This window comes from Narcine bancroftii, chromosome 1, assembly GCF_036971445.1.
Source record: "Narcine bancroftii isolate sNarBan1 chromosome 1, sNarBan1.hap1, whole genome shotgun sequence".
NCBI classification, from domain to species: domain Eukaryota; kingdom Metazoa; phylum Chordata; class Chondrichthyes; order Torpediniformes; family Narcinidae; genus Narcine; species Narcine bancroftii.
Window position 1 is genome coordinate 140398020 of NC_091469.1, and position 144179 is coordinate 140542198.

A 144179-nucleotide genomic window follows, 5' to 3' on the forward strand; every position below is an offset into this window, starting at 1 on the left:
AGTTTTCATGTCATCCACAAATCCTCTGGTCATCTTGAGCCTGCTGTAATCTCAAATAATAAGGACCAAAAATAATTTGGAAAATGGTTGAAAAAAGAACCCCAAAGAGAAGAAAATGTAATACTCATTGTAGTAGTTGAATGCCTAATTCTCTCAGGAGAAAGGGACGCCTTTGAGGTTTAGACTAGCAGGGGAGTAGCGACATCATATACCCTAGATCGGTGGAGCAGTCCTCTTCTAGGGGGCCATCCTCTGAGAACAAGCGCTGAGCTTCAGGGGGGACGCACATGGAACTGTGAGGGAAGGGTGACACCCGCCTAGCCAGCCAGATCAGCCAAATCGTCCCTAGTGATCAATGGGGTGACAGATGTTGCAAGGGGGAAAAAATGAAAATGTCACTGTGTATATTTTAATGATGAATATTTGTAAATATTGCTATTAACATGGTTCACGGTGAAATATTAAATAAAAAAACAATTAAAAAAAGAGAAAGGGATGCCATCAAATTATGCACAGGAGGAACAACAGCTTTCCACCCACAAAAAGGTACCGAGGTTGTAGGTCAGCTGAGTGTAATTGAGCAGCATGGGCCTGTTATCGTGCTGTATGTCTAAATTTAAAATTTAAATTTAAGGCAACCTCCTAGTCTCTATTCTGAGATAGCACTGATCACCACCATCCCTAATGCAAGTACCTCCAAATGCCAGGTCCTTTGAGGGTGTTCATCTACATACCCTCAACCACTGGACAGCAGATCAGCTCCAATAAGCCCCAGTGGTTAAATGGAGATTTTAAACCTGAACTGCCACTTCCAGGACACCCACCATAATAGACAGACGACTTTTCTCCAGTTACTCATGAAGGCATGTTTATGTAAGCTAGGCTTATGATTCTTAATGCTGATGTGCAAAACAAAGGGTAGCACAGCCAGCGTAACACTTAGCATAACAATGCCAGTGACCTGGGTTTGAATCCAGCACTGTCTGTTAAGTGTTTGTACGTTCTCCCTGTGACCACGTTTCCTCCCATCCTCCAACAATGTATGGGGTTTGAGGGTTAATTGCTGTTTTTTGGGTGGCACGGGCTCATAGGCTGGAAGGGCCTGTTACCATGCTGTACCTTGTACCCTGAAACCTCAAGCAAAATAGAATAGATCCCTTGTCAGCAAAACTTAATTGTGCATTTTTACATTGCCCTACTCTTGGGTCCTTGGACCTTATCACCTAATGTGAACTAGGGACAAGTCTACGGGGTTGATGCATTACTTGGAGTTGATTTTTTTTTCTTCCTGTTTTTACTAGTTACCAAGTTAAAGTTACACCAACAACAGTTTGCTACGATTCTTATGAACAAAAGGCACATTTATATCAGGCAAGTGCAAAAAGATTACATCTTCCTCAGGATTTTAGAGCAGTTTTACTCTCCCCCTAACCTGAGTTCTACACTAGTGCAGCACACCCAAAATGCCACTTCCCAAACTTGCTCGCATTTTCACTTCTTGTCATTTTCTTATCATGTACTTCTATCAGGTCATGTCCTGACTTCAGGGAAAAGAAGTTAATCTATTGAATCTCTCCTTGAAACTACCCATTCTATGCTCTCAGCGTCTTTTACTTCTATCAGGTCATGTCCTGACTTCAGGGAAAAGAAGTTAAACTATTGAATCCCTCCTTGAAACTAAACTGCTCCAAGCCAGGTAACATCCTGGTAAATTGTCTCTGCACTCTGTCTACAATGCCACTTTCAAGGAACTATGGACGTGGATCCCACAGTTTCTCTCTTCACTTTGGGGTTGTTGATGAAATGCAGCATCCTGCTGACTCCTGGCAATCTCTGAATGAGAAAGCCTTTATCATCTGGGATCCTTACCACCCAGGCCATGCCCTCCTCTTACTGCTACCATCAGCAAGGAGGTTGCAGGAGCCTGAAGACAAACACCCTACAGCAAGAAAACAGCTTCTTTCCCTCTCTGCTATCAGATTTATGAATGGACAATGAACCACAGACACCACCTCACATTTCCTCTTATTTTTCATCAATTTATTTATTTTCAAATGTAATGCTAACCAGTGCTCACTTATCCAGAAAATGTTAGGATTCCTGGATGTTGGAATACTTACAAGATGAGGACATTGTATCTCTACAAAAGGGAAATAAACCCACCAGCATACCTTGGAATGTGGCAGGAACCCAGTGTATAAACTCTGCAGACAGCACCCAAGGCCAGGACAACAATTTTGCTTTCAATTTCAATAAGATTCCACCTGCATTGAATTCGCCCATCGTTATTGAATGAAGATCTACCGGAACCAATGCCTGAAGAGGGCGCACAAAATCAGTGAACCGGTGCGGACTTGAAAGGCCAACATGGCCTGTTTCCGCTCTGTAAATGGTTATATTGTTATATGGTTATGGTTATATGTGCGCGAGCTTCAGATTACCTTCCAAAAAAAAACAGCTGGAAGTGAAATCTGCACAGATCACAAAGTGAACCTAATAGCATAAGCGTTTGCAGTGGCAGAGCCCTGGAATGCTCAGAGATTTATTGTTTCTGCAGTATCCTACCACATTAGACTCTTGCTTACGCAGCTCAGCTTTGGGCAAATGGGGATCAGTCAACAGGATGCCAAGATCTTGCTAATGCCTCATTGAATCTAGAAAGTACCAGTCTCAGAATATTAATTCACTTCAAGCCTATGAAATACAATTCGCAAGTAGCCAATTGTTTCATTACTTGAGACGAAGAATGAGAAACTATATACATTAGATCTTAAATATTCTGCCAAAAATTATTTAACATTTTCCAATTACATTAAATTTCCTGTTTAACATTTAATGCACAATTATTAAAATGTCAAAACTACATTATTTTGATGTAGTTCTGCACATTTCAGGGCATACAATAACTACAGTTCGTGTATTATAGCAGACAAATTTTAAATGAATAAACCCCATCTTAAATTAAACAAATCAGATTAAGTTTAAGATTAATCTGTCAGTTTTACATTGGCAATGCAGGAACCATAAGCAAAACAACAGTTACACATCTCTCTACCAACTAGATAAAACCCTTTGAGAAAGTGGAGGCTTAAGAAATTCTATTTGCCATTTGGCAAACAGCATAATAAAAAAACTGAGTACAGCAATCAATTTGGTCATTTTTTTTGCGCATGTTGCAATATTTCAAAAAGTTTAATCAATGAAAAATGTCAATATATTTAAATGGTTCATTTGTTTAACAGTACAAAATAGCATGCTTATCACTCCTGACAGCGCTGCCATTATTTCAAAGGTTCAAAGGTTCCTTTCATTGTAATGTCCTAACAAAAAAAATATAATAAACATAATATACTTCAACTTTTGCCTGTCATCAATAATAAGAGAAAGAGAAGCAAAAGGGAGTCTCTTCTGGGACACTGAGTGTCTGAATTCACCTCTTGTTCTATCCATTGGCCAACCCAAGCTCCAGAAGCAAAGCTCCGATACGATCAGGATCCTTTCAATTCCCGAGCCCCTTTGGGAACCATTTTCTTGACCTCACCCCTCGCAAATCCCAGTCCCGATACCTTGTTCCCATATGCCAATCTCCAACAACTTTCACTTCTTTTACTCGCCCTTTATGGGATGCAAGCCAAGATGACATGACTTGAAGGCAATTAATATCAACCACATTGATGTAGGTTTGGAAATGTAAAAACTCACCAAAATGCTGGAGGAACTCAGCCAGTCTTTTCAGCATCCATGGGAGACAAAGATACATTGCCGACGTTTCAGGCCTGAGCCCTTCTTCAAGGAATAAGCAGAAGGAGCTAGAAGCAGAAAGTCTCAGAATTCAGACAGTGCCAGCTGGGGGGAGGAATCCAGACCAACAAAAGGTGTTAACTGGATATGACAAGGGATGAGATAAGAATTTATCATGTTTATGCAAAAGGAGACGGAAGGAAGAGACAGAGGTGGGTGAAGGGGGCAGGGGACAAAGTGAGGGGGAGAGGGGGATTAACAAAAGCCAGATGTTTATATTAATGCCATCCGGATGGAGGGTACCCAGTTACAAGATGAGTTATTGTTTCATCATTTTGTGGGTGATTTCAGTCTGGCCATGCACAAAATCATGGACAGATATGTCAGCAAGGGAATGAAATGGGGAATTGAAATAGGTGGCCACTTGGATATCCAGACTATTGCTGCATACAGAGCTATCTCCCATTCTGTGACCAGTCTCTCCAATGTAGAGGAGACCACAACAAGAGCACCGGATGCAGTTGATGACCACTGCAGATTCACAAGTGAAATGTTGCTTCACTTGGAAGGACTGTTTGGGGCCTCGAATGGTGGTGAAGGAGGTGTGGGTACGAGTGGAGCATCTCCTGCAGTCACAGTGATAGGACCTCATACATTTAGGTGCCTTGCTGTTTGGCATAGGTGATCATGTCTCTCCCTCCATCATGATGTCTGACCCTCTGAATTGTAGTTGTTGCCTCCCCTCTTCTCCTTCAGTGAAGGCTCCATCTTTTAAGCTGAGACCATAGTTGATGTTGAGTTCATGATTACACAAGTGAAAAATATTGAAGTTGTTTCCCATTGCCATCATCAGTTACAGTGTCCATACTTGATGGGTTACCCTGGCAATTGATCATCAGATTCATCTGCCCAGCGTTTTTAGTTTTACAAACATAAATTCCAATTTGTAGAATCTGCTGGTAAAAATCATCCAAAATCTGCAATCCACATCTCCACATGACCCTGATCGGGAGGCTAAACAGGTACTATGCCTTGCCTATTTGGTTACCTGTAGGCTATCAGACAGAAGGAGCAGCTTACACCTACTTTAGTTGAGGACCAATACCAAAGATAGTTCCTAAGGAGACACATGTGGGGAAGGATGAGTGGACAGGGCAGTCACAGAAGGAGCAGTCCCTGCAGATGGCAGATTATGGGAGGAGAGGGGAATATGAATCTAGTGGCAGGATCATGTAGTAGGTGGCATAAATGGCTGGAGATGGCAGAGTGATAGGTGAGGACCAGAGGAATCCTGTCCTTGTTGTGCATGGGGCCAGAGGCCAGGGTAGATGTGCAGGTAATAGAGGATATGTGGGTGCACTCTGAGTTAATGTTGGGAGAGGGAAAGCACTGGAGAACATCTCTGATGATCTGGCATGGAAGTCCTCATCCTAGGTGCAGATGCGACAGAGAAAGAGGAATTGAGAGAATGGAATAAAATCCTTACAGGGGACAGGGAGGGAAGAGGTGTAGTCAAGGTAGCTGTGGAGAAGTCTGTTGAGAGTTTGTCTTCCAAGATGGAGACAGAGAGATTGAGGAAAGGGAGAGTGTTGCTCGAGATGGTCCGTGAATTGGAGGTTGGCGTTGAAGTTGGCAGCAAAGTGGATGAATGCAACGAGCTCATCATAGGTACATGAGAGGATTGTTCCACCTAGTCAACAAAAAGGCAGGCAGAGCTGGGGTCCATGCAGTTTTCCGTGGCTACCCCTTAGAAAGCGGGATGAGTCAAAGGAGAAATTATTGAAGGTGAGGACAAGTTCTGGCAGCTGGAGGAGGGTGGTGGTGGAGGGGGATTGGTTGAGTCTATTGTCCAGAAAGAAATGAAAGCCACTTTGAGGTCTTCAGTATGGAGAATGGAGTGTATAGGGATTGGATATCCATGGTAAATATGAGGTGATCGAGTTCAGGGAAATGGAAGTTGTTGAAGTGTCCTAAATGTAGGTGGGGAGGGTCTGGACTAGGGAAACAAAGGAAAGTGGAGACCAATTTGGTGGGTCAGGAGCATGCAGTTATGATGGGTCTGCTGGAGGTAGAAATGGGCATTATGGGGTTGGGAAGAAATAAGGTTGGAGGCTGTGGTGGGGAGGTGACAGGAAGTGATGAGTTCAGAAATGGTGCTCCAACATAGTGGGTGCATTGACAGAAATATTTGAAATGTCACTAGTCATGGGGGAAGTGCCAGAGGACTGAAGGGTGGCACATGTATTTCTGCTGTTCAAAAAAAGATCCAAAAGTAAACCTAGTAATTATAGGCCTGTAAGTCTGATGTTGATGGTGGGTAAATTAACGGAAAGTATTCTTACAGATGGTATACACAACTATTTGGAAAGACAGGGATTGATTCGGAGTAGTCAGCAAGGTTTTGTACATGGTAGATCATGTTTTACAAATCTTATAGAGTTTTTAGAGGATGTTACTAAAAAGGTTGATGAGAGGAAGGCAGTGGATGTTGTCTATAAGGTTCCCCATAAGGAAGGTGGAAGTATTAGGTATTAATGATTAAGTACTAAAATGGATTCAGCAATGGTTAGATGGGAGATGGCTGAGAAAATTGTGGAAAATTGTTTTTCGAATTGGAGGCTGGTGACGAGTGGAGTGCCTCAGGGATCAGTACTGGATCCACCTCGGTTTGTCATTTATATTAACAATCTAGATGATAGGGTGAAAAATTGGATTAGTAAATTTGCAGATGATATAAAGGTTGGCAGTGTTGTGGACAGTGAGGAAGATTATCAAAGCTTACAGGGTGATAGAGGACAGTTAGAAGAGTGGGCTGAAAGATGGCAGATGGAGTTTAATACTAATAAATGTGAGGTGCTACATTTTGGTAGGACTATTCAAAATAGGTCATAGACATTAAATGGTAGACAATTGAAGAGTGCAGTGGAACAAAGGGATTTAGGAGTCATGGTATATAATTCTCTGAAAGTTGAATCATGTGTGAATAGGGTGGTGAAGAAGGATTTAGTTTGCTGGCTTTCATAAATCAGAGCATATGCGATGTTATGTCAAAATTGTGTAAGGCATTGGTGAGGCCAAATTTGGAATATTGTGTCCAGTTTTGGACCCTGAATTACAGGAAGGATATAAACAGTAAAGAGAGAGTTCAAAGGAGGTATATGAGAATGTTGCCAGGATTTCAGGGTTTGAGTTACAGAGAAAGATTGCACAGGCTGGGACTTTATTCCCTGGATCATAGAAGGTTGAGGGGTGGTTTGATAGAGGTATTCAAAATTATAATGGTGAAAGATAGAGTCAATGTGGATAGAATAGGAAAGTGGGGGAGATTCAAATAAGAGGACATGGATTGAGAGTAAATGGGGAAAAGTTTAGGGGAAAAATAAAGGGGAATTTCTTCATGCAGAGGGTTGTGGAGGTATGGAATGAACTTCCGGAAGAAGTGGTAGAAGCGAGATTGATGTTAATATTCAAGGAAAGGCTGGATAGGTATATGGATGGGAGAGGTGTGGAGGGTTATGGGCCAAATAAGAGTCAGTGGGACTAGGTGGGAGAAGATGTTCGGCATGGACTAGTAGGGCCAAACTGGCCTGTTTCTGTGCTGTAAATGGTTATATAATTATATGGTTAGGAGAGAAATGGAAAATTCGGTTAAAGTTTACAGCTCCTTATGATGTGTTAAATCCAGATCTTAAATTAAAACCAAGTGTAACTTTTCGAAAAGATCAAAATTCTGCTGTATTGGCAGACAATTATCACAATGTGAAATTTGTGCCCAAAATACCTTTTCAAAAGGATAAAATGAAGTACCAAAATAAGGTAGAAAATAAATGGGGTAAACTTTTTGGTTCATTTTGTAAATATTGTAAGAAAGCTGGACATGTGGAAGCTAATTGTTTTTTTATTGAAGAGTAAGAGAGAGAGCAGGAATCAGAAGCGTATGAAAAGAGATGAAGCAAGAAAAGGTTTGGAATTGTTGGAAAAGTGAGGAAGGAATGCAAACCTTGTATGTCAAGAGGTAATGAAGAGCAGTGTAGAAAAACTGGTGAAACCTGAATTAAAAGTTACGTCTAACACCTTGGCCAGTGAAAAAAGTACTGGACAATGTGATTTATAAGCTTGTGAGATACAGCGGCAAAAAGAAGCTAGCTGTCAGACCCAGACAGAAGCAGGTTGTGCGATAAACAAACAAGCTGACTGGTGGAGAAGCAAACTGATTGTGAGATCAAAGAGATAAGCTGTGATGCATCATCAGCTCATTTAAATATTTGTCAAGTCAGAATTTTGCTTTTAAAACTGAAAATAAAGAACATTGAAGCAGAGAATAAAATTAGTTCTTCAGTGAAATTAACTGATGAAACTGACAGATTTAGAGGTGCATCCAGTGGGTGCAGGAATGAAGGTGATGGAGGAAGTGTGTGCCAGTGTTGTACAAAATCAGTGAACTGCAGTTGGAGAAGGATTTGTCAGAATCCAGATCAAAACGAACAGAAAAAAAAAGTGAGGATTGTGATCTTGCTGAAGTTGGAGAGCAAGCACTCTCTGGTGAAGAAATTAAGAAAGTGCCAGTTGGATATTATTTTAATGAAGGTTTATTCATGAGAAAATACAGGTTACATGAGATTATGGATAATAAAGATTGGGCAGTGGTTCACTGTCTATAGAGATGAGATTTTGAACATGGCTCATAAAACACCTTTACAGGAATTGTATTCACCTTTTCTGATGGAGGACCTCAGTTTTCTTCAGGCTGACTTCCAGGCCAAACATTTTGGCAGTTTCCGCAAAGCAGGACGTCAAGCGCTGAAGAGCTGGCTCTGAATGGGCAACTAAAGCGGCATCGTCTGCAAAGAGTAGTTCACAGACAAGTTTCTCTTGTGTCTTGGTGTGAGCTTGCAGGCGCCTCAGATTGAAGAGAGTGCCATCCGTGCGGTACCGGATGTAAACAGCGTCTTCATTGTTGGGGTCTTTCATGGCTTGGTTCAGCATCATGCTGAAGAAGATTGAAAAGAGGGTTGGTGCGAGAACACAGCCTTGCTTCACGCCATTGTTAAAGGAGAAGGGTTCAGAGAGCTCATTGCTGTATCTGACCCGACCTTGTTGGTCCTCCATCAGCCAGCTCCCCACCATGACTACCAGCCCCCCCACATCTCCATCGGGCACACAAAACTCAAAACGGTCAACCAGTTTACCTATCTCGGCTGCACCATTTCATCAGATGCAAGGATCGACAATGAGATAGACAACAGACTCGCCAAGGCAAATAGCGCCTTTGGAAGACTACACAAAAGAGTCTGGAAAAACAACCAACTGAAAAACCTCACAAAGATAAGCGTATACAGAGCCGTTGTCATACCCACACTCCTGTTCGGCTCCGAATCATGGGTCCTCTACCGGCATCACCTACGGCTCCTAGAACGCTTCCACCTGCGTTGTCTCCGCTCCATCCTCAACATCCATTGGAGCGCTTTCATCCCTAACGTCGAAGTACTCGAGATGGCAGAGGTCGACAGCATCGAGTCCACGCTGCTGAAGATCCAGCTGCGCTGGATGGGTCACGTCTCCAGAATGGAGGACCATCGCCTTCCCAAGATCGTGTTATATGGCGAGCTCTCCACTGGCCACCGTGACAGAGGTGCACCAAAGAAAAGGTACAAGGATGCCTAAAGAAATCTCTTGGTGCCTGCCACATTGACCACCGCCAGTGGGCTGATATCGCCTCAAACCGTGCATCTTGGCGCCTCACAGTTTGGCGGGCAGCAACCTCCTTTGAAGAAGACTGCAGAGCCCACCTCACTGACAAAAGGCAAAGGAGGAAAAACCCAACACCCAACCCCAACCAACCAATTTTCCCCTGCAGCCGCTGCAACCGTGTCTGCCTGTCCCGCATCGGACTTATCGGCCACAAACGAGCCTGCAGCTCACGTGGACTTTTACCCCCTCCATAAATCTTCGTCCGCAAAGCCAAGCCAAAGAAGAAGAAAAGATTCTCCTTTTCACAGGAGGCACTTTGGTGGCTCAAAAGATGGTCACTTCTAATTGAAGAATATCTCTCAAGACAGCTCATCAAAAGAATTGTGAGTAAGGAGGTCTGAAGATATAATATACCTTATAATTATTTCTGAACTGAGAAATTAAGACCCTCAAACAAGACTAAAATGGTGGTGAAGTTTTAACAATTGACTTTTCAGAGTTGGACTTTATACACACACACACACAAACATTTTACATTTGTGCATAGTGGGGTTAAATTCAGATTTAAGTAAGAAATATAATGTTATTGATAGTTTAACAAAACTATTATTTTGAATTGACCATTGTCAGGTGAATTTTCCATTGCTGTTCCAGTGTTAGTTCTAACCAAGTCCCTTTCGTCCCTATCAAAAATTAAAAGGGTTGTTAGTTCGACACTGACTCTGAATTGACATGGTTGGCTACTGGGAGGTCACTGTTGTTTCAGATGGAGAGGAGGTGCTCTCTTTTAACATCGACTTCCAGTTTCTGTTCGCCCCTTTCCTAACCCTCCGTCTCCTTTCCTCCAGCTCTCCACTCCCTTCCTTTTCCATTCAGAGAGGTACTCCTCCCTGTATAACGTCAGCTCTTTTCTGTTCTATCTTTCACCCAAATCCACTTATGACCTTTTAACATGATAGCCTATGCTCTTCCACCTGCCCTTTCCTTCCTCCTCTGCTCCCCCCCCCCCACCACCTTTTTATTCAGAAACCTGCCTGCTTTTCACTCATACCTTGATGAAGAGCTTAGGTCCAAAACATTGGTTACCTTTTACTACTGCGAGATGCTGCATGACCTGGTGAGCTTCTCCAGAACCTTTGGGCATTGCAGTACAATCTCAACATGTGCAGATTTTCCTGTTGAATTCTAAGAAAACAATACAAAGTTTTGTGCAATTTTGAGGGGCTATTCATATTTTATTTTTGTGTCTTCATTCTCAAACTTGCCTACTTTGTAAGCAATAGTTTCATTGGGACTAACTCAAGAAATGAAAACACATTGCAATTTTTTTATTGGTTATTTGAGGTGAGATTGTAGTACTGCAAAGGCATGAAACGAAATAATAGCTCCAATATATTAATTATACTCTTATATTTCAGAGGATAAGAGCCCAGAAATAACTTCACCAAACCTGTTGCCTTAAATCCCCTCTGAGCCAGATTATTTGTGCTGTAAGTCCCACTGCAGAGATTTGAGTGTAAATATCTCTGTTGACATTCTTCACCACCACTTTGGGAATGCTACTGATGATCTACCAGGCTGTGAATATTCATCTGAAGCAACAAAGCCTTATTGCTGTTGAGAAAACAAAGCTAAACAACATAGGGAACAAAATAGAGAGAGTGCAGAGAAGGTTCACGAGAATGTTGACAGGATTTCAGGGTCTGAGTTACAGGGAAAGGTTGTGCAGACTGGGGCTTTTTTTCTCTGGAGCGTAGAAGATTGAGAGGGGACTTGATAGAGGTGTTTAAGATTTTAAAAGGGACAGACAGAGTAAATGTGGATAGGCTTTTTCAATTAAGAAAGGGAGAGATTCAAACTAGAGGACATGGTTTAAGATTGAAGGGGGAAAATTATAAGGGGAACATGAGGGGAAATTTCTTTACGCAGAGGGTGGTGGGGATGTGGAATGAGCTTCCGGCAGACGTGGTCGAGGCGGGATCATTGGTTTCATTTCAGGAAAGACTGGATCGTTACATGGATAGGAGGGGACTAGAGGGGTATGGACCGGGTGCTGGTCAGTGGGACTAGGAGGGTGGGGATTTGCTACGGCATGGACTAGTAGGGCCGAACTGGCCTGTTCTGTGCTGTAAGTGGTTATATGGTTATATGGTTAAATGGAATGCAGACACACAAATCACGAGATGCAGATTAAGGACAACTTCATGAAAACAATCAGACCTAAAAAATAAGTGATATTATGTTAAATGTGTATTTAATTTCAGTTGAATACTGAGATGTAGGAGCAGAATTGGGCTATTCCACCTATTGTGTATGTTCTACCATTCAATTCATGGCTGATATATTTTTCCTTTCAACCCCATTCTATTGCCTTCTCATAACCATTGACACCCTTACTATTCAAGAGCCTGTAAACCTCTGCGTGGTGGTACACCACCGGCCTACTGCAGGGGTCAAACCTGTACCTGCAGGAGTGTACCGCCGGCCTAATGCAGGGGGTAACCTCTGTACCTGCAGGAATGTAAGGGGTCAGGGCAACACCTGGCCGGTTGTCAATCAGTCAGCCTGAAGGGATCAAGACCCACCCAGTCGGGTGTCAATTACCCTCCGGGATATAAGCCTGCGCTGGCCTCCCGAAGCTCACTCAGAGTTACTGCAGCTACAGCCAGCCTGGTTCTGTGGAAGACTTTGTGGATTAAAGCCTGTTGTACAGTCTTTACCTTGTGTGTGTCTGATTCTGGCTAACAGCACACCACACTCTGCTTTAAATCAGCCCAATGGCTTGACTTCCACAGCCGTTTGTGGCAATGAATTTCATAGATTCATCACCCTTTGGCAGAAGAGATTTCCTTTCATCTTTGTTCTAATGGAACATCCTTTAAATCTGAGGCTCTGCCCTCTGGTCCTAGACTCTTGTTGTCATGGCTATCCGTCAGGGCCTAGATTCTACCACCACTGAAAACATCTTCCCTACATCCACTCTATCCAACCCTTTCAATATTTGGTACAATCTGGTCCCATTATGGTACAGATTCACCATCCTATGGCCTTCTCCTCATATCTGGAAGAAAACTGTTAAAGGGAGATGAACCCAAGATGATACATCTATTCAGCACGACTGGCTAAACGTCAATTTTGTCTGCAATTCTCTAACCATCATGTACTGAGTGTCAGCCTCACAAAGTACAAAGTTTATATTTACTGCCATACTACATATATGAAATCACATACAACCACGAGATCCTTTTTCCTGTGGGCCAGGCAGAACTCTACTTATCGGTAACTAAAAAAGTATGCGTACAAAGGAGAGAAATGTAAATAAAGAAATGCAAACAAATTAACTGTGCAATACAGAAAAAGTTAATATTCAGTAATAAATAATGTGTTACGTAATGAGTCGCTGATTGAGTTTGTTGTTGAGGAGTCTGACAGTGGAAGGGTAGCAACTGTTCCTGAATCAGGTTTACAAGTCTTGTGCCACCGATAACTCTTTCCTGATGGGAGCAGTGAGAAGAGAAAATGTCCTGGGCTGCCGTGGATCCTGAATGATTGTGGCTGCTCTCTGATGGCAGCGGGGTTCCATGTAGATTTTCTTGATGGTGGGGAGAATCTTGTGTCTGCTTACTGTCACCACAGTGCATCACACTCTGCAAGTCCTAAGGAAGTGGAGGTGCTGACATGTTTTCTTCACAATGACATTAGTAGTTGGGTCAAACAAAGGTCCTCTGAGACAGTGACTCCCAGGAATTTAAATTTGCACACCCTCTCCACCATTGATTGCTAGATTGTGCACCAGTGGTTTTGCTTCCAAAAGTCTACAATCACCTCCCTGGTTTTGATTATATTGAGTGAGAGGGTGTTGTTGGTCCACTATTCAGCCAAGTTTTCAATCTCCCTCCTGCATGCTAACTCATCACCCCTTTTTATATAGCCCACGACAGTAATTCCATCAAAGCTGCAATACAGTAACAGAATATAGAGCTTTACAGCACAGTACAGGATCTTCGGCCCATCATGTTGAGCTGACCTAAGGAAACCTACTCCACGACATCACTTATATTGTATATTCATATAGAGAAACACGATAGGGCTGCAGATGCTGCGATTGTAGTAAAAAAAACACTGAATTGCTGGAGGAACTCAGCTGGTTTATTCAGCACCTAGGATCTTGGTGACAAAAATATTTTGCCAACATTTCGGGCCTGAGCACTTCTTCAAGGAAAAGATCAGAAAAAGCAGAAGCAGGATACAAAAGAAAGTCTCTGAATTCAGACAGTGGGGAAGAATCCAGACCAATAAAAGGTGTTAATGGGCTGTAATAAGGGTCTATGTGGAATTTATCATTTCTTTGTGAAACAAGACAGACAATGGAGAGACGACAGGGGTGGGGTTGCGAGAGAAGTCGAAATTATTGCCATCTGGTTGGAGAATGGCATTAATACATTTACATAGATGCCTTGGCATTCTCGCTCACACGCGCACGCACACACACACGCGCGCGCAAGGATTCTCGCAATGTAACTTTACCCATGCTTCCTCCTCTCTTCATCCCCAAATATTCACCCCTTGAACTCAACCAGTCTCTTCCCTTCAGTGAAGCCCTTCACAATGTAACCTTTTTCCAGCTTTCCTCGGGTCCCATCCCTGAAACCCTCGATCTCTTCTGCACTTGCTACCTGGTCCTTCCATCATTCCCTGCACCAGCTACCTTTCCTTTCTCTCTTCTCTGACCCCTTTGCTTTGGAATTCCACACACCCTAGCTTCCTCGCTAGTCTTCCTGCTGCTCGGTCTCACTCCCTAGTCAGGAGTTCCCACCCATCTCCCGTGCACCATCAATGGCTGTCACTTACTAGCCCCTTTCACGCATGCAAGTGGTCCCAGGAATTAATGGCCAATCAGCCTAAAAAGGGCCTAGTGTGCAACAAATATCTTCTCAACGCCAACATGAGATGATGTAATCGAACACCAGGGATAGACTGCCTCAACGCCTCGTACAATCCCTAGAGTCTGCATTCTGGGATAGAAGTGACCCAAGTCCAGGAACTTTAAGGAAGAAAGATTAAAATGAAGGTATAAACTTTGCTGTGGTAAAATCGCAGTGGGAGAGAGAGAGAAAGAGAGAGAGAGAGAGAGATAGGAAATAAATAGCAATAAATAGCAATAGAGGACAATTTTTAAACAGTGTGGGAAAGTTGGTAGCATTATCACACACAATTTATAAAGACAATGGGAAAAAGTGATGGTGGATCTGACTTCCCAGAATGCCATGCAGCAAAGAAACCTCTCCATGAGTGCTCATTATATGCAGCCATGCATACACCTCTTTCTTTCACTGCTCTATGGGATTCTGGGAGGGCAGGTCATCACTTTTCCCATGGTTTTTATAAATTGTACGCGATATCACTACCAACTTTTCCTCACTGTATAAAAATTGTCTGCTAGCACTTTCCTACGGTCCCCTATAAAGATTTATATAAGTCCGCACACCAACAGGAGCTGAAGGGCTCATTTAAGTTATAATTAGCATTATTAATTTTGTTCAGATCATAATACATGGATCAGGATTTAGGGCAGGTCCACCATCGCTCCATGACATCATCGGAAGAAAGTAGAATAGTCCTAACCCCAGGAATGGCTCCTTGCAAGTGTGAATGCATGCAGTGTCCCAGTTAAGAATGGTCAAGTGTGAACAGTAAAAACACCCAGTACACTGTGTGGTAAACCACTGCATGTATGTTTGAGCATATCCATTGGCCAACAGCTCCCTGCCCAGTGCAGAACAGTAGAGCAGCATAGATGTGCTTTTGTTCTAAAGCTAATGAAAGCCTATCAGTTTGTTCAGCTTCAATCTTTTGAAGTTATTGATGGTGCATTAATTTTATTAGCTTTAGTTTTGTAATGGAGCAGGTCCTGAAACCCGAGAAGCTGGAGATCGACCTTCAATCACCTGAAACCTCAACCAATTTCAAACTCTGGCTAAGCTGTTTTGAGGCATTCCTGCAGGCATCTTCAGCCACAGGGCGGTCAGAGACTGACAAGTTACAAGTCAGCATCCAGGTGTACTCTATGATCAGGGATGCCGCATCATATCAGGAGCCCATGGACATTTTAAAGGGCCAGTACCTATGAATGATTAATGAAGTCTACGTCAGGCATCTCCTGGTGACCCAAAAGCAGTGACCGAGGGAGTCAAATACTGAGTTCCTCCAGGCCTTGCAAACCCTCAGAAGGGCCTGTGAATGTCATGGCTGTGGAGTACATGGAGGATCTGATCAGGGATGCCTATGATGCAGGGATCAGGTTGAACTACATCCGCCAAAGATCATTGGAGCAGGAGGAGCTCAGTCTGCGGAAAGCAGTTGAGCTGACAGGTATGCCTGAAATGGCCTTCAACCAACAGTGTGGTGCCTCACTGTTACTACATGTCCCGCCATCTTGGAACATGCAGCCACCCCTCACCCCACTAACAATCTGACCATGGTAGCAGTACCTCATGAATGCCTTCAATCACCACCACTAGGTGCGTTCAGCAGCCCAGCCACGGCCGCTATAGTCCAGGAGCACCCAAAGTGGTATTTCTGCAGGCTGGGTAAGCACCTAAGGAAACACTGCCCAGCGTAAGACATGATCTGTTCCAGTTGTGGGAAGAAGGGACACAATGCTAAGGTGTGTAGTTCTAAACCCCTTTCCAGCAGCGCCGCATGTGGATTGGGTGGAAGGGGGGGGGGGGGGGGAGGTTGCCATCGCCAGGAACTAGCAACACTATGTGCGAATCATTAGGACTGTCATCTTGGGTGCCATCTTCTGGATTCACCAGTGCTGTGTGCGGGCCATGGGGGCTGCCATCTTGGACATCGCCATCTTTTGAATCAGCATGCAATCTCTCTTCCGAAGCGACAAGCAACTCTCTGACACTGGCCTTCATCGCACTCAACCAGGACAGCCTGTGTCAGCTCACCAGGTCAATGATGGACATTCAGGTAAACGGCAAGTGACGAGTTGCCTATTCAATAGTGGGAGCACGGAGAGCTTAATTCATCCCAACGCGGTGCAGCGCTACTCCCTCGTGGTATGGCCAGCAAATTAAAGTTCTCCTTGGCTCAAGGTCACATAGGGTGGATGTCTGTGGCTACTGCTTAGTGCCTCTGACTGTGTGGGATACAGACTATAAAGACTTTAAACTTTTGGTGATGTCACAGCTCTGCTGCTGTGTCACTGGGACTTGACTTTCAATGTTACCTTAAAAGCATGACGCTGGAGTTCGATAGGCCCCATCCACCCCTCACAGTCTGTAACCAGCAGTTTTCGTCACCCACTGTGCTCCACCTACCCTTCAGCCACACTACCACATTGCACCCAGCCACTCATCACGCATGATCTGCTGACTCTCCACGGTCAAAATCACCCCTCCACCATTGTTCACCAATCTCGCCCCTGGCTGTAAACCCATCGCCACCAAAAGTAGGAGATACAGTGCCAGGGGCAGGGCCTTTATTTGGGCAGAGATGCAGCAGTTACTTAATGAGGGGATCACTGAGCCCAGCACCAGCCTTTGGAGAGCAAAAGTAGTGATAATGAGGAATGGGAGATGAACAGGATGGTCAACGATTGCAATCAGACCATTAATAGGTACACACAACTAGATGCGTACCCCCTCCCTCTTATATCCGGTATGCTGAACCTAATCGTACAGTATCTTTTCTAACATCAGCATGAAATCTGCATATTATTACCTCCCTTTCCACCCAGAGGACTGCCAATACACTGGGTTTGAGGTGGATGGCTGCCTCTACCACTTCTTGCGGGTCCTCTTCCGTGTCACCAGTGGAGTCTCAGTCTTCCAGCTGGAGATGGACCACGTGGTTAGATCAGTATGAGCTGCAGGCCACATTCCTGTATCTCGACAATGTCACCATCTGCAGCCATGACCTGCAGGACCATGATGCCGATCTTCAAAAATGCCTCAAAACCACCAAGCTCGTACAATAAGGCCAAGTGCGTATTTTGCACAACCCGCCTTGCCATCCTTGGCTGAGTCATTGAGAACAGAGCCATTGTCCAGACTCTGACCGCATGCACCTACTCCTGGAACTTCCCTTTCCCCCACAGCCTTAAGGACCTAAAAAGGTCTGCAACTATGCAGACAAGGTCCACCCCCTCGACAAATCAACCTCTTACCCCTTGACGCTAGAGGCCCATGCAGCCTTCAGCGTCAAGGCAGATATTGCCAAGGCCACAATGCACACTGTGGATGAATCCATCCTGTTCCAGGCGGCAACTGATGCATCGGATTTCGCTTTGGCTGCTATCCTTAACCAGGCATGCAGAGTCGTTGCTTTCTTTTCCCATATCCTCCAGGGCCCTGAAATTCGACACTCCTCTGTTGACAAGGAGGCCCAGGTCATTGTCGAGGCAGTTTGGCACTGGAGACACTACCTGGCCAGTAAACGATTCACCCCGCTAACTGCCCAATGGGCTGGTGCGTTCATGTTCAATAATCAGTAGTGGGGTAAAATCAAGAACGACAAGATATCGAGGGGGAGAATCGAACTGTCCACCTAATATTGCAATTTTCTGTACCGGCCCTGGAAACTCAATGAGCCACCTGATTCCCTATCTTGTGGGACCTATGCCAGCACCCAGAATGACCACTTAAAGGCCCTTCACAATAATCTCTGCCACCCCAGAGTTACCAGGTTCTTCCACTTCATCAAAGCCCACAAACTGCCATACACCATTGAAGAGGTCAATGACCAAATCGTGCCAGGTCTGCGCAGAGTGCAAGCCACACTTCTACTCTCTAGGGGCCTTCCAGTCTCATGCTAGCAAGATGTCCTCCCAGAGGCACTCCACTCCATCAGGTCTCTCACACGTACTGACATGAATGCCACACCGTGTGAACATATGTTTTCTTTTCCCAGGAAATCTACAACATGGGCCACACTACCAGTGAGGCTGATGTCCCCAGGGCTAGTCGTACTCCAGAAACATGTGAGGAGCCATGTCCGACCCTCTGGTCGAAAAGGTCCGCCTCCTCTTCGCCAACCCCCAATGTGCCTATGTGGCATACCCTGATGGGCATGAAGATGCTGTCTCTGATAGGGATTTAGTGCCCTCAGGAGCCCTGGAGACCACACACTCCTCACCCCTACATACCAACGATGTACCAGGGCCATGGCACATTACCTCACCCCTAACAAAGGACAGGTTAGACTCGTCGCTGCCTACGCACCAGCCCAATGCTGACCATTGCACACAGGTGCCCCAGACTGCCCAGATCCCGGCCTTTGTGCCGCAACCTGAATTACGACAGCGAAAACCAGACCACCTGATAGACATAATTTGTAACTGTATCATCACCACTTCACCCCTCCAGACCCTTTAAATAAAAACAAGGGGTGAATGTGGTTAACCACTGTATGTCTATGTTTGTCTGTTTGGGCACACCATTGGCCGACTGTGCCATAGCTCCCTGTCTAGGGCAGAAGAGTTGAGCAGCATGGATGTGTCTTTGTTCTAAAGCTAATAAAAACTTATCAGTTTGTTCAGCTTCATTCTTTTGGAGTTATTGATGGTGCATCACACTGAAGAGTTGATTTCGTGGAACTCAATTGTAGAAGGGGCTGGTGATGTTGGTCATCCTACATTTGCCCCAGTTGGAGATCTATGCACCCCCCCCCCCCCCCTTTCACAGCTGCACAGAGGTCCCATTCTGGGCTCAACCTTTGCTACCTTCCTATCCTCACCCTTTCCTCCTCTCCTGGCCATTTGGCGGTCTTGAATGGTTCTGAAGTTTAGGGTCCGGTGGCCACTCATAAGAGCCTCATTTCATTTGCCTGCCTGCTAAAAATCCTCTCACCCCTCTGCCATGTGAGTGATTCTGGACCGTTTTCTTTTTAACCCAGCAGTATTCCTTTGTCATCAAGAGACCACCAAGGACGAGCCCAATGATGGTCAGAAAGGACCAAAACAGTGGAAATGGTGCAGTTAAAAAGCATTAAGCAAAACGGTGGAAACAGTGCAGTTAAAAAGCATTTAAGCAAAACGGTGGAAACGGTGCAGTTAAAAAGCATTAAGCAAAACGGTGCAGTTAAAAAGCACTAAGCTGAACGGTGGAAACGGTGCAGTTAAAAAGCATTAAGCAAAACGGTGGAAACGGTGCAGTTAAAAAGCATTTAAGCAAAACTGTGGAAACGGTGCAGTTAAAAAGCACTAAGCAAAACAGTGGAAACGGTGCAGTTAAAAAGCACTAAGCAAAATGGTGGAAACAGTGCAGTTAAAAAGCACTAAGCAAAACGGTGGAAACGGTGCAGTTAAAAAGCATTTAAGCAAAACTGTGGAAACGGTGCAGTTAAAAAGCACTAAGCAAAACGGTGGAAACGGTGCAGTTAAAAAGCATTTAAGCAAAACTGTGGAAACGGTGCAGTTAAAAAGCACTAAGCAAAACAGTGGAAATGGTGCAGTTAAAAAGCATTAAGCAAAACGGTGCAAACGGTGCAGTTAAAAAGCACTAAGCAAAACGGTGGAAACGGTGCAGTTAAAAAGCATTAAGCAAAACGGTGGAAACGGTGCAGTTAAAAAGCATTAAGCAAAACAGTGGAAACGGTGCAGTTAAAAAGCATTAAGCAAAACGGTGGAAACGGTGCAGTTAAAAAGCATTTAAGCAAAACTGTGGAAACGGTGCAGTTAAAAAGCACTAAGCAAAACGGTGGAAACGGTGCAGATAAAAAGCATTAAGCAAAACGGTGGAAACGGTGCAGTTAAAAAGCATTTAAGCAAAACGGTGCAGTTAAAAAGCACTAAGCAAAACTGTGGAAACGGTGCAGTTAAAAAGCACTAAGCAAAACGGTGGAAACAGTGCAGTTAAAAAGCATTTAAGCAAAACGGTGGAAACGGTGCAGTTAAAAAGCATTAAGCAAAACGGTGCAGTTAAAAAGCACTAAGCTGAACGGTGGAAACGGTGCAGTTAAAAAGCATTAAGCAAAACGGTGGAAACGGTGCAGTTAAAAAGCATTTAAGCAAAACTGTGGAAACGGTGCAGTTAAAAAGCAATAAGCAAAACGGTGGAAACGGTGCAGTTAAAAAGCATTAAGCAAAACGGTGGAAACGGTGCAGTTAAAAAGCACTAAGCAAAACTGTGGAAACGGTGCAGTTAAAAAGCACTAAGCAAAACGGTGCAGTTAAAAAGCACTAAGCTTCACTTCAACGTCTGAGCACCGCTCCCACGCCGTAGGCGGGTGCAGCAGGAAACGGGAGATTTGAGTGACGGGCTGATCAGGTTCGTTGCCATGGGGTTCCCGGGCGACGTTCCACTGCTGCTGACGCTCTGCTCGTGTTTCTGCCAAGCAGCTGCCCAGACGCCCCTTGTGCTCAACACTTGGGCCTTTGCAGACGCAGCGGAGCGAGGTGAGTGAGGCCGGCTGCAGCCCGGCAGAGAAGGAAGCGGGCGACTGACCTCGCTGCCTTTCCACGCACTGCGCCCGGGCGCTTTGTGTAGAATTGGGTGGGTGGGTGGGTGGGGGGGGGGGGGAAGGGGGAGAAGGGAGAAGGGGGGAAGGGGAGGAGAGGGAGGGGGCGGGAAAAAAGGGGGAGGCAGAGGAGGGAGGGGGCTGGAAGAAAGGGGGAAGCAGAGGAGGGAGGGGGTTGGTGGAGGAGGAGGAGGAAGGAAGGGGAGGAGAGGGAGGGGGCAGGAAGAAATGGGGAAGCAGAGGAGGGAGGAGGCTGGAAGAAAGGGGGATGCAGAGGAGGGAGGGGGAAGGGGGGGAGAGGAAGGGGGCAGGAAGAAATGGGGAAGCAGAGGAGGGAGGGGGTTGGTGGAGGAGGAGGGAGAGGGAGGGGGTTGGTGGTGGAGGAGGAGGGAAAGGGAGGGAAGAAAGGGGAAGCAGAGGAGAGAGGGGGTTGGTGGAGGAGGAGGGGAAGGAAGGGGAGGAGACGGAGGGGGCAGGAAGAAAGGGGGAAGCAGAGGAGGGAGGGGGAAGGGGAGGAGAGGGAGGGGGCAGGAAGAAAGCGGGAAGCAGAGGAGGGAGGGGGTTGGTGGAGGATGAGGGAGGGGTGAAGGGAGGAGGGGTTCCCATTCATCTTTCATTCATTCTTGGAATGTGGATGCAATGGGCCGGAATGAATCCCGTCCTATTACTCTCAAGTCAAGTTCACGTTTACTGTCACTTCCAGCGAAAAGTTTATTTTGTGTCTAACGTAAAGATGCTGGAGAAACCCAGCAGTCACACAGCAGCCATAGAAAGTTGATGTCCACTGCTTTTTACTTCCCATGGATGTTGTGTGACCTGAGGAGTTTCTCCAGCAGTTCTGTGCACTGCACTAGGTCCCAGTATTATTTTCTTCGTCTTGCCTCCTGTCCAGCAAGTCAACTTAAAAACAAAGTTATATAAGACAGAGTGCAGAGATTGTAAAGAGAGATCAGTTAGAACAAAATAAGACATTATTTTGCCATCCATGGGCTCCACCAACATCTCTGTATGCCTCGGAAAGTCAACTTTCCTTAGACAAAGGACCGGAGAATACTGTTTTGACTGGTGGTACTTGTGCAATTGGATGATTGATCATTCAGGAAGGGTAATCCAGAAGTGTACGATTCTGTGATCATTGGGGGAATGGAGGTGGGGAAGGTGAGCAAATTTTACGTTCTTGGGAGTCTATCTTGGAAGGTCTTTCATGAAGCCAACACACTAATGACATTATAAAGAGAGCACCTCAATTCCTTTATATCTTCAGGAGTTTGCGGTGGTTTGGTATAACATTGAAAACCCTGGCAAATTTTTACAGGTGTGTGGTGCATCACAGTTTAGTACGCGAAAACCAATGCCACTGAGCATAAAGCCCTGCTAAAGGTCGTGAATTCAGCCCAGAACATCACAGGCAAATCCCTACCCATCATCGAGACTATCCACAGGGAGCACTGCTGTTGGAGAGCAAAAGTAATCATCAAGGATGTGCATTACCCAGTGCACACTCTGTTCTTACTGCTACCATCAGGAAAGGTGTTCCACAAGATTCGCACCAGCAGGTTCAGGAACAGCTGCTACCTCTCTACCAACAACAAACTCAATTAGTGCCCCATTTAAGGACTCTACCTTTGCAGAGGTATTGCACAGTCAATTTGTTTACATTTTTTATTTGTTTACATGTTTACGCTGTTTACAGTTTTTTTTGTGGTAAATCTGCCTCACCTTCAGGAGAACCTCTAGGTTGTATGTGATGTATATCCTCTGACAATAAATCTGAAATCTGATGGATGGCAACTGACATACTGAAGGTCCTGTCACACCCTTGACATGTTCCCTTCTCTCTCCTCCCATTGGGGATCAGGCTCCTGATTAAACCTCAGTAGTGCTGTCATACTTCCCTTGTACAGTGCTAATTGATCTTCCTTTTCAATGTAATCTTTAAATTGTCATATGGCTGCATGAATGTTAGAGATGTATAAGGGTATTAAAGGTTACGGAGAGAAGGCGGGGACGGGGTAATGAAATTTAAGATCAGCCATGATCTCATTGAATGGTGGAGCAGGCTCGAAGGATCAAATGACCTACTCCTGCTCCTATCCTCTATGTTTCTATGACCTGCTGGTCTGTTTGCAGATGCTCTTCTTGCTGTGATAGATATTTTGTGACAAATAAACATAACGTGAAGTTCATTCGGGTGACTGGTAGAAATGGGGAGGAAATTGTGTGGTTTGGTGCATGATCAAGTCTCCTTCCCAATGTACTGTTGTGGGCATGGTCTCAGGAGGAGCGGGAACGGGATTCTGGCTTTTCAGTGCTCCTCCACGACAACCACCCAACAGAGTTGTGCATGTTTAAGTTGCCCGTAGAACTGTGCTCACAGCAGATTTTACATCGAAGATCCTTGGAAGGCCTTGCCTCAGAAGGAGGTCCACACATTCAGCAACCGAGATTCTGAGGAAGCAGATTGATGCAGGGAACTGCAGCAGAACAAAGCTGAGAAGGAAAAGCTTTGGAGAGGACCTGGCAGAGTTGGAAACCTCAGCAGCGAATGACGCTCAGGGCTTAGCGGCCAAAGTCCTCGCACTGGACCATAGGCTGATGGTAACTGGCTTCTGGGGAATCTATATCAGGTCCTGGATCCTCGAGAGGAACATGGGCAAGTAGAGGTACCGAAGGTCCTCAGGCACCGACGGCTTTCTAAGATTTCGAGGCAGGGAATCAGGGGTCGAGGAGTTGTGACTGGACTCACCCTCAATGGTCATGTGACTAGAAGTTATGGGGATGCAAGAGGAAGCATTGGCATTAGTGGAATCAGCAGGATCTCGGGACGTTCAATATCTCTGAAGGGGCTCCCCTTTGCTTCTTGTTCTTATCTGGATAATGGCGCTGAATTACAACCACTTTGTATATGAATGCGTTAAAATGCAGATTCCACAAGAAGTTTGTGAAGATGTTGTTGACATTCTTTGAGTGTCTCCACGGAAAACACACACTTAGCCAAGGTCTCGGTGCATTAATATAAAGTTCAGTTTTGAATTTTCTTTGTCCTGCGAAGATGGGGTGGGGGGTGGAATTTGAAATAGACCAAAAACTTTTATTGACTGTTTCCAATATCGTTTCAAGCATCATTTAGTCATATAACAAAGTTGTAATAATGTAGTAACCCATATAAGCTTTATAAAGCTTGGAAAAATTCAATTCAACTTTGGTATGAAACTTTTTTGAATGAGTCATAAATGATATTTCAGTCTCTCCAGGCGACAGTATACCTTTATAGAGTAAACAAGAAATAATTTTGTGTAAATAACAAGTGGAATCTTGCTCTTGAAGAGGGAGAAGAGAATAGTTGGGATGAAATAGGCCTTTTAATATGTTGTGAAAGACAAAAGTCTGTCGACACTATGATTGCAGTAAATATACAAAGTTGCTGGAGAAACTCAGTAGATCCCTCAGCAAAGGACACAAATATATAAAAAAACAATGTTTTGGGCTTGAGCCCTTAATCAAAGTATGAGCAAAAAGCAGGCAGGCACCTGAATAAAAAGGATAGAGGGAGGAGGGAAGAAGGGGCAAAGTGCCTCCTCTGGATGCTGCAGGACCTGCTGACTTTCTTCACCAATTTTACATATTTAATAGGTTGGCTGCTTTTCTGAGACAGTGGGATATGAAGAGGTGGGAGAGGGGAGTTTTGTGATATCTAAATTCACATCTCTCTACAGTTTCTTGCAGTCTTGGAGCATATCCTGTAACACACAAGGGTGCACCCTGACAGGATACTTTTGACAGTGTGTCTGTAACAGTGGCTGAAGATTGCAGGGAGCACGCCGAATTTCATTAGAAAATAGAGGTGGTGGTGTGCTTTCCTGGCTGTTGTGTTAGTATTGTTGGACCAGGGCAGGTTGTTAGAGACCTTTCCCACAAAAATAGTAAAACTGTCCACCTTGGAACCATAGAACACTACAGGACAGTAAAGATCTTTCGGCCCATCTAGTTCATGTCAAACTATAATTCTGCCTAATCCCATTGACTTGCACACAGTTCATAGCCCTCCAAATCCTTCCTTCCAACATTTTTCTTAAATGCCAAAATCCAGCCTGCATTCACTACTTCAGATGGCAGCTCGCTCCACACTCTCTGCATTAAGAAATTTTCCACTAATGTTTCTTTTAAATATCTTGCCTTTCTCACTTAGCCCATGTCCTCTAACCTCGTTGGAAAAAAAAACTTGTTTGCATTTACCCTTCAAATCTTTTCTATGCTCCACTGAATAAAACTCTAACCTCTTTAACCTTTTTAAAGAAACTTTTTAACTCGATTCCTCATGTCCCAGCAACATCCTAGTCAAATGACTCTGCACTCTTTCAATCTTATTGATATCTTTCCTGCAGTTAGTTGACCAAAGCTGCACACAACACTCCAAATTTGGCCTCACCCATGTCCTATACAACTTTACCACAATATCCAAAACCCTGTACTCAATACTTTGATTTATGAAGGCCAATGTGCCAAAAGCTTAATTATGTCATTCCTGTGGAAGCGGTAGCTCCGGCCCTCTTCCAGAAGTTGCTGAGTTCCCCAACCAAGTGAAGTGCTAGTGGTGTTATCGTAGCAATCTCTTGAAGTTGGATTGACTGAAGTTCCTGCTGTGAAGAACGCGGCCATGGGGCGCTTTCCTTGTTGGAAGTGAATAGTTCACCTTGCACTAGCTTCACGTTCGTCAGGAGTGAAATGTGGACTACTGATCTAAAATCTTGCGGCAGATTATATTAACGCCACTTTACAGTTGTATGTTCCAGATCCGGAATGCCAGAGAAGTTTGTATACTTCAATTAAATCATTTTTTTTTTAAGCCCAGAGAATGGAGACATTTCCTGCATTGTCCCAAATCCAAAGTAACTGCAGATGTTGACACGACTGTCTAAAGTGGTTTCAATGAGCTACCGGCAACCATTATGTCAACCTTCTACAGGAGTGCAATTGAGAGCGACCTGGCTATCTGCATCACCGTGTGGTACAGTTGCTGCAGAAACATGCGTCGAGGTCAATCCACAGGACCAAAAGAGTGGCAGAGAGGTCCATAGGAGTCTCCTTCCCCCCTCCCCCCCCCCCCCCCACCACTCTCATCCTTCCCCCAACCCTTCCTCGATGTGATCTATTAGGATCATTGTCTGAAGAGGGCATGCAAAATCATTGAGGATCCCTTCCACCCCACACACAGCATCTTTCAGTTGCTCTTGTTGGGAAAGAGATGAAGGACTATCAGAGCTAGCACCACCAGGCTGAGGAACAGCTCATTCCCACAGGCAATGAGAATGCTGAACAACCAAAGGGTCGGCTCACACTAACTATCTGAGACTCATATTCACAAAACAATATTTATTTGTATATGCATATATGAATACTTGTCCTGTATATATATATATATATTGTTTGTATCTGTTGTATGTCTGCATGTTTTGCACTGATGACAAGAGAACACTGTTTTGTCATGTACGTGTAATTAGATGACAATAAACCGTTACTTTTATTTTCTCATTGGATGACTGTCAGGTTGAGTTTATTTATAACCATATAACCACTTACAGCACAGAACAGGCCAGTTCGGCCCTACTAGTCCATGCCATAGCAAATCCCCACCTTCCTAGTCCCACTGACCAGCACCCGGTCCATTCCCCTCTAGTCCCCTCCTATCCATGTAACGATCCAGTCTTTCCTTAAATGTAACCAATGATCCCGCCTCGACCACGTCTGCCGGAAGCTCATTCCACATCCCCACCACCCTCTGCGTAAAGAAATTTCTCCTCATGTTCCCCTTATAATTTTCCCCCTTCATTCTTAAACCATGTCCTCTAGTTTGAATCTCCCCCCTTCTTAATTGAAAAAGCCTATCCACATTTACTCTGTCTGTCCCTTTTAAAATCTTAAACACCTCTATCAAGTCCCCTCTCAATCTTCTACGCTCCAGAGAAAAAAGCCCCAGTCTGCACAACCTTTCCCTGTAACCCAGACCCTGAAATCCTGTCAACGTTCTCGTGAACCTTCTCTGCACTCTCTCTATTTTTTTTACATCTTTCCTATAATTTGGTGACCAAAACTGTACACAGTACTCCAAATTTGGCCTCAATATAAATATAAATGTGCAAAGATACAAACCAAGCAGTGAAAAGTTTAATTTCCTGCGTTCTACTTATCTGGGAATAATTTGTATGTGCATTTCATTTAGCATGGCTCACTCTTAATTCTGGAGGCTCGGTGTTGGATGCTGTAGAACAAGGATGCAGACAGTGCGAAGTTCAACAGTGCGATGGCACAGTGGGATATGGAGGAAGTCCAGATGAATGTGGAGAAACAACATTGGATGCAATGATTATGAATGGGTAAGAATCTTGCCAAATGTAAAATCTGTCTATTTATAAATGAACTTCCATTGCTGATGTGCAGTGGATTAGAGTTTAGTTTGTTAGCAGCGAAGTTAGCATGGATGTCAGTGCAGTGCCATTACCTGGGGTCAAATCTGGCACTATCTGTAAGGAGTTTGTACATTCTCCCAGTGTCTACCTGAGTTTCCTTCCACCCTCTAAAAATGTTTCTAGGTAAATTGGTGTATTTGGGTTCCATGGGCTGGGAATGCCTGTTGTCTAAATTTAACAAATATTATTGTCACATGTTCCAAGATGCAGTTTTGCATGCTACCCAGGCATCACCAAGAATCTATTCTCTTGTGCCATTTTACAGTTAAAATTTATAGTAAGCATGGCAAAAGCAAATTAACAAGTTTAATCATTACATTTTTAGTATTTTAACACAAACAGGCAATTCATATTTATTCCCAGCAGCTTTTTGCCATTCCAAGAGCCTCTCGGTTCTCTGCAGCTGTGGATGGGAATCTGGCACCCACAGCCACTCTGCATTATCAGTCATACTCCTGGTAAAAGCAGCCTCTGCCCACAGTAACTGCCCTAGATTACATTGCTTGTGACGGCAGAACTTTGTAGCAACACCAAAGGCAAATAACCCATGTGAAACACAAAGCAAAATGTTAACATCTATAATTCAATCTTCATTAAAAAAAAAAGTTGGTTCAAAAACCAAGAAAAGTTCCGGAGGTTGTAAATTTCATATAGAACATTCTGAATGGGTTAGGCAGCATCTGGGGATGTACTCTCTCCTAGTCGTTAGCACCACGCTATTATAGCATCATTGACTTGTGGAGGGAGAAGGTGAAAGGATTGACCGATGGGATTGACACCAAGAGAAAGGATCGACTGATGGGATTGACACCAAGAGAAAGGATCGACTGATGGGATTGACACCAAGAGAAACAAAACTACACAGATTGTGAGGGTGCCAGCTGTGTGAGGTTAGTGAAAGCTTGTTCAATGCAACTGATCTGTCTGGAGTCTGTGCACTCGAGAAGATGAATGAGGACAGGAGAGAGAAGATAAAAAGTGTTGGTATAGTGTGAAAGGGAACAAAGCAGTAGCTTGAAACCTAAAATTAAAAAGAATTCTGGAATTCAGCAATTCGGGTGGAAATTACGAAGAGAGAAAATAATAATTAATGGTCTCGATTATTGATCTTGCACCAAGTGGATTTCAAGGTATTTGTATGTTGTGGTACAAATGGACAACATTACTTTTTTTTCCACTCTGAACTTGGTGACATTTATTCTATGATGTATTAATATTTTGTTGCATCCTCCAATTGTAAACAGGGAAACGGGTCCTGTGGCCCAACAATCTTCATGCCAACCAAGTTTTGAGCTTTATTGAGCCACTATCCCACCAATCTTTCCTGTCCATGAACTCTGCTCTGTGAATTTGTACCTGTTACGACCTTGACCCACAGCTTAATTCTAACTTAACCCCACTTTACTCAAATGTATATATTTTTGTGTGTGGGTGTGTATCAGGTCCCAAGACTATTGCAGTTCAGGCATGATTGTAAAAAGAATAAATTTTTAGTCAGTTTTGTGTTGAAACTCGTATTCTTTAAATTGTTGCTGAAAATTAATTATAGAGTAGGTGTGAGGCATCAGACTTCTCAAAACTCACAAAATTCTTGTAGAGTTGTTTTCAGAGAATCATTTCTTCATACAAATGATTTCCCTCTCTTGCATGGAGGTTACAGTACTTGTGTTTTCTTCCATGATGATTTCACATACTCCGACAAGGGTTACTTGAAGTGGCCATGAAAAAATGGACACAATGTCTTCTTTTCAAAGAGACAAATGAAGTGGCTCTTCCTTACCACTGATTTTGTGCATCACCTGTGGTCAAGAGAATACAACAAGAACAATACCTCTCTAACCAGAGGCTACTCCATTTCTGACTTGAGATGTTTGTTGGTACAATATTAAAATCTAGAAGTGTCTTTAATCACATGACATGGCATCATTGCTGTCTTTGAAGATTTTTTTCTCTTCCAAAGGTATGGTTTTGAATTGTCTGCTGAAGCCACAAGCAAAAAAGCAGCTTGTTTGAATAGATGCTTCTGAGTTTCCATTCTAATAATATAGGTAAACAAGCAGATGTCCTCCTTGAGCATACCCCATTGTCCTAGATATTTCAGTGAACAATCCCTTCTGGTTTTATTGCCCTGTTTACCAAACTTTGCATCACCGAAACTGACTTGTCTCTGAGTGTGCCCCTATCAAGCCCACAATTCCTTTACAAAGAAATATATATTTTACAACTAAAGATTAATAACAAAACAATTCTGTCACAGTACCATTGTATGAATGTCCGAGGTGACTTGATAGACTGCTCACTGAAGAACCCTTCTCACTCTACCAGGTGTAAACTTCCAACTTTTCCAAATGTCTTTTAATTTCTACCACCTCTACTGGCACATTGTTCCAATCACCCACTGCGCACGGTGAGGAAAACTTGCCCCTCAAGGTCCTCTTAAAATCTTTCCGCTTTCACCTTCAACCTGTGTCCTTCACATTTACATTCCCCTCTACCTGTGACCCTCCACCTTATCCATGCCCTTCATTATTTTAGAATCCTCTACAGCAGCCATTCTCAACCTTTTTTTTGGCTATAGACTCCTTAGACTGCTTAAAGTTTATGGGCCCCCTTCCTTGTGAAGCAGTCAAGTTTAGTTGGTTTCTTCCACAATTCTGTCCTACTGATCATTAAATTAAATTTTATTTATATTTTTAAATTTGTCAACTTTCAACGTACAACCATTTCAGCCCATTAGCCCGTGCTACCCAATTACACCTATTTGACCTATGGCCCTCGTTATGTTTTTTTTTGAAGGGTGGCAAAAAACCAGAGCCCCAGGAGGAAACCCACACTAACATGGGGAGAACGAACATAATCCTTACAGACGGTTCAGGATTCGAAGCCCGTTCCAGATCGCTGACGCTGTAATAGTGTTGCGCCAACCGATACACTAACCCTGTCACCCCAATACTAACTGTGCCACCCCGTATAAAATATTTTATGATTTCAGTCCGTGGTCCCCCCCCTTAAATGTGCTGTGGTCCCCCAAGGGTCCTCACAGCCTCTGTTGAGAATGGCAGCTCTAGATGTTCACCCTTCAGTCTTCTTCGACCTCTATCCAGTATCTCCTTGCAAACTTTAGTCCCAGCAACATTCACGTGAATCTCTTCTGTACGCTCTGTAACTTCATCTCATCCTTCCTATAGTATGGCCACAAGTCGTCCAGGTGGAGGCCCACCAATGCAGTAAAAACACAGCAGACACAAACATGAAAATCCAGGTCAGATAGTTGCATTTAAAAATCAATCGGGCGGTTCATCATTGTGTATAATATATTTCAAAACTCTCTAGAAATACAATTGAGGTTGGAGCAGTTGGAGGCCTTCGAAGGATTAAAAGTGCTATCAGTGTTGCTCGAGCGGTGATGGAACACAGTGATCACACGTTACTGGTGGGGGAATCAGGTAAACCCTTGTCTTCATTGAGCTTTGAAACATAAAAATCATTTGCATTATTGTAGGATCTTTTGCTACCTTGGAACACCTAGATTTATACAGCAATATAAAAAAATGTAATAAAACATTACTTTTTAAAAAAATGTTTACATTTAGGCATACAGCACAGTAACAGGCCCTTTCGGCCCATGAGCTGTGTCACCCAAATGACCAACAAATATCATACGTTTTGAAGGGTGGGAGGAAACTGGAGCACCCGGATGAAACCCACAGGGCGAACATTTTAACTCCTTGTAGACAGCACCTGATTTGAACCCTGGTTGCTGGTACAAAAACAGTATTGCGCTAACTGCAACACAAACCGTGTCACCCGTAACCACTGTGCTTGCCATGTAAGAAAGATGAAAAATATATAATTTGCTTTATTGAGGCTTTTTGTTGCCTGAGGACTCTCCAATTCCAACAGCAAAATATAAATACAATGTAATAAAGAAGATCCTTGATGTAAGAGATGTTAACGACAAATGAAAATGCAAACACAAAATGCAGAAAACACTCAGAAGTTTGGGTAACATCTGTGGTAGGAGAAACCTTTAACCTTCTTATGAAGGGTCTTCAACACGGGATATTAACTCTTCCATGATCTTCTATTTTTATTGCCTTTCAATGTGATGACATTGGTACGAGGTTGACCTTTTTGGTAAGAAGTCCCTGTTCTCTCTTATTTTCAGAAATACAATGTTTAAAATAAAACACTTTGTTTGTTTCAGCTAGGGCAGCACAAGGCATCAGTTTTACATTGAATTTAAAATACCTCACGACCATCTATGTAGTACAGGTGGTACTGCTTTAATCCAGCGACGTTGGGACCTGGCCATTGCTGGACCACAGAAAATGCCAGAAAACAGAAATTCACCCCTAAGGGAACTCCCTATGTAAACATATCAAAGGTAGAATAAAGCTTAAAACAGGAAATAATACTGCACGATTGGCGTAGCAGTTAGCGTAATGCCTTTACAGCACATGCAGTCGGATGTTAGTACAAATTTCTCACAGAGAGCACGGGACTTGAACCTCGGCCCTGATCGCTGGCGCTGTAAAGGCAGCATGGGACTCGAACCCCCGGCCCTGATCGCTGGCGCTGTAAAGACAGCACGGGACTCGAACCCAGTTCCTGATCACTGGCACTATAAAGATTGAATCTGCCATGATCAGCCCAAGGTTTGAGTCCAATGCTGTCTGTAAGGAGTTTGTATTAATGCTGATAGATTCAAACGTGCTGAACCACTGGAGTTGCTGGACCACGGAGCACTGGATAAGAGGGGTACAACCTGTAGTCCCTGTGTATTGTACTGGACTGCATGCCTTGGTAGTGTTAAACATAGAAACATAGACATAGAAACATAGAAGATAGGAGCAGGAGTAGGTCATTCGACCCTTCGAGCCTGCTCCGCCATTCAACGAGATCATGGCTAATCTTAAAGTTCAGTACCCCGTCCCCGCCTTCTCTCCGTAACCTTTAATACCCTTATACTGAAGAAATAGATCTAATTCCCTCTTAAATATATTTAATGAACCTGCCTCTACTGCCCTCTGTGGCAATGAATTCCACAGATTCACCACCCTCTGGGTAAAGAAATTCCTCCTCATCTCAGTCCTTAATGGTTTGCCTATTATCCTCAAACCATGGCCCCGGGTTCGGGATTTTCCCACCATTGGAAACATCCCGTCTGCATCCGTTCTGTCCAGTCCTGCCAGAATTTTATAGGTCTCTATGAGATCCCCTCTCAATCTTCTAAACTCCAGCGAGTACAATCCCAATTTGCGCAATCTTTCCTCAAAAGTCATTCCTGCCATTCCAGGTATCAGCCTGGTGAATCGCCTCTGCACTCCCTCCATGGCAAGAACATCCTTCCTTAGATAAGGTGACCAAAACTGCACACAATACTCCAGGTGGGGTCTCACCAAGGCCCTGTACAGCTGCAGTAAGGTATCCTTGTTCCTATACTCAAACCCTCTTGATATGAAGGCCAACATACCATTTGCCTTTTTAACTGCCTGCTGTACCTGCATGCTCGCCTTCAGAGACTGATGTACAAGTACCCCTAGGTCTCTCTGCACTTCCCCATCTCTTAATCTATTGCCATTCAAATAGTAATCTGCCCTCCGGTTTGTATTACCAAAGTGGATAACCTCACATTTATCCACATTGTAGTGCATTTGCCATGTATCTGCCCAGTCCCTCAATTTATCCAAATCACACTGGAGCTTCCTGACCCCCTCTTCCATGCACACAACCCCTCCTAGCTTACTGTCATCTGCAAATTTGGAGATATTACATCCAATCCCCTCATCCAGATCATTAATGTAAATTGTGAACAGCTGGGGTCCCAGTACAGATCCCTGTGGTACCCCACTGGTCACCGCCTGCCACTCAGAAAATGAGCCATTTATCCCAACTCTGTCTTCTACCTGCCAGCCAGTTCTCAATCCACATCAATACTTTGCCCCCAATCCCATGAGACCCCAATCCCATGGATCATGACTCTACCCAAAAAGCTGACTGACATTGATCTGGTGCTCAACTGAGTTTTGATGACAAACATTGAAAATCAGTTAACTAAGACTTTTAACATGGAATACAGAATAGTAAAAAGCACCCGAACAGGCCTTTCAACTGAAGATGTCTGCATTGAATGTGATGCCAAATTTAACCAAAGCTCTGCTGCTTGTACATGATACATGTCCCTCTATTCCCTGCATGTTCATCTATTTTTTTTTTGCAAGATTCAAACAGGAAAAAAATATGCTTAAGTAAAAACAATTGATTCGACTAAAATAACGAGCATCTACAGTTTATTTTACATTTTTTTTATTTGAGCAACTGAATATGTTGAAACGGTGCTTCATGCTGTTTTAAATTCCCATGTTCATTTTGTTCTGCTGACAAGGTGCAGAAATAATACAGCGACTGGTTCAAAATCAATGAACAAATTATCCTAGTGAATAGGAAAATAACATTTGGAATAATGCACTAGACGTAATATCTTGGAAATACTTTATTATAAATGGTAAGATACTTCCAGATTATTATTTATATGTGACAGCCTTAATCATGTATATTTAATTTAGGGAGGAGTTGTTAACAAATATCCTGGTTATTAAGTTAGGAGTTGGTGTATTTCCAGCACGTTCTGTCTACTTTCATTTTTAGTTTCTCCAGGTTTTTTAATTTATTTCCAATAAAAAATTGACAAGTTTTAGTATTTCTGTGGATTTTTTTTTCAAATGAGAAGTATTATAGGTAGAGTATAAATGAGCTCTTTTGGGTCCATAACTTTTACTATATCGTGCATGTGCTTAAGAATTTTCTCTTGTAATAGCATCGAGCCAGTGTTCTCATGTATTACAGGTACACAATCCTTCATCCAGAACCCTTGAGGGACAGTGTGTTCCGAATTTCGGATTTTTCCGGATTTCGGAAAGCCAGATTTAAACCCACCTGAATTGTGCTGCGGTATCCACTCCCACTCCCTTACAGTCACACTGCCATCTCCCCTCCCCCCCCCCCCGCCCACCCAACTCGCGCTGCTGGTCTCTCCCCCTCGCCCACCCGACTTGCGCTGCCGGTCTCCCGCCCGACTCGCACTTCAGGTTTCTCGCCCACCTGACTCACGCTGCCATCTCTTTGCCCATTTGCCGGATTTTGAAGCTTTCTGGATTTTAGATGTCCGAATAAAGGATTGTGTTCCTGTACTCAGATGGATGGCATGTACATCAACTTCTCCAGTTTCCATAAACCCCCCTGGCCTTCTTTTTCCTGTTGCCTTTCTCCTATCTCTCTTTCTCCCCTATTTTTCCACTTTCTTCTCCATCTCCTTTCACAGTCCCAAAATAATTTCTAACCTCTCCTCATCATACCCAATTATACCTTTTGTTGGTTTGGACTCCTCCCCTGGCTCATTTTCAGACTCTTTATTTTGACCCCTTCCTGTCCTTTGCTTATTCCTTGAAGAAGGGCTCAGGCCTGAAACTTCGGTAATAAATCTATATCTCCTATGGACACTGCGAGACTGGCTGAGTTCCCCCAGCATTTCTGTGTGTTTTCTACTGCAATCACAGCCTCTGCAGACTTTCGTGTTTAACTCAGCAATAAAAAAACATAATAGTTATTTTTAAGAGTCCTAATTTTAAAATGTTGGGGCAATGTTCTTGGAGAATAAATTTCATGCCGAGATGTTGACAGTAACATAGTTGGCAAACAGCCCATTTTGATGCAGTGCCTTGATCTGGCTGGTTGTGTTCAGCGAGATGTATTTTTTTGAAGCTAAATTGTAGCTGTGACTGTAGTCAAGGACCACAACATCGGTTAATGATGAGTGTTTCTTAAAATTAGACAAAACCAAGGTTTTAATTTAAAAAAAAAATCTAGTCAAGTTTGCAAAGTTTTTTTGCAAAGATAGAACAAAATGTAGTATATTAAAGTTTGCTGATGTCATTAAATTAAGTGGAAAAGCAAATTGTGCAGAGAAAATGTAGAGTCTGCAGAGAGATCTAGATAGGTGAAGTGAGTGAGCAAGGGCATGGCAGATGAAGTACAATGCTGGTACATGTGAGGTTATTCACTTTGTAAGGAAAAATGGAAGATCAGATAATTATTCAAAGGGCAAGTGAGTTTCAGCTTGCAGCTGTGCAGGACTTGTGTGTGCTTGTGCATGAATTTGCAAATGATTGGTTTGCAGGTGCAGCAGGGTATCAAGAAGGCAAATGGGCTTTCATTGCTAGAGGGATTAAATTTAGAAGCAGGGAGGTTATGCTGTAGCTGTATCAGGTTCTGCTGAGGCCACATCTGGAGTATTGTACGCATTTCTGATTTCCCCTACTTGAGGAAGGAGGGTACGAGATTTGGAGGTAGCGCAGGGGAGATTGACCAGGTTGATTCCAGAGAAGAGGGGTTTGAGGAGAGATTGGGACTGTACTCGCTGGAATTTAGAAGAATGAGAGGGGATCTTGTAGAAATGTATAAAAGGCATAGATAAGATAGAGGGGGTTAATTGTTTCCATTTTTGGGAGAGACTAGAACTAGGGGACATAGCCTCAAGATTCAGGGTACTAGATTTAAGATGGAGATGAGGAGGAACTGCTTTTCCCAGAGGATGGTGAATCTATAGAATTTGCTGCCCATTGAGGCAGTGGAGGCGTCCTCAGTAAAGATATTTCAGGCAATGTTGGATAGATTTTTACATTGTAGGGGAATTAAGGGATATAGAGAAAAGGTGGAGGTGAGCCTATCATCAGATCAGCCATGCTCTCATTGAATGGCAGAGTGGAATCAACAGGCCGGATGGCCGACTCCCGCTTCTATTGATTAAATGGTGTAATCATAATTTCTGTAAATGTTGGGTTGTCTTGCCTTATAAAAATAAGTGCTTGTAGAGATAGATTATAAAGTTCTGATGACTTCTGCATACTCTCCATGATATGGAGTGAATCTTGAAGTCTCCATCTTTGAATTAATTTCCTCAGTGGTTATCTTGTCAGGAGGAGCTTTCAAACAAGTAATGGGCCATTTTGGAGCAGCGAGTGTAAATGTTCCATCGTTGTTCAATTCTAAACTCCAGTCCCATCTGTGTGGAACTTGCACGTTCCCTTGGTGACCGCATGGATATCTGCCGATGCTCCAGTGTCCTCCCATATTCCAAAGGCATGCAGGTTTGCAGGTTAACTGGAATCTGAGGGGAGCTGATTGGTGTGTGGCCAAAATGAAATCAAGATTAGGGTGACTGATTATGTACCGAAACTAGTAAGGCAAGACCAAACTGGAAAAAAAAGACGAGCAGCTGATAATGTTTGTAAACTTATTAATTTAATACATGCAGCACAAATAAATAAAATGCCAACGGTAGCTGTTATGTTGGATACAGAGAAAGCCTTCGATAGGGTAGAGTGGAACTATTTGTTTAAAGTGTTACAGAAATTTAAACTACCGGAAAAATTTACTAACTGCTTTAGAGCATTATATAATGGACCGTTAATAAAGGTAGTAATATATGGATATGTATCAGATCACTTTAAATTAATTAGGTCAACAAGACAGGGATGCCCATCATCCCCTTCACTGTTTGATTTGGTTATTGAACCACTAGCCAAGTTGATAAGGAAGGAAGCTATGATAAAAGGAATAAAAATAAAAGAGAAAGAATATAAAATCAGCCTATTTGCAGATGACATCGTAGTATATTTAACAGAAGCAGATAAGTCAATTAAAAAAACTACATATGAAACTGAAAGAATATGGAGAGATATCAGGGTACAAGATTAACACCAATAAAAGTGAAGTGATGCCAATGAACAAAGTTGATTATTCAGAATTTTTAAAAATACCCTTTTCAAATGGCAATCACAGGCGATACATTACCTTGGTATCAAAATAGATAAAAACCTAAAACATTTATACAAATTAAATTATGAACCATTCATTAAAAAAATACAGGAAGATCTGGAGAATTGGATAGAACTACCATTAACTTTAATAGGAAGAGTAAACTGTATTAAGATGAATGTGTTCCCACAAGTGCAATATCTATTCCAAACATTAACCATCCCCCTGACAGAATTTTTTTGCAAAACTGAAGAAAATATTAAGGAAATTTTTATGGAAAGGTAAGAAATCAAGAATTGTACTATAAAAATTAACATGGAGTTACAAACAAGGATGGTTACAGCTACCAAACTTCAAAAATTATTATAGGGTGGCACAATTAAGGTACTTATCATATTTTTATCAGAAAGGAGAAAAACCGGACTGGACTAAGATAGAATTAGACAAATTGGAAGAAAATATCCCAGAACACATACTTTATAAATGGGATGAAAAATTGGTGCAATATAACAATTCACCAGTACTACTTCAGATTCTTAGATAATGGAAAAAAATACACCTGGAAGAAAACAAGATAAATTCTCAAATACCAAAAATGATATTAACACAAAACCCATTAATCCCCTTTACAATAGACAATTTATTTTTCAAGGAATGGGATAGAAAAGGAATCAAGAAAATAGAAGATTGCTTTTTGGGAAATAATTTATTAATATTTGAGCAATTCAATAATAAATATGGAATAACACAAAGTACAATATTTACATATTGCCAATTGAAAACTTATAAAGATATATTGGGAAATAGCGTGAGATTACCAGTAAGTAGCAACTATGAATATTTAATTACAGACACAATGATAATTAAAAAATATTATTACAGACATGTACATCAAATTACAATATAAAGAAGATGAAATTAAGTATAAACCGAAACAAAGTTGGGAAAAAGATTTAAACACAGAGATAAAGAACGAAACATGCGAGAAGTTATGTAGAGGAACAATGAGGAACACAATAAATAGTAGATAATGTATCATTCAATATAACTGGCTACACAGATTATATATAACTCCTCCGAAATTAAAAGAGCGGTACCCAACAGCTTCGGATAGTTATTTTCATTGCAAAAAAGAGATTGTATCAACATTACATGCAATTTGGACATGCTCAAAGGTAAAAACTTTCTGGAAAGATCTAAACCTAATATTAAACAAAATCACAAAAAATAATACACCAAAAGATCCAAAATTGTTTCTGTTAAATAATGTAAAAAAAAACAAAAAATTGGGACTAAAATTAGACAAAACCCAAATAAAATTTATTGTGATAGTGCTAGCAGTAGCCAAAAAAACGTATTATGACAACCTGGAAATTGGAAACAAACTTTAAAATACAACAGTGGTACAGAAATAAACCAGTGTATTCCATTAGAAAAAAATTACATACAATCTGAAAGACAAGTGTAGATCATTTGAACAAGTTTGGGAACCATACATAAAATATGTTGGAGAATGCCGACCACAAACCTCCATCTCGTAAAACAACATAAATACGTGAAAGTAGACAATACAACTTTTTTCCTTTTTTGGTTATTTCTTTGATTTAAGTGTTTTATCGTTTATTGATTTTTGATGAGGATGGGGAAGGGGAGAGAGGAAGTGGGGGAGAAGAAAAAATGTCACTATGTATGATGATCATTTGTGGATTTTGTTATTGATATGACTCATAGTGTGCAAAAATTAAACAAAAGATTAGTGTGACTAGATGCATGATGGTCAGTGGAGGTTCAGTGGGCTTCTGTGCTGAATGACACAGTAAATCTGAAATAATTGGTCTTGACTATATTTCTCAGGAAACAAAATTCTGCTTCCAATCACTTTTAAGCATCTGAGGCAGGTACTACGAAGTTTGTAATGAAAATAACGTGTCACGTGAGCATAGATGCAAGAGATGGGCTTTGCTCCATTTTGCAACATCTGCAAGATGCTGGAGGACTTGAGGCTGAATTTGGCAATATTTTGGATAATCCTGATCTGAAATCCATTTTCCCACTGCAGCCCCCATAATCCACTCTATTCATCTCTCATTTGATTGAGCCTCCATTTTTAGAACGTCGAACAGTGCAGCCCAGCACAGGCCCCTCCGTCTATGATGTTGTACTGACCCATATAAACCTACTTCACCTCCTTCCCTCCCTCACAGCCCATGACCCTTTGATTTTCCCAGAGCGCCAATGGGAAATACCAGAGGATGGGGAAAAGTCTACGAGCATTCACTTCATCCATGCCCCATGTTAATTTATAAACCTCCTATGAAGTCACCCCTTCCATCAAGATGGAAAACTTTAAAGCTCTTGAGTGGATAATGTTCTCAACAATCCAAAACAACCATTTTCTTATCCTGATACCGTGCTCCCAAAATCTTTACCCTACAGTTAGGGGAAATATTTCCTCGGCATCTACTTTGTCAGTCTCTGAAAATCATTGATCATTGAGATCATCTAATTTCTTTTAAATTCTATTGTGTATAGGCCAATCTTCACAACTCCTCCTAGCACAAAGATATAAGAGTGAAATACAAACGTCTGCAGATGCTGTGATGTAGTAAAATCACAAAAATGCTGGAGGAAGTCAGCAGGTTTTGCAGCGTCTGTATACCTTGAAGAAGACCTCAGCCCCCAGATGCCACTAATAGAGCTTTACCTCCTATGATCGTTGCGAGACCTGCTTAATTCCTCCAGCATTTTTGTGTTTTTACCGGAGTCGCAAGAGACGGCCTTTGCTCCATATTGCAGCATTTGCAATCTGCTAGAGGAACTCAGTGGAAGAAAAAAAAACATCATATCCCCTCCACCATTTTGATTATCCGGCACTTGCCAATCAACTACCTCTGGCCCCTGATTCCACCTATCATCTTCCCCATCTGTCCATCATCCTTCACCCCTGCCTGGTTTACCAATCCCAACTGGCCCCCTGTACCATTATACTGGTTAGCTCCTCTTTGCATTCTGTCTTGCAGAAGTGTTCTGACCTAAAATGTTGACAGTTCTTTTTCTCCCACAGATACAGCTTGACCTGCTGAGTTCTTCCAGCAGATTTTTTTTTTGCTCTCTCATATCAGAATTCAGTTGAGGAACGGTTAGCGTAGTTAGTGCAACGCTGTTAAAGTGCCCGCGAATAGGGTTCCAATCTGGCACCACCTGTAAGGACTTTGTACGTGCTCCCCATATCTGCGTGGGTTTTTCCTGGTGCTCAGTTTTCCGCGCACCCTTCAAACCGTACCGGTGATGTAGGTTAATTGGGTGGCACGGGCTCATGGTCTGGGAAGGCCTGTTACCGTGCTGTATGTCTAAATTAAATTAGCCCTACACTATACTTTGGCCTCCATGATACAGTGCTAAAAACTGTACAAAATATTCTGGCTGAGGCCATTGCACACTTCATTAAGACAACTAGCTGTGTGCTCATCCATCCTGCCTGCCATTCCACGTTAATTATGAAGGTCAAAACAGAATTTCTCTTTTTAATTACTTGTGTAATTTTATATTTTATGTTCTGCAGCTCGATCCCTTTGAGTGGTCATCATTTAAAACTATTGCATTCATATTCCTCCTATTAAAATGAATATCCTCAGTTCTCTACATTGCACCACATGTCCTGCTGTCAATCTGTCAACTTCGCACTGTCCAGTGTTGCGGCACCTTTAGCATTGTTCACGCGTATAGTTATATTTATACATTTTCGATAAAGTCAATTTTACCCAACAGCATCAATTTTTGCTCAGAATATGGGTTTCCTCAGTGAAGACCTGACAACGAACAGATCCCTATCACTGTATTTGGAATGGCTACGCAAAAACTGCCAGCCCAATAGCTGGAGGGTAAGTACAATTTAAGTCCGGCTGCTTGGATACAAAGACTGGGTCTAAACCTTTTTATTTTTAAAAAGTGGTTTTGCGTTATTTATCAACCACAGGTTGAGAAATCAATTGGTTTTTCACAGAATGTCTCGCCAAATCCTGAGACCAATTGTGGACCATATAAACCCATCAAGGAGCATGGGTCGAAATACAAAACCAAGCCAAGACCGCAAGTTAATTTACACAGCCATGACACTATTGGTAAATGCTTTCCTTATTTTAATAATATCTCTGTTTGAAGCACGTCGAAAGAATTTCTCAGCAGTGATGTGGCGTACTTGAGTTAATTTTTGATTTTGTATTTAGGTATGATTGCAATTGATAAGCTTGGAAGTATTGCTGTGGGAACATCTACTAATGGTAAAATCCATAAAATCTCAGGGTATGTACTGAAGCATCGAAAGAACAATATCTGTCAGCCTATCTGTCCATATATGGTGCCCATCTGCTTTACTCCTTTTTCTTTCCTTTCACCGTATCTTCTTTGCCTATGCTTTTTCTTTCTTTCTCTTTCTCTCACTGCTTTATAAGTAAATACCATCTGAGCTAAGGTGATACCCTTGTGGATCTTTAATATTGAACAAATAAAGTGAACCTCGGGCAGTATTTGTGGTTGACATGCTATATATAATTAATTGGGATTAGTGATAAATGACCTGCAAATTGTTTTTGTTTCAAAACTTGCATAACACATTGTATTTGCATTATTACCACAGGCTTAATACCATTAAGGCTGAATTGATGGGTTGTGTTTACTGTGCAATAACAGTCTGGTCATCAGTTGATTCTCATCATAACAGTCAAGACTGCCAAGTTGAAAATTACTATCACCTTGGAAATTTCATGTGCTTTAATATACAATGTTCTAAGATTATGGCTGTTACTGTTATCCGATGTTTTTAAGTTTGCCTGGGAAAGTTAACTGGATGAGACCTCGAGCTTAAAATTAGCCTGAAAATTACAAATTGCTCTGTGTGCGTCAAACCATCTGCAATAGTTATTCTTAACAACATTAAAACAGTGGATATAGTATATATGGATTTTAGTAAGGCATTTGACAAGATTCCCCATACAAGGCTAGACTCATTCAAGCATGGAATCCAAGGAGGACTTGCTTTGTGGACACATAATTGGCTTGCCCAGGGAAGGCAGAGGATAGACAGATGGTTTACATTCTACATGGAGGTCGGTGACCTGTGGTGTTGCACAGGTTCTGGGACTCTTCCTCTTTGTGATTTTTATTATAAATGACCTGGATGAGGAAGGGTGGGTTAGTACGTTGCAGATGACACGAAGGTTCGTAGTGTTGTGGATGGTGGAAGGATTGCTGGTGGTTACAGAAGAACATTGATAAGATGCAGAGCTTGGCTGAGAAGTGGCAGATGAACCCAGAAAAATGTCAAGTGGTTCAAATTTGAAGGCAGAATGCAATGTAAAGGAGGCCTCTGAGCAGAATGGACAAACTGAGAGATCTTGGAGTCCATGTCCACAGGACACTCAAAGCTGCTGCACAGGTTGATCGAGTTGTTAAGAAGGCACATGGTGTGCTTACTTTCGTTAATCGTGGAGTTGATCTCAAGAGCCATGAGATAATTTTGCAGCTATGTCGCGTCTTAGTTGGACCCCATTGTGTTCACTTTTGGTCATCTTACGATAGGAAAGATATGGACGCCTTAGAGAGGATGCAGGGGAGAATTACAAGGTTGTTGTCTGAATTGGAGAGCATGCCTTATGAGGATCGGTTGGAGTGACTGAGGATGAGGGGGGTGATCTGATACAGGTGAAAATGTTGATAAGAAGCATTGATCATGTGAAATGTAACAGGGGTGTGAATTGGGCGGCACTGGCTCGTGGGTAGAAATGGCCTGTTTCTGTGCTGTATGTATGTCTAAATAGAACTATAGAATGCTACAGCATAGAAACGGGCCCCTTTAGCCCTTCTAGTTCGTGTCGAACAATTTTTTTTTTGCCTAGTCTCACTGACCTGCACCCAGTCCATTAGCCCTCCATCCTCTCTCAACCATACACCTGTCCAAATTCTTCTTAAATGTTAAATTGAGCCCAAATTCACCACTGAGTTAGAATTTAACATGGAGGTCTGTCACATTTCTGAATGGTGAGAATTGCACCAGAGCTGCTTTCAGTTCAGCTAATGATTTTGTTGTTTATCCTTGACTCAAAAACCAGAACGAATCACATGCACCTGTATCTATTTCTGACAAAACGGTCAGGTCTTTCTTTTGACCCTTCCAGACTGTGCTCCATTATTATTCTCTCTTGTTCCACTGACGTGCACCCAGTCCATAGCCCTCCATACCTCTCCCATCCATGAACTTGTCCAAATGACTCTTAAATATTAAAATTGAGCCCGAATTTACCACCTCAGCTGGCAGCTAGTTCCACACTCCCACCATTTTCTGTGTGAAGAAGTTCCCCCTCACATTCCCACTAAACTTTTCCCCTTTCATTCTTAACCCAGATCTGCTGGTTTGTATCTCACCTACCCTCAGTGGAAGAAAAGCTTATCTAAATGTGGATGACCAGAGGCACTTTTTCCCTCAGGGCTGAAATGGCTAACATAAGGGGGCATAGTTTTAAGGTGCTTGAGAGTAAGTATGGGGAGGATTTAAGAGGCAGGTTTTTCCACACAGAGAATGGCAGGTGCAAGGAGGCAGATACATTATGATATTTTATGAGACTATAGGCTCGATGCTTGGAACTGAGAACAATGGAGGATTCTGTAGTTGGGAAATGCAAGGCAGTTGTTAGAGTAGGTCATTAGATTGGCCCAACACTGTGGGCCAAAGGGCCTGAACTCTGCTATAGATTTCTGTACTTGAGGTTTTAAAACATTGTTTGTACATTCATATTTCAGCTTGTGAAAGTCCCAGTCTCTCTTAGCATGTTGGTCCCAATTATACCTCCAAAAATGACCCCATTCCTGTCATCCTATTCTTCCAGATCCATGACATTTGCTCTGAAGATTACATTCTGCAGAAGTGCTTCTGAAAGGTCTTCCTGAACCATTGACTTCCCATTTAGTCTTGGGAACAGCAGAAATATTCCCTCTCCACAAATTCACGCAGTATTTCTTTGCCAATGGTACAACACTTCTGACGTTGCGATTTTAACCTCTGTGCACACTTCATATGTATGATTGTTTCAAATAGAAACCATCAATGGGCTTCCTGTTTGTATTTCTCCCAGCCGTGTTGGGGATTCGCCAATAGTTGGAGCAGGTGCCTACGCAGACAGCACAACTGGAGCAGCAGCTGCTACCGGAGATGGTGATGTTATGATGCGATTTCTTCCAAGGTACATCATTCCGTGCTACATATTTACTTTTAAGTCACCCCAGAAACAGGCCTTTCAGCCATCAAGTCCGTGATAAGCATCAAATGCACCTTTATGGTAATTTAATTTGGGGATATAGTGTGGTAACAGGCCCTTCCAGCCCACAAGCCCACGCTACTCTAATAGACCCAGGTGGATAATTAAATCCTGTACATTTTTGGAAAATGGGAGGAAACCAGAACAAATTCACATGGGCACAGGGAGAACACACTATCCCGAATCCAGGACGCTGCTGCTGTAATAGCGTCACACTAACTGTGCTACTCACTCCTAATCTTCCCACATTACTATCGACTCTACCCCCCGATCCTCCTGGTCACCTCCTCTCCAGGCACAACTTGTGGTGGCTCAGTAACCAACCGGCCCGTGCGGAGGAAACCAGAGCACCCTGAGGAAAGCCACGCAGTCGCAGGGAAATGCCTGACCTTCACACTGGCAGCTCTTGAGTTCCGGATCAAGCCGCTGGAGGTGTGAGGTAGTGTCACTTCTCATCGTGCCACCTAAATATTCAGTGACTTGGACAGAGGAAGTAGAATAGACTGGGTTTTGTGTGTGAATGAGGTTATAACACTTCTGGTCCAAGTCCACAGAATCAGAATTTACTATCATGAATATGTTACAAAATTCGGTGTTACATGTCAAAATATTGCTATAGATTACATTTTTTTTTAAATAGTTGGCATGATTAGTGTAATGGTTAGCACAACACTGTTACAGAAGCAGCAGATTCAATCTTGAGCTTTAAAATAAATTGGATAAATACATAGATAGGAGAAGTCTGGAGGGTTATGGAATGAGAGCAGGTCAGTGGGACCAACTATTGGTCAACACAGACCAGAAGGGTGAAATGGCCTGTTTTTCTTTCTCTGTGCTGTAATGTTCTATGGGAATTTCATGATTAAAGTGAACCACATATTTAAGGACTGGCGCTATTTCAAGCAGTCTATCAAATTAGCTCTAACATTCAGGAGGCTGTTTCATGTAGAAGAGTATTATTTACAGAGTGTAGAGTTACAATGAGTATCGAGCAAGGGCAGCACGTAAGCATAGTGGTTAGTCCACTGTTACAGCAACAGGTGTTTGAAACTGGCGCTCTCTGGAAGGAGCTTGTACACTCTCCCCGCGTCTGCATGGGTTTCCTCTGGGTACTCCAGTTGCCTCCCACCATTCAGTATGTACTGGGGCTGTAGGTAAATTGGGTTGGATGGGCTCAGGCCCAAAAGGGCCTGTTACAGTGCTGTATGCCTACATTTATAGGGCAAAAAGAAGAGAAAGTGAGGCAGTGCCTGTGGTTCATAGTCTGTTCATAAATCTGACGGCCAAGGGAAAGAAGCTGCTTTAGTTCTGCTGGGTATTAGTCTTCAGGCTCCTGTACCTCCTTCCTGATAGTAGCTGTGCGAAGAGGGCATGGCCTGGGTGATGAGAGTCCTTGAGGATAGAGGCCACCTTCTTAAGTCACCACCTCTTGTTGGTCTCCACAATGGAGTGAAGACTGAAGCGCATGGTGAATTCACAACTCTCCAGCCTTCTCCTGTCAGACAGTGATACAACCGGTCAGAGTGCTCAAAAGTCCTTTTGTCAGAACTGGCTCTGATGGATGTGAGATTCTTGATGTACATCTATTATTAATGGATATATTGGAATTTAATACTTATAATTGATTTAAAACAGAAGATTTGCGTATTTGGATATGTTATAACGTGTTGGTTGACGTAATCTTTATAATTTTTTTTAATATCCATTCCTTTTTATTTTAACTTACTTTCAAGTTTTCTCCAGTTTTATTTTAGGGATGGGGGGGTTAGGTTTTTTTTTTCTTTGTTGGGTTGGGGGGGAAGGGATTGGGTGGGCTTATCTTTTATTTTTCTTTCCATTTTCTTTTTCAATTTGTAAAAGCCATGTATGACAACTTGTGAATGAAGTAAATGTATGGCATCTATAAATAAAACAGAGAAAATTAAAGACCTGGCTCTGATGACGGGTCCTTGACCTGACACTTTAATTGTCTCACGCTGATTCTGCCTGAACTGTTGAGCGGTTCCAGTACTTGTAATTTAATTTAGACATACAGCGCAGGACTAGCCCTTCCAGCTCACGACCACGCCGTCTAAATACCCCAATTAACCTACAGGACCTGTACCTTTTGAAAGGAGGGAGGAAACATGCACACAAAGGGAGAACCTACAAACTCCTTTCAGGCAACACTGGATTTGAACTCTGGTTTCTGGCATTGTGCTAATCACCACTCTAACTGCGCTGCCCTTTTGATGCCCCATTTCGAGCATTATCAGTTTCCTTTCATTTTACTTAAATCAGTTAAGGATCTCTCATTCTCTTTTGCAGTAATGAACAATTCTGCCCCTTTTGTAGAAAATTGAGCCTTAAGTTTAATAAACTGTGTGCTGCGTTCATTTTCACTTTTATGTTATTTTGTGCTTCAACTTTAGCTACCAGGCAGTGGAATATATGAGAATGGGGATAGATCCAACCACAGCTTGCCAGAAAGCTATCAAAAGAATCCAGAAGTATCATCCACGTGTCTTTGGTGCTATGATTTGTGTCAACAAAACTGGGAGTTATGGTAAGTCTCTGAAGTATGGCATATCTTGAGAGAAAATTACAAAGACAAAAAGGGAAATTAAAAAAATATTGTCAGAATCTATTTCTGCGTAGAATTCTTTCTCTTTGGCTTGGCTTCGCAGACGAAGATTTATGGAGGGGTAAATGTCCACGTCAGCTGCAGGCTCGTTTCTGGCTGACAAGTCCGATGCGGGACAGGCAGACACGGTTGCAGCGGTTGCAGGGGAAAATTGATTGGTTGGGGTTGGGTGTTGGGTTTTTCCTCCTTTGTCTTTTGTCAGTGAGGTGGGCTCTGCGGTTTTCTTCAAAGGAGGTTGCTGCCCGCCAAACTGTGAGGCGCCAAGATGCACGGTTTGAGGCGTTATCAGCCCACTGGCGGTGGTCAATGTGGCAGGCACCAAGAGATTTCTTTAGGCAGTCCTTGTACCTCTTCTTTGGTGCACCTCTGTCACGGTGGCCAGTGGAGAGCTCGCCATATAACACGATCTTGGGAAGGCGATGGTCCTCCATTCTGGAGACGTGACCTACCCAGCGCAGTTGGATCTTCAGCAGTGTGGATTCGATGCTGTCAGCCTCTGCCATCTTGAGTACTTCGATGTTAGGGATGAAGTCGCTCCATTGAATGTTGAGGATGGAGCTAGGAGCCGTAGGTGATGCCGGTAGAGGACCCATGATTCGGAGCCGAACAGGACTGTGGGTTTGACAACGGCTCTGTATACGCCAATCTTTGTGAGGTTTTTCAGTTGGTTTTTCCAAACTCTTTTGTGTAGTCTTCCAAAGGCACTATTTGCCTTGGCGAGTCTGTTGTCTATCTCGTTGTCGATCCTTGCATCCGATGAAATGGTGCAGCCGAGATAGGTAAACTGGTTGACCGTTTTGAGTTTTGTGTGCCCGATGGAGATGTGGGGGTGCTGGTAGTCATGATGGGGAGTTGGCTGATGGAGGACCTCAGTTTTCTTCAGACTGACTTCCAGGCCAAACATTTTGGCAGTTTCCGCAAAACAGGACGTCAAGCACTGAAGTCTGGCTCTGAATGGGCAACTAAAGCGGCATCGTCTGCAAAGAGTAGTTCACGGACAAGTTGCTCTTGTGTCTTGGTGTGTGCTTGCATGCGCCTCAGATTGAAGAGACTGCCATCCGTGCGGTACCGGATGTAAACAGCGTCTTCATTATTGAGGTCTTTCATGGGTTGGTTCAGCATCATGCTGAAGAAGATTGAAAAGAGGGTTGGAGCGAGAACGCAGCCTTGCTTCACGCCATTGTTAATGGAGAAGGGTTCAGAGAGCTCATAAAAAAACAACATTTCTGATTTTAGAAAAATCATTGATCTAAAAACTCTGTCACCTGAGATGCTACTTGCCCTCGTGTTTTTCTTGCAGTTCCTGTTTTTATTTCTGATTTCTGGTGTTGGGTATAAGCCCGTCCTCTGCTGGACATCGTGACACCCACATCATGATGTCACCCTTCCATAAACGTAACCCTGTGTGTCAATAGCTATGTTAGTTTAATAGAAGTAAAGGATGAGAAAGCGTCACATCTCCGTGTGAGTGCCTATACAACAGTAGTGACGAGGAATGAAACAAACCCTATACATGCTCCATGCACCAACCGTGAGAAGGAAAACAACAGAAGAAAGGTAGAAAACGACTACCTAACAACCCCAACAAATTCCTGCCAAAAGATCAAGGCAAAAGTACGCCAAGATGATGGAGGGAAAGTTCGGGGAATTCAATGAAGTAGAATAAAGTTGGGATAACCACGTAGAACGGTTTAACCACTATTGTGTAGGACACAATATTGTGGAAGGTCCAGTAAACCGCAAATGTGCCCTCTTCCTCCGTGTAATGGGCCGAAATGACAGTGTACGTTTATAAAACCTTGAAAAGATTTTAACCAGACTACAACAGGCTAATATACAATTACGAAAGGACGAATGTGTCTTCATGCGCCCCTCAGTATCATATCTTGGGTTTGCATTGGACAACGAGGGGGTGCGAATGAATCCAGCAGGAACAGAAGCCATTTACAAGGCGCCATACCCAACCAACAAATCAGAATTACAGTCCTTCCTAGGACTTGTTAATCACTACCAAAAGCATATCCCTAATATGTCTACACTATGCAGCTCGCTGAACCAATTACTCAAGAATGATCAAACATGGTATTGGAACACAGAAACTAAAAACACAGTCGATCAACAAATAAGGTGCTGATCCACTATGGCCCGAGTAAAGAAGATACACTAGCCATGGATGCTTCACCAGTGGGGCTAGGAGCGGTACAATCCTATATCGCAGATAAAGGTGAGCAACCAGTAGCGAATGGTTCGCGAACATTAACCACAATTACACCCAACCAGAAAAAGAAGGATTGGCAATAATGTTTAGTGTAAAAAAAAATATTCCATCAATATCTCAAGCCTCTTAGTTTAATCCTGGGGCCATACAAGGTATACCAGTATTACCTGCAGCCAGAATTCAAAGATGGGCCACGCTACTAGCGGTGTATAACAACAATATAAAACATAAACAAGAAACATTCAAAGATGCCTTATCACGCACTACCCAAGACAGAACAACAAGAAGAAATTATTAAATGGAGAGCAGAGGCAGCTGCCATCAACCAAGAACAACTTCAACAACTGCCCATTACAGCCCAGATGATTGCAAAGGAAACTCAAAAAGAGGCAACATTAAGCAAGATCCTATCCTTCACATTTAATGGGTGGCCCGAATCTGAAGTCATTCCAGAAGATCTAAAACCTTACCACACACGCTGCCATGAACTATCAGTTGAAGAAGGAGGTTTACTATAGGGTACCCATACAATTATTCCAGCCAAATGGCAAACTACCATGTTATCAGAACTGTACCACAACCATCCGGGAATGGTACGAATGAAAGCACTGGCCCGGATCCATGTCTGGTGGCCCCCCCATAGACAGAGAGGTTGAAACAACAGTAAGAGAATGCAAAGTACGTCAGTCAATGCAGTCAAAAATGCCACAAGCCAAAGCTAACCCATAGAAATGGCCATTCAACAGTGGATGCCAGATATTGTGTATACACTCACACAATTAAGACTCAAGTGAGAATTAGAATACATCTCATGAGTAATTATAAAAGGGGAAGTATTTAATAATAATATGGGCACATAGACCTCAAAGTGTTCAGGTGGTCTTCTTACTCTTTTGTACCACCTCAGTATGGTTTGCTGTGGCCGGTCCTTGCTCCGGACCTCTAGATGGTCGGGTCGGCGGCAACTGCCTGTCTTCACTGCCCTCCTGGCTGCATGTCTCAGTTACTGGACTCCTCGCCTCCATGACCGTCTCTGCCGCCCCCCCTGCCCCCCATTCGGCCTGAGGGGTGGGATGGTCAGGGAAGACCACAGCGCAGATCTGGTTCCACCTTCTCCAGTTCACGAGGCAGTTCATGGACCTTAGTGTCAGTCAATGCTTGTAATTGGTCAATGTGTCACTTCCACAGTCTGTCCCCCACTAGAACCGAGTATGAGCAGGGGCTCAATTTTTGTAAGATTACTCCTACCACCCATGGGCCTTTATATTGTCTACAATCTTGTACCAGAATTCTCTCGCCCACTTCCAGTGTTCTAGGGGAGGTCTGTGGCAATGCTGTTTTTTTTTTTTTTTGGAGAGTACCAGATCTGGATGAACTGTGGACAGCCTGGTCCGCAGGTTGCGGTTAAACATTAGTTCTGCTGGAGTGCATTTTGAGGTAGAATGTGACAGGTTTCTCTATCCCAAAAGGAAATCTGTGATTTTTGTGTGTCTAGGAGACATTTAGAAGTTTCATGGTTTTCATTACTAACCCACATCCATTTTTATTTGCCATTTCAGAGCTGCAGGCAGTCTGTATGCAATCTGTAATGTAACGTCTTGATCCATTCCTAATAATTTTTGCCTTGCTTGGCGATTTTCCAGTCCCATCAATAATCTGTCACGCAGTGCTTGATCTAGAAACTGCTCGAAATGACAACAATGATGCCAGGTATTTACTTACTGTTTCTCCTGGTCCTTGTCTCCTTTCATAGAATCGTTGCCTTTCTGCCATAACTGGTGGTTTGAGACTTAAATGGTTCCTTAGAGCTGTGCATATTTCGTTGAATGTCTTCATTTCCTGGATCCTCCAGGGCCAGCAAGGTCTTAAAGAGGTCGAATGTTTTGCTGCCCATTATACTGAGGAAGAGGGCACGTTTGCAGTTTTCTAGACCTTCCACAATATTGTGGGCTACACAGTAGTGGTTAAACAATTCTACGTAGTTATCCCAACTTTCTTCTACTTCGTTGAATTCCCCGATCTTTCCCTATGCTATCTTGGCGCGCTTTTGCCTTGATCTTTTGTTGGGGCTGTTAGGTAGTCGTTTTTGTAATTTCATTCAGCACACCACCACTTCTTCCACAACCTTCTGTCGTTTTCTTTCTCACGGTTGGCGCATGGAGTATGTGTAGGGGTTGTTTGGTTCCTCGTTGCCACTGTTGTGTATGCACTCACACAATTAAGACTCAGACGTGATGGTTTTGCATCCTGTTGACTAACTTGGCTACTGACAGTCAGGGTTTTTTATATATATATATATATATATATATACACACACACACACACACACACACACACACATATATGTACACACATACATATATATACACATACATATATATGTATGTGTGTGTGTGTGTGTGTGTGTGTGTGTGTATATATATCTTTGGCTTGGCTTCGCGGACGAAGATTTATGGAGGGGTATGTCCACGTCTGCTGCAGGCTCGTTGGTGACTGACAAGTCCGATGTAGGACAGGCAGGCACGGTTGCAAGGGAAAATTGGTTGGTTGGGGTTGGGTGTTGGGTTTTTCCTCCTTTGTCTTTTGTCAGTGAGGTGGGCTCTGCGGTCTTCTTCAAAGGAGGTTGCTGCCTGCTGAACTGTGAGACGCCAAGATACACGGTTGGAGGCAAAAGCAGCCCAATGGCGGTGGTCAATGTGACAGGCACCAAGAGATTTCTTTAAGCAGTCCTTGTACCTCTTTGGTGCACCTCTTTCTCGGTGGCCAGTGGAGAGCTTGCCATAGAACACGATCTTGGGAAGGCGATGGTCCTCCATTCTGGAGACGTGACCCACCCAGCGCAGTTGGGTCTTCAGCAGCAGGGATTTGTTTCTTGTGGTCTCTGCCAGCTCGAGTACTTTGATGTTGGTGATGAAGGCATTCCAATGAATGTTGGGGATGGAGCGGAGATAGCACTGATGGAAGCTTTCTAGGAGCCGTAGGTGTTGCCAGTAGAGGACCCATGATTCGGAGCCGAACAGGAGCGTGGGTATGACAACGGCTCTGTACACGCTGATCTTTGTGTGTTTCTTCAGGTGGTTGTTTTTCCAGACTCTTTTGTGTAGTCTTCCAAAGGCGCTATTTGCCTTGCCGAGTCTGTTGTCTATCTCTTTGTCGATCCTTGCATCAGATGAAATGGTGCAGCCGAGGTAGGTAAACTGGTTGACCGTTTTGAGTTTTGTGTGCCCGATGGAGATGTGGGGGGGCTGGTGGTCATGATGGGGAGCTGGCTGATGGAGGATCTCAGTTTTTTTCAGGCTGACTTCCAGGCCAAACATTTTGGCAGTTTCCGCAAAACATGACGTCATGTGCTGGAGAGCTGGCTCTGAATGGGCAACTAAAGCGGCATCATCTGCAAAGAGTAGTTCACGGACATGTTGCTCTTGTGTCTTGGTGTGTATATGTGTGTGTGTATATATACATGTATAAATATATATATATATATATATATATGTGTGTGTGTGTGTGTGTGTGTATTTTTATATATATATATGTATATAACCCTGACTGTCAGTGGCCAGGTTAGTCCACAGGATGCAAAACCATCTCGTCTCTGAGTCTTAATTGTGTGTGTGGAAGGGTGACATCATGTTGTGGGTGTCATGATGTCCAGCAGAGGGCGGTCTTATACTCAACATTCTTTGGTTTGGCTTCGCGGACGAAGATTAATGGAGGGGTAATGTCCACGTCAGCTGCAGGCTCATTTGGGGCTGATAAGTCCGATGCAGGACAGGCAGACACGGTTGCAGCGGTTGCAAGGGAAAATTGGTTGGTTGGGGTTGAGTGTTGGGTTTTTCCTCCTTTGTCTTTTGTCAGTGAGGTGGGCTCTGCGATCCTCTTCAAAGGAGGTTGCTGCCTGCCGAACTGTGAGGCGCCAAGATGTACGGTTTGAAGTGATATCAGCCAACTGGCAGTGGTCAATGTGGCAGGCACCAAGAGATTTCTTTAGACAGTCCCTGTACCTCTTCTTTGGTGCACCTCTGTCTCGGTGGCCAGTGGAGAGCCTGCCATATAACACGATCTTGGGAAGGCGATGGTCCTCCATTCTGGAGACGTGACCCACCCAGCGCAGTTGGATCTTCAGCAGCGTGGATTCGTTGCTGTCGGCCTCTGCCATCTCGAGTACTTCGATGTTGGTGATGAAATCGCTCCAATTAATGTTGAGGATGGAGCGGAGACAACGCTGGTGTAAGCGTTCTAGGAGCCGTAGGTGATGCCGGTAGAGGACCCATGATTCATTGGGCAACTAAAGAATGGGCAGACTCAACATTTTGTGTTGGTAAATTAGAAAGGTGGATATTGAGAGGTGAATGCCCACCTAATGTAAATATTTGTGTATAATGCAAAAATTTTTACCCCCTTTTTCCCCTCAGAAAAAGTGGGGGGGGGGGTTCGTATTGTACACGGGAGTAGAATTTTTTTTAAAAAATTCTTCAGCTCGCAGGGCGGCTCAAGCAGGCGAGTGGTAGTCGGCAGCGAGACTTGGGTGGCCGGCCAGCCGGCAGCAAGACTTGTGCGGGCGGGCGAGCTGTAGTCCGCATCGCAACTCATGCGGCAGGGCGGACAGGGGAAGAGGGTTGTGAGAGACGACATCACGGATCGGGCGGGCTGGTGGGCAGAGAGATGGCAGCGTGACTCAGGTGATCACATTTATAGCCATGATGTTTTCTCCTGGAACGAAGAGAAAACCGCGGTACTTATGCTGCATCATTTAAGCTGAAAGCGATCAAGTACGCAGAAAGCAATAACAACTGTGCAGCCTCCAGAGAATTCGGTGTTGCTGAGAGTAATGTCAGACTTTGGAGGATGCAGAAATCAGAGATAGCCCAGTTGCCAAACGTGCTCTAGGGGAAAGCAGGCTCTGTATCCAGATCTGGAGAAGGCACTGGTTGAATGGGTAGAAAGGCGGAGAAAGGATGGCTACGTTGTCACCTGTTTCCATATCCAGCTTCAAGCTAGGAAACTGCAGAAAGATCTCAAATATGGAGTGAGTGGCACATTCAAGGTGTCAAATGGTTGGTGTCCGAGGTTTATGAAGAGGCACTCCTTGGCCACACGACAGAGAACCAAGATATCACAGAAGCTTCCCAGTGAGTCAGATGACAAGATAATTAGTTTTCACGATTTTGTGATTGTATTGGCAATATGGATGAAATTCCCCTGTGTTTTGATATGCCTGGTAACAGAACTATTGACAAAGTGAGTATTAAGACAGTTTATGTAAGGACAACAGGTCATGAAAGGACCCATTTCACCGTAGTTTTGTGCTGTTTAGCTGATGGGTCCAAGTTACAGCCAATGGTAATCTTTAAGTGTAAGACCATTGCAAAAGGAGAAAAGTTCCCACCAGGCATTCTTGTACACTACCATCCCAAAGGGTGGATGGATGAAGAGGGTGTCAAACTGTGGTTGGAGAAGGTGTGGAATAGAAGACCTGGATCTCTTTTAAATAAACCGTCAATGTTAGTGTGGGACCAGCTTCAGGCCCATCTAACAGAAGCAGGAAAGAAGCAGCTCTAGCGATTCAAGACACGCCAAGCTGTTATTCCTGGTGGCTTGACAAGTGTACTGCAACCCCTTGATGTCGTGCTTAATAAGCCATTTAAGGATCGTGTTAGAAAAGATTGGATTTCCTGGATGGCCTCAGACCAAGTGGAGAAAAAAGCAGGGGGAATCTCAAGAAACCAGGCCTATCCACTGTTGTTTCATGGGTGAAGCTGGCCTGGGATTCACCTTCAAGTAATACGGTGTCTCTGAGTTTTTTAAAGACCGGAATCAGCCACAAAGTGGATGGGACTGAAGGTGATGTTTTAGGGGACGATGAAAGACCACGAACATGAATCTGAAGATGAAATAACAGACTGGGACACAGATGAGAAGATCGACAGAGAAGAATGGGATGCGCTTTTTGGAGCATCTGATGACGATGAGTCTGATTTTGAAGGATTTAAAAATAATGTTTTCTTTTTATTTGCGTTTATATTTTGAACAATAAATTGATTACATTTATTATGATAATTTTGTAATTTCATTCAGCGCAACACCACTTTTTCCGCAACCTGTCAGTGGCCTTCCGTGATGATTTTGGGCCACTAAAATGTGTGGGGGGGGGGGGGTCACATTATACACGGGGACGGGGGTAAAATTTTTCCCCTCAAAAATGGGGGAGGGGGGAGGTCGCATTATACACAAATATTTACGGTAAACTGTGTTTCACTCTCAGACTTCAGAACGGTTGTAATTCTGCAACAATGAACTTTATAAAGAATTTGTCCAAATATTTAAAACTGAAAACACGGAATTTGGGTTGTTTAAAAATAACGGTTACAAAATTAGAAGAACTAAAGAAAAGTTGCAGAAAGCCCTTTAGTGGGATAAATTGCAAAGTATTTTAATATAAATTACTGAAGTTACATAACTTTTAGGCCAGAGTAATCATACAGAAATGATTGGCAAAGCAGCGGGGAAAGAACTGGGAGCTCAGGAAGGCTGATTGCTCTGGTAGAATCAACAGGACCCTCTTTATTCTACCATGATTATACATTTTCTGTCAACCTGGAATAAATTTGTACATGATCATACAACTTCCGACTGCATGGCAAGTGTGTCCTGTCACAATAGAGCAACCAGCTTTAATAAAAGCTGCTTACCATATTACCCATTGCTATGCCAGTGTTTTTTTTTTCATTTAGTGATGTCAAGTACAAATGTTGCAAAGGTCAATAAACTGGATAGAATGTGTAATATCATCAAATACAAAGTTCTTGCTGTCTTCCTTATCATAACTGTTGGTGACTTCTTTCAACTGCATGTGACCTAACCTCTGGAAATCTCTTCCTTGCATCTCCTTTTCCATCTTTGTAAGACTCTTTATTAGAACACTGCTGTTTTGAAGGCTTTATTTAATTGTTTCATAATCTCCTTGTGTGGCTTAGTATCAGTGGTTTGATAACACTGGAGTAAGTCATTATAATACTGTATATTTTATTTCTTTAACATAATGATTATATTTCCGTTCTTGTGACCGAGATGTTGTATCCTGTATTTTTAAAATAGGCTATTATATAGTCAGTCCAACTTTGTCGCAGTGACATTCCCCACCATGTTTGCCTGCGCCATTTCCAGCATGCTACTGTGGAATAGCCACCATAGGTGATTGATTTTTGATCAGGAGGGAACGTAGCAAATGCACGTCTAAGAACAGATTATCAAGGAGTTGGGTATTGTTCCTGGGGCTGTAGGGATATGAGGAGAAACCCATGGTTAGATTTAATGGTGGAGGAAGCTTCGTGGTTCCATGGCCGACTCTTGTTCCGACTTTCAATGGTTCTTTCACTGTCAACTGAACTTTGTTTTATTGATACCACTTTAAAAAAAAAAAGACCTTCTGAATTGCCTGGTTTTAAACTTTATTGCACTAAGATTTCTTAACAAGGTTTGCCTTGAATAGAAAAAGATAGGGCCTCCTCAATAACATTGAGCAATGATTATCTGGCTGAACTTTGATAAGTGTGATATCATTTCAGTAAACTGTATTGAACATCAGTCAGCTGAATCACTCACTGGTAAGTCTCCAAATTATTAGAAACTATTGAATTATTATCAGTATTATTGACCAGAGAGTTAAAACGTTACTATTTGCACATTCTGCGTTTGCTTCTGTTGAAGTCATTTTGAGAAAAATGAATGCAGATGAGCAATGAAAATAAGGAATGGAGAAAATACATGAAATGTTCAGCTCATCAGGTAAAACCCCATGAGAAAATAAAGTTAACGTTTCAGTTCAATGTCTTTTCTTCATATTAAATAGTTAATGAGCTTTATCCCACTGGGGACTACTTCAGACATTTCTGGTGTCTAACAGTGGCAAGTGTACCACTTTAATACTGCTGGGTGGCACCACAACTGTTAATTGGGGAAGGGTAAACGATAGTGGTCGGAAAAATCCATGATCAAGGGCATTGATAGGCCTTTCTGTGGCCGCAAGAGAGACTTCAAGATAGGGTATTACCTCCCTGGTGCCAGAGTCCAGGATCTGTCTGGGTGGGGGCAGCATGACCTCAGAGGGGCTGAAGAGCAGCAGGAGGTCAGTGTTCATCTCGGTATCAATGACCAAGATAGGAAGGGAAATGTTGTCCTGCGGAATGAGTTTAGGGAGCTAGGTAGTAAGGTGTAATATCAGGAATACTAACCCTGCTAAGTGGTTGTAAAGAAATAAACAGGAAGATAATGTCATTTAAGGAGCTGGTGGAGGAATGAGTGGTAAGATATTGGATTGTTGAGCTCTCTTCCAAGGAAGGTGATTACACTTGAACTGGAGGTGGGGGGGGGGCAAATCAATGTCATTGCTGGGAGGAAATGACTGTTTCTGGGGAGAGTTTAAGCCAGAGTGTTAAGGAGTGGGAAAGTGAATAGCAGGGCAGCACGTGGAGGAATTGAGGGGTTGGCAGATGTCAAGAAAAACAAACCTGGAAGTAAGGAATGGGGTCACAGTGAGACTGATGTAATGATGGTGATCATGGTGCAATGCAACAAGCAAGGTCTTGAGGATTATAGCTCCTGTTTGATTAGACTTGGCTGCCAGCAGGGGGCTAACACAGTTCGAGAGATCTGTAATGGAGGCTTGCAGCCTTATGGGCTGTTTATATCAACTTTAAAATAAAGAACCTTTTCCTTCATCCATGTGTTGTTCAAGAACTCACACAAACAGATACAAGATGAAACATGGTGTCAGGAGTGGGATGAAGGAAATTAAAAGGAAATACTTTAAAAGGAAAATCTAAAGTCAGCAACTGATTAGTGAAGAGAAGCTAACACAGTGAAAAATGGAAGGATTACACCCACCAGTGAAATTTCAGCTGAAAATTGGAACAGATTTAAGCAACATTTTGGATTGTATTTAGTGGCAATTTGAGCTGACGAGAAAAGTGATAAAGTGGAAGCATCAGTTTTCTTACATGTCGTGGACGATGAAGCCCTGGAGGTGTATAATAACTTCACATTTGCTACTGAAGGAGACAAAATGAAACTGGAAAAAAATAATCCTTATCCCAAAGAGTCTGAGAAAAGAGATGCTAAAAAGTATAAGAAAAGAGCACTAGAGGTGATGTACTGGCCTAAAATCAAAAATGATATAACAAATGAAGTTTCAAACTGAACTATATGCTGGAAATATCAAGCAAGCAATCCTGCAGAACCACTAAAGCCACACCCAGCACCATACTACCAGAAGGTAGGCACTGACCTATTGGAATGTCAAGGGAAGGGCTATATTGTAGTCACAGACTACAGTAAAACTTTGTTAGAATGCAGTAGTTGGTGTCCAAGATTTCATACCGTGTTACAGCCAAGTTGTGGAACAGATGCAGGGGTGGCCAGCGTGGGACGTCAGGGCAGGGGCAGCCGTTGCGGGATGTCAGGGCAGGCCACCCCTGCCCCGATGACCCACACTGGCCACCCCTGCCCCTACGTCCTGCGCCGGGTGGCAGGGGCAGCGAGGATGGGGGCTGTCAGGCGTGGGGAGTTTGGTCGCTAGCTGATTGTTATCAGCCCGCCCCTTCACAGTTTGGGGTCCACAGACACACGCACTATAAGCGATTCCATGCATTTACGAATCGCGTTCTAACAAGATTTCACTGTATTACTCCCTGTATCTAGAGATGTGTATACTGAACACCACCACTGCAGATGCTGTAATAACAGGTATGAAATCCATATTCTCCACACATGGTGTGGCCAGCGAGGTCGTCACAGACAATGTACCCCAGTTTTGCAATTCAAAGTTCAAAGTTTGCCAAAGAGTGGGACATTGTACACTCCACATCAAGTCCTTATTTTCCACAGTCCAGTGGAAAAATCAGTACAGATATTGAAAAGACTGATGTACAAGGGAAGTTAGTGGAATGGACTTCTACCAGAGTATGCTAGTATACTGCACAATGCCACTCAAGTGTGGTATGTCACCAGCACAACTCCTTATGGGACCTCGGCTAAGATTATACCTACCCTTTCAGGAGAACCTCCTAAAAACAAAAGAGGGGGAAAGGTGAAGAAATTCAAAGAACAACAAAAAGAAAAGCAAAAGTGTTACTTGACAAAGGAACAAAAAACCTACCAGAACCAAGTAAAGATAAAAGGTAAAACAAACTTATGGACTCAGAAGGGAAGTCCATCCAAGATCATACACCATTCAGACAGGTGAAGGTGTTTTTCTGCGAAGAAATCGTCAAAATCTTCAAGAGGGACCAGCCACGTTAGATGAAGAGACAGATACTGTTGAACAGCCTGAATGCACATCTGAGAAGACATCATCTGAGGCAACAACTCATGTTCAAGGACAATCAATCAGGAGATCGTCAAGACACGTGAATCATCCTAAGAGACTCATAGAGAAAATTTAAAGAAGTAGTGCTATCTTATTCATTCTTCAAGTTTTAGTGTTTGTAAATGTGAACACACAAAAGTTTAAAAATATTGATAATGAAAATGTAAGTTCTTGACATTAAAGTTAAAATTGCAGAGATATACAAAGAAAACATGTTAGTTAAAAGTAAGCGACTTTTGTTTTAAGAAAGGGAAGTGTACTAATATTGATTATGGTGCAATGCAAGTAGCAATGTCTTAAGGATTATAGCTACTGTTTGATTATACATGGCTGCCAGCAGGGTGCTGACACAGTGTGAGAGATTTGTAATGGAGGCTTGCAGCCTCATGGTAGGCCTCATGGGCTCTTTACAACAACTTTAAAGTAAAGAACCTTTTCCTTCATCCATGTGTTGTCTAAGAACTCACACATATGAATACAAGATGAAACAACTGAGAAGGTTGAAGTGTATTCCTTTTACTATGTGGAAAAGGCCCATGACAGAATCTTGGGTCAAGACTTGAAATTATGATATTGTGGCCAATACAGAGATGAGGCTGCAAGAGGGACAGGATTGGCAGCCCAATGTTCCTGGGTTTCACTGTTTCATATTGGATAGAGATGGAAGAAAAAGAGGCGCAGCATTGCTAATCAGGTAGAGTGTCACAGCTGCATTCAGAGAGGACATAAAGTTGGGCTCAACTACTGAGATAGTGTGGGAAGAGATCCAAAATAAAAAGATGCAATCATTCTGAAAGGGCTATGCAATCACCCAGGTTTTACCTGGTAGGCTCATTCAGAAGGTGCAGATGCATGGGATCCATGTGAGTTGATGGCTTGGACATGAAAGAGGCTGGCTCATAGATGACAGAGGGTAGTGATTGGAGTCCTGTGACCAGTGGTGTTCCATTGGGATATGTGATGGATTTCCAGTTGATTGTGATATAGATAAGTTGACTTGGATAAAAATGTAGGTGGAAGGGTTAGTACGTGTGAAGATAATCAAAAATTGGCACAGTTGTGCCATTATCATGGGTTATAAAATAATAAAATGGGATATAGATCAGGTATGGATGTGGGCAGAGAAATGGCAGATGGAGTTTAGCCCAGACAGAGGTGTTGGCCTTTGAGAGGTCATATGAAAGGGGAATGTGCATACTTCATGGCTGGGCTCTTGAAAGCATTAATGTGCAGAGGGATCTGGTGTTTGTGTCCGTAACTCATTGAAAATGGCCCAGCAGGTGGATAGGGCAATAAAGAAGGCATATGATATATCTAGCTTCGTTGGGCAAGGTATAAAATATAAAAATAAGGAAGTCTTGTTGCAGCTATAAAAAACTTTGGTGACGCCGTACTTGGAATACTGTGTGCAGTTCTGGTTGCCCTATTACAGGAAGGATGTGGAGGCTTTCAAAAGGGCACTGAAAATATTTACCAGGATGTTGTCTGGTTTAGAGGGAAAGAGTTACGGGAGAGATAGACAAACCCTGGGTTGTTTTCTCTGGTGAGAGGAGACTTGACAGAGATGTAAACAATCGATGGGGTTGGCAGTCACATATTTTTCCCCTGGGCAAAAGTATCACACACCAGAGGACATGCTTTTAAGATGGTGGGTGGTGGGAAGGGGAGTGAGATGGAAGTTAAGGGGAATGTGTGAGTCAGATATTTTACACTGAGTTGTAGGTGCCTGGAATGGGCTGCCAGGAATAGTGATGGTGGCAGATACAATGGCCACATATAAGAGGCTTCTATGATGAGGATGGAGGGATATCTATCAGGTGGAAGCAGCAGATTTTTAGTTTGATTTGGATATCAAGGGCCTTTTGTTCTGCTGTACTGTTCAATGTCCGCAAAGCAGGATGTCAAGCGCTGAAGAGCTGGCTCTGAATGGGCAACTAAAGCGGCATCATCTGCAAAGAGTAGTTCACGGACAAGTTTCTCTTGTGTCTTGGTGTGAGCTTGCAGGCGCCTCAGTTTGAAGAGACTGCCATCCGTGCGGTACCGGATGTAAACAGCGTCTTCATTGTTGGGGTCTTTCATGGCTTGGTTCAGCATCATGCTGAAGAAGATTGAAAAGAGGGTTGGTGCGAGAACACAGCCTGCAAGCTCTCACCAAGACACAAGAGAAACTTGTCCGTGAACTACTCTTTGCAGATGATGCCGCTTTAGTTGCCCATTCAGAGCCAGCTCTTCAGCGCTTGACGTCCTGCTTTGCGGAAACTGCCAAAATGTTTGGCCTGGAAGTCAGCCTGAAGAAAACTGAGGTCCTCCATCAGCCAGCTCCCCACCATGACTACCAGCCCCCCCACATCTCCATCGGGCACACAAAACTCAAAACGGTCAACCAGTTTACCTATCTCGGCTGCACCATTTCATCAGATGCAAGGATCGACAATGAGATAGACAACAGACTCGGCAAGGCAAATAGCGCCTTTGGAAGACTACACAAAAGAGTCTGGAAAAACAACCAACTGAAAAACCTCACAAAGATAAGCGTATACAGAGCCGTTGTCATACCCACACTCCTGTTCGGCTCCGAATCATGGGTCATCTACCGGCACCACCTACGGCTCCTAGAACGTTTCCACCAGCGTTGTCTCCGCTCCATCCTCAACATCCATTGGAGCGCTTACACCCCTAACGTCGAAGTACTCGAGATGGCAGAGGTCGACAGCATCGAGTCCACGCTGCTGAAGATCCAGCTGCGCTGGATGGGTCACGTCTCCAGAATGGAGGACCATCACCTTCCCAAGATCCTGTTATATGGCGAGCTCTCCACTGGCCACCGTGACAGAGGTGCACCAAAGAAAAGGTACAAGGACTGCCTAAAGAAATCTCTTGGTGCCTGCCACATTGACCACCGCCAGTGGGCTGATAACGCCTCAAACCGTGCATTTTGGCGCCTCACAGTTTGGCGGGCAGCAACCTCCTTTGAAGAAGACCGCAGAGCCCACCTCACGAACAAAAGGCAAAGGAGGAAAAACCCAACCCCAACCAACCAATTTTCCCTTGCAACCGCTGCAATCGTTTCTGCCTGTCCCGCATCGGACTTGTCAGCCACAAACGAGCCTGCAGCTGACGTGGACTTTTTACCCCCTCCATAAATCATCGTCCGCGAAGCCAAGCCAAAGAAAAAGAACTGTTCAATGTGATATTTCTGGATTCTACGATCTCCCATTTTTATTTTTATTTAATTTAGTGATGTAGCACAGTAGCGGCCCTTTCTGACCCATTAGCCCAATTACACCCATGTGACCAATTAAACTACGAATCCTATACATTTTGAAGGGTGGGAGGTACCCAGAGGAAACCCTCGCAGACGCGGGGAGAACATGCAAACACCTTACAGGCAGAGAGGGATCCGAACTTGGATTGGTGGCAGTGTAAAAGTGTTGAACTTTTGCACCAAGCCTCTCATATGTACCATAAATATTTGTGTATAATGCGTTTCATGTATAATGCAACCCCACCCCCCCGCCATTTTTGAGGGGAATAAGGGAGAAACATTTTACCCCCGTGAATAATATGACCCCCCCTCCCCTCACCCACCCGAGTCGCGATGGCTTCTCTCTCCCTCTCGCCTGCTCGAGTGATGCTAGCATCTCTCACCCCCCACCCCGCCCAACCTAGTCGCGCTGCCTTCAATGTAGGCAGCTGCTGATAATCTTACTTATCGTTAAACCTGGCAGAAAATATTGTTAAAATAATTCTTGGCTTGGCTTCGCGGACGAAGATTAATGGAGGGGTAATGTCCACGTCAGCTGCAGGCTCGTTTGTGGCTGAGAAGTCCGATGTGGGACAGGCAGACACGGTTGCAGCGGTTGCAAGGGAAAATTGGTTGGTTGGACTTGGGTGTTGGATTTTTCCTCCTTTGTCTTTTGTCAGTGAGGTGGGCTCTGCGGTCTTCTTCAAAGGAGGTTGATGCCCGCCGAACTGTGAGGCGCCAAGATGCACGGTTAAAATAATAACCTCGTGTATAATGTGCCCCCCCCCTTACTTTGAGCTTGAGTTTCAATACAAAATTTTTCACATTTTCATGAATATTTACGGTAATTAATTGCGTTCCATATTTTTAAAACAAATTTCAAATTAGACATACGCCACTGTAACGGACCAATTCAGCCCTCCATGTCCGGGCCACCCAAATTAAATCCCATAAATCTATACCCTAGTAGGTTTTTGAAGGGTGGGAGAAAGCCCATGCAGACACAGGGAGAGTGGGATTTTAACCCGGGTCCGTCCCTATCGCTGGCGCTGTAAAGGTGTTGCACTAACCCGCTACGCCAACCATGCTGCCCTATTGTTATTGAAAGTAAGCAAAATACATTTAGAATCCTATTTTTTGATTAATTTTGAGTTCTTGAGTTACACAGCAGGGAAATAATCTGTGGCCACCTTAGTTCAACCTATTTCCCTGTGTTTGGCCCATTCCTATTTATGTACCCCCATCCAAAGTCCTTCTAACACTATTGCCATGGCCTTGTCTGTCCCTTTGGTCGTTTCTTTAAAATAAACTCAAATCAAATTTGTGAAACTCCGTTTTTTTAAACACAAGGCTGTGTTGACTATCCCTAGTCAATTCCAGCTTTTCCATTTGGTAAAATTTAATTAGAAACACTTTGCAATGCTATCAGAAATATTTTAAAGTAACACAGTAAATAACACTCCTGCTTTATGGTTGCTTGTGTGATTGGCCAACTAATGGCAAGGCCGGCTGATTTTAAACTTGCATATTTTTTTACGTATTGATTTATTTTTTGCCGGTTGCTTGAGGCTGCCAGTTGCATGAATTTTGGCTTTTAAAATAATTTTATTTATAAATTTTAAAACCAGCAAAAGAAACTACAATTATTATGTAATATAACAAATCCATTACAAATATGTGGTATCTATATATAGAATTAAAAACTGAGAGGGAAACAGAACCCCTTTATTATTCACCCACCCCCTACCAAAAAGAAAAGAAAAAAAAGATATATATTACAAGAGATCCTCAACAGAAGTATTCCATAGTACAAAACTTCTTGTAATATTTGGAGACCTATGAGGAGAAAGGGTACATCAGATTTTCATTTAAATATTTTTATCAATACAGGTACTTGGTAAATATGGACTCCCAAGTTGCTTGAATTTTGGTCTTATTGTACTTCGTTCAAAATAATGAACCTACTTCTGATATTTATATTAATTGCGATTTCTGGAAATTGTTTTTCAGGTGCTGCTTGCAGTAAATCTCCAGGGATGGATCAATTTCATTTTTTGGCTTTCAATCCTGCAAAACAATCAGAACAAATAGTGGACTGCATTTAATACATGGAAGCATCAATTGCAAAAGACTTTAAAAGCTAAGATTCAAATAATTTCCACTCGATTGTTGTTTTAGAATTTTTTTGATAAGTCCGCCATGAAAAGCCTTGGGGGGAAAAAATTGTTATGCTTGAGCCACTTAATAAATTATTTTTGTTGCAAATGCCAACCACTAAAATTTTTATCTGTAATCTGCTTAAATGTTGATAATGAGATGCAGAAATTAAACCTTGTCTGATTTGCCAATTAAACATACGCAGATTAAGTGTCTGATTTCAGAGAGGCACTAGAAACATTGACTTTGTTTCCAATTTGCGAACGAACACTGCTCATTGTAAGGTCAAAGAATGAAAGAAGACTATTTAGCCCCATATTTTGAGTTCGAGCTCTACGTAAATGCAGGTAGACACAAGAGATTGGAGATGCTGGAATCTGGACCAAAAACAATGATGCGGGAGGAACTCAATGGGTCAGGCAACATCGGGATTTTGGGTGGGGGGGAGGGGATATTGGTTTGGGGAAGAATTATCAACATTCTGCATCGAAACCTTTCGGTAAGTCTTGTTGAAGGGTTTCAACCTGAAGGCTTGACCCTTCATTACCCCCACTGATCCTTTCCTGTGTTTCTCCAGCAGATTGTGATTTTCTTCCATGTTCCCATTCTCCATCTGTCCCTCCAAGGGCTTCAAATTATCTTTTGACTTCTACAAAGCTTTCTTTTGAACATTGGAGTTAAATCTGCCTCCACTGCTCCCCTGCCGCTGCTTTCACTCATTGCATGTTTTAAAATATTTCCTTGCATCAGAATTGTTTATTTTGTCAATCTGTGTATTGTTGGCTCCTGTCTCTGGGTGTGGTTTCTCTCCACCCATACTGTTTCTTAAGAAGATATCACCGTGAGATTGTTGCTGGAGAATACTGTGGAACTGATTTACCTGCAGTTGAAATGCAGCTGTTAAAGACATTTATTTACACATAGACAAATGCAAAAACTGCAGATGCTGGAGTCTTAAATAAACATTGAACTGTTGGAGGAACTCACCGTGTCAGACAGCATCCATGTTTTGGGTCAGGATCCTTTTTGTGACCAAGATAAAAGAAAGGTGAAGTTGCATTTATTGACGAGCAAAGAATCTGGTACGAAGGACCCAGATGTGCTAGCGTTTCACTTCTGGACAAAATGTGGGAGGTGGAGAGACTGGTAGAGGGAATGGGGAGGTTGATGGTGGGGTGGGAAGGATGAAGAGACTTTGGAAAAGTTTAGAAATTAAGTGCTAGGACTGTGTTGTGGAGAGGTCATCAAATGTGCGGTCATCGTCAGAGTGGTAAGGCTTTGGCTCAACAGGTAAGGTAAGAGATGAGAAATAGGAGTTGAAGTAAGAAAGGGCCACCGTTTTCAAGGAACAAAAAGGATTCAGCAGGTAAGGGCAGGTTTTAGATATATATTTTCTTCCTCTAGTCCTAAACAGCAGGAATGGCAGCCAAGGCAGGGGAATGCTCCTCTTGCAGAATGTGGGTCATCAGGGAAGCCAACACTATCTCTGATGACTTCCATCTGCGAGAAGTGCATCCAGTTGCATCTCCTGACAAGCCAATTTAAGGAATTGGAGCTGGAGTTGGATGAACTCCAGATTATTCCAGAGGCATTGGGAATGATAGACAGGAAGTACAGGGTCACTATCACACTTGGGAGGCAGGAGGAGGGTAGATGGGTGACAGCCAGGAGAGCGAAAGGGAACAGGCAGGCAGTGCAGGGCATCGCTGCGGCTGTTCCCCTCTAACAAGTATACCATTTTTCATACTGTTGGAGGGAATAAACCATGACTATCAAGTCTCTGACATGAAGTCTGGTCCTGTGGCTAAGAAGATAAGGGAGGAGAAGAGGTGAGCTGTAATGATAAGGGGACAGATAAGAGGTTCTGTTGGCTGATATATTGCCTCCATGGAATCAGGGTCTGAAATATTTCAGATCAAATTCACAGCATTTTCAGGAGGGAAGGTGAGCAGCCAGATGCTGTGGTCCATGTAGGGACCAATGATGTGGGTAGGAAGGGTAAGGAGATCCTGCAAAGCTGAGCTCAGGCAGGACAGACCAGAGAGCTCCCCTTCTGAGACTACATGGGTGGAACTGAGGATCGGGAAAGGTATGACCACATTCATGAAGTTTTGTTATTAACTGGCAATAGTCCACAAGAATTGGAAGAGCAAATCTATAGAGATATTGCAGACAGCTGCAGAAAACATAATGTGATAGTTGGGGGGTTTTAATTTTTCATATATTGACGGGCTCCTCTAATATAAAAGGGCTGGATGGCATGGAGTTTGTCATATGTGTTCAGGAAAGTTTTCTAAATCAATATCTAGAAGTACCAACTACTGGATCTCCATTTAGGGAAAGAGAACAGGTGATAGAGGAAGTATGTGTAGAGGAATATTTTTGGTCCAGTGTTCATAATGCCATTAGTTTCAAGTTATTTCAAGGACTGGGGCTTGGGTTGAGATTCTAAATTGGAGAAAGGATAATTTTGAGGAAATGAGAAAGGATCTAGAATGCATGGATTGCGATGCATTGTTTTCAGACAAGGATATGCTAAGTAAATGGGGGACCTTATAAAGTGAAATTTTGAGAGTCCTGAGTTTATATTGAAGTCCCACTTGATGAAGTAGACAACGACAATGTGGTCAAACAATAATCATGGCCTTTATGAGCAGAAATTCATGGTACAATAATGAAAGACAATAGATGCCTATACAGTTATATCCAAGGGGAGTGTCCTTAACAGTAGAAATAATGCACAGCCAATGTTAGTACAGCAAGGCTCACCAGAGGGGAGACAGGTAGCTTGGCAGACATTCACCACAGTCGTCCCCCCCCCCCCCCCGGCAGAAAAAGGGTTAAAATCAAAAGGACAGCTGCTAGGAAAAACTGAAGCAAGTGATACATGGATACCATGTTTGGCCTTGAGATACTCTAACAGCCAAAATATGCCAGTATCTAGCAAGCAATCAAAATATAATGAATATGTCAGCCTATCAGGTTGTTTACGAATTCTGGTGCTTTGTCTCAAAACAGGTGGCTCCTTTGCAATCTTGGGAACTGGTACAGGTCCTGGGTCAATAGTGTGGGAAGGACTGACTTCTGGACCCACTCCAGAATTGCCAGCATGAGGCAGTGGAGCCTCAGCATGGCCATCTGAAAGCTGACTAGGGATCACAGGCTGGGGTGGGGGGTGGGGGGTGGGGGGTGGGGGTGAGTCCAACCTCTTAGGCTCACTCTGAGTAGGGGTGCGAGGAAGGAGCGAAGCAGGCTCTTAGGGGTACAGTGTCAGTACTCACGTCTGGGAATTTAACATGAGCATAGTTGGGGCTAGTATGCAGTAGCTGAACTGGTTGGACTAGGGGGTCTGTTTTACGCGCCCGAGTGTGGCTCTTCAGCAACACGGTTCCAGGCTCAGATAAACAGATCTGAAGACATGATGTTTAAAAGTGCTTCATAATTACTTCTTCAAGATGTGTGAAGCTGAAGTTTAAAATGGACTGTAATGGTTTGGGTTTTAAAACACACATCCACATTGACATTTGCACAGAGTGGGGATTAAGTTAGTTAGATTTAGAGTTCAGAAAGAAATGTGTCATTAATAGTTTAATAAAAAAACTCATTGAGAATTGATCATTGCCTGGTGAATTATCCATTGCTGCTTCCAATCCTTGTGGACTGTTGCCAGTTATTGCCAGATATTGATTTAGAAAACTTTCCTGAACACATATGACAAACTCCATGCAATTCAGCCCTTTTATATTAGAAGAGCCCCAGTCAATATATGGAAAATTAAAATCCCCCAACTATCACAACATTATGTTTTCTGCAGCTGTCTGCAATATCTCTATAGATTTGCTCTTCTGATTCTTGTGGACTATTGCCAGTTAATAACAAAACTTCATGAATATGGTCATACCTTTCCCGATCCTCAGCTCCACCCCTGTAGCCTCAGAAGGGGAGCTCTCTGGTCTGTCCTGTCTGAGCTCAGCTGTGATATTTTCCCTGAAAAACAATGTGGGAACTCCTAAGATTTTGTTTGTTCATAACAAGGTGTGATTGGATGGCAGGGGCGTGGGTGAAACTGTATGTCTATTGGATAAGAGCTTGCCCTGCGAAAGAAACTATGTGCAGACATCCCACAGTGCCAGAAGCAGAACTGGAACTCCAGCAAAATGTGAGCTGACAATGGAGAACCACAATGAACTGAATGGTTTTATTATTGCATCAAGAAAAGGAAAAACTTTGTCCAGACAAGTCAACTCCAGTCATAAATATAGTGCAGATAAGACGGTTGAGCCTCGGTGAAGTTGTTCAGTGAGTGCAGAAGATCTCTTCTGTGGACCGTCCAAGTATCTGATCACAGCAGTACGTGTATCCATTCCTCAGTACCCGCCCGCTTCCCGCTCCTGCCGCGACCAGGAGCTCAGCGTGGAAGCTCTTGTGCGTATGAAGCTGCTTCTCGCTGTTGGGAAACAGCCGGGGAGGGGGTGGCCCATTGCGGGAGGGGGTGCCCCATTGCCGGAGGGGGTGGCCCATTGCCGGAGGGGGTGGCCCATTGCGGGAGGGGGTGGCCCATTGCGGGAGGGGGTGGCCCATTGCGGGAGGGGGTGGCCCATTGCGGGAGGGGGTGGCCCATTGCGGGAGGGAGTGGCCCATTGCGGGAGGGGTGGCCCATTGCCGGAGGGGGTGCCCCATTGCCGGAGGGGGTGGCCCATTGCCGGAGGGGGTGGCCCATTGCCGGAGGGGATGCCCCATTGCGGGAGGGGGTGGCCCATTGCGGGAGGGGGTGGCCCATTGCGGGAGGGGGTGGCCCATTGCGGGAGGGGTTGGCCCATTGCGGGAGGGAGTGGCCCATTGCGGGAGGGGGTGGCCCATTGCGGGAGGGGTGGCCATTGCGGGAGGGGTGGCCCATTGAGGGAGGGAGTGGCCCATTGCGGGAGGGGGTGGCCCACAGAGCAGAGGCGGCTGAACAGTTTGCAGCCGGGCTCATGATCTCCGCGGCCACGCATTTCCTGCGCTGCCTTCCCGCGGCACTTGCGCTCAGCACTTGCTGCTCGCTGGCGGCCGCTCACTGGCCTCTCGTCCTCACCACCTGGTCGTATCGCCACGCCGCGGAACAGGGTGAGCTCGACGGCCCTGCCCGTCTCAGGGCACGCAGTGTTGGCCATGGCACACGGGTCCGTCGCTCGGGGGGAGGGGAAGGGGAGAGGGGGGGGGAGGAGAGGGGAGGGAGGAGAGGGGGGAGGGGGGAGAGGGGGGGGGAGAGGGGGGAGGGAGAGGGGAGGGAGAGGGGGGAGGAGGGGAGGGAGAGGGGAAAGGGGTGGAGGAGAGGGGAGAGGGTCGAGGAGAGGGGAGAGGGTCGAGGAGAGGGGAGGGGGGGAGAGGGGAGGGGGGGAGAGGGGAGGGGGGGAGAGGGGGAGGGGGAGAGGGGAGGGGGGAGGGAGAGGAGGGGAGAGGGAGAGGAGGGGAGAGGGGGAGGAGGGGAGAGGGGGAGGAGGGGAGAGGGGGAGGAGGGGAGAGGGGGAGGAGGGGAGAGGGGGAGGAGGGGAGAGGGGGAGGAGGGGAGAGGGGGAGGAGGGGAGAGGGGGAGGAGGGGAGAGGGGGAGGAGGGGAGAGGGGGAGGAGGGGAGAGGGGGAGGAGGGGAGAGGGGGAGGAGGGGAGAGGGGAGAGGGGGAGGAGGGGAGAGGGGGAGGAGGGGAGAGGGGGAGGAGGGGAGAGGGGGAGGAGGGGAGAGGGGGAGGAGGGGAGAGGGGGAGGAGGGGAGAGGGGGAGGAGGGGAGAGGGGGAGGAGGGGAGAGGGGGAGGAGGGGAGAGGGGGAGGAGGGGAGAGGGGGAGGAGGGGAGAGGGGGAGGAGGGGAGAGGGGGAGGAGGGGAGAGGGGGAGGAGGGGAGAGGGGGAGGAGGGGAGAGGGGGAGGAGGGGAGAGGGGGAGGAGGGGAGAGGGGGAGGAGGGGAGAGGGGGAGGAGGGGAGAGGGGGGAGGAGGGGAGAGGGGGGAGGAGGGGAGAGGGGGGAGGAGGAGGGAGGGAGAGGGGAGGGATGAAGCAGAGGGGGAAGGGGAGGGGAGGGGGGGGAAGGGGAGGGGAGGGGGAGGGGGGGGAAGGGGAGGGGAGGGGGGGGAAGGGGAGGGGAAGGGGGGAGAGGGGAGGAAGGGGGAGGGGGAGGGAAAGGGGGTCTGAAGGGCCTTTCCTGTTGAGTGGTAGTGGGAAGAACTTTGGATAAGTTGGTTAAATGTGGATACATGTCGAATAGAAGTTGAAAGTGTCCTTACTGCATTGAGTGGAACAAATTAGATTGTCAGGTTTGTGTGTGTGTGTGTGTATATATATGTGTATATATATGGTTAGGCTGAATTTGGGATATTATGCAATGCTGGTAATTGCAAACTGTCGACCAGTGGTTCTCAACCTTTTTCCACTTGAAGTATTCCTTCTGCCATTGGTGCTCTGTGATTAGTAAGGGATTACTTGAGAGGTGGTGTGGAAAGAAAAAAAAGTTTTAATATTCCCTCATTAACTCGTTTTGTGCACGGTTTCATAATGCTAAAGGGGAATGGGCCAATTGTGGCAGGCCGGCTGGACAAACCAATAGCCTGAGTGAAGATGGCACGGGCTCCCCTTCACTCCCGAGGGGCAGCCCGTTGGTTGACGCCCCAGGGGAATGCCCCGCTTCCGGGTGGTGGTGCACTGCCAGCCAGGGAGTAGCGTCGCGATGTGCTGACGTCACTTCCGGATCCCGGTGCACACACAACTGGCTGGCAGCGGGTGGGTGTTCCCCTGTGCGCAGCGCCAGGTCTTCAAATAATAAAGTCATTCTGGTTCACCCTCGCTCCGTGTGGATGTCTCTTTGTCTGTAGTGCTGCCATAATGGATGCTACACAATGACCATCTTTCCAAGCAAAATATTAAATCTGTGTCTAGAGCAGTGGTTCTCAACCTTCCCTTCCTACGAACATACCACCTTAAGCAGATGGAAAATAAACCACATGAACTATGTGCTATGTATTCATTATATTTACTATGTAACAATTTATACTCACTAAACCACAAAGCAACAATTTACACACACTATGTTACAAAGGTAATAATCCATTATGTATTTACTACACAAGGCCACAGTCCATGAATAGAAGGTAACAGTGACAAGATACTGAGAATAAGTCAAAGATAAGGTAGCAGCTGTTAGGATATGATTGAACGCCATAAATCAAAGCATGATAGGTGGAAAATAATTGTGGCAATTCAAGAAATGAAATACTGCTGAAAGATTTGGTTAAGATTGATTAATTGCAGAAATGTAATTAAGTCAGGAGTACAATATAAAAAGAGACTGTGCACTGTTTGGGGGACAGTCAAGTGACTGGTTCTTTTGATTGCCTTAGCCTTTGTTTGCAAATAAAGGTTAAAATGTTTTGAAGAATTCTCATTGTCTGACTATTCTGAGACCCTCATAAACCATGACAAAAATAATCCCTCACTAATCACAGAATATAGGCATAGGGATTACTTAAAGTGGAATGTGAGTGGAAATAAAAAGGTTGAGAACCTCTGCTGTAGAGCAATAGTTCTCAACCTTTTTTTTCCAATCGTATTCCATCTCAAGCAATCTCTTGCTAACCCCAAAAGACCTATGCCATAGGTTAGCAAGGGACCACCCAAGGAGGTATGTGGATGGGGTGTGGTGGGGGGGGGGAGGATGAGAACCACTGGACCGTAGAAGCTTTAGAACAGGTCCTAGAGAAATTTTCCAGGGTGCTCCCTGGTTTAGAGGGTGTGAATAATAAGTTAGGACAAAGTTGAGTAGTTTTCCCTGGAGTATCAGATGCTGAGGTGGCCTGATTGAAGTTTATAAAATAGTGAGCGGTATGGATAGAGTAGACAGATTTTATTTTTTTGCAGTGCAAAATGTTGGAAGACAAGCCTTTGAGATGAATGGAAGTTGTTTAAGAATTTTAAAAAGAGAGTTATATGCCTAGGATGGGTGGCAAAGACTCAAGGTGGAAACAAATACAATACTTTGACAAGGGCTCATGCCCGAAATGTTGATTGTATATCTTAACAGGGTATGGAGTGTCCATAATAGGCAGAATTTTGCCAACAATTTTGTGTATTTTAACAGATACATTAGAGGCTTTGAGATGGACACAAATATGCAGGGAAGAGAGGGATATGTAGTATGTGCAAGCCACAGAATCTTAGTTTAATTTGGGACAGACATGTAGGCCAAAGGTCTTGGTCATATGCTGTACTGTTCTATGTCCTTCTATAAGACATGAATCACATTGACCACTGGGCACCCATAATATCTGCTCTGCAAATGCTTTTGAGTCCAGTATTTTGTTTCACAGTCTCTTGGCGTACTTCAGTTTTACCCTTGCCTCACATTCTGATTGGACTGAAGAGTCAGCATTGTTTTACCAATTTGAATCCTCCATTTGGTTTCTTGCCCCAAACTCAGGCCGTCCCTTTGCTCTCTCCACCGCTGCAATTTTAAAATATGCCTGCTTTCTGAGATTATCCAGTTTTAACAAAAGATCATCAACGTTACTTTGGGTTTATATATTGGTGCAATATAATTTTTCTTTTGCACTCCACAATAATTAAATAAATTAAAATCAGACATTTTGGATCAGTGCTTTAGGTGAGGTGAGGAGATAGGAACTGTTTTACATTCAGCTTGGGTGTGTTCCAAGGTAAGAGCCTTTTGGGTAGATCTGGGGAAATTCTTAGATCAATTCAATTTCAGAACTATTCTTATTGGGGGAATATTGCTGGTACTAGACCCAAAATGAGGTTGTCCCAATATCAAACAATATTGGTCAAGATCACATTGGCAGTGGCCAGAAAATGTAAAACAATTAATTAGAAATCTGATTCAGAGCTAGGTATAGCCTGTTGGAATGTGGAAATGCATAGCTGTGTTCCCCTTGAGAAGATTGCTTATAACCTAAGAAATAAGTTCTTAAAAATATGGCAGCCATATTTACAACATGTAGGTGCAAATCTTTTAATTGTGCCCCATCTCACCCATGAGTCTTGCATTAGCGTCCGCTCGAGATCCAGGGGGTAAATTTTGACAATACGAAATTTGTGGGGTAGATAATGGATCCAAGACAATCCCTTTTTTTTTCTTTTCCTTTCTTACTTCTCTTCACTTTACTAAATTTTTGTGGGAGGGTGTGGGATTATATCCACCATTATAAGCCTCTTTCACACTTGTGTCCCACTAAATTGGCCATTCAGTGTCGGGGGATAGGAATGGGGTTTGGCTTTTCATATTTGGCCACTCCTAACTGGGACACTGCATGTGGACTGCATGGGGTTAGGACTGTTCGACCTTCTACCAGTGACATCATGAATGACACATCGAGTAACCTGCCCTAAATCCTGATCAATGTATTATGATTTTATATTTTAAAAAATAATCATGCCTAATTATGACATAATTAAGCTTTATGTACAGCATAAAAGAGCCCTTCAGCCCCTGTTGTTGTTGTGCCCACCTATATAAACATTTATAAGGGGCCGTGGGAAAGTGCTAGCAATAAATAGCAATAGCAGACAATTTTTATTTTTTATTTTTACAAAATTTTTATTTTTACAAAGTTTGTAGTGCTATAGCACTCAATTTATATAGTATGGAAACATTGCTAGCACTATTGGGTACAATTTATAAATACCGTAGGGAAAAAGCGATGGCAGACCTGGCATCCCAGAATTCCATGTGACAGAGAAAGGGCTGTGTGCCTGGTTGCATGCACGGAGCATTCATGAAGAAATTTCTCTGCCACATGCCCTTCTTGGAAGTCAGGGCCACCATTGCTTTTTCCTGCAGTCTTTATAAATTGTGGACTATAGCACTACCAATTTCCCCACGCTGTTTAAAAATTGCTTTTATGTCATCTCTCTCGCTCTCTCCCGCTGTGACTTTCCCACAGAAAACATTTTACCTGCATTTTAATCTTTTCTTCCTTCAAGTTCCTGCACTCATGCAGAAACTTGGGTCATCTCAATCCCACAATGCAATTATCCATGGCACACTTGCCTGATTGCAACACTGCAGATGCTGGGGATTGTACGAGGGGTCGACACTGTCAATGCCTGGCGTGAGATGACATCATCTGATGCTAGTATTGAGCTGATTTTGCTTTCACCCTAGGCACGTTAAAAGCCGATTTGCGCTTAATTCCTCGGATCACTTGCAAGCGTGAAAGGGGCTTTTGATTATCTTTTTTTAATTTTGTATTCAGTATTTTCCTGTTATTGTTAATTGGATGTTTGGCTTTAAAAATTTAAATAAAATATTAAAATATAACATTGGGTTTGACTGACAGTGAACGTAGCCAGTAACCGGAAATTCTGGATTCAAAATCAGATGAGCAAGATCCTTTGCTTCCTACAGATACTAGGTTACCTGGTGAGTTTCTCCAGTACTTTTGTGTATTGCACCAAAACCGACCACCTGTTTGCCGACACATTGATGCTTGCTGGTTCAGAATCAGAACTTATAGTCAGGAACATGTCACAAAATCTGTTGTTTTGCTGAGCATTGCTATAAACTACATTTTTTTTTAAAATAAATCAATGCAAAAAATGGGAAAGTGAGGTAGTGTTCTGTGGTTCATTGTCCATTCAGAAATCTGATGGCATTCCTCCCATATGGAGGTATTAGTCCAGGCACCAGTAACACACACTGTCCTGTAATCTTTTTCTACTGCAATAATAACATAATAACGGTAATACCAAAAAAAGTCAGCGGTCCTATAAAATCATCGTCATATAGACCTAATTAATTGTTAAATAGAGATTATAAGATGATTGTAAAAAATTTGAGCTAATAGACTGTTGAAATTTTTGCCAAAGTTGATAAATATGAATCAGACAGGTTTTGTAAAAAAGAGACAGTCTGCGGATAATGTAACTAGACGACTTAGTATACTATATTTGGCACAAAATAGGGGTGATTTAAGTGTGGCAGTGGCTTTAGATGCAGAAAAAGCATTTGGTAGATTAGAATAGGACTTTTTGTTTAAGGTGTTGGAAGGATTCAGGTTAGGACAGATATTTGCAAATTGGATTGGAGCTTTATATAATGAACCTAAAGCTAAAGTTGAAACAAATGGGCAGGTGTAGCGGCAGTTATACTGCTAACTGAAGGATCGTACAACCAGACGGGTTGAGTTCAGAGAGCAAAAACTGATTTATTGCAAGCTGCCTGGGTGGTCATATACTCCCAGCCTGGACTTGGCTGAGAACCACGCTGCAGGGCCCCGACGTCACTGGGGCATCACATGGGTCCCCAAGCTTGGGTTTCTGAGCCCAGTGCCGAGGTCGGGAAGAAACCCCCGATGGCACCATTTTGGCTGGCTGCCTTGCCATGTGCGTGACATGCGGGGCTGGTTCGCCTGCCTAATGGTGTGACCGCCACACAGAACAGCCCCCCCCCAAAAACCAGCGCCAATGCCCTTTTTTGCTGGGCAGTCTCGCTTCTTGGGTTGGGCCACAACTACTGGTTCGGTGGGGTCGACGTGGACCGGCTTTAACCTGTCCACTGTGAACAGTTCCCTCTTACCACTGATGTCCAGTGTGAAAGTGGATCCTGAACACTGGACGACTCTGTATGGCCCTTCATATGGTCTTTGTAGAGGTGCTGTGGATGGGCCCTGCCTAATAAAAATGTACTCTGTGGAGTAGAGCTCATTGGGAACGTAAGTGGCCTGTGTGCCATGTGTGGGTGGGGGTGTAAGGGAGTCCAACTGGGCCTGGAGGTGGGGATGTAGACCGTGCGGTGACTGCTGCGGGTTGTGAGGTGAATTGATGAACTCACTGGGTAGGGCTAGCGGTGCACCATAGACTAGCTCGGCTGATGACGCCTGTAGGTCTTCTTTAGGTGTCGAGCGGATGACCAGGAGCACCCAAGGCAGCTCATCCACCCAGTCAGGGCCTGTGAGACTGGCCATAAGTGCCGACTTAAGGTGGTGGAGCAATCGCTCAACTAGCCCATTGGCCTGTGAGTGATAGGCCATGGTGTGATGTTGCTTGATCCCCAGCCTGTTGGCGAGCTGTACCCGGACTGCAGAGGTGAACTGGGTGCCCCGATCACTGGTGAGGTGGTTTGGGAAGCCGAACCGGGCAACCCAACCGTTCAAAAGTGCTTGGGAGCAGGAGTCCGTGGAGGTATCTGGCATTGGGATTGCCTCGGGCCAACGAGTGTTGCAGTCTACCACTGTGAAAAGATAACAGTTACCTCGGGAAACGGGTAAGGGTCCAATGACGTCCACATGTATGTGGCTGAACCGTTCCCAGACGTGTTTGAAATCTTGTACGGACGCTCTGGTGTGCCTGTATACCTTGGAAAGCTGGCAATGGGTGCAGGTTCTGGCCCAGTCCGCAATCTGCTTCCAAAGCCCACGCCAGATGAAATGTTCTGCCACCATCTGGACCATGGACCTGATGGAAGGGAGGGAAAGGTCATGGAAATGGTAGAAGACTTGCCTGCGCCACTGCTGGGGAACCACTGGTCGCGGGGTGCCCATGGAGACATCGCACAGGACAGTGCCCTCACAGTGAGGAGTCGGGAGGTCCTGGAACTGCAGGCCCATGATGGCAGTCCTGAAGGCCTGTCAGCCTGCAAATGGCCGGTCGTGAGAGTGCGTTGGCGACCACATTGTCTTTCCCTGCCTTGTGCCAAATGTCGGTGGTGAAGTCCAACACGAAAGAGAGAAGAAGCTCTTGGCGGGCTGACCAAGCATCTCTTGCCATGGCGAGCGCCTGAGTGAGGGGTTTGTGGTTGGTAAAAATGGTGAAAGGCCTCCCCTGAAAGAAATGACGCACCGCCAGGTACATGCCCAGCAACTCACAATCGAAAGTGCTATACTTGCGCACTGACTGATGAAGAAGTTGGCTAAAGAATGCCAGTGGTTTCCACTGTCCGTTCACCTGCTGCTCCAGGATGGCGCTGATGGCTGTGGCAGAGGCATTGATGAAGAGCGCCATATGCAGGTCAGTGCGTGGGTGGGCGAGCAGGGTAGCCTTCGCAAGGGCATCTTTTGTGGCTTCGAATGCCCTGCTGGCCTCTGAAGTCCAGGTGAGTGTCTTGTCTTTGGCTGCGATGAGGGCGAAGAGTGGCTGTGTGATGCGCGCAGCACCTGGAATTAAGCGGTTATAGAAATTGACCATACCCGCAAACTCCTGTAGCCCCTTGAGGTTGTCCGAGCGTGGGAACTTCCTGATTGCAGCAACCTTCATAGGGGCAGGTGTGGCTCCTTCAGCCATGATGGTATGGCCCAGGAACTGCATGGGCTCTTTATGAACTGGCACTTGGCCGGATTGATCATTAGGCCGTAGTCATCGAGTCGGGAGGAGAGGGTGTGCAGATGAGACTTGTGTTGTGCCTGGTCTTTGCTGGTGACAAGGCTGTCGTCCAGGTAAATGAATACGAAATTCAAATCCCTGCCCATTGTGTCCATAAGGCGCTGGAAGTTCTGGGCGGCGTTCTTGAAGCCAAACGGCATGCGTAAGAACTCGAACAAGCTGAAGGGGGTGATGATGGCCATTTTGGGTATGTCCTCGGGATTTGGTGATTCCCGCGCACCAGGTCGACCTTGGAGAATACCCTCACGCCATGCAGATTGGCTGTAAAGTCCTGGATGTGAGGGATCGGGTAACAGTCAGGTTCTGTCGCGTCAAGCCATCGATAATCTCTGCAGGGGCGGCAGCCACCGGAGGCTTTCAGGACCAGGTGGAGTTATAAGGCCCAAGGACTGTCAGAGCGTCGAATGATCCCCATCTCCTGCAGATGCGAGAACTCTTCCTTTGCTATGTGGAGCTTATCCGGTGGGAGCTGGTGTGCCTTGGCGGGCCTTGGGTGGGGATGTAATGAAACACCCCATGATGTGGTGAGGTGGTGGAGAACTGCGGGTTGAGGAGGGATGGGAACTCGTCCAGGATATGCTGAAACTAGTCCTTGGGCATGCAGACCGTTGCCATCTGTGGCTGCTTTGTGTGGGAGGTGTTGAGGTGAACGGTTTGGAAGGTACGGGCATCTACCAGTCGCCTTCCTCGAATGTCAACCAGGAGTCCATGTGCGAGGAGGAAGTCGACACACAGAATGGTGGTTGGAAGGGATGAAATGGTGAATCTTCACGAGAAATTCTGCTGGCCAATCTGGAAGTGGACGGTCTTGTCTCCATATGTTCGGATCTCCATTGAATTGGCTGCATGGAGAGGGGGATGACCTTGAGGCCAGTTCCAGGACTCGATGGATGTGGCCGGGATGATGCTGATCTGGGTCCTGGTGTCGATGAGTAGCATCGGCCGTTGACTGAATCCTGCTGTGTTCTTGGCCAGCCGCCACAGCCATTCACAACGGCCAGCCTGCTCGTTTCCCTGGAACAAGCAGGGCTGAAGACACTTCCGAGCCTTGGCTCCCCAGCGCTGGTAGAAGAAGCAGAGGCCTGAAGTGGATGACTTGCTTCTGGCTATGCTCTTTGAGCCCCCTGCAGGGGCCAGGTGTTCCACTGCAGCACTAGAGAAAGGCTTGGCATGGTCATGCCCGTGTCTTGTAACCCCCTGGACTGCTGAGCCCTCCGGAAATCATTCGAGCCATAGCTCCTGAGCCTTTTGAGCGACCTTCCTCGGGTCGACGAAGCTCTCCTGGGACAGTAACTGCCGGATGTCTTCAGGCAGATGGTCAAGGATGATGTGCTCGAAGAGTGGGCAGTTGGTGTGATTGCCCATGAGTGCGAGCATCTTGTCCATCAACTCAATTGGAGTTCTGTCCCCAAAGACGTCGAGGCACAGCATCCGAGCGGCGCTGGCGACTGGAGAGGCCGAGGGAGCCGGTGAGCACCCGCTTGATGATCCATACTTATCTTCTGCAGGTGGGTGCTGAACGAGATGTAGCACTCATTTGGTGGTGGCCTGGTCCAGGGTGGCGACCACATGATAAAACTTGGTCGAATCCTATTAAATCTGATGGAGGTGAAACTGAGCATCTGCATGGCTGAACCAGGTCTCTGGCTCTTGAACCCAGAAGTCAGGAAGCCTGATGGCAATAGCGTTGACCGAAGGGTCATTCATATTGGGTTCAAAGATGTTTGAACCTGTCGGGGTCACCAATTGTAGCGGCAGCTGCACTGCTAAATGAAGGATCGCACAACCAAACGGGTTGAGTTCAGTGAGCAAAAACTGATTTATTGCAGGCTGCCTGGCGAGTCTTATACTCCCAGCCCGGACCTGGCTGAGAACCGTGCTGGGGAGCTCTGTCGTCACCGGGGCGTCACGTGGGTCCCCAAGCGCGGGTTTCTGATCCCAGTGCCAAGGTCAGAAGGAAACACCCTGACGGCGCTATTTTGGCAGGCTGCCCTGCGGCATGCATGACAAGCAGGACCGGTTTGCCTGCCTAATGGCGTATTGCCACACAGGTTTCAATTAACTAGATTTAGCAGACAAGGATGTCCACTATTGCCATCTTTATTTATTTTAGTGATAGAACCACTTGCAGAACTGATTTGATCTGATCCTGATATTAAAGTTAATCAAGAGGAATATAAAATGACGTGGAAGTTTGTGTTAGGAGGCTTAAGGGTTCCAAATTTTAAAAATTATTATAAGGTAGCTCAAATGAGGTTTTTTTGCTTCATTGTTTGAAGAGGGAGAGAAGTCAGCATGGATTAAAACAGAAATTGATAAAATAGGAGAGAGAATATCAGAAGACCTTGTATATAAATGGAAAACAAAATTAATATCTGGGGAAAGGAAAGAACCTTTGTTGAAACATTTAACTAATGCCTAGAATAAGATAAACAATGAAATTGGAACAAGGAGTATCATGGTACCCAAAAAGCCTACGATCTAAAATCAACTCATTCCATTTTCAATGGATAATCAATTTTTAAACATTTGGTCTCATAAAGAAATTAGATACATAGAAGATTGCTACAAATGAGGAAATTTAATGTCATTTGAACAATTAAAAAAGAAATATGAGATACAAAATAATACACTTTTGTTATTATCAATTAAGGGATTATTTGAGAGATAATTGGGTCCAACAATGTCATTACTGAAATGGGGTAATGTGGAAATGTTAATTCGCAATGGTCATATAGTACATCTTCAATCATCTGAAATGGATGGGACAGAACCTATGTCGGATAAACATTTTTTCAGAGAAGCGGTCATTTTAAAATTAAAACAGTCCAGTAGCAACAGCAAATCACTTGTAACAGTGTTTAAACAACACAAACAACAAGGGAAGGCTTTTTAAGCATTAAAATAATGTTTAATTCTCACCAAAAAAAAACACTGGCTGCTACTAATCACTGACACTTCCCCATCAAGGTCCACGCTGCCACCAGCAGCTCAGGCCCCCACTGCTGCTGGGAACCCGATGTCCCCGGTCAGTTCAGCTCCAAAAAAAATTGTATAAATGAGGATTTCTGATTTATTTTTGGATAAATTTTATTTTTGGAGAATCCGATTTCAGATAATCAAAGCTGCACTGTATAAAGCAACTTATTTCAGCTATGTACATTTTATTGCAGAAGGGGACACCCCAGCATAGATTGAGATGGAGATGGGAGACAAATTAAATATTAATATTGACATACAAAATGGGTCAGAGTTATGTCAAAATAGTATGACAAAAGCTCTAAATGTTAGATACAGATTAGTTCAAAATAATTTTTTTTACCACGGAAATTAAATAGATTGATGAAATCAGATTTATCAGATCAATGTTTTGGATGTGGCCAGGATGGGTATTTTTTTTTTACATTCTACTTGGTCCTGTCCTTAAATTTGGAAACTTTTTTAGAACAGTTTACAAGAATTAAATTTCCACAAGACACAATGTTATTTTTACTAGGTAATATTGTAGGGATAAGACCAAAGTTCAAATTATCCATAGACCAAAAAGAATTTGGAAAGATTGTGTTGGCAATAGCAAGAAAATATACAGCAGTAACATGGAAATTGGACTCTCATTTAGGTATGTAGAAATGCATAGCTGCATTCCTCTCGAGAAATAAATATGTTGTTGTGGATGTGTGAGCAGTGGAAGAAACAACAACACATTGAGGGTCGTTAATGACAGTTTTTTTTAAACTTTATTTATTCGTTCAAAAAAACAAATAATATATGACATATACAACAATTAAACATGAACATATTTTTTAAAGAAAAGAAAAGATCCCCCCTTCAGCCAACTCTCCTAAGGAGAGCCATAAAAAAGGAAAAAAAGAAAGAATATTAAAAAAGTTAAATATGAATATTAAAATCTAATCAATATAAATTGAAATGTAAATATTCCGAGTATAACATCCACTTATTTTAAAAAAAATTATAATTATCATGCAAAACATACATTATTTTTTCCATTTTTAAACAATATTTCATCTCATTATGCCATCTATTAATATCATATTTGTATCTTTCCACGTGCCAGCAATACATTTTTTCGCTACGGATAAAGCTAAATATACAAAAGCAAGCTGAAACTTATCTAATCCCAAGCCTTTCAGAGGTTGCAAACTACCCAATAAAAATACTGTTGGATCTAAAACTATTTTAATCTTATACAGATATTCTAAAAACGATTGAATTTTCTTCCAAAAAGATTGCATTTGTATACAGCGCGTCCCTATAAGGGCAGCAGGAGCTCAGTCACCTGGTACATTGTGACGTCATAATCGCTGCCCAGGGTGGGCGCTGGAAGGGATGCTAGAGTCAGAGAGAAACCTCTGACGACGCCATTTCCCCATGGCTGCCCCGCCACGTGGCGATACAAGCGGGGCCGGTTCGCCATGAGGATGTGTGCCGCCATGTTGTATTTTTAAAAATTTGGCACCCTTATTTAAAAGTTGCAGGAATTAATTTATAGATATTTTCCATAAACTTTGAGAACCTCGTTAACCTCAGAACAATTAAAAGATGTAGATGATCAGAACCGTGTGGTGGGGGGTATATTTCTGGCAGTCAGGTTTCTTTTGCTTTTCTTTACACTTCCCCTTTTTTCTTTACTCTTCCCCTTTTTTTTCTTTCATGCTTTTTCCCATTTCTTTTTCTTGGGGAAATGTTAAGGGGGATTGAGGTTTTATACCATCATTAATATTTTATAATTGTATTTTATATTTGGTTATGATTTCATGTATGGATACAAATTTTTAAATACATTTTTTGAGTTAAAAAAAAAGAAATCTAATGGCAGTGGGTAAGAAACTGTTTTTGTAACATTCGGTGTCTATCTTCATGCTCCTGTACCTCCTTACTGATGGTAGCCTCCTTCCTTAGAAGAAGGCATGGCCTGGGTGGTGAGGCCTTTTGTTCGTAATCTAATTTACCTGTGATGTTACAATACCTATTGTCATGTTTAACATTGTTGCTTTGCTTTCACCATGTGAATTTTCTGTCAAGTTTTAAATCCAGAATAGCACCAGAGAGTGGCAACTATTTTGTGGGCTGTGGGGATAGCACGTAAAACTAAGCTTTTAACTTTATCTCAGTAAACAAAAAGGTTAAAAAATTATTGGTGCAAATGACCAGGAATCAATTTCTTACCAACTGAATGTACTTTCTGAGTGCTGCTCTAAGAATAAATCTGTTAATATTGAGCACAAGCCATGCTGCTGGGATTTTGATTTAATTTTTGTTTTTGTAGTTCGAGGGGGACAAACATTCCTGTTGACCAATCAAACCCTGCTTTCTGGTTTAAATGTTTATGGTAATTTAGATAATGTTGTTACTGCTTATTAGGGAGATTAAAATAATTTGCATGTGCATTGCATTTAGCATGGAAGACTCTTCAGACGGGATCAGCACTGGATGCAGTGGAAAAAGGTTGTAGCCTGTGTGAGACTGAGCAGTGCCGTGGCACGGTGGGATATGGAGGAAGTCCAGATGAACATGGAGAGACAACATTGGATGCAATGATTATGAATGGGTAAGCAATATATCTGACTTTTGCTGCAAAGTGTGAAATGCATTAACTTAAATCTTATTTTTATGGATCCACAATGATTTTAAGCACCTATTTTAGTTTTTTTTTCATTGCTTCGCACCAGGTGAGGCCTTCTGATTTTGCTGTTGTTACAACTCCTTTGTTTCCTCTTGTAAGGACGGCTTCTCATCCTCTGTCAAGTCACTTGGCCCAACTTGCCCACGCTGACTTAAATGACCCATCCACACTAATCCCACCTGCCTGGATTTGGCTCATATCCCTCCAAATGTACAGAATGCAGAAATCCACAGCACAGTACATACCCTTCAGCCCACAGTATTGTGTTGACCTAAGAACTGCCTAGAATTTCTCCACTGCATAACTTTTTTTTAATCAGTTCCATGTACCTTTCTAATCGTCTCTCAAAAGATTTTATTGCACCTGCTTCCATTACTGTTGCCAGCAGCGCATTCCACGCACCCACCAGTTTGTGTGTAAAACATCCTATCTTATCCAGGTTACTGTCCAATTTTTTTCATAAAATGTTGCAATAGGAAGTGACTCAACCATCTCCTCCAGCAGCCCCATTTTACACTTGCCAACTTCTGTTTTTTAAAAAAATGTTACCCCTTGGGTTCCTGTTAAATCTCTCGCTGCTGGCCTTAAATCTATGAACCTCAGGTTACTGATTTCCGCGACACAGGGCTAAACTCTCTGTATTTTTGGTGCAGTTGCAATGACCAAATAGTGGGTCCAAGATGTTCCAGTTGTTTCTATTACCTCAATTTGCTTTGGACCAGGTTATGTCACTGCTCTCCAAATGTTTTTTTTTTCAAAAACTTTATTTATAATATTTAAAAGAAAGATAGTACAAACAGAATACAAACCCATTATTACAAAAATATATTAGTAAAATAGATAATCTTAATTAGTACATTAATCCCTCAATATAACACCCCCCAACCCCCTTAACAAAAAAAAACCCAAGCTATCCCTATTTCTACAAACTGTTGGAACCTGTACAAAATATCTTAATACAACATATGTAGGTATTAATTAAAAAAAATAATCAAAACAACATAATTAACAAATACTAAGACCCATATATTTTAAATATGGATCCCACATTTTAATAAAAAAAGCATAATTATCATGTAATCTATTTGTTATTTTTTCTAAAGAAATACAAGATTTTAATTCGTTATGCCACCTCAACATACTCATCTCTACTTCAGCTTTCCATGTTACTGCAATACATTTTCTCGCAACAGCTAAAGTTTAACGAATAAAAGCAATCTGAAATTTATCCAATTTCAAACCCCTTAAGTTCGTCATGAACCCTAATAAAAATAATAAAGGGTCAAACAATGATTGAATATTATACAAACATTCTAAAAATTGTCTAACTTTTAACCAAAAATTTTGCACCTTTTCATATGACCATACCGAATGTAAAAAAAGTCCTTTTTTGTCCTCCACGCCGGAAACATGAATCTGAATCCCTAAATCCATATCTTTTCAACTTCTGCGGTGTCAAATATAATTGATGTACAAAATTATAATTAACCAAATTATACCTTACTTTAATCAACTTAGTTACCGCATTTCACATATCTTTAACCAGTCATCCTCCAATATAGTAAGTTGTAAATCTTTTTCCCATTTACTTTTTATTCTAAAGATACCAAGTTTCTTCATCTGCTCTTGAAATAAACTATACATTTCTGATATAAATTCTTTTTTCAAAGATTCTGTAATTAATTTTTCAAATCTAGACAAATTGGGAAGTTTAATTTCTTCTCCTAAATTATCTTTTAAAAAAAACTTGCAATTGATAATAGCAAATATTGAATTCATTGAAATATGAAATTTTTCTTGCAATTGAATAAAAGATAGGAAACTTCCTTTCTCAAAAAGATCCTCTACCCTTTTAATACCTTTTGAATCCCATTCTTTTAAATAATAACTATCCACTGAAGATGGTATAATCCTATTTCTATACATATGTATAGGAGTCCGACCAGTAATTTTACCCTTAAATTCAATTAAACAATCTCTTTTATACCAAATATCAATTAAATGTCAAAGTAGTGGAACACTAAAAGATTTAAAAAAACTTGGTCTCCACCTATATATAAAAGAATTTACATCACTTTCTGAAAGTTGACTTAATTCTGCTCTAACCCATATAGTAATTTGCCCCCCCCATCTAATATTCGATTAATAAATTATTTCAATTGAGCTGCCTCATAATAATTTTAAAAATTAGGTAGCTGAAGACCTCCTAATGCATATTTCCAAGTCAATTTTTGCAATGAAACTCTAGATAATTTACTCTTCCACAAAAATAAACAAACAGCAGAATTTAATTCCTTTAAAAATGATTTTGGTAGAAAACAAGGAATAGACTGAAAAGATATTGTATTCATGGAAAAACATTCATCTTGATACAATCACCCTTCCTATGAGAGTTAATGGTAAATCTTTCCACTTCTTCAGATCTGCTTTAACTTTCCTTAACAAGGGTACTTAGTTCAACTGATATAATTGATTATGATCCACATTTATTACAACTCCTAAATACTTTATCTTTTCAGACTAATGAAACTGAGTAATCTGTTTACACTCCAAATAATCATCCTTTGAAACAGGTAATAATTCACTCTTATCCCAATTAATTTTATAACCAGACATCTCTCCATAATGTTGCAAACATGTCTGTAAATAAACTAAAGATTGTTTAGGATCTGTTAAATAAATTAATACATCATTCGCAAATAAATTAATTTTATATTCATCCTCCCTTACAGTAATACTTTTAATATTAATATTTTGTCTAATAGATTGTGCTAAGGGTTCAATCACTAAAGCAAACAAAACTGAAGACAATGGACAACCCTATCTTGTTGATCTTGATAAAGTAAATGACGATGATATTACTCCATTTGTCACCACTCTAGCTGAAGAATGATAATATAGAGTTTTTACCCATCTAATAAAAACTGGACCAAATTTAAAATGTTCTAAAACTTTAAATAAAAAATGCCATTCAACATGATCAAATGCTTTTTCTGCATCCAAAGCCACTACCAAAGGTAAATCACATAATTCTCTTGAAGTGTTAATTAACAATATTCATTTAACAACATTAACAGCTGAATAATTAAATAAATCCTTGAAATAAATCCTGCTTGAACTACATAAATTATATTTGGTAGATACTTCACTATTCTATTTGTCAACACTTTAGGTACAATTTTATAATGTACATTTAAAGAAATTGGTCTGTATGAAGCTACTTTTAATAGAATTCTATCTATCTTTTTTTGGAACAACCATAATCAATGCTCTAGAAAAAGATTCTGGAAGAGAGGACATATCTACTGCTTGTTCTAATACTTGACGAAATACTGGAAGTGACAACTTATAAAATTCCAACATAAATCCATCTTCTCCTGGAGATTTCCCATTTGGCATTATTTGCAATACTTCCTTAATTTCCATATCCGTAAAAGGATAATCTAACTCATGAGATTCTAAATCATTCAAAAACTGAAGATCTAACCCTGCCAAAAAAGATTCTACTCTATCAACATCATATACCACCTGGTAAAAAGAACAAAATTCATCGTTAATTTCATGAGGTTTATACATAACTTGCGTACCTTTTTTTGACAGCATTTATTGTCCTAGAGACTTTTTCTGGTTTTAACTGCCAAGATAAAACCTTATGCGCTATTTCACCCAATTCATAATACCGCTGCTTAGATATTTGAATTAATTTCTCATACTGATATGTTTGCAAAGTATTATAACGCATTTTCAAATTAGCTGACTGTATATTTTTATCTTCAGAAACGTTCTTCCGCAAATCCTTCTCCAAATTTTTAATTTCTTCCTTAAGCTTATTACTATCTTCCAAATATTTTTTTTCTTAACTTTCGTAGTATAACTAATAATTTGACCTCTTAAATATACTTTCAAAGCATCCCATAATACAAATTTACTTTGCACTGGATTTTCATTTAACTGTAAAAATGTGGTAATTTGATCTCTAATAAAAGTAATAAATTCCGGCTGTTTTAATAAACCTCCATCTATAACTAGTTGGAACCACATCAGGACTAGCACATGAAATCAATAAAAGTGAATGATCTGACAATGTACGACTTTTATAATCAGCCCTAACTATTCTCCCTTGTAATTGAGCCGACACTAAGAAAAAATAAATTCTTGAAAAAGATTTGTGCCTCGCTGAATAAAATGAAAAGTATTTTTTCTGTCGGGTTCCTCCTCCTCCAAATGTCAACCAAATTTAAATCCTTCATGACTTCTGCCAAACGCCATCTTTAATTTTCTTACCAACTTTGGAGATTTATCCAGTCACGGTTCCAAACAACAGTTAAAATCTCCTCCAATATATTATGCTCCTTTCTCTGTGAATTTTTATTAACTGTCGATTTTTTCTTTTGTATTTACTCTCTTTTTAATGTAAGTCTACTATTATAGTTGTTTTGGTAGTTGTATTTTCTTTACAAACTACGTGTTCAGCTGCAGCAAGTAAGAACTTTGGTGCAGATGTACTGTACATGCTGTTGTATAGGACAATCCACGAAACTTAAAATTTTCACCTTAAAATCAGGATTATCTTTTACAAAGAGTATAAAAATCCTTAACCTTGATGACAAAGTCTCAACACCTCTGCCATCTCCCTGCCAGCTCTGATGCAATCTCGCACATTCCCCATTCGTTATTAGAGAAGTCTCAGCGCTCCTCCACAGGATTGATCTGCCCGGTCCGACTGGTGTTGGATCTCTTCAGGCTTTAAATGGCCTGTTACAGGAGCTGATAGGTTTTTTAAAAAATCCAAATAAAATTTAAACCTTTAAATAATTCGTTATTATTTTTAACAGCATCCACTGGCCAGCGGTAAGTGCCACATTTGGGGTGCTATCTTATTGAAAGTCTATCAATCAAAACCAACATTTTAGGTGGAAATTCTGGGTTGTCCTTACAATAGCATATATGGTACATTGTACAATGTGTATGACATTTTATTTTCTCTCTGGATCAATACAGATTCTCTCATTCTCCAACCCAGTCCACTGTCCCCCAATTTTGGTCCTCTTCCCCCATTTCTTTTTCACCCACAAACTGAACCACCTGGGTCTCCTGAATCCTTCCCCATTCTGAAGTTGTTTGAAAGCTGTTCAGCCAGAGACTGAATCAATTGGCTCTCAGAGGTTTCAACGGAATTGATGATATTTTATATTTAAATTCAGCGATACAGTACAGGGTCATGTGCCCACATGCAACTAATTAACCTACAAATCCCGTTATGTCTTTGGAATGTGGGAAGAAACCGGGGCACCTAGAGAAAACAGACGAAGGACATGGGGAGAATGTACAAACTCCTCGCAAACAGCGCCAGATTCAATCCTGGGTCTCTGATGCTGGAGTAGTGCTGTGATGACCCTAGGCTAGTCTTAGAAGCTGATGGAAACTTCCACTGAGGTACCAGTTCAGGCTAAGAACAGGTTGGCAGAAGCCAGTCTTGAACACAAAGAAGAATAGTTGAAATATCAGATTAAGCTTGATTATATGTAATGTATTTTGTATCTCCAGTGACACAATGGAGGTCGGAGGAGTAGGACAGATTCGAAGGATTAAAAGTGCGATCAGTGTTGCTCGAGCAGTGATGGAACACACCTCTCATACTTTGTTGGTAGGGGAGTCAGGTAATCCCTAGTCCTCATTGATTCACATTAAAGTGGGAAATTAATGCCAAATGGCTGAATAAACTGGAGCTACACACAATGTTGGAGGAACTCGAGGTCAGGTAGCATCCATGGAAAGCAATAGACAGTCAACATTTCATGCGGCAACCCTTCATCAGGAATATCAAGAAACAGGTGGATGCCATTGGTGGGTGACTGGTGAATACAGAGGGAGGGAAGAAACTGAGGAGGAATAAAGGAGGAGGTGTTAGGTGGAAGAGCAGAGGGCTGAGTAAGATGCACTCTGATGGGAGGAAGAAAGGGAATGGGGTGAGGAACTGAACTGGAAGAAGGAAGGCATGGGTGAGATGGTGGGGAGGGGAATGGGAAGGAAAAGAGGAGTCATTGGAACAGAGAGATCAGGAAAGTAAGGGGTGGGGAAGAATTTTGAAAATAGAGGGGGATGAGGGTTACTGGAAATTGGAGAAGATGATATCGATGCCTTCTGGTTGGAGACTGCCGGGATGGAATAAAGGGTACTGTTCCTCCAATTTGCATGTGGCATCAACTTGGCAGTACATGAGGCTGCATGCTACAGGCTGGAGAAGATTCTGAGGGATAGGACGTGTGTTCACTTCGAGATTAGCTGGAATCAACATGGGTTTATTGCTGAGGAGGTCACATTTCCAGAAGCATATGGAGTATTTTTTAAAGAGGCAACTAAGAAAATTGATGAAGGTGGAGCAGAAGGCATGGATTATGTGGACTTCAAAAATCAGTAGAGTTGTAATTAGCAGACCAGATTGACCACGAATGCTGGTAAATTGAATGGAGCAGTGATAGATGGAATTTAACCCAGACTAATGTTAGGTGATGTACTCTGGGAAATCAAATTCTGATAGGCTATATAGAAAATCCTCAGAATGTTGATGTACAAAAAGATATTGGGATGCAAATCTATAACTTTCAGAAAGCCATGAAACGGGTACATTCAGTAGTGAAAAAGGCATTTAGTATTGTTGCCCACATTGACCAAGGCATTGAATATAAGAGTTGGGACACCATGGTGTAGCTCGACAAAACTTTTGCTGGTCCACACTTGGAATCTTGTGCACGGTTCTGGTTACAGGAAGGATGTGGTAGCAATAGGCAGGGTGCACCAGGATGTTCTTTGATATGGAGGGCTGTGGATATAAGGAGAGATTGGATAGGCTACGATCAATTTTCAATGAAGATTTTGTTTCCTGAACACTTTTGAGTGTATTTTATGGATTTTGGACTGCTGATCACGAAAATCACCTTAATATTTTCCTATCGCGTACCGTCTTTTAGATAGAACCTATTTTGTGATTTCCTGTCATATTTTAAGTCTACCAATATATGGCCCACAAAGCAAGCTGTTTTTGTCAGCCCAAACATGCCTGGGCATGAATTCCATACAGCTGATGTGCAAATGTTGTCTTTGGCCTCGATATGCTCAGTCAGGATAGATGAAGACAGGCTATAAAAGCAGCTCATAAATACAGATGCTCTGCATTACATTGATACAGATTGAATGCGTGTTGATGCATATGTTATTTAGAAAATAGCATTTATTGTCTTCAAAAGGATTCAATACAGTAGAAATGTCTCGTCAATTTGCAACAGCTGCAATATAATTGTGGCGAGTCTGCGCTTGAGATTCAAAGACGGTTATAAAATTAGTGGCCAGGACAAACCCTGGGCATTTCACATTTGAGGAACACGTGGAGTCAACCTGAGAGCTTGTGTTGGCATCATTATGTGATTAAACATGCAAAATTCAATAGAAGTTAATTTAATGATTCTCTAACTTCTGATGGATACAGCAAATCTGAAATTATCCTTGTGTTTACCTTGAAGTTGTCTAACATAATCCCCATGTTTTTTTTTCCAAGAAGCAAACCTTTTGAAAGAAAGTCCAATTACATTTATCACAAGTTTCAGTAGTCAACCTGGAAACTCTTTTGTCATGGTGTTTCAAGTGCTCAAGTAAATGCTATGAGGGTACATGAGTCCAACAGACTACCAACATCACATCTCAGGATTCAATTGCCCTCTGGGTGAAAATGGTTCTTTCTCAGATCTTCTCTAAATCTCTGAATCCTTAAAGTTGAACCTTCTGCTGATAGGGAAAAGCTTCTCACAATCTACAACATTTCAGTCCCTTATAACCAGTTCAACTCTCAGCCTCCTTCACTTCAAAGAAACCAAACCCAGTCTTGTGTAAATACAAGTTTTTTTTTTGCCACAGCATCAATTTTTGCCCAAGATATGGGGTTCCTCAGTGAAGACTTGAAGACCAGTCATTCATTGTCCATGCACTCAGCTTGGCTGAACCAAAACTGCCAGCCCAACTTCAGGAAGGTGAGTGTTCTTTCTTTGAAAGAAAAGTTCTGCTTAATATTTTAGTGGTTCCCAAACTTCTTCAGTCTGCTATCCTCTTGGCCTCCAGGCCACATCCATAGCGCCCCCCCCTCCCCAACATACAACAGTGCTGGGGGTGGGGGAGGAGGGCTGCTCACCGAGGTGGAAAGATAGTTGTGGGGAGAGGGGGCTCTCAGTGACGGCACTGTGGGGTGGGGGAGTTAGTGGCGGCGCTGAGGGGGTTGGCGACGCAGAAGGGGGCAGTAGTGATGCCAGTACAATGTGGTGGCCACCAAGAAGAGCTCTCGCGAGAATGACTTGTCACCATTTGTTTTGCTCACTACTGCCACCCTGAGTCAGGCCAGTAAATGACGGCACTGACTTCTTCATTAAAGTTTGCACCAAACTGAATAATAACAAGGAAGAAGGTTCGGAACACATCCTATTTCCTCACCGCCCTCTTTTTCGACACCACCCCCTTGGATCATTCCATCATCCGGGCTGGTGGGGGGAGGTGGGTGGTGGCAGGACCCACTTTGGGAATCACTATTTTAGATGCTTATAAAACATGAAACCAGGTCTGAAATTAACTTGTCAATAACTAATCCTACTGTATGTAAAAAAAAAAATGACTTTTTCAGAATGTCTTGCCAAATCCTGAAGTTTCATGTGGACCCTACAAACCAGTGAAGAAGCGAGGAACAGAAAATCTTAAAAAGCTAGAACCACATTACAAATTTCACAGCCATGACACCATTGGTAATTTTTAAAAATGTATTTTTCTGTGTTCATTGGTGCCTAGCCTTTTCAAGGTACAGCTGCCCAACCCTTTTTATTTGGGATTGGCAGGACCGGACACCTGCCATCATTCGGAATCTTTCAGATTTTGGAATCATTTTAAAATGGCAATCCCTTTAAGCAAATGTGATGTTTAAAAATCACACAAAAACAGGGGGTGTGGGGTGTTAAAAGAATTTAGATAAGTAAAGACCATAATATCACTAGCATTTAAAAAAAAAATTAAAGTAAAACTTCAAAATAAAATTGGTTCAGGTTCCTGTTCCTGCCCTCTCTTACTTGCGGTGGAAAGGTGGCCCCGAGCACCCAGTGGGATGGAACCAGGCAGCAGCTAGCTCATTGTAGGACCAGTGGCTATCTTTCTTACCATAGTCCCCCACACAGTTGGAACTGCTCTGGCGTTGGGGGCTAGGAAGGTTAAGGGGTGGGGGAGAAGAATGGCCCGGGGCAAGGAGCCAGGTGCAAGGCAGTCAGGCATTTTCATTACCGAAAAAAGTACCCGTTTTTGGAGGTTGCCAGTGTTTGGAATCCCAGAAAAAAGGTTGGGCACCTGTATTAGTTCTTGTCTGTCCATACGATTCCACGTTTACCTATCTCTTTATTCCCACTTTCTAACATTTGAACATCATTAAGGTATACATTTAAAAGGTATGGCAATCTTACCACATGGGTGATTTTTGTGCATGGCCATCCTGCTTCCAAATATCATCCCAACTGCCTTTTAAAAATTTTAAATTTAGACATTCAGTCAATTAGCCTTTATTGTTGTTTAACACCAAGATTAAATGGCATTAAAATGATACAACATTCCCAAGATGACAGTGATTTTAAAAAGCAGCTTAACGAAAACAATACTACATACAATTAATCAGAGATTAGGCAATGGCCCAGGTAAAGACTGGTTGCAAACTAGCTGTTAAAAATACCCACCAGTTCAATGGAGAAAAATGTTCCCCAATCCTGAGGGGCCACTGTGGGACATTAGGGGAAACAGACAACCTCATAGTCATAGTTTACAGACCTCCCAAAAGCTCAGGCACCATCCACCATTAGGCCCAGGTCAATGCATCTTCTAAACCTCTAAACATGCTGCGATGAGGCCCAGGGCAATGCATCTCTGAACCTGCCATGGCTCCGCAGCTCCAATCACAACCGAATGCCACCTCTGACTCCGCCGCCCTGTTTTTTCCTTTCTACCTCAGTCAGTGGACTCCCTCGACATTGACCCAGTGTCCAAAACACCGCTGGACTAAATCAGCGCAAAGCAGCTTGACCTTCTCCTCCAGGCTGCTCCTGAAGCTCCGTTCTTCAGCAGATAGGTTCTCTGCAAACTCGCTGCAATGGCTAGGAATGGCTCCTGTTCAGCATTTCCAACTTGATACAAAGTCCAACTTCATCAAATTAAAAGTTGTGATACATAGAACAGGGTAACAGGCCCTTCTGGCCCATGCCGCCCAATTATCATTTTGAAAGGTGGACAAAACTGGAGCACCTGGAGAAAACCCCTGCAGACACAAGGAGAATGTATACGTGGGCAGCATGTTTGGTTGGTGTAGCAGTTAGTGCCATTCCTTTACAGTGCCTAAGGTTTGAATCAAATGCTAACTGTAAGGAGTTTGTACGTTCTCCCTGTGTATTCAGGGGTTTTCCCCCCTGGGCTCTGGTTTCCTCCCATGGTTAAAAACGAACTGGGGTGTAGGTTAATTGGGTATAAACTGAGTGGTATTGACTCATGGGCCAAAATAGCCTGTTACCGTGCTGTATGTATAAATAAAAAAAAAACCTCCTTATGAACATTTGAACGCAGGTCATTGGCACTGTTATAAAGTTGTACTAACCACAGCGGCCCTTTTAAAAGTATCTGTCCAAACCTTTCTTTATTTCTTCCATGAGGTCCATTATAATTTTGCTCCAGACCTTATCAATACTACCAGTGACTTTACTTTGCTGACCATCATTGATTTATAAAATACAATGCTATTCTGCTTTTATTTATACATCTTTGTTATGTGCAATCAGTTGATATCCTAACACCTCTTTGGCTTCTCTTTTCCCCTTCTGTTTTGAGGAGGGTTTTTCGGAACATTTTCCTTGGCTGGTTCCACTAGGGATGGTTACTGGCCATGTAGGAGTCAGACCCAATGTATCTGGTGTTGATGGTCACTCTGTTTAACTAAACTATTTCAGTTGATGTATGCAATACCATCCCACAACTAGACAAGTCAACCTTGTTCACTAGGGAAGATACCTGGCTGATAAATCTCGAGCATTTGGAGTATAGTGTTCATTTTTGGTCATCCTACTGCAGGAAAGATGTTGACAAGCTAGAAAGGGTGCAGAGGTGATTTACGAGAATGTTGCCAGGACTCTGTGGGGGGAGTGGTGTAATGGGGTGTATTGTGTGGAAAGGGTTTGTTTTTGGATACAGCAGGCAAGCAAGTCTGGATACAGTGCGGTACAACAATACACATTCTCTGTTAAAACAGTACACAGTAAAAAGGGCTAAGGCAGTCCCAAAGCAAACATAGTTAATCAGCTACAACGCCTACACACAGGTTAAGCTAAACAAGTTCAAATACAAGCAGCTCTCACACACACACACACACACACACACACACACACACACACACACACACACACACACACACACACACACACACACACGCTGAGGTTACTGGCTCGCCCCCAACCTTGGAATCCTGACCAGGGGAAGGGGCTAAGCGAAAAGGACTGTGCACGAACCCTCACTCAGCTCCGGAGTAATGATCCACAGGCAGGGGGTTCTGACTCCTGACGAGGTGCCCTAACTGGCTAACTACCGGGAAGAAACGCAGCCTCTAACCCCAAGTAAATGGAGGACTGTGGCTACAATGCTGGTATCTTCTGGGTTGCCAGGGTTGGCCTAAGGGTTACTGGTCCCTTATCTGCATTCCCCTCCAGGTGGCGAGAACGACCCAGAATGAGCACAGGACTTGACCATATGGCAAAGACAGTACTCAGGTTTAAATATCCCTCTCTGCTGAGCAGGGGCTGTGATGTACAGGGTCAGCCGATGTCAGTGCATGGTCAGGCTGGTGGGCGGGCATGCATCTGATTGGCATGCTGGAGAAGCTGGACGGTGCCCATTTCTGTGTGGCTTCCGATATTAGAGGTATGGTTTTCTTGCCAATGTAACATGGGGGTAGGGGGAGGAGAGTAGGGATGAGCTTTCAGGAAAAGATTAAGTGGGATTTATTCCTTGGATTGTAAGAAAATGAGGGTGTAATCTCATAGAAGTGTACAAGATCATGGGAGGAAAAGATTGGGTGAATGCAGAGAGTTTGTTGCCCACAGTAGGGGAAATCATTAACCAGAGGAAATGGGTTTAAGTTGAGGGCAGAAAGATTTAACAGGAACCTGAGGGGCAACTCTTTTTTTTATACGGAGGGTGATGAGTGGACTGCCAGATGTGGATATTAGTTTAGAGCACATACCACCTTAAGTAATCCCTTACTAACCACAGCACCCATGGCATTGGATTCAATAGGTGCAAAAAAAGGTAGAGAACCACAGGTTTAGAGGGTTATGGACCAAATGCAGGCAAATTGAACGTGTGTAGGTGGGATATTTTGATCGGAGTGGGCAAGTTGGGTGAAAGGACCCGCTTCCACACTGTAGGACTAACTTTATGTTCTCCCTCATTTATGCTAGCTTCACCTTTTTTGTTCTTTGTTCTTTGGTTTTTATCATTTTCTCACAAGCATAGGGCTGTATTAAAGCCTGCTGCGGCATCTGACAAAAGTTCCAGTATAGCTTGACACTTGTTTGGTATGTACTTTGCACTTTCCATATACCAGAAAAGAGCCATATCTCTCTGTGACCTTTTCAATGATACTACATTCCATGCTCCATTGGAGTGAACTGCTTTCACGTAAATGTGAACGGTAATGAACAATGAGTAATTATTGGTGGACTTTAATACTTCTTACATTATGAATGATGGAGGGAAGGGAGAGTAAATGGAGAGATTGGAATAAGCACATTGTTTTAAAGGACTCCTACAGCAGTGCCTTCAGGCTAAGGTGATTTGGCTTCCATTAAATTCAGCCATTTTTATTTCTGCAAGATTTGACTTCAGGTAATGAGGGACTTCCCAACTAAATGTCATTCACTTCATTTTTCCTTAATTTTTTGTGGATTTAGATATCTGCGCATAAAAAGTGAAGCTTGAAGATGTCTTCATTAATGAAAAGTGAATCTTTTAACTTCAAGATGCATTGTATAGTTGTAAATAAAAAACGGGAATTTGAGTCTGATTTCACTTAATTCCAAATTTTGAATTTAGGTATGATTGCAATTCAGAAGAATGGAACTATTGCTGCAGGGACATCTACCAATGGGCTGACCCATAAGATCGCTGGGTATGTATATTTTATTTTGTTTCAAGGGAACCTTGCTCACTGCATAAATAGCATATGGGTAATACATTGAGCTGCTGATCCATTTTTAATTCAACATATCCTTTGACTGTCCCGGTCTATATTAATAGAACCAAACTATCCAATGCCAAGCTGGAAATGCACCCGCAAATACATAGAGGTTCCTCCCCTTAGCAATTTTAACACAGCTTTGCAGGCATTCCCGAAAGTTGATATGTCGGACCCTCTGTCCTGATCACTCTATCACTCTGTGGGACACTGAGCTGTCAACAGAATTTAGCAAGGCAATGCAATCTCATGCCTTGGTTCCTTTCTGCTGCCGGTTTCCATTCTCACTGCATCAGCCTCATCCAATGTCCTTGGAGAGCATAGGGACACAAAGGCCAGCAAAATTAGTGTAGCAGTTAGCTCAGAATTATTAAGTAAGACGCCAGTTACCTATGTTTGAATCTGGCGCAGTCTGTAAGGAGTTTGTGTGTTTCCGCTATGCTGCGTGGGCTTCCTCCAGGTGCTCCAGATTCCTCCTGCTCTCCAAAAATGTATAGGGATTGTAAGTTTGGACAACACAGGCTTGTGGGCTGGAAGGGCCTGTTACCATGCTGTATGTCTAAATTTAAAATGAAAACCCAATTGATCTCCAATGTGTCCCAAATATAAACAGAAATATTAGTGGTCATTAAGGAAATGGATTCAACCCCTAAAATATTGTTTTGATCTTCTTATTCAATCCCTGAAGATTATTCACTCTGATCACTTTTCAGAAGCAGATATCCAAATCTTTATCATTAATTCACATTTTGAATTTTGAGGCATTTAAAGAGAGAAAGATGGTCCATTTATTTAATCTGCATAGTGGGGGGTTGGGGGGGATCCCTTTGGGGTTGTCCTTTGGTTTCCTTTGACCTGTTTGCAGTATTTCTAGTTTTGGGATCTTAACCTCTGATTATCGATGGCTGCATGCAGCGTCACATCGAACAAATGACAGAAGAATCCATGTTGTTTATTTTCCTTCAGTAATCTTGATTATTGCACTTCTTTGTGAATAAACTTTATAATCCCAAAGACAAGTCTGCTTGAACATTCCCAGAAGAAGGTATCCAACATGTGGCTCAATGCACAAGTGAGAGGGAACATTAAATTTACTTTTTAATTTTATCATGGGAAACTGGACTGGACTTATTCTGCAGCACGTAGAAACTTCAACCAAGTTTACAAGAGTAATAAACTGGAATAATTTCCATATCAAGTAATTGAAGGAATTTGTTTTGAATTAAGTGTTAATATTATCTGAGCACTTAACCACTGTCAGGAAAGTTTTGTTTAGCTGGACCTGAAGTATTCCCATCACAGTAAGGGTAGGAGGATCTGAAAAAGGTACAGAAGAGGTTCATCAGGATGGTGCCTGAATGAGAGGATATGAGCTATAAGGGAGTTTGGACAAATTTGATACACGTCAGCATAACGTTGTGGTCCGAAGGGCCTGTACTGCGCTGATATGTTCTATTTGTGGGGCACTCATTTTTTTTTTAAACAGAGTATGGCATGTGCTTAAAACAGGCTGCCAGGAATGATGGTGGAACCAGATACAATGGTAGTGTTTAAGAAACTTCTCCAGACACATGGATATGCAGGAAATGGAAGGACAGCACAGATATCATATGCAAACAGAAGTTTCAGTTTAACTTGAGCATCATAGTTAAAACACAATGCTGGAGAATCTCAGCCAGTCAAACAGTGTGCTTTATAGAGCAAAGATAAAGATACTTAACCAACTTTTTGGGCTTTAGCCCTTCATCAAGGTATCATCAACATGTGGATCATGTTTGGTACACATGAGTGGGCTGACGAATGTCTTAGGCCTGAAACGCCAGTAATATATTTTTACCTTCTACGGATGCTGCGAGACCTGCTGAATTCTTCCAGCATTTCTATATTTTACATCCTCAACATTCATTGGAATTACTTCATCACCAACATCGAAGTACTCGAGCTGGCAGAGTCCGCAAGCGTCGAATCTATGCTGCTGAAGACCCAACTGCGCTGGGTGGGTCATGTCTCCAGAATGGAGGACCATCGCCTTCCCAAGATCGTGTTCTATGGCGAGCTCTCCACTGGCCACCGAGACAGGTGCACCAAAGAAGAGGTACAAGGACTGCTTAAAGAAATCTCTTGGTGCCTGCCACATTGACCACTGCCAGTGGGCTGATAACGCCTCCAACCGTGCATCTTGGCGCCTCACAGTTCGGCGGGCAGCAACCTCCTTTGAAGAAGACCATAGAGCCCACCTCACTGACAAAAGAGGAAAAGCCCAACACCCAACCCCAACCCACCAATTTTCCCTTGCAACCGTGCCTGCCCGTCCCACATCGGACTTGTCAGTCACCAACGAGCCTGCAGCAGATGTGGACATACCCCTCCATAAATCTTGGTCCGTGAAGCCAAGCCAAAGAAGAAAGAAGAACATGAGTGGAAGAACCTGTTCCAGCAATGTTCTAAGTTCCAGGTTCAAGACCCAACTTTTATTCTTCAGATCTGCTTTGTATTACCAAACTCTCACTCCACAATATATAGTCATAACTAACTGTCTTAATCATTCTCTGCGCAGATCTATTCCAAAATCTTTCCTGCTGTAATTCCTCTGATTTTTTTTTTTTAGCCACCTAATATCTCACATTTTTGGCTCAGTATCACAACATTTTCTTTTAAACAGACGCAAAAAATAATCTTTATTCCAAGGGTTACGAGCCTGTGGAAGCTGGTTTGTTGGGTGTTTTTAAGGCAGAGATTTACAGGTATTTGATTAGTTAGGGTATCGAGGGTGACTGGGAGGAAGCTGGGGAGTGGGGCTGAGTGGGAGGATTGATCAGCTCATGATTAAAATGGTGGACCAGACTCAATGGGCCTACTTCTGCTCCTATATCTTATGAACTTGTCTGTGGATTCTCTACTTCATCTCCCTGACATTTGGAATAAATGTGAGTTATTGTTCCAAAAGATCAGAATCAGAATTTATTGTTATGAACAAGTGTTTTGCGGCAGCGTCACAGAGCAAACATTCATATTATAACCATTTTACAACATTACTATAAATTAAAAAAAGAATAGTGCATGAAAAGTAAGGCAGTAGCTTTGGTTCATTGATTGTTCAGGAATTTGGTGGCAGCGGGGAAGAGGCTGTCCTTGTGCCGTTGAGTGCTCGTCTTTAGGCTCCTGTATCTTTCCTGATGGTAGCTGAGTGAAGAGGGTGTGGCCTGGGTGGTGGGGATCTTTGAGGAGAGAGGCTGCTTTTTTTGAGACACCGTCTCATGTAGATGTCCCCAGTGGAGTGGTTTGTCCATCACTAAGGCTTAGTAGAGAGGAATGATATATTGTTATTAACCTCGAGTCCTCAGTTAAGGGGAAAAAGTCAAAAACAATGGTCCCACTAACCTAATGCTTCCTACCCCAAAACCCATCTATTGGGTCAGAGGGCAGAGAAATTAGTCTTGTGGTCATGCCATTTGTCTCTCAAATCAGCCCAGTTCCATCCCCATACGCTTGCACCTCATCCTCTACGACATATTTAAATTTGGAAATTTAATGGAAGAAATACTTTAAATCTTATCATGGCAAGTTAAGCTCAGTAATTTCTTTGCTATCAAAAAAAATCAAAGCTATTTAATTTTTGGAAAATGAATCTATTCAAATTTCCCTCTCTGGGAGGGAAATCCCCAAGTTCGTCTGCATGTTGGGGATCCAACTGAAATAGTTCTGTGATTTAAATTAATAAATCTTAAAGGGGATTGGGGATAGAAATCAAGTGAGATCTGTGTAACTTACCAAGAACAAAGTGGGGAGTGAAGATGAATTGCACAAATGTACCAGTCTCTTCATGCAAGCGTGAGACTTTCCTCATGCTTGAGTTATATAGGCACAACTCATAATTGCTGAGTGGAATAAATCCAATGCACCAACGTGCTAGAGAAACAAAACTGCTCATGCAGCATCCATAGGAAGTAAAGGGCAGCCAAAGTTCCGATGTTAGATGGATGCAGGTGGGAGGGTAGAAGAGAAAGAAGTGGAGGATAAAGGAGAAGGCTAAGAAGGGTATGCATCCTACTTATTATTCTCTGTAATTTCTACCATTTACAACAGGCTCAACCTCTTCCTGCTTTTCATACATTGCCTCCTCCATGAGTCCTTTGCCCACTGATCCTTCTCCACCAATCACCCCCTTAGTACCGACCCCCATCACAGCAAGAAGTGCTTCAATTGCACTTGCACCTCACCACTATCCGGTGACCCAAACACTCCTTCCAAGTCAAGCAAAACTTCACGTGAATCCGTAGGGGTCACTTACTGCATCCGGTTACTGAAACCTCCTCTACATTGGAAAGACTGGATGCTGACTAGGAGATTGTTTCATTGAGCCCCTTCACTCTGTTCACTATAACAGCAAGGACCTCTGAGTAGCCAGCCATTTTAATTCCATACATCATTGCCACACTGATTTGACTGTCCTTTGCCTTGTGTATTGCCAAATCAAGACCACCCGCAAATTAGAGGAACAAAGCCTTTTATGTGTCTCGCCAGTCTCCAATCACGTGACATCAATATCAATTTCTCCAATTTCTGTTAACCCCTCCTCCTATCAGAGAGCATCCCTACTTAGCCCTCTTCCCCAACACTTACCCTCCACTTGCATCCACCTATTGTCTCTTAGCTTCTGGACTGTGTTCCTCCCCTTATCTTTTTTATTCTTGTATCTACCAGTTTTCCACATTCCCAATGACGGGCTTACGCCATAACGTTGCAGATTTTCTTGTTTACCTTTGACTAAAATCGATCCTTCCACAAAATCTTCATTTAATTTCATGTGAACACTTCCTGTCTCCCATCACATTCATGCCCATTTTCACCAGTCTAGTTCCACTGCTCTGCTACAAATGGAAAGAATGCCAACCTCTTGCAGCATTTCTGAAGTAAAATGAATTGTGTAAATTATTCATAGTTCACCCTGTTAACACCAAATTTTATCAGGGGGGAAAAAAAAGATTTTCCAGTCAGCCTTTTGAGGTGTTTTATTTCATGAATTCAAATGAAAAGATTCAAGCTGAACAGAAATGACCAGTTCAGCATACAGGGACTTCAAAGCTTATCTGTTTCTCTTTCCACAGATGCTTCAGACCTGATTTTTAAAATTATTTTCAATTTTTAGATGTTTGTTCTCCATGTGTGTTTAAAACTCTTTGTGTGAGGCAAGATGAGATAAATTTCATCGGTGGATGAAAATTGTCATGTCCAGTCAGGTTTATTGTCACTCGATTGCACAAATACCACCTGACGAAACTGCATTTTCCAGTCCTCAGTGCAAAACCTGCAGACACACAACTAGATGTAGCACACATGCAGATAAAATATTCATATATGCAAATAAATATTGTTTCCTGAGCATGAGAGTTGCAAATGGTTAGCGTGAGAGGTTCCTTTGGTCATTCAGCATTCTCACTGCCTGTGGGAAGAAGCTGTTCCTCAGCCTGGTGGTGCTGGCTAATCTCTTTCCCAGCGAGAGCAGAACAGATGAAAGCTGCTGTGTGTGGGATGGAAGGGTCCTTCAATTATGAGGATTGCGGTAGATCACATTGATGGGGAGGAGGGAGACTAGTGATCCTCTCTAATGGTCCTGTGTATTGACTTTTGAGATGATGTGATGTGGCCAGCAGGGGTGCTCTCGATACAGCTCCTGTGGGAGGCTGACATGATGGTGGCCAGTAGCCTTGACCACTTCAGTCTTCTCAGGAAATGCAGTCACTATTGTGACTTCCTGACATGTGAGGAGATGTTGCATGTCCACAATAGGTCATCAATTAAGTGAACTTCAAGGAACGGTGCTCTCCACTAGTTATTGATGAGGAGGGTGCTCATTTCTGGGTCATCTGAAGTCCACAATCATCTCTCATCTTGTTCTATCCCTCCAGCATTTTTCTGTTGGAACAACACAATAGCCAATGAATTCCAAAAATAAATATTGTGGCCACTGGAATCACAAAATAACCCACACCAGGCATTTCTAGAGTTAATCAGATTTACACTTCATCACCCACACAACTTTTTAAAAGCCAGAATCATGCACTCAGCACGTGCTGATGTCGGAGGTTGTAGTGCCGCAATAGCATTGCTACATGCTTCCACCCCCTCCCCCCACCGGCAACAGAACTGGCAGAAAGGTTTGTCCGTCTTTTAAATTGTCGACCTCTGTGACTGACTTTTGGCTGCTGCAGTGGGGAAGACTTTTCCACAAGACTGTATTTTGGACTTTGGATGGAAGCCACAGGTCGACCTAGTTTGTCCGAGTATCGTAGGGCGTCTGTAAAGGTTGACCAAGTGTTCCCCTTCAGACAGACATATTCGCAGTTTTTGGTGTCTTCAGGTACAAAAGGGGAGTTTTCTCCATGTGACGATGGTGGTATAGGGGTCAATTTTCCTATGGTCTCCCTTAGCCTTACGATTATTGTTGAAGTTGGAATGGTAAGGGATGAACTCCCCTGGAACCACCAATGGTGTGCCATACACGAGCTCCGCTGATGAAGCTTGGAGGTCCTCCTTTGGAGTTATGCTAATGCCCAGTTACACCCAGGGCAGCTAATCAGCCCAGTTCAGGCCCTCAAACCGAGCCATCAAGGCTGACTTGAGATGTCAATGAAACCTTTCCACTGTTCCATTGGCCTGGAATGATAGGCATTTGTATGATGAATTATTATACCGAGCAAATGAGACAAGGCCGTCCACAGTGAGGAAGTAAATTGTGGTCCTCTTTCTGAATTAACGTGTCCCAGTAAACCAAAACTAGACACTCAGGAACTGAGGAACGCCCGAGCACAAGTGTCTGCAGTAGCATCTACCATAGGCACGGCCTCAGGCCATCATGTAAACTTGTCCATTACTGTAAAAAGATAATGGTATCCTCTTGAAACAGGAGATGTTCATGTAGATGCGAACAAAACGCTGAGTAACTGCCAGGAAGGAATGGAGTATTGCCTTAATATGCCGCTGAACCTTTCCTTTCAGACAGGCAATGCAGGACCTTGCTATTTGTGTAATGTCTTTTTTAAGACCGTGCCACACCAACCTGTCGGAAACCATACGAATGGTCGATCTTACTGATGGATGTGAGAGACCATGCACAAAGTCGAGTATTTGATGTTTCCATGATGCCAGAGGAGTAATTTGCCATTAACTCCAAACTGGACATCTTTCAATTGCAGGTTTGTGATTGCAGTCCGATAACCATTTGTCTCATGGTCATGTTCCTGGGCCTCAGCCAAAGCTGTATAGTCAATACCTTGATCTAGAGTCGAAACCTCGAGTGGAGTAGAGCAGGAAAGTGCATCAGCTACTACGTTGTCTTTTCTGGAAATATGTCGTATTTTTGTGGAGAATTCTGAAATGAATGATAATTGCCATTGTTGTCATGCTAACCAGGGCTCTGCGACCTTGGAAAATGTCAATGTAAAGGGCTTGTTGTCAGTCCACATTGTCAAATCTCTGCCCTCCAAAAAAAAACACATGTCGAATAGACAAGTAAATGGCCAAAAGCTCCTTATCAAAAGCACTGTATTTCTTCTCTGCTTCATGAAGATGGCGGCTGAAGAATCCTAGTGGTTTCCATTGCCCTTTGACATTTTGATGATGTGCACCTCCTATGGCCATACTGGAAGTGTCTAGAAAATGCGGTAGTTGTATTTAAAACTGGGTATCCGAGCATAGTGGCACAAGTCAGCAAATCTTTTGTCTTCAAGAAGACATTGTTTCCCTCTTCAGTCCAATGGATGGTTCTGGCATATCTGAACAGTAAATTGAAAAGAGGCTTCATGATATGAGCTGCTCCCGGAAAAACCGACAGTAAAAATGTACCATTCCCAAGAATTCCTGCAGCTTTTAACTGTAGCAGGACTTGAGTATTTGGTAATGGCCTCGACTTTGGATGGCAGCGGAGTCACACCTGCCTGAGTAATCCTATGCCCCAAGAAAATCATAATTTATTGTCCAAAAACTAATTTATCTGGATTGATGGTCAGTCCAAAATTTTGAAGATGAATAAAAAGTGTACGAAGATGTTCTAAATGTTCTTCCATAGTCCCACTGGCCACTAAAATGTTGTCGAGGTAAATGAAGACATTGGTCATACCACGTCCTAAAGCATCCATCACCCGTTGAAATGATTGAGCGGCATTCTTTAATCTGAATGGCATTCGTAAAAATTCGAAGAATCCAATCGGAGTAATTATTGCTGTTTTTGGAATGTCTTTCAGCTCAACCAGTACTTGGTGATAGCCACACACCAAGTGTATTTTGGAGAAGATCTTTGCTCCATGCAAATTAGCTGAGAAATCCTGAATATGAGATATCAGATAACGATCCGGGCATCGTTAAGCCGCCTGTAATCGCCACAAGGTCACCAACCTCCATTGTGTTTTGGGTCTATATGTAATGTAGATGCCCAGGGACAGTGGGATCTACAAATGATCCCCAGTTCCTCCGTCTTGGCAAACTCTTCCTTAGCTAAGCACAGCTTCTCTGGAGGCCAGCAGTGTGCATGGATAGCAGGGTCCTTAGTACAAATACGATGAGCCACACCGTGCTTTGCAGTGGATGCAGAAAATTATATAGAAGTAATTCAAGGAAAATCTTCCAACTGCTTGGAGAATTCATCTACTATTTGAAGGCGCAGAGCAGGGATATTTAGAGGAATAGTTGGAAAAGTAGTTCCATCTATTAGCTGACACCCTTTTAAGTTGATGAAGAATGAATGAGCCTGAAGAAATTCTGCACCAAGCAAAGGTCGGGATACTGCTGCTAAGTGTAGAGATGATTCTCAAACTTGACATTCATCTTCCTGGTGCCAAAGGTCAGAATGTTGGAACTGTTGATCGCTCATAGTTGCTGGTCTGGGGTAGGATGACGTGTGTCAAAACCAGTGGGTGGAAATACACTAATTTCTGAACCAGTGCCCACCAGAAATGTTTGCTGGGACAACTGGTCCCATACATACAGTAGGTTTGTAGGTTTGTTGCCAACCACCACAGCCCTTACTGGTGGTTGGCCTGGGGATTTCCCACAAACTGGCAGGGTGGTAGGCACTTGCAGGCATTTACTCCCTAATGCCTGTGGTAATAACACCAAGACGAGGTGTCCACCGGCTGCTTGCTTATCTTGGAGCATTACCTGCTTGTAGGGAGTGATGTGCTAAGAGCACTTAAGAGTGACACGGGGTCAATATCAGAGTGGTTGTTTGTGCAGATGACTTTTTCCTCACTGTGCTTTTTAGCCAGCCCTAGAATGTCTGGCTCCACTGCTACAGACCTTGGGTCTTCAAATGAACACTTGGATACAGTTGGATAACAAGAGTTTAATATCATCTGGTATTTGCTCTTAAAAAAAAGTTGTTTGAATAACATATTGGGCCTTTCGCCAGCTGCCAGGAACAGCATTTCATCCATTAGGTCTCCCAACCTAATTTCCCAACAGGACTTAGAATATACATGTAATAAAAGAGCTTTTAAAGCACCATACTTGCTAGTATGTGGTGAATCCTGTAGGAAATTGTAGACCCTCTCAGCAACAGCCTGGTCCAGAGCATTGACATAATGGAAATAATAAGTTGTGCCCAATTCGACTTTCCTCAGGTGAAATTGTGATTCAGCCTGATGGAACCATAGTTCAGGCTCAGCTGTTCAGAAGGGTTATGGGCAGGGTGCAGGTAAGTGGGACGAGAGGTGATCACTCAACTCGGCATGGACTAGAAGGGTCGAGATGGCCTGTTTCTGTACTGTAATTGTTACATGTTATAAAATTCTACAATTGGCAATATTTTAATATCCTACTTAGACAGTTGCATTTCAAGGCTAGTTTCAAATGAACTTTCCTTTGGAACCTTTTATTTGATTACTGTTGAAAAGTGTGTGCTTCCAAATAGGGTCTGTGAAAATTAGAGCTGTTCCCCTCCTGGAAAGGGGAAGTTGGGGAGGGAATACTTAATATTTCTACCATGAACCTGGTTCATGGCTCTTCCATTTTCAACAAAACAAAAACTAATTTTATGGGGTAGTTGGGAAAGAGGGGTGTGGTGGGGAGGGAGAGAGGGATTAGGTTTATATAACACGCGCACGCACACACGCGCACACACACACGCAGACACACACACACACACACACTATTTAAAAAAAAACACTAACTAATATCTGGAACAATAATTTGTGTAACATTTTCACGATTATTGATGTTTGAATTTCTCCCAGCCGTGTAGGGGATTCCCCAATAGCTGGGGCTGGTGCCTACGCAGACAGCACAGCTGGAGCAGCAGCCGCTACCGGAGATGGTGATATTATGATGCGATTTCTTCCAAGGTAGGTCACTTCTGATCAGATTTGCGGATGATGAAAAAAATTTAGTTTACAGTTTGTGAACTGCTAATCAAACTGAAATACATAAAACTGGAGCAAAGTGAAACATTTCTTGAAATGCACCGTAGTGTCTCGTTTCTGAACTAAATATCTACGTTTAACAAAGAACTATAATTTAATCAACATGTAACAAATTTAATCTACATGTAACAAATTTAATCTACATGTAACAAAGAACTATAATTTAATCAAAGCTCAACGAGAAAAACAACGATTTTTAATGCTTATTATATTAATCATGGAATACAAGGCGTGGCAATAGAAGGAAACCAAATCACTCCATCTTAATCTCCTTCACGGTTTCAGTGGGACGTAGAAAGCTTTGAAGGGTGAGATGAAAATTACTTTTAGGTAACTGCAAATAATGAATTGGCATAATTTGTAATGAATTTTCTAAGAGGCTGTCGAGTTGGGCTGGAGGTTGGTGCTGTTGTTTGGGAGGGGGTGGAAGTGCACATTCATTGACAAAGCCAAACAATTTTACTTTGAAGTCCCATTAGTGGAACAAGAAACTATTGACTTCAACATTGAGGAAATAGCGATGAGAAACAGTGCAACTGGACATTAAAACTAGTTGTTCCAGTGTTCTGGAATGAAAGAGACAGACAGCAGAATCCTCAATGTCTTTCAAAGAGTATATTTTAATCTGAGATACAATAATTGTACATAATGGAATCTTGAGCAAACAATGAGAAATTGGAGGAACTTTGTCAAGCACTGTTAATGGATAGAAATAGGCTGACTGTCCAATTTTCTCCATGAATACTGTGAACTGCTTTTCTTTGCTCTATATTTTATGAGTTTATATACAATCCTTTGACAATGGCTTTGGAGAGAATGAGTTCAATTTGTTCAAATTCATTATCATCTGATTGTACACATACCACCCAACAAAATAGCATTTCTCCAGACCATGGGGCCACACAAAAACACGATATGAAGTACATCATCATTTTGAGTATTGATATTTAGAAAGATTTAATGGTTACAGGACACTGTTTATCAATCTTGCAGCCTGTGGGAAGAAGATATTCCCCAGCCTGGCAGTTGATTTTTGATGCACCTGTCCCTCCTTCTTGATGTTAAAGATACGATATGCCGGATGGAAAGGGTCTTCTCTAATTCCTTAAGTCCCATTTAGTGTAAATATCATCCATAGAGGAAAGGGAGGCCCCAGAGATCCTCTCACTGTTTGAATGATTCTCTGTATTGACTTTCAGTCCAATGCTTTGCATCTACCTTACCACACAGTGATGCAGCCAGACAGAACACTCTCAGTTGTGATCTTGTAAAAGATTGTCATGGGGACTGAAAGCCTTGCCCTCCTCGGCCTCACTTTTGCGCTTCCTGACTAATGAGGAGGTATTCCCAGTCCAGGGTAGGTCACCCTTTCTATGCATGCACTACAAGGTACTTTGTGCTTTCTACTCTCTCTCCACGATGGAACTGTTGATGTGCAATGGAGAGTGGTCAACAGTCATCCTCCTTATGTCCATAGTCATCATTTGTCATTTCCCCGTTGAAAGTTGGGTTGATGTTCTTGCACCATTTTATGAGCCTTTCAACTTCCTCTCTGTAATTTGACTAATCTTTGTGGCTGATGAGGCCAACTACTGTTATACCACCTGAAAATTTGATGATTCTGTTAGAACTGAATCTGGCAGTGCAGTTTTAGATCACATGAAACCTATCATTTGTGTCAGAGGTATCAATTTCTACTTCTGTCCATTAGATTTTTACCTTATTACCACCACTGCAAAATCCATGTTCCTTTTTTTATAATATAAATCATCCAAACTTGTACATCTTTTGTGTAACATAAAAATGTGCTGGAGAAACTCAGCAGGTCATGCAGCATCCACCGAAAGTAAAAGGTAACCAGTGTTTCGTTTGGCTCAGCAGTCAGAGATTTTTGTGTTGAACTTGTACGACTTCAGGTGCAACCAATGGTAACAAGCTTGTTCTGCGAAGTATGTTTGAGAATATTTTCATTGGATCTTACTTATTTTCATTTTATCTTTGTTTGTTGTTTTTATTTGGCTCACAAATTAGCTACCAGGCAGTGGAATACATGAGAATGGGGATAGATCCAACCTCAGCTTGCCAGCGAGTGATTAGAAGAATCCAAAAGTACTATCCACACTTTTTTGGGGCCGTGATCTGTGCAAACAAGACGGGAAGTTACGGTAAGTATTTAAAACAAAATCTAAAATTCTTTTCATTTGGGAAAAGCCATACAGCAAGTAAATAACCATGAGTGGAGTTCTCATTTATTCTTGTTGAAGGGTTCAGCCTGAAACTTTGCTTTCTCCCACTGCTATGTTCCTCCAGCTGAATTGTTTTGTCCAGATTCCAAAATCTGCAGTGTTTCTTGTATCTCAACTATTCTAAACGCACATCAACATCATTGTAAAATATGGGCTCAGATTTATATAACAAAATGACATAAAGCAGAATATATAAAAAGGCAGCGACCAGCTATTCATCCCTCATCGAACCTATTACCTCTTTTATGTATCCGTCATCCACCTATTCCTGCCCCCCACCATTTTATTCAGGCTCCTGCCTCCAATTTGCTCAGGCATCTTATCTTTGCTATCTAAAGTACACTGTTGAGTTTCTCCAACATTGCATTTTAACTTGGTATCCCATGCGTTGATGTGACCCTGAGGTTCATGGCTGATCATATACCTTGCCTATTTTACTGAGTCATCTGCTCATCCATCCATTTTTTGGGCAGGTTCCTCCTCATTTCAAGTTCGTTTCTTGTCCCAAGGTGCAGTGAGACAAGTTTGTTTCAAGAGCTGTCAAGCAGACATAGTGTCGCGAGTAAATCAGTTGGTACAGATCGAATGAAGCACAATTGTACTGCAAATTCTGACACAATGTCTACAAGTGTATTTGTGTTGGATTTTACATGTACTAGATGGCTGGGGCAGGATTTTTTTCCTTACTCCAGACTTCATTCCTTATCTTAAGGTTTCCCTAGTTCTAGGTTCTTCAGCTAGTAGATACAATACTTCGCACTCATTCTCAATTGTTGGCTTTTTAAAATGATAAATTAACATACTGATTGAAATTAGAGCCCTGGTGTCTTAGAAACTAGAAAGCATTTTAGGAATTGAGATTCCCTTTGTTCAATTAAGGTCATTAGATTATGAGGAATAAAGTAAAAAGGAATTAATGGACAAAGAGATATAAATCAGCACAAAGGCATTAAATAGATCTAGGATGAACACAGAGCCAGGATTTTCCCTACAACAGCTAATAGTCTAAACCAAATCCCTATCCATTTTATATTTCTAATATTTTCCCTTATTTCAGTCACTCTGCTGTTAGCAGATCCTTCAGCTGTCTAAACCTACAGCTCAGCAACTCGTTTAAGTCTTCCCTCCCCCAAATCTACTCCTTTCTTTTGTTCTTCTGGGTCGGATTGTGCAGGCATTGGCCTGTTGTTATTGAGCAATCCTGAGAGGCAACGATGAATCTGATAGGTTTGGTGCCCTCTGGCAGAAACTAAATGGCAGAGCATCAAATGAAGATATGCGGGGATGTTAGGATGATGCAGTGTAGGTAATAAAACCCACATGTGAATCAGCTTGAAAACTAACACCCATCAAAGCAGTGTCCACCCCGTGCCAATCTCTGAAAAACAGATTGTGGATGTTGAGCAGAGTTAAACAAAATCTTCAGATGATGGGGTCAAGTTCTAGAGAAATTCAGCAGGTTGGAGAGCATTCATAGGAAATGAAGGGAAACCAAGTTTTCAGGCCTGGACCCTCTGTCAGGCATAAGTACCAATAAATTGGTTGTTAATGTTTCCCAATCTTAAGGACTCCAGCAGAGAAGCCATCAAGTTCTGGACCTGTGTTCACATAGGGAACCCAGTTTGTCCAAGAGCCGCCAACATATGCCAGCAAGATGTGAGCCATAATATCTTTTGTAGCTCAATCTCAAATTTTGTTCAATTCTGCAATAAAGTGTCTTCTTTAGGCTACTGTGATACCCACGCTACCATGTACACTTGTATAATCATCGATACCATGTAAACGTCGACACTCCACCCCTTTCTTTTGGCCTCAACTGCCTGCCCGCGGATCCTCGGCCTTCCGCCCACCAGGGCTTTTGACACCCCAAATGCAGAACCTCATCCCAGCTGCCCACCCCTCTGAGCTAGGTAAGTTAGCACAACACCCCCCCCCCCCCCCCCAAATTTGACCCAAAAAGTTGGTCCAAAAGTGTTGACCATTACATGAGTAAGTACAGAAAATATTCAGTATTTTGGCTAATGGCCAAAAAATGTATATTTCACAGTAAAATATGAAAAAGGGTCTGGTTAGGTTCTCACCGGTGTTTTACTTGGGTACTTTTCTGAAAATTGGTGGATAGTACCTGGAACATGATTTAATTTGAACAGGACAGCAAGAACAAATCCAAGATTAGATTATCAGTGACTACTGCATTAGTTTATGCAGGCTATTTGTATCTCCTTCAAAAGTAAATATCTTAACAAATGAGTGTTGAAATAATTAAATACTAACAGTATTATGAATGTAAGGAAAAATCTGGATTGTTGATTAATTTTGACAAAAGGTCAGTCAACTAGTTCAGAAATAAATTTTTACAAAGTATTTGCATAATTCATGTTTTCTTGCAACGTAAGAGGCCAGTTGTCCATGCCTATTCGGAAAGCAGATGAATTAGTGCAATTTTCCTGTTTGCTATTCTCTCCTACCTGTCAACTCCCTACTGAATATCCTGTCATCCACCTAAAGTTCAGGCTATATCTACAGCAGCAACTTGATCCATGTACACATTTTAGTCGGTTATAACCACGCTGTAAAAAAAATTGTCCAAAGTGTAAATGGATGGCTGGAGAAAACCACAGTCACACAGAATGTGCAAACACTACACAGCCAGCTGAGGTTAGCATCAAACCCAGAATTTTGCTCATTCCACAGGGCTTGCCTAAGTATTTTCAGCATTTCATGTCTTTTAGATCCTTTTGGTATGATACAAAACTGAGAATAATAACAATTAGTGCAAAGCTATTACAGTGTCAGTGACTGGGTTTGAATCAGGTGCTGTCTAAGGAATTTGTATGCTCTGTGTGGATTTTCCCCTACCCTCCAAAACGTACAGGGTTGTAGGTTAGTTTGGAGGGGTGGGGGGGGGGGGGGCGCAGGTATAAATGGCTGGAATTGGCTTCTGCCAAGCTGTAAATAAATTTAATTAATTCTGATTCATTTTGAAAATATGTACCAATCAAAACCATTAGACATGTTTGAGAGTAAATTAGGAGGTAGTTCAAAGCTGATACTGTGTAATTTGCAATAGACTTTTTCTGAAATTCTTCTTTTCTTCAGGTGTTGCCTGCAGTAAATCTCCAACATTGAATCAATTTCATTTTATGATTTACAATCCATCAACAGCTTCAGAACAGAAAGTGGACTGCATTTAAAGTTGCTGTCATCCATTCATCATTTACCAAAGACTTCCATGGCTTGTGAATCTAAATTCACATTCAGTTTCTTTGTGCACTATATTCAGATTAAACGTAATATTTCAAAATTAATTCTTTTGACTTTAATTATTATATTAGCAAGCGACAGAAAAAAACCTGTTTTGCATGTGATCCATGCAATTGAAGCTACAACAGTCCAACAGGCAGTGCAACAAATCAAGTTTTGTGTTGGGAGACAATGTTAGTCAAACTAGTGCAAGGATAACATCACTTCATTAATGAGAGGTCTATCCAGCAGGGAAGGAATGTTTTCAATTCTGGTGGTGCTTACAGGATTATTTCTTTGCAAAGCACAAACAAGAACCACCCAATATTTGGTAGAAGCATGCCATTCATAGTGAGAGAAATGAAAATATTTAAAATAAACTGCAGATGTTGGATATCTAGATTAAAAACTGAATACTGCCAACAGCAGATCAGGCAACTGTATGAAAGACTGCTTAAAGAAATCTCTTGGTGCCTGCCACATTGACCACCGCCAGTGGGCTGATATCGCCTCCAACCGTGCATCTTGGCACCTCACAGTTCGGCGGGCAGCAACCTCCTTTGAAGAAGACTGCAGAGCCCACCTCACTGACAAAAGACAAAGGAGAAAAAACCCAACACCCAACCCCAACCAACCAATTTTCCCTTGCGACCGCTGCAACCGTGCCTGCCTGTCTCGCATTGGACTTGTCAGTCACCAACGAGCCTACAGCAGACTTGGACATACCCCTCCATAAATCTTCGTCCGCGAAGCCAAGCCAAAGAATGAAAGAGATAGAGGGTTTCTGTTCTGAAATATTAACTCTCTGTCAGTTCTGAGCTTTCAGGTTCAGGGACTTGCTCGACCTGCTTTCATATTTTTCCTTTTACACAAAAAAGAAGTGCATTTAGTACTTTGATCACCTTTTCATTCATTCAGGTTCCTTGCTGTTCGGGGTAGGCAATCAAGTCTCCATCCATCATGATCTCTGACCCTCGGAATTGTAGTTGTTGCCTCTCCTGTGACGGCTCCATCTTTTGAGCTGAGACCATAGATGATGTTAGGTTCATGATTATACAAGTGAAAAATACTGGAGTGGTTTCTTGTTACCGCCTTCAGTTGCGGTGTCCGTACTGGACGGGTAACCCTGGCCATTGATCAGCAGATTCATCTGCCCATTGTTTTGTTTTATCACCATAAATTTGTAGAATTTGCTTGTAAAAACCATCCAACATCTGCAATCCATGGCTTCACATGACCCTGATTGGGAGGCTAAACAAGTACTGCACCTTGCCCAAGGAAGATCTGTAGCTATCAGCACCTTACACCTCATTTTGCTATGCAATTGCACAGCACCAACACTGTCACCGTTTAGGATGCCCAAAAGGATGCAACAGCCAATAAAATATGTTTTGCATTGCAATCATCGTAACAAAAATGTAGCAACATATGAAGGAAGCACCAGTGTGACAAGGCACTGACTTGCAGTGATTTTGATTGAAGCTTTAGACTCATTTACCACCAGAGTAGGCCTTTCTGCCCACTGCATGTGATGGTCAAGTCTCTCTATAGAGCCTTGTGCACCACACAGCTTCAAGTATTCAAATAAATTCCCTACTGACTATTGGGTGGTCGAGAATATAATCCCATTAACGTGGTCATCCCTTTTTCTTCCTCATTTCCACCCATATAGCCACAATTAACTAGCCTGATGTCAATTCTACCTGATAAGCAACACACGTCCTCTCCACTTCATTGTTCTCTCCCCATGTTTAAAATGATGGAACCCTGACACCTTGAGCTGCCGGTCCTGCTGCTCCTACAGTAGAGTCTCACTAATGGCCACAATTCCACCTGTTGATTATGCTTTCAGCCAGCCATTCTCAAAAGCCCCCATGGTCTTCCTGCAGGCCATAGCACGTTTTGAGGGTGGGGGTGTCATAGTCTGAAATCCTTAAGGAGGTGTGGGGGAACTGAACAGACTAAACATTTTTAGGGAAGGAAAGGGAATTGCTGCTTTGTTTTGCTATACAGTTACGAAGCAACATGAGATTTTATTCGAGGTTGGAGGCCTTAGCAGGCAGCCAAGAATTATCTGGATGAATGCAGAAAATTAACAATGTTTTCAGAGCCTTCCTTGCTTCCACATGATTGCATGTCTAACATGGAACCAGCTTTGGCTGGCCTGAAGAAATCTGGGACAAATTATCACCAACATATTACCTGAGCAACTAGAGGAGCCAACACTTTTGACTACTGTTTATTTTAATTTTTTTTTTTAATTTTCACACTATGAACCATACTAACCAAAATACACACAAACATTTCCCTCTTGAATATACACAGTGTCATTTTCTCCACTTTTTCCCCCCTCCCTCCCTCACCCCCCCTCCCCATCCAACCAACTCCCAACAAACTTGATACATTAAACCCATTAAACAATGCCGACGTTTGACTACTGTTGAATCAACATCAGAAACACCTACCAAGCCATACCACAACTGCACTTCATGTCTGATCACCTGGCTGTACTTCTACTCCTGGTATGCAAGCAGAGACTAAGGTCTACAGTACCAGTAGTGAAGTCTGTGAAAGCATGGTCGAAGTAGGTAGAGGAGCATCTGCAGGACTGCTTTGAATTGGTGGACCATATTCAAGGATTCATCTTCAAACATGAATGATTATGCCACAGCTGTCACTGAGTCATCAGGACCAGTGTGGATGAATGTACCCATATGCATATACTAGGAATACCCCAACTAAAAGCAGTGGATAAACTAGAGGATCCTAAGGGCGAGGTCGATGGTGTTCAAGACCAGTGATCCAGATCTTTGCAGGAAGTCCAGGTACGACCTACAGAAGGCAATCTTAACAAAAAGGTAATTCCGATTAAAATCACTATCAGATAGATGCCAGCTATAGCAGGTTTTGCAGGCCATTATATCTAAGAAGCAAAGTCTAATGTCATAAAGGGCTGTGATGCTTCACTCCCCGATGAGCTAATGCTCTCTTTTTAAAGGAGAATTCAACTGTTCCAATGAGAATCCCTGTAGAAGATGGCCCCTATGATGCCAAACTCAAAGGGCAGCAACAGAACATCTTGCAAGAGGGTGAACACACACAAGGCATCAGGTCCTGATATCATACAATGGCAGGGCACTGAAAATCTGTGCCATCCAACTAGCTGGAGTATTCATGGACATTTTTAATCTCTCACTGCTACAGTCAGAGGTTCCTCCCTGTTTCAAGAGGTTATCAAGTAGAGTAGAGTGAACAGCCTCAATGACCATCTCCAAGGAACACACACATCTACAAAAATGGAATACTTTCAGAGGCTGGTCATATCCAGAATTAACTCACATCTAAAAGACATGGACCCACTGCAGTTTGCTTACTGCCACAATCGTTCCACAGGTAATGCAATCTCACTGCCTCTCCACTAGGCCCTGGGTCACCTGGACAACAACAATACATACATTAGGTTGCTTTTCATTGACCACAGCTAAGTTTTCAACACCATAATCCCCTCAGTACTGGTCAGCAAGCTTCAAAAACTGGGCCTCTAGACCCCTCGCCTCTGCAAATGGATTCTTGACTTCCTCATTGGAAGACCCCAGACAGTATGAATTGGAAACAACATCTCCTCACTTCACTTTCATGCCTGCCTCTTTCTCTAATTGGCCTAGTTTTGTATCACCAATCTAGTTTCTCCATTACCCTGCCCTGTTTGTCCCTCACATCTGAAAATTCATGGGACCTGATGATTTGCATCCCAGAATATTAAAAGAAATGGCCCTTGTTAAAAAAGGATTATATGGGCACATGGGCAGTAATTTTCCAAAATGATTTGGGCCTTACAACACTTTCCACTGATTGGACAGAGGCAAATTAACCCATAATGTAAAGAAAGGAGGTGGGGGAAAAAATTAATTGGAGAGTTGTGGGGAAATTTAGGCAAGGGGGAATGGATTGGATTTGTAGAAACATGTCTGTGTTATGGTTTTCTGTAACATGAAATTTGGCACTGTAAAGAGTGAAGTGCCAGTTGATGAAGTAGACAAAGACGATGTGGTCAAACAATAATCATGGCTTTTATTAGCAGAAACTCATGGTACAATAATGAAAGACAATAGATGCATCTACAGTTATACCCAAGGGGAGTGTCCTTAACAATCGAGATAATGCACAGCCAATGTTAGTACAGCAAGGCTCGCCAGAGGGGAGACAGGCAGCTTGGCAGACATTCACCACAGTCTCATCCCGGAAGAAGAAGGGTTAAAATCAAAAGGACAGCTGCTAGGAAAGACTGTAACAAGCGATACATGGATACCATGTTTGGCCTTGAGAATATTCTAACAGCCAAAATACGCCAGTATCTAGCAAGCAATCAAAATATAATGAGATGTTTTATGAATATGTCAGCCTATCAGGTTGTTTACGGATTCTGGTGCTTCGTCTCAAAACAGGTGGCTCCTTTGCAACCTTGGGAACTGGTACAGGTCCTGGGTCTGTTGTGTGGGAAGGACTGACTTCTGGACCCGCTCCAGAATCACCAGCGTGAGGCAATGGAGCCTCAGCATGGCCATCTGAAAGCTTACTAGGGGTCTCAGGCTAGGGGGGGAGAGTCCAACCTCTCAGGCTCACTCTGAGTAGGGGAGCGAGGAAGGGGCAAATCAGGCAAGGCCAGATCTCTTAGGGGTACAGTGTCAGTACTCCTTCTGGGAATTTAACATGAGCGTAGTTGGGGTTAGTATGCAGTAGCTGAACTGGTTGGACTAGGGGTTTTGTTTTACACGCCCGAGCATGGCTCTTCAGCAGCACGGTTCCTGGCTCAGATAAACAGGCTGGCCAGTCCATCACAGTTCCTGATTTCCTAGGAAAGGCAAACATATGTTCTTGAGGTGTTTGATTTATTGCAGTACACAGTAAAGACCAAATAGAATGTAGTGCCTCAGGCAGCACCTCCTGCCATCGGGTAACAGGGTAACCATGTGTTTTTAAAGCAAGATTAACAGTCTTCCAGACTGTAGCATTAGCCCTTTCAACCTTCCCATTGTCCTGCGGGTTGTAGCTCGTGGTACAGCTGGTGGCAATCCCCTTCCGTAGCAGGGCTCACTGCAGTTCAGTGCTCATGAATGCTGAGCCTCTATCAGTATGAATGTAATTGGGAAAATCAAAAATGCTGAAAATTCTGTCAAATGACTTAATGACAGATGCTGACGAGTCGTCAGGGCATCGCAAAGGGAAACCTGGAATATTTGTCAATTACAGTAAGGAAATATACATTTTTGTTGTTGGAAGGTAACGGCCCTTTAAAATCTAAGCTAATCCTCTCAAAAGGTTGGGTTGCCTTGATGAGAGCGGCCTCTGGAGCTTTGAAGTATTGCGGTTTGCATTCTGCGCAAACGGGACAGCTTTTAGTCAGTTTCCTGACTTCTTCCAGAGAGTAAGGAAGGTTGTTAGCCCTTATGTAGTGGAAGAACCTCGTGACTCCTGTGTGGCACAGTCTGCTATGGATGTCTTTTAGCTCCTCCAGCTGAGCACCAGCAGCAGATTGTGATAATGCGTCAGAGGGATCATTTAACCTGCCCGGTCTGTACTGGATCTCATAATTATAAGTTGAGAGTTCTATTCGCCAGCGTGCCATCTTATCATTCCTGATTTTACTTTTGTGTTTAGTACCGAACATGTAGGTTACAGATTTCTGATCAGTAGCAAGAGTAAATTTTCTGCCGGCTAGAAAGTGTCTCCAGTAGCGAACAGCTTCAATAATAGCCTGGGCTTCTTTTTCAATGGCAGGATGTATAAGTTCAAGTCCGCGTAACATGAGGGAGAGGAATACCATAGGTCTGCCCTTTTCATTAAGGGTTCCTGCCAAGGCACAGTCTGAGGCATCAGTTTCCACTTGGAATGGGACATCCTCGTCAATGGACGAGAGCGCAGCTTTGGCAATATCAGCTTTAATTCTCTCAAAAGCCTTCAAAGCCATTGGAGAGGAAAAGATTTAGTGTCAAACAGAGGGCATGCCTTCGTGGCGTAGTCCCGAACCCATTTGCAGTAGTAGGAAAAGAATCCCATACACCTTTTAAGGGCTTTTGCTGAGTCTGCGGGTGGTTAACTTCTTAAGGGAGGCCATTCTTTCCAGATTGGGGCAGATTTCGCCCTTGCGGACAATGTAGCCCAGAATGGGTAGCTCTGTCGCGTTGAACACACATTTGTCCTCGTTAAATGTAAGGTTGAGTTTGCTAGCTGTTGCTAAAAATTTCTTTAAGTTGTTATCGTGCTCAGCCTGTGTTTTCCCACAGATTGTGACGTTATCCAGATAGGGAAAATTACCCTGTAACTCATACGTCCTAACAATTTTATCCATTTCCCTCTGAAACATGGACACACCATTAGTGACTCCAAAAGTTGCCCTTTTAAACTAGTATAACCCCCCCCCATCAGCCTCAAAAGATGTATAGTGCTGTTCTCTTTTCTTAATGGGGATTTGGTGGTAAGCTGCTTTGAGGTCGATAGTGGAGTACACTTTGTATTGCACTATCTGATTAATCATTTCATTGATGCGTGGCAGGGGGTAGGCATCCAGGTTCGTGTAACGGTTGATTGTGTGGCTGTAGTCAATAGCCAGTCATCTCTTATTGTTATTTTTCACGACTACCACTTGGGCCCACCACGGACTCTTACTGGGTTCAATTACTTCCTCTTTAAGCAGTCTCTGGGTCTCTGCTTTGATAAACTCGCGATCCTCTTTGCTGTAAGAATGGCTCTTAGTGGCAATTGGTTGACACTCAGGGGATAAATCACTTTTAAGGGAAGGAGCTTTGATCTTTAAAGTGGACAGACTGCAGTAACTAGCACGGGGGATGGTAAGTGTGGGTAGTGGCCCACTGAAATTTAACACTACACTGTTCATCGGAGATTGAATATCTTGCCCCAGTACCACAGGGGCGCAGAGCTCCGGCATAATAAAGAGTCACACATCAGCCAGGCAATGTCCCTGCAAATTTAAAGTAACTTTACACTTGTCCCGTACAGTTTTTGTAAGTTCACTACAAGCCATCGATATCTTTCGGTTTGCTGGATATCTCCGTAAATTTAAGGCTCCTGCAACTCTCTAGTGGATGTAGCTGTCATTACTCCCCGAGTCTATTAGACAATCAAGAGTCTCACCATTCACCTCCCCCTTCATAGTCGACCGTTCCAGTCTGTAACATCCCCCAAGCTTTGGAGTCAATTGAGCTATCACAGGGGATCTCACCTCACCGTTACTTGAAGTCGATTCAGCCTGCTCGTCTGAAGATTCCCCCTTTTCACAGTTGTCTTCCATTCCTGCAGCTCCAGGATGCATTTTCTTGGTGCTTCTCTTCTTCTTATCAGTGGGAGTACTTTTCACCTTATTTTCTTTGGCTTGGCTTCGCGGACGAAGATATATGGAGGGGGTAAAAAGTCCACGTCAGCTGCAGGCTCGTTTGTGGCTGACAAGTCCGATGCGGGACAGGCAGACACGATTGCAGCGGTTGCAAGGGAAAATTGGTTGGTTGGGATTGGGTGTTGGGTTTTTCCTCCTTTGCCTTTTGTCAGTGAGGTGGGCTCTGCGGTCTTCTTCAAAGGAGGTTGCTGCCCGCCAAACTGTGAGGCGCCAAGATGCACGGTTTGAGGCGTTATCAGCCCACTGGCGGTGGTCAATGTGGCAGGCACCAAGAGATTTCTTTAGGCAGTCCTTGTACCTTTTCTTTGGTGCACCTCTGTCACGGTGGCCAGTGGAGAGCTCGCCATATAACACGATCTTGGGAAGGCGATGGTCCTCCATTCTGGAGACGTGACCCATCCAGCGTAGCTGGATCTTCAGCAGCGTGGACTCGATGCTGTCGACCTCTGCCATCTCGAGTACTTCGACGTTAGGGGTGTAAGCGCTCCAATGGATGTTGAGGATGGAGCGGAGACAACGCTGGTGGAAGCATTCTAGGAGCTGTAGGTGGTGCCGGTAGAGGACCCATGATTCGGAGCCGAACAGGAGTGTGGGTATGACAACGGCTCTGTATACGCTTATCTTTGTGAGGTTTTTCAGTTGGTTGTTTTTCCAGACTCTTTTGTGTAGTCTTCCAAAGGCGCTATTTGCCTTGGCGAGTCTGTTGTCTATCTCATTGTCGATCCTTGCATCTGATGAAATGGTGCAGCCGAGATAGGTAAACTGGTTGACCGTTTTGAGTTTTGTGTGCCCGATGGAGATGTGGGGGGGCTGGTAGTCATGGTGGGGAGCTGGCTGATGGAGGACCTCAGTTTTCTTCAGGCTGACTTCCAGGCCAAACATTTTGGCAGTTTCCGCAAAGCAGGACGTCAAGCGCTGAAGAGCTGGCTCTGAATGGGCAACTAAAGCGGCATCATCTGCAAAGAGTAGTTCACGGACAAGTTTCTGTTGTGTCTTGGTGTGAGCTTGCAGGCGCCTCAGATTGAAGAGACTGCCATCCGTGCGGTACCGAATGTAAACAGCGTCTTCATTGTTGGGGTCTTTCACCTTATACGCTTTAGCAAAGTGGCCGAGTTTCCCACAATAGCTGCAGGTAGCAAATCGATCCGGGCACTTCTGTCTGGGGTGCCAGCTCTTATCATAGAAGTAGCATTTTTCAGGGGTTCACCCTTTTCATTCCTTCAGGGTTCCAGCACTCCTGGATGTTTCCTTTTCGGTTTCTAGCATTTCACTGGACCACATGGCACTTCTCAGTGTTTTTGGCTAGTGACTGCCCGGTCTTAGGTTAAGAGCTTCATCTCTAGCAGCTTCTGTCGGATGAAACTGGAGTCAATCCCATTGACAAAAGCATCCATCTTCAAGGCATTGTGGTGTTGTTGCACATTGACTGCCCTGACATCACGTTTGTTTGCCAGTGAGTCAAGGGCCAGTGCATAGGCAGCATCACTTTCCCCAGGTTTCTGGCGTCTAGTCAGCAACTGGTGTCGAGCAAGCACCATACTAACCATTACGTTCCCGGGCTATAGCCAGAGTGGTAGCTCCTTGCATTATGGCGAAAGGGACCTCACCCAGCAGAGAGTTCAGATGGCCCCACTGTATCTCCTCATCGACCACGTTGTTTTAAGCCATGTAGTAATCGAAACAAGCAATCCAGTGGTTGAAAATTTCTCTGGCCCTCGGGGCAGACTGGTCAATTATCAGCCGCTCTGGCTTGAGTGCTCCATCCATTTCTACTAATAAAATTGAAGTGCCAGTTGATGAAGTAGACAAAAACGACGTGGTCAAACAATAATCATGGCTTTTATTAGCAGAAACTCATGGTATAATAATGAAAGACAATAGGTGCATATACAGTTATATCCAAGGGGAGTTTCCTTAACAGTAGAGATAATGCATAGCCAATGTTAGTACAGCAAGGCTCACCAGGGGGGAGACAGGCAGCTTGGCAGACATTCACCTCAAAGAGTTTGTACAATTTCTGTGTCTGTCTGGGTTTTGTCCAGGTGCTCTGGTTTCCTCCCACCCTTCCAAATGTATGGGCATTGTAGGATAATTGGTTTTTGGGGGGGCACAAGTTGCGGGCCTGAAGGGCCTGTAAACCATGGTGCACTTCCAAATTTAAATTTAAAAAGAAACCACATCTGCGTAGGTGACAAGAAATATGAGATGAAAACATTGTTTATTTAGTTTTCACATAAATTCCAGAAGAGTAAGTTTTAGCCTGTTCCTCAAAATTTCAGGAAATGATCTGTGAATTATGTCAGGGTGAATTTTTGTTAACTGAGTGGCCATTCAGATCACAACAGGACACTTGGGAAGCATAAATGGGATTTGCCAAAACTTGCTTTGATGTGCAAAAAGGGAAATTAGATTACAAATTGTTCTGGAGGTTTTAGACAATACATCTTAATGAGAACATAAGGGTGAACCAGTAGATGTAGTGTATTTGGATGTTCAGCAGGCTTGAAACCTATAGTGCAAAAGTCAGTGCATGGGATTTGAAGTAACATGGCAGAAGTAATTGGAATAAATGAGTCTTTCACCATGTGGTGGATAGTGATTAGTGGGGATGAGCAGGGCATTGGTGCTCGATGTCCATCAATTTATGAAGTACATGAATGATTTGGATGAGAGATCAAAACGTAACATCTCCAGGGTTGCAGCACATTGAAGGTGGGGGTTAAAACAATGGGGTGGAGAATATATGCTGAGGCGAATGCTGAAAAGGCTATGATTTAAACAACCTGAATGAAAATAAGCAATGCATTTATTGTGATGTACGATGTATAGAACCATAAAACCGTCCAATGAGTTTGGAGGCCTTTGCTCCAACTTGAGCAGATAAGAAGTTTCTATACACATTTTGTGAATGCCATCAGCAGTTACATCAATGAAGGAAGTGCACCAGTACCTCTGACATCCATACATGAAAAACATCACCCACCACCCCCACAAGCTTCACAGAGGAGGTGGTATGCTTTGGATCTTGGGCAGTTCCTTTACACTTGCACAATTTGCTCTTGCCATCACTCTGATACAGGTTAATCTTGGGTCTCATCTGTCCACAAGTCCTGTTCACAGAATTCTGCAGGCTATAAAATACTTTGGAAACTACAATCTGGCTATCCTGTGGCTAACATTTGGTTTGCACCTTGCAGTTTAGCCTCTGTTTTTCTGTTCATGAAGTCTTCTGCAGACAGTCGTCATTGATACATCCACACCTGCCTCCTGAAGAGTGTTTCTGATCTGTTGGACAGGTGTTTGGGAATTTTTCTTCATTATGATTAGAATTCTTCTGTTATTATCACTGAAGATGTTCCTTTACCTACCAGTCCCATTGTGATTAATGAGCTTACCTGCACGCTCTTTCTTAATGATGTTCCAAACTTGATTTTGGTAATCCTAAGGTTTGAGTGATGTCTCTTACTGCTTTATTCTTGTTTTTCACCTTCATTGGCACAATTCTGGTCTTCACGTTGAAAAATGGCGACGACACACTCCAAAGGTGATCAACAGCTTAGAAACAAGCCAACATTTATTGCCCACTTCCAATTGTCTCAGTAGTGAGTTGCTTTCATGAACTTCTGCAGATCTCAGGAAAAATTACAGTTGTGAAGCAGCTGGAAGGAAGTTCCATGATTTAGACCCATGACAACAGCAGACTGGTGAAATATCTCCCAGTCAGGGTGACGTGAAAGCGTAGGGGAATTTGGTGGTGATTCCAATGACCATCTTCAAAGCTTGTCAGAAATCACCCCATACCAAAGCGTTCTCTCAGTATCACAATTCTTTGGGACTTGCTCTATACTTTGAAGTATTACTAAATAAGCTTAAAGGGGGAAATGAAAATAGGACATAAAGTGGACAAATCAGACTGGAGTTCAGATGCCACAAGGCAGAATAAAATCATAAAAAAACAGACGCAGGGAATAATTTACAAGATTACAAGCAGGCCATCTGTGTGATGAATAATTATGTTTAAAAATTTTATTTTAAAGTTAACTACAAATTGAGTAGGTATTAAAACAAACAAATTTCTAATTTATTAATATTCACTTGTAATAGTCAAAGAATCAGGTGACTAAAAGATAGACATTAAAAGACATAAAACTATCATAGATTAAAATAGTGGCTGTAAGGAATTATTTTGATATACTGAATGAAGAAATTTATTTGAAACCATAGAAATGCTTTCTATCCAATGCACATCATCCAAATGCTTTGAAAAAATCTACAGACGGTGAGTGTCAACTCAACTGTATATGCAGCATTGACCAGTTTTGCGATACCAATGTCCAAATCCTCCATTCACTTTTACCATATTTTAGATCAAATCTCGTATTCAGAACCAGAACACAGAAAACACATATAACATTTCTTTCAACATTCTACTCATCTGCACATCTTCATTTTCATTTTTTGCCTGCATGCCTTCAGGAAAACTAGCTGAAGGACAATGCAAACTAGTTAGTTATGATTGCCAAAGTGGGAATCTTAATGCTGCTGTTCCAATTGGTAGGTTGGGAGCAAACTATAATCTTGATCCAACGAGGTTTTTTAAAAAAAACACCAAGTGAAGGGCTTACTATTTTCCATCAGTAAGAACAATTCTTTAACTAATTTACCTCAACAGTACAAGTTTCATCAGTCTGAAGTGATGCCTGGCCCCTTCTCTGCCCATTGAAAGAAATTACACTGTTTGTTCATTCCTTGTGAGCACAATTAAAAGTTACGACCATTATTGGGACCAAGTTTCAGAACTGTCCTTATGATACATCGCGTTCCATGATTACAGATTGGAAAATGTAAATCGGCCCACTCGGGAAAAGCCAAAGAAAAGTTGGCACTTCATAGTTTGGATCCAATGGATTTACAATTATCTCAGCATTTACAAATCAATTTGAAATAATTTATGTGCTATGGTTTATTTGTCAATTTCCATACATTGATAAGGAAAAATAACTATTAGCTGCATTGCAAGTTTACAGAGATACAGAAGTATCACCAGGCACAGGAACAGCTTATTCCCACGGCTAAATGACCAAAGGAACTGATCACACTACCCATTCGAGTTCTCATATTCAAAAAGCAAAATTTATTGTTTGTATATATGAATACTTGTCCTGTATGTGGTATTGTTTGTCTGTATGTATGCTTGTTATACTTGGCTGTGTGTCTGCATGTTTTACACCGAAGACCAGAGAATGCTATTGCATCAGATTCTACTTGTGCAATCATATAACCATATAACTGTTTATGGCATGGAAATAGGCCATGTCAGCCCTTTGAGTCCGCACTGGTTCACTAGAACAACTCCACTAGCTCAACCCTCCCGCTCTCCGCCCATAACCCTCCAATCCCCTCACCTCCATGTACACATCCAACCTTCTCTTAAATGACAGAAGGGACCCTGAACTATCTCATTTGGAAGATCATTCTATTCTCCCACCACTCGCTGAGTGAAAAAGCATCCTCTAATATTTCTCCTAAAGTTTTACCCCCTACCCTTAACTCATGCCCTCTTGTTCCAACCTCCCCTGCCCTCAGGGGAAAGAGTCTATTTATGTCTAGTCTATCTATTCCTTTCACAATTTTAAATACCTCTATCAAGTCCCCTCTTCGTCATCTACGTTCCAATGGATAAAGTTCCTTTCTCCTTAATCTCTCCCTGTAATCCAGATGCTGTAAGTCAGGCAACATCCTTGTAAACCTTCTTTGCACACTCTCCACCTTATTATATCCTTTCTATAATTTGGAGACCAGAACTGAGCACAGTACTCCAAACCTGTCCTCTTCAATGCCTTAAACAGCTGCAGCATCACTTCCCAGCTCCTATACTCTATACTATGATTTATGAAGGCCAGCATACCATATGCCTTCTTAATCACCCTGTCCACATGGGAATCCACCTTCAGTGAACTCTGTACCAAAACCCCAGGTCCTTCTGCATGCCTCAATGCCCTCCCCTTATCTGCATATGTCCTATTCTGGCTATTCTTACCGAAATGCAACACCTCACACTTGTCTACATTGAATTCCATCTGCTATCTTACAACCCACTCTTCCAAACAAACCAAATCCTTCTGTAATCCAAGAAAATCTACCTCACTATCCACCACTCCCCCTATTTTCGTATCATCGACATATTTTCTTATCCAGTTAACCACACCCTCCTCTAAATCATTAATATAAATGATAAACAAGGGACCCAGCACCAATCCCTGAGGCACCCTGCTTGTCACAGGCTTCCAACCTGACATACAGTTGTCCACCATGACTCTCTGCTGTCAATCTTCCAGCCACCTCTGATCCCATGTCACAATCTCTCTACTAATTCCTAGTGACTGAACCTTCCTTATTAACCTTCCATGTGGAACCTTATCAAAAGCCTTACTAAAATCCAAATAGATCACATCAACCGCTCTACTTTCATCCACTTTTTTTGTCACTTCCTCAAAAAACTCAACAAGGTTTGTAAAACATGACTTTCCTTTTACAAGCTCATGCTGGGTGCCCCTAATCAATCTCTGCCTATCCAGATATGCGTATACACTATCTCGAAGAATACCCTCCATAACCTTCCCCACCACCGAAGTCAAACTTACTGGCCAATAATTACTTGGCCTGCACCTAATGCCTTTTTTAAACAATGGAACTACATTTGCAACCCTCCAATCCTGTGGTACCACCCCCTCCTCCAGTGATTTTTGAAAAATCACTATCAGTTCCCCCGCTATTTGTTCCCTGACCTCCCTTAAAATCCTGGGAAAAATCCCATCAGGACCAGGAGACTTATCCAGCTTAATTGACCCTAGAAGCTCCAAAATGCTCACTTTACTAATCCCTATCCTTTCCATAACTAAGCTCTTTGCCTCTCTTATCTCATGTAGCCCAATGTCCCTTTCCCTTGTGAATACGGACGAGATAAAATTGTTCAATATTTCTCCCATCTCATACAGTTCCTTACATAGTTCACCGGTCCCATCATCCAGTGGACCTATTCCATCCTTAACCCTCCTTTTACTGTTCACATATCTGTAAAAACCCTTAGGATTCATCTTCACTTTTTTTAGCTATGGACACCTCATACCTTCTTTTTGCCTTTCTAATTTTCTCCTTAAGGTTCTTCCTGCAATCTAATTAACAACCATACATCTCCTCAGTCCCTTGTTTTTTTTTATATATTTAGTATAGGCCTCCCTCTTGTCCCAAACCAACTTCTTAATTTCACCAGAAAACCACAGCTCCCTCGAACCTTTAGTCTTCCCTTTCATCCTGACTGGAACATAAAGATCCTGTACTCTCAAAATCTCATCCCTAAATGCCTTCCAAATTTCCTCTACATCCTTTTCAGCAAAAAAGATCAGCCCTCACAACTCTCTGCAAATTTGGCCTTCCCCCACTCAAAGACATTCACCTCGGACCCAACCTATCCCTTCCCATCATTAAGCTAAAGCTAATGGACCAGTGATCACTGGATCCAAAGTTCTCTCCAACGCTCACCTCAGTCACCTGCCCCATTTCATTCCCAACAACAGATCCTAACACTGCTCCCCCTCTAGTGGACGTCGCAACATATTGCTGCAAAAATAAACACTAAGTCAGTGCATCAATACTAAGCCATCCTGCCCTTTTACTGACTGCATTTCCCAATCTATGTTTGGAAAATTGAAATTCCCAACTAACACCACCCTATTTCTACTGCACATCTCACCTATTTCCTTGCACATTTGCTCTTCTAGTTCTCTTTCCCCATTTGGAGGCCTATAATGTACCCACATAATAATAACCTCACCCTTCTTATTTTTCAGTTCTACCCACACTGCCTCCCTCGATGAGCCCTCCAGTCTATCTTGCCTCAGCACTGCTGTAATATCCTCCTTGACAAGTAATGCCACACCTCCCCCTCTTAATCCACCAACTCTGTCACATCTAAAGCAGTGAAATCCTGGAACATTTAACTGCCAGTAACAACCTTCCTTCAACCACGTCTCGCTAATGGCCACAACATCATAATACCAGATGACAATAAACTTGACAAGTGTGCTTGCTCAAGTTCATTCATTTCCACTGAGCCAATTCTTTCACCCCTGATCCACTGAAAGCAGTGGTGAATGACCACCTGAAGAAGACAGGCAACATCAAAGGATTCTTGTGGGAATCCAAATTTATGCAAATTCACCTATACATTTTTTAAAGTTTGACTTTTTAAGAATATTTTTTTTGTATTCATTAACAATTGGATACAGAATATATACTATTAGTTTCAATATAGATAGTGTAAAAGAAGAATATGTAATGAAATGAAGAGATTGCAGGTAATATATGCATTGCAATACAATATGGGTCTCCATATCGAAAAGAACCCTTACACCTAACCCTAGGTTTACAGGTACAAATCCTTTTTCCAGACATCTAAAATCCGGAAAGCTCCAAAATCCGGTAAGTGGGGAGTGAGGGAGCCAGCGGTTGGGGGAGGTGGCCGGGGGACCGGCAGTGGGGGAGGCGGCTGGGCGGATGGAAGGGGGTGTGGGTGGAAATGGCAGCACAATTTGGGTGGGCTTTCCAAAATCCAGAAAAATCTGAAATTAAAATTCGGAACACATTATATCCAGATAAAGGATCGTGTATCTGTACCTGAATTCCGAAATCCCTGGATATCATTTTTTTAAATGCTTTGATGATGTCCATTTAGATATTTTGTTATATGAAAGATGATACGCAAATGAAAGAAAATGCATTCAGAGCTTGGTCATGGTCCTCTTTTACTCATCCAACAAACTAAGAAATAGTTCAAAGGAAAACATTCTTTTAAAAGGTTGCTGGACTTTGAGTTGGTCACATAATGGGTGTGGTGGCAGCAAAATGATCCTGCTTCCTTTACATTTCTTCCACCTATTTGGCTCTTTATTTTACAACCAAATTGTATCAAACTATACGCCTTTCTTTCTCTTTATCTACACTTACACTAAAATGGCTACAAGAAGTGGTAAATCAGGGAAGAAGTGCCAAATATTGTGACAATGAAGGCTATTTCTGAACTACTGAATCAGCAGTTGTTAGCCAACAATTTTAAGGATATCTTGGGTCAGATCGATACTAAACTTGACCAAGTCTGAAGATTTAACCAATAAACTTGGTGAACATGTAATCTTTTGAAATCGAATCGAAGAACTTGTGTGAGCGTGTTGACAATATGGAAAATATATGCTCCAGATTAAGCGACAGTAATTCAAAGGTAGCGGCAAAAGTCATTGACCTAGAAGGCAGGAGCAGACAACAAAATCTATGTGTTCTGTGTTTGGCCGAATCTTCCGAAAGTGGGCAACTTATATTTTTTTTTCTTGGTGTTGCTTTGCATGGTTTTTGGGAAGGAGCTGCTCCCATCTCTGCCAGAGGTTGCTGGAGCTCACCACACTTTAATACCAGAGCAGAATTTTCGCTTGGTCATTCTTTGGCAACATTATCAAGTATTCTCTGATTCATGAAGCTTGTTAAAGATGGAAACTCTAATATCATGGACAAAAGATCAGTAATTGTAGAGGATTAATGTCCTGACACTTTGAAGCAGCACAGCAAATATAGTGTGGTTTCAAGCCTTCCCTGTTGGATCCTGCACGTCTCCGCATTACACATCCCAATGACACAAGAAATGGCTGGGCTAGGTTGAAGAGGCTGAGATCTACCAAGATGATCTCCCTACTACATTGTGCCCACTGAGAATTTGTACTTGATGAATGAAGCTGATTGATTATTATTGCTTTTAAGGTTTCTAACACTTGTTATATAGTATTTGCTGTGTAAAGACTTGTTTGGCTTCCTTTCCCTTGACAACTTTTTTTAAAAATGGGGTAATAAACCCACTTGGGTTGTAGACATGAAAGTTTTTTTTTAATTTAAATTTATTGAGCTAATAATTTTTTTTACAAGAAGAAAACTGAGGAATATACATTAATTTCTCTATCAGGAATAATGGTTCAAATTTTTAAACTTTATTGTATACTTTTTAAAAACTGCATGGGAATTTTAATTTTTTTTTGGTTGTAGCCTTAGTAAAATTGAGTAGCATTTGGAAGAGCTGATTATATTTACATTAATAAGGATGGAGCGAGAGACAAGTACAGCAGGAAGATTTATTTGAGAGGAAAATTGATTGTTTTGAAGACATCTTTAGCAGGTGTCTTGGCTTTTGGATGGGAGAGAGGGGGGTTGTTTTCTCAAGGTTGTAATGGATTTAGAAATCTGTACAACTTCTGACCTTGTAAGGATATTATCAGTTTCAAACTTTTGCCTCAAAATTGATACCTGGAGTTTGGATATTATTTGTGCTAATCAACATATTATTAATGAAAATGTATGGTTAATTTTATTACTTTCCTTAGTAGGAATGTAAAAGGTTTGAATTATCCAGGCAAGTGAAGAAGTTTTTTTTTACATATTAAACAGTTTAAAGCTACAATTGTATTTTAAAAAAGAAATGCATATTAGTAGTTGTGATAATTCTTGCCTCATGACAAGATGGAGGGGTCAGCTTTTTTATTCCTCCTTTCAGACTAAAGCTGGGGGGAGGGGGTGTCTTAATTCTTATCACAATATCATAAGATATAAATGATTGTAATTTCATTGTTTCAGGAAAATGTTTAATAAAATGGTAGTTTTTGCCCCTATCGTAGATGTTGTGGGGCTTTTATCTAATTTTTTTCTTTGTTTCTTTCTTACCATTCTCTGATGCTCAGTGGAGATTTTAATTGTTGGTTCAATCCTGCTTTGGATTATTTGCCTCCTTACCCTACCACAGGAGTAAGTCTGTCTCTGTGGTGGCACACCATTAGGCAGGCAAACCGACCCCGCCTGTCATGCACGCGGCGAGGCAGCTGGCCAAAATGGCACTATCAGGGGTTTCTTCCTGACCTTGGCACCAGGCTTCCCCTAGTGGCATCAAGATCCATGGCGCGGTTCTCAGCCAGGTCCGGGCTGGGAGCATAAGACCAGCCAGGCAGACCTCAATAAATCAGTTTTGCTCACTGAACTCAACCCATTTGGTTGTGGAGTTATTCAGTAAGCAGAATAGCCGTCGCTACACCTCATTAATTCATTCTTTTAAAAAAATTAAATTATGGAATTTCTGATGTTTGGTGTTTTATTTATACAAATAGGAGAGAGTATTCTTTCCTTTCATACGCTCATCACATTTTTTGACGAATTGATTATTTTCTTATTGATAATCAACTGATCCCACTGACTCACTTTTGTAATTATCAGAATATAGTAATATGCTGGGCAGGGTTCAGTGGAAAAGAACACTGTCCAAACACTCGCGTCAAATGACATCATTTCACGCCGGGGATTAACTGCCTCTACCCCTACTCATATCTCTGGCGTTTGCTGATGCCAGAGTGCTGATAAAACCAGTGGAAGCAGAAGGTCACCTGTCTCCAGTTGAAGGTAGAATACTCCGATCACCGGAGATGAGTTGTGTTCAGTGCAAAAGCAATTAGCATCCCAGTTAAAGGTCTCCCAGCAGAAATCACACAAAGGATTTCCTATCTCAGGACATTGCACAGCCAATTAACTGGGATGCCCATGGAAAGGGGGTGTACTCTTTTTTGCCTCTCTTTTGGCCAGATGTGCAACATGGCTTAGATGGAAGGATGCTGCCTTGCCCACTCATGCTCAGTGACTGAGGGATATTATGTCCTGCTTAAATTTAGAAAAGATTCGTTACTCAAGTAATACCTCAAATCAAAGGTTTCAAATGTTGTGGTGACAATCCCTGAATTATTTCCATAACCTCCAGAAATAATATTAATCCTGAATTTCATTACTTTATCATTTATTGTAGGAACAAGCAACATATTTTTTTTTTAGTCACGCAATGTCATTATGGGGATGGGGTTTGAAGCATGCTTATTTGTGATAGAGTGCATCCATAATTCAAAAGTACATCTATGTGCCTTTATATTTTGTAATGTAATTTGTTGCTGTTCTGAATTCCATAAATCTTTTTGTACATGTTTAGTTGTGTAACACAAATAAAATAAAAAATATTCCTAACTTACTGAAGGTAATGCAAAAAAATTATGAATGTATAATATGGCAAATGGACGCATCCAATTTTCGACACGGTACAAAAATTAGCTGTTCACTGTATAATTAAAATTGTTACTGAGCTTGGCCTATTACAAATCTTTTGATTTATAAGCCTATCAGATAAACGTGTAACTGTGCTGAACAAATCCAATTATCAATAGCCAAATTAATGATTCAAATAATATTAATTATTCAATCGAAGTCATTAACAACTGGTAGTAGAAAAATAGCAATTATAATTTCAAAATAATTTAACTCTACTCAAACGGTGAAAGTGCAGCTGATGTTTAAAGCAAATTGCGCAGAAAATATGACATGTAAAAAGTACTGCAGGAATTTCAAAATAATAGAACCATATAACAGTACAGCACAGAAAATTATTATTCTGCCTCGCCCACCGACCTGCACCCGGAGTATATCCCTCCCATCCACGCACCTGTCCAAATTTTTCATCAATGTTACAATTGAGCCCACATTCACGCCTTCAGCTGGCAGCGCATTCCACACTCCCACCTCTGTGAAGATATTCCCATGAATGTTCCCCCTCAACCCCTCCCCTTTCATCCCAACCCACGTCCTCTGGTTTGCATCTCATCTAACCTCCGTGGAAAAAGCCTACTTGCGTTTACTCCATGTTCTTCAAATTGTATACCTCTTATCAAATCTCCCCTTGTGTAGTGGTTATGCACATTCAGATTTTTAGACTGTGTTAAAGTGCCCTCTTCAGATCATTTGGTGTTATACTATGTAATGACTGAAAATTGAATTTGCAATAAACACAGATTGCACAAAATTGTTTTTCATGTGGTCTATTTTTAAGTACACTACATAGAATTTATTTTACAGCATTTGTTTAGTACAATAATGTAGAAATTGTTAGCATTTTAAATTGTCTGATTAGATCTTAAATTGATAATGAAATAAATCAAAATCTTTTTTATTACAAATGTGACTTTCCACAGAAAATGGATGTCAGTATAATTCCAGTCCTTTCAGCATCCATTTTAACCCTAACCTGAAAATATCATTTTTGTAGGTGCTAACATTAAAAGTGTTGCATACGACTTCCTGGAATCATTTCAGCCACCTTTGCATTGAAAACTAATTCTGTCTTTCTTATCTCGGCATGACCTTTGCTGTCGGAGGAATTTTTCTTCTTCTTCCTTTGGTTTTACAAGAGGGCACCAGAATGTGTCCACTCTCTACTAAGCAGAAGAAAGCTATATTTCAGAATAGTTCTTAAAATTGTCTTTTGACTCTGGAAATAGGAATAGCCCAATAGACTCTTCTCCAACACATAATTATGGTTGATCATACATTTCAGTATCCTGTTGTCTTTTTAATCAATCTCTTCCTTTGAATATATTTAATGCCTGTTTTCCAAAACAGAAATTCTAGAGGTTCATCAGCTTTCACAAGAAATTTCTACTGATCTCAGAGAATGATATTCCCTGTATCCTGAAAACCGTCTTAGTGAGAACATTTTCCATGCATTAGAATTTGTAAGATACATTTTTTTAAATTTCCATTTAAAGGCACACAAAGATGCACCAATAGTCCAGCACCTTTTTCAAGATGAGAAAAAGCAAGTCCCAAGAGATATTGATTGTGAATCCCACCACCTCCTCCAATGCCATTGATTCATGTACTCCAAACAAGATTCCCTCTCATTCTTCCAAACTCCTATGAAGAGAGTTTTCATTGACGCATTCTCTCTTGTACGTTGGTTACTCCATCCCAGAAACCAGTCCAGTAAAACTAGGCTGTACTTCTTCTGTGGCAAGAACATCCATTGCAAGATCACACAATATTACATACAATACTCCAGATGGTGCTTGACCATGACCCTGCTCATCTGTAACAAGACATCGTAGGTCCTGTATTCAACAAAGGACAACACAATCTTGCTCTCTTAACCACTTGCAGTTGGTGTACAAGGTCACGGGGATTGTGTCAGCTTCCTTTTTGCTAATCCATCATTATTCAGATCATAATTAGTCCTTTCAAATCAATGGACTGCACCAGCCTTGCATTTGCCTCAGTAACCATAGCTTCTACCCATCCTCTTTACAACTGAAGTTCAGCACTACCCCCATGCAAGCTCTGTGTCATCTACAAACCTGAAAATGTTGCATTGTTCCCTCATCCACATTTGTGAAATATAATGTGAATAGCTGGAGCCCAAATACCGACCCTCACAGCACTTGATCAGTCAATGCTTCCCTCTTGGAAAAAGATCTGTTTATTTCATTGTTTCCTGTTTGGCAACCACTTCTTCCAATTCAGCACATTTTGTGTTCGCCCTGGGTTCTTTATTTTGGAAAAAATCAAACAGACAGTGTATTGGTTGTGCAGTAGCTCTGAATCTAACTTGCATCCTCTTTCCAAATCCTCAGTCTTTAACCTTGAAATATCAACCTCATTCCTCCTTCCCCCAGACAAGATATCTGAACTGTTTCGTAATTCCAGTATTATCAGTTTTTACATCCGAGACATTACTTCTATCCTCCTTTGTGAAGGCCAAGATATGTGTTTATTTTTTTTCCCCATTAGTTCATTCTCAGTTATAATTCATCCTGTTCCTCACTGGATGGAATTCACTTCAAGCATTTATAAATGTTTTCAGTTTGTCTTTTAAAAAAAATCTTGCTCCAAGTTTACTCCATTTTTTAAAAACTCTCCTTTGCCTGATTATAATCAGCTCCTAATCCTTTGGCTAGATGCTCTTTCTGACAATTTTATTATTCTCCTCTTTTGATCTAATAATTCTTTGTACAGTTGAACCTTCTTTCCCAAGTTATTTTTGTTTTGACAAGCAAGAATGTTTCATTATGAATCATGTGTCCTTTCATTAAATATAAGGCCTATTCAGTAAGGTTCTCTCATTCTGGTCATGGAAACACTTCACAATTTTACACTTTTTCATGTTCAGATTCATCATCCAAGCTTGTTTCTATTATTACGCTCTCCAACTTTAAATTGACATGTTCTCAGTTTTCTCCATACATTGATGAAGGGTTCAAGCTCGAAACGTTGGTTATGTATCTTTATCTTTGCTATATAAAGTACAGTGTTTGACCAGAGTTTCTCCACCATTGTGTTTTTACTTCAACCATGGAGTCTCCACACTTTCAGGTTTTACTACATGTTCTAAATTTACCTTGATACACAGAAATCACTTTGAATAATCTGGCAACTGAATGGTAACGCGTAAAATGCAAATCCACAATTAAAAACAACGTCAACATCTATTTGTAAAGTACAAACTTCATTAAAGTCTGTGCAGGTTTCATCTTCCATACAGTAAAAAAAAAGGCTTGCAATTTAAATTATTAAGAGTAGTCCAAAGTGATTAATGATATTAAGATTATTATTCAGTTTGAAGCTTGGTAACAGCAGTTGTAATACACAGAAATTTCAAACTATTGAAATATTCAAGTTTGTCACTCGATGTTTTTGAAGCAGTTAAATTGAATACTAATACAGGTACACGATCCTTTATCCGGAACCCTAGGGGGGAGTGTGTTCCAAATTTCAGATTTTTCCGGATTTCAGAAAGCCCACCCAAATTGTGCTGCCGTATCCATCCTCCGCCGCCGGTCCCCCGGCCGTCTCCCCCGACCGTGGTCCCTCGGCCACCCAGCCGCCTCCCCTGACCGCTGGTCCCCACTTGCCTGATTTTGGAGCTTTCCTGATTTTAGGTGTCCGGATAAAGGATCGTGTACCTGTAATACCAAGAAATGTTCATGAGGTTGAATTCTGAAGAGTTGGATTTTTAGACGTACCTAAAGACAGGATCTGCAGAATTTGTGCTGGAATCAAAAGGAGAATCATGGTCCTTCTTCAGTCTTTTGGGAGGTTGACAAAATAAACTCTGGTCGATGTCACTAAATAATGTTGAATTTCCATTTGCTTGATTTGCATATTCATTCAAGTCACTTTTTATCCAAAGCTGAGAGTTCAATGTGCATGCAGAGCAATTCTTAAATAAGGCAGAAGATGAAAGTTTCCTATCTGGTAATACAGTGTTCCCCTTCATCTTGTCCGCAGAAAAACCAGGCAAGCAACTTTTTTTGAGAGCTCCTTTGAGAAGCAAGAACCAGTGTCATTTTACCAAACGCTGCTCTCCGATTCAGCTTCCATTCCAGTAGTGGTTTTACCAAGACTTATTACATTGATATTTTATGAGGTGGTCTACGGCGAGCTCTCCACTGGCCACCGAGACAGAGGTGCACCAAAGAAGAGGTACAAGGACTGCCTAAAGAAAGCTCTTGGTGCCTGCCCCATTGACCACCACCAGTGGGCTGATCTCGCCTCCAACCATGCATCTTGGCGCCTCACAGTTCGGCGGGCAGCAACATCCTTTGAAGAAGACCGCAGAGCCCACATCACTGACGAAAGACAAAGGAGGAAAAACCCAACACCCAACCCCAACCCACCAATTTTCCCCTGCAACCGCTGCAACCATGCCTGCCTGTCCCGCATCGGACTTGTCAGCCACCAACGAGCCTGCAGCTGACGTGGACATTTGCCCCCTCCATAAATCTTCTTCCACGAAGCCAAGCCAAAGAAGAAGAAAAGAAAAGATATCAAAACTAGACCTCTGAGGTTGTGGTGTCTCTTTAAGATACAGTTAATATTACTCAGCATTGTATTTCATTTGCAAAACCTCTAAAAAGTGAAATATTAATGTACTTGATATTAAACCTGAATTTTCTTAAGAGGAAACAAAGTAGATTCAACAGATAGATAACTAAGCAAGAAACAGTGCAGAGTAAAGCTAACTGAACTCTCAGCTACTCACTACAAAAGTAATAATAGAATTCGTTTGCCAGCTGAAAAATCTTTTTTTTTTCCATTTTGCTGATCCGTTATTCCACTTAGCCCCTCTCCCTGGCCTTCTTCCCATAACTTTTGAGGCCCAGGATAATCAAGAACCTATCAATGTTCACATGGTCACTACAAGGGGTGCAGGACTGAAATGGTCATAAAGCACAATCATTAATATTTCACTTCCTGCATAAATGGTGCCACATAAAATCCAGCATGAAAGCTAGAACTGAACCTTTGCTACATTCCGAGCAGTAATAAATTTCTCAATGATGCCCCATGTTCACTTTTTATACTGTGCACCAACAATTTAGATGATGGGATGAATGACTCTGTGGTCAAGTTTGCAGATGAAATGAATATTGGTGGAGGAGCAGGTTGTGTTGAGGAAACAGGGAGGCTGCAGAAGGACTGGACAGATTAGGATGGGAAGAGAAGTGGCAAATGTAATGCACTTAGAAAATAAACAGGCAGACCGTTTTCTCCATGCAGAAAAAATGTAAAATTCCCGCACGAAAAGGAGGACCTGAAGGTGAACGTAGCGGGGTTGAGTCAGTAGTAAAGAAGGCAAAATGCAAAGCTGGCATTCATTTCAAAAGGAATAGAATGCAAGACTGAATGTGAAATTGAGGTCTTACTAGGCACAGGTGAGACCTCACTTGGAGTGAGCAGTTTTAAGCTCATTTCACAAAGGATGTGCTGACGTTGGAGAGTGTTCAGAGGAGGTTCCCAAGGATGATTCTGGGAATAAAAGGAAAGTAGGACGGCTCTTGACTCGTACTCATTGGAATGTAGGAGAATGAGGGGAATCTCACTGAAACCTTTTGCATGTTTAAAGGTTGTTTCTCACAGTGGGAGAGTCTCTCTGGGACAAGACGGCACAACTTCAGGATTGAAAGGTGTCCCCCAGAATGGAGTTGCAGAGAAATTTATTTGGCCAGAAAGTGCCGAATCTGTGGAATTTGTTGCCAGAGGCAGCTGTGGAGGCCAAGTCACTAAGGCAGAAATTGATTATCCTGGGCCTCAAAAGTTATGGGGAGAAGGCCAGGGAGAGGGGCTAAGTGGAATAACGGATCAGCTCATGATTGAATAACGGGGCAGACTCAATACACTGAAGAGCCTCTTTCTGCTCCTATGTCTGATGGTGTTAAGGCATTAAAATATATCAAAAATAAATCAATAATAATGACAAAAAAATGGTTTGACTCTCAATAACGTTGGTACTTACTTTCAGGCTTGTGTGTTAAACAGGCATCACATGATTTAGCTAATGGTGCATTTATTAAAGTACAAAGCTGGTACGTCCATTCTTCCTCTTCTTTTTTGGCAATGGTGTCAGTTGAATGACATGGGGAGCCCTGTGAGCAATTAATCAGGCCATTCTGTTTGGGGAAATTATGTTAAAAGTAGAAATGTAAAAGAATCAGTTATTAAGATAGATCTTTTCAGAATAAAATGATACTTCCCCCATAACCTTGTTGGAAAAGTGTCAATATTATTTTTTTTAAAAAATTAGTTACATGTGCTTAATGCAAGTCGTATTTGCACACAATGCTACACATTTTAAAAAGGGAATCTGCACATGTAACCAAAACCACATACAGTGGTCGATTGAAAGAAGATCTTTACATATGTAATATTCCCAAGGGAAAGAAAAAAGCATCATTTAACAAAGAGATTGTACAATGAATGGGGGAAGCCTGCAACAAGTTTCCAACTTCTTGAACTACAGCGGAAGTAGTCTAGAAGCCATAATTCATTTTCAATGGCATTGAATCCACTTGCCCAAGGGGGCTTAATAGGCAGATATCAAGAACCTTTTGAGAGTTTCGTCTTTCTGTTGTGTGTTTCTGTACTTTTGGCATATTTGACATGTAGCCACCATATTTTCAATGCCTTTGTATATACCAGTCCAGTACTGGCTAACTTCACTCTGAGTTTGCATTTCTCCATTCCCATGTGATCTTAATGTCTTTTCTGGAGAGTCACTTTCTGCATTGTTTCAGGTATAATCAGTCTTGATCCAGCCAGCAGAACACCATTCTCCAACAATAAGTCATCTCTGATAGACGTACTGAAGGCTCTATCTGCTTTATCCTCTCTGGCCATTCTTGTATTACTTGTTGAGAAAGCATTTGCAATACATAATTCTTACTGGTTTCTTCTCTGATCTGGCTTAATTTATTACTGGTCACACCGATGAGATGATGTATCTTGATTCCCATGTCTTCCATTTCATATTTTTCATTTGGGGAAAGTTGTGACAAGCTATCAGCAAGCACCATCTCTTTGCCTGGTATGTTTTTTTATGTCAAAGTCATAGCATTGTAGTCATAGAAGTAAACTCTGCAGTCTAGCTGGTGCCTTGTTTAGTTTCTTTCTCTGGATGTGTTCCAGTGGACGATGATCATTTTCCTATAAACTTTCTTCCATACAGAAACTTGTGAAACTTTTTGCATCCGTATACAACTGCCAACAGCTCTCTCTCAATATTGGCATATCTGGCAAAAGCTATTGATTTTCTTTCTTGTGCTCATGCTGCACCAAGGCCTCTGTTAGATGCATCTACTTGTAGAGTGAGGGCTTTTTCTCTTTCATAGTACCTTAACTCCACTTCTCTGCACATTATTTCTTTGAGCTGGTCAAAACTTCTCTGATGTGATGGTGACCACTGAAATGCCAAGTCTTCCTTCAGCAACTCTCTGATGTTCGCTGACATATGTGGTATGAACGAACTCATGTACTGGACCAACCCAAGGAAACTTCTGAGTTCCTTTTTGTCCTTTGGGTGCTCCATCTCAGCACTGGCTTTAAACTTCTCGGGGCCTGGCTTTACCCCATCAAGAGTGTACACCGTTCTGAAGAATTGGCATTCCTTCTCTTTTATAATGCATTTGTCTGCATTGACATTAATTCCAGCTCCTCTTGTTCTCTCCATGACCTGGTGTAGATGAAGATCATGGGCTTTTCCATCTCTGCCAAAAACCTGGATGTCATCTGAGATGCTAACAGCACCTTTATACTCTCTGTAGGTCTCATCAGTCTTCTGCTGGAACACATCCTGGCTCACCTTTAGGCCGAAAGGTAGTTACAGGAACTTGCAATGAACAAATGGATTATTGAACGTTGTTAGTAGTGTTGATTCCTCATCTAGTTTCACATTCCAGTATCCATTCTTGTCATCTAGCTTGTTGAAGATTTTGGATCCTGATAGTTCTGCTATGATGTCTTCTCATGTAGGTGGTAATGACCCCTTTTTATTGCTTGATTTAAGTCTTTAGAGTCCAAACATATTCTCAGTCGGCTCAGCCACTTTGACTATGACCTGCATCCTTTCCATGTCCTTTAGTTCTTGTTCCAGCTCCTTATTAAGCTCCAGTGGACCTTTCTTTTGAACATGAACAAGTGGTTTGCAGTTTGTATCTATTGCGATGTGATATTCAAAGCATCAAATTGAATCATCAAAGCATTCTGGGTATATACTCATGAGCTCAGCTTTGTTTGTGACCAGAGATCAGTTCTCCAATGGAGTGTCTCTGTTGATCCTTTTGGATATCCTCTTCATTGGATCTCATAATTGACTGAGATAAATTGCAATTTCCGGCAGATACCCTGACCTAGAATTGCTGGTCCATCTGTGTCTACCACGTAGAACGAACAGATGATGTTCTTTCCCTTATGGCAACCATTGATCTTAGCTCTTGTTAGTTGCTTGATCATGGGGCCACCATAGGCCATTAATGTGACATTTGCAGTTTCCAATGCACCATCTTTTGGAGACCCTTTTATTATGTTCTCAGGGAACATTTGGCAGTAGAGTCTGAGTGGAAGGATGTTGCTTTGTGATCCAGTATCCAGTTTCACTTTTAGGTTAAATATTGTAGGCTTGTTCTGGATTGTTCTCTGGATCCTTGTGTGCAACTCACTTCCTTCTTTCATCTCACCCGACATCTTGTGAAGGTGTATGGATTCTATGTCCAGTATCTGGGGGTCAGAGTCCTCATTGTTGTTGCCTTTTATGTGGTGGATCTTCTTCTTGTCTTTTTTTCTTCACTGGTATTCTTATTTTCTTCATATAACATTTGCACATATTCACCTAGTGGTGTGCTTTTCCACAGGATGTACATTCAGAACCATATGCGGGGCATTTGTTTTGGTCATTGTGAAGGGGTGTTGTCTGCCGAATTTCCTGCAGGTCTTTGATTGCGTTCTTTATAGCACCAACCCTTCCTTCTCTTTGCTGTGGGTGGGTCTGCATAGATAGGGATTTCATTTGCATCCTCGTAGCTTTGAAGGCTCTGGCTGTGTCTATAGCTTTGGCCAGCTTCAGGCTATCCTTCCCTATAAGAGACTTATGCACTTCGGGATGGGCACTCCCTCATATTAGTTGATCAACTAATCTTTCCTCTATATCCTTAAATCTGCATTTTGCAGCAACAATTGTTAGTCTAGTGAGGACGTTATCAATAGTTTCATCAGTCTCTTGTATTAAGCCTTGAAATTCATAGCATTTAATTCTTTGATAAGACCCGGGTTCAAGGTGAGAAGCAAACTTTGCAATATCGGCTATGGATCATTTTTCTCCACCTCTGTAAATTCCCAGCTATTAAATAAGTCAAGGCCTCACTCTCCTGTCCAGAGAAGTAGATAACTGACCTTCTCCTCTGCTGTTTCATTTTTAAAATAGCTCTTGAATTCTAAATTTCATTTCTGCTGAAACTTTTTAAATGATTCAACAATGTCTTCAGCCTCCCTGTCCATCACTGAGTGAACGGCTGTTGCTCCAGCCATTTTTTTTCAGTAATGTTTTTTCTCTTCTTCCTCTTCATATGTCAGTGTCTTCATTCTTGTTCTCTTTTTTTAAAAAAATAACTTAGAGATGCAAGATTCAAATAACAAAAGAGACTGACGCCTTCCACCATCTCTGTAAACTGTTTGCACACACACATATACATATACCTACGCTCCACAGTGGTGCACTGCAGTTACTACAGTATTCTTACGTGGTTACAAAATAGTTCACTTTAACCTGACGATATAATAATCATGCACTTTTGTGGAAGGAATTAAAGTGTAAGTTGTTTTCTAAACAGGCAACGAGTTCAGAAATCAGAGGGACTTGGTGCAGTGAACTGGAATTCCCTGTGTGTTGTTCAGATGGCTGCCTCCTCCCTTGGCTCCACCCTCACCTACCGCAAAATAAACCCTGGTTTTCCCACCTTACCTCACATTCACCTGAGGCCTATTGTATCTATCGGCCATTGATTATAAGCTATTAAAAGTGTGTTGTACTCCTCACATCTCTGAGTGCAAGCAGTCACGTTATAATTTTAATAGCTTACTTTGAAGCTGGGTAACTTAGAGATTTAAGTCCTTAGAGTCCAGACATATTCTCAGTTGGCTCAATCACTTTGGCTATGACTTGCAGACTTTCTATGTCCTTTAGTTCTTGCTCCAGCTTCTTCTTTCGCTCTGGTGGGACTTTCCTTGGAACATGGACACTGGTTTGCAGTTTGGATCTATTGCGATGTGATAGAGAGAGAGAGAAAGAGAGAGAGAGAGAGGGAGAGAGAGAGAGGAAAGAGAGAGAACTGACTTCTGCAGTGACTTTCAGAAGCTTGTTAAAACCCCATTTTGAAGACAGGTTGTGGATTTTGAATTCAGCCTGGTGAAAACCCTTATGGTCCTTACAAGAGAACATAGCTAGGCTAGCATGTTTCACCTGAAATAACGGAAATAAGAGGAACTCTGTGGTGACCTGGAAGAAGAGGTTATCACTTGGAAAACCCTGATGGGGCAAGTTTCTTTGGAAAGACACTGAAGTGGCTGATGGAAGTAAATCAGTTTGTGTGCGTCCAACGAGCAATGAATCTCTCTGACACCAACAAGAAACTTCCTGAGCAGTAACCATTTAACTTTAAGCACCAGAGCTTGGTGAAAATTCATAAATGTTAAATTCTGCGCCCATTATAAGAAATGTTTAATACCGGTGAATTTGGAGAAGTGAGAAGTGAGATTGGATTGTGAATCAAAGAACTTTTCTGAATATGTCCACATTACATTCACGTGCGCTTAGAATTAGAAGGGGATTAAGTTAATAGTAATAAGTTAAAGTTTGATCCTGTTTTTATATTTAAAAACAGTTAAAAGCAACTTTTGTTTATGTAACCATTTGTCTTGATGCGTTTCTATTACTGCTGGGTTTGGGGTCGTCTGGATCCATAACAGTCCAGTGGGCCCCTTGCTATGCGGATAAAGTCCGCCCCCTCTTAACATTCACCTCCTTTCCATTATCGGCTGAATCTCAGGTGGCTTTCAACTACATTCGGAGCTACATCGCAAAGGCCACCATGCATGCAGTGGATGAGAATGCACTTTTCCAGGTAGAAAGTGATGCCTCTGACGTTATCCTTAACTAGGGAGTCAGGCCAGTTGCCTTTTTTTCCTGTACCCTACAAGGCCACAAGCTTCGGAACCCATCGGTGGAGAAAGAAGCCAAAGCCATTTTAGGGT

The 144179-nt window shown here is 42.6% G+C and overlaps 2 protein-coding genes across 3 annotated transcripts; both read left to right on the forward strand.

Moving 5' to 3' along the window:
• The first annotated feature begins 20663 nt into the window (after positions 1-20663).
• On the forward strand, positions 20664-65298 carry LOC138764609 (N(4)-(beta-N-acetylglucosaminyl)-L-asparaginase-like). 2 transcript variants are annotated; one of them, XM_069940737.1, is made up of 9 exons: positions 20664-20839; positions 27122-27275; positions 30702-30814; positions 40956-41068; positions 41164-41308; positions 41414-41489; positions 44315-44422; positions 46909-47042; positions 64956-65298. In XM_069940737.1, the coding sequence occupies exons 1-9, from the start codon at positions 20722-20724 to the stop codon at positions 65048-65050; spliced, it is 1056 nt and encodes a 351-aa protein (XP_069796838.1). In that variant the 5' UTR covers positions 20664-20721; the 3' UTR covers positions 65051-65298. The 2 variants fall into 2 exon arrangements, with proteins under 2 accessions (XP_069796838.1, XP_069796846.1); XM_069940745.1 differs by having other exon boundaries at positions 41191-41308.
• Positions 65299-70007: 4709 nt separating this feature from the next.
• On the forward strand, positions 70008-113361 carry LOC138764617 (N(4)-(beta-N-acetylglucosaminyl)-L-asparaginase-like). Its single transcript, XM_069940760.1, has 9 exons — positions 70008-70208; positions 83879-84029; positions 89652-89764; positions 92016-92128; positions 92770-92887; positions 97251-97326; positions 107622-107729; positions 109839-109972; positions 113153-113361. The coding sequence occupies exons 1-9, from the start codon at positions 70076-70078 to the stop codon at positions 113245-113247; spliced, it is 1041 nt and encodes a 346-aa protein (XP_069796861.1). The 5' UTR covers positions 70008-70075; the 3' UTR covers positions 113248-113361.
• The last annotated feature ends 30818 nt before the right edge of the window (positions 113362-144179 follow it).

Excerpts from the sequence above, each read along its gene's own strand:
- LOC138764609 (XM_069940737.1), top strand. The coding sequence starts at position 20,722 with ATGGGGTTCCCGGGCGACGTTCCACTGCTGCTGACGCTCTGCTCGTGT. Across the intron at positions 41,069-41,163 it reads GCCAGCCCAATAGCTGGAGG|GTTGAGAAATCAATTGGTTT; the intron begins GTAAGTACAATT and ends TATCAACCACAG. Across the intron at positions 41,309-41,413 it reads ACACAGCCATGACACTATTG|GTATGATTGCAATTGATAAG; the intron begins GTAAATGCTTTC and ends TTTTGTATTTAG.
- LOC138764617 (XM_069940760.1), top strand. The coding sequence starts at position 70,076 with ATGATCTCCGCGGCCACGCATTTCCTGCGCTGCCTTCCCGCGGCACTT. Across the intron at positions 84,030-89,651 it reads GATGCAATGATTATGAATGG|TGACACAATGGAGGTCGGAG; the intron begins GTAAGCAATATA and ends TTGTATCTCCAG. Across the intron at positions 97,327-107,621 it reads CTGACCCATAAGATCGCTGG|CCGTGTAGGGGATTCCCCAA; the intron begins GTATGTATATTT and ends AATTTCTCCCAG.